Source organism: Gossypium hirsutum, chromosome A10, assembly GCF_007990345.1.
Source record: "Gossypium hirsutum isolate 1008001.06 chromosome A10, Gossypium_hirsutum_v2.1, whole genome shotgun sequence".
NCBI classification, from domain to species: Eukaryota; Viridiplantae; Streptophyta; class Magnoliopsida; order Malvales; family Malvaceae; genus Gossypium; species Gossypium hirsutum.
Genome location: NC_053433.1, coordinates 101,787,791 through 101,896,089, shown reverse-complemented (window position 1 = coordinate 101,896,089; position 108,299 = coordinate 101,787,791). Strand labels below are relative to the sequence as shown.

The window sequence follows — 108,299 nt, the reverse complement described above, 5'->3', positions numbered from 1 at the left end:
CATTTCGAAAGTTACTCGATCAGTGTTCGTCCAATGATCTTGTTATAAGTATGTTACCCTTATAGGATATGTTTAATCTCTTTGGGATAAATTTGTTCTTCCAATATGATCTTATTTTATCTTATGGTAATCATTATATCTTTCTTCATGAAAAGTCAATTACTATCATATAATAATTAAGTCATTCATCATAAAGACAAACGACTCGTGACCACGTTTATTTTTCATCTATCATGTAATGCTAATGAGAGGATATCATTTACCTATGTCTTGGGCTATGAATTCCATTATTGTGAATGATGCTACATATTGCAGAAGTCATATACCCATGCACCAGCTTTCAATTCCTTATCTATTCAAACTCAGGCTTTTACTTATATAAAAGTAAACGAGTCACGCATACATAGTTCATCATCCATTCAGGATTAATATATGCCACACTATGAACGTCACAAGTGAATAAATACATAGTTCATCATCCATTCAACTTGGTTCTTGTCCGATATACTGCTAGTCTAGCCAGTCACATCTATATCTCTATCTTTTGGGAGTCATCCTCTCTGATGTTTAAGAGAAAGCATCTCCACAATTGGACTTGATAGACGACATATTAGTCTTTCAATTGGTTTGCTCATTTTCGATTAGACTAGGACATACTTAGGTTCGTCTACTAATATAAGTTGTCTTTCCATATTATGATCTAACCACGTAATACCGCTTAGTATTAGTTAAACATTAGACAACCAATGGATAAATATTTTCTTCCATTTTGCTTTGTATGTAAAAATCATTGTGGATAATATGCAAAATATATTAATAAAATTCATGAATAATTTTATTAACCAATTTGTTCGAGTAGTTTGAAAAGATGATTATGGCGTATTTGGAAACGCAAGTAAGCGTGCTAAATAGAGGATCCACCAAAATGCAAAGATAAAAGAAACCAGTAGAAGCATTTTAAACGGGACATATGTGAAAGGAAAGGGTATTTCCTTTAAGGTTTTTGTAATAAGTATTCGCCATTAAGAGTCCGCCAGAGTTGATGTAGAACCATCACTAGCTAAGTGCTTACAGAATGGTTCATCAGATCTGAAATCCAAAGTGATGTTCATAAGGAGGTTGGAAACACTAAAATATATAGATTCTTTCATACCCTTTTTAACTCAAATTCATGCAGTTTCGGTGTAATTCTTGTCGAAAAATATATAATAATTATAAAATAATTTAATTGCACTTAAATTATTAGCATATTAAATTTTAATTAATTATATAATTAATTATATAATTAATTTTGATTTATTTTCGACAGATTCGCACCAAGGGTGAAAATTGACTCGGTAGACACTGTTAGAAACACAAAACTGGGGAGCGATTTTTGAAGCATTGAGGCGAACTAATTTTTCAGCCTAAGACGATCCAAATTATGAATATTAATTCATAATATAATTAATTTTAATTTTAATCCAATTTATTTTGGGTTAAATAATTATTATTAATTAAATTATGAAAGGGGCCCAGTTGTGCTGAACTGAGAATCCCGATCCAACTGAGCAAATGGGTTGTCCAGAACCGTCCAACATGTTGAACCAATCAGCTCAAATTACCTGATTATTTGGCTTGCAAATCAGCCCTTAAATTTTTCTTGAAATTGCATTCAAACCCCTCCACTTTTTGTACTTTTAAAGATTTGGCCCTAGCTAAATTTAGCAAGTTTGAAAGCTTCAAACTTGCCACATGTTAATGGATGCTGATTTTTTTCTATTTTTAGCAGCCTATCCAACCTATAAATGCCCCATTGGCTGCTCATTTCAAATACACCTTTCACACTTTCCATTCTTCACTTCTTTCTCACTTTCTCTCTTCCAAACCTTCCTTTACTTTCCATTTTTCCCTTCCATTCCCTTGCAGATTTCCCCTCTTGGAAAAGAGCCCTTCAACCACTATTGGCAGCAACATTCAAGTGCTTGTAAAAGCCTCGGTTCAACAAGAACAAGCGGAGAAGGAGGAGCAGAGCAAACTAGTCAAGCTTTGGAGAAAAACCAGATTTGATTCTAGTTTCCTATCCTTTAATTTTTATTGTTTTTGTTATGAGCATGTCTATGAATATTTGTTTTGCTGTTATTCTAAATTTAATTAACATGGCTTAAATTTTATTCGTGTTAGGTTGATTGCATTTTGTTCATTTAAGTTATTAAAATTATGTTTGTGTTGTTATAGTTCTTGGTAAATTGTTTGATTAAGTAAAACCATGATTAAGTTATTCTTGCATTGCAATTGTAAGGTAACTAATGAATTAATTATTAATTGTGTTGGAATTTTAATTAATTGACACAGTACTTAATCAGTGCATGTTTAATCTTCTAAGGTAGCTGAGGGTTAAATTAGCGACAGTATTAAACGGTACATCAGTCTTGCATAACTTGTAAGGTTATTATGATTAAATTGTTTTAATGTTGGTATATATTGTTACTTCACTTAATCGTTGGAGCAAATTTTGACATCAGACTCTCCAAGTGATAAAGAGAGGGAGGAATACTTAGCTTTGCTAGAAGCTAATCAAAGGGGATTTAATTTGCAATCCCATTTTGAAATTTTGGAGTTAGAAAGTAGAAATTATGTCCAACCAAAAGTGTCAATTGAGGAGCCACCTAAATTAGAATTGAAGGTACTTCCCTCACATTTAAAATATGTTTATTTAGGTAACACTTCTACTTTTCCTGTGATTGTTTTAGCGAAGTTGACCAAAAAGCAAGAAGAGAAACTCATTCTATTATTGAAACAATTCAAGAAGGCTATAGGATTAACCATAGTTGATATTCGTGGTATTAGTTCGTCTATAAGTATGCACAAAATCATCTTGGAAGATGGCAAGAAAGGGACGATTGATGGACAATAAAGACTGAACCCCATCATGAAGGTTGTGGTAAAGAAAGAAATCATTAAGTGGTTACATGCGGGTATAATTTATCCAATCTCAAATAGTTCATGGGATGTGGAACTTGAAAAGAATTCAAGTATTGAACAAAGAAATGAATCATGCCATTGCATGAGTTGTGATATGCAAATGATATATGAAATGCCATTAATATATGTTTGAACATGTGAAAATAGTTTATTATATTAGTGAATTGAAACACATGAACATAGCTTATTTGTTGCATATTGCATTTTAATTTCTCATATCAAGTTTATATTATTCGGATTATAAAAATACCACTGAGTTTTACTCAGCATGGGGTTTTGTTTTCCATGTGCAGACTAGGTACTGTTCAACTTATCCCCGACTTAGCATCAAATCACAAATCCCGAGCTCAAGTGTGGTGATATTTTTGTAATGGCATGTACCTAGGGAGTCTTTTGTTGATATTTTTATTAAGGTGTTTTTATCTTGGTTGCTAGTGAAATGATGGTTAAATGCGTATATGGTTGTGGTTGAGGCTATGTTGGTATGTTAGCCTAGTTTATATTTTGGTATGTGATAGTTTAAAGTTTGGTAGCTTAAATAGCTAAGTTATGGTAAATGTGATATGAATGAAAGTCTTGAATGTTTGATGTGTTGTTGATGTATTTGAACATATAAAATATGGTACCAATGAGGGTACATTGGTTAGGCATATTAGGTGATGAATTTGGTATATTTTCGGCATGTTTAATCGTGTTTTGAGTAGGTTAAACGATTGGTAAATGAGTTGCTTAGTGTCCAAGCAAGTAGGAAATTGTAAACTTGAGTTTTAAGACACTTTTAGGTGCACACGGCCGTGTGTCACACACAAGTAACACACATAGGTGTGTGACCTAAATCAGTGAGTTACACGAGCTGAAACATGGGCGTGTGTCTCAAGTCAGTGAGTTACATGGGCAAGGACACGGGTTGGGACACGGTCGTGTGTCCCAACTTCGAAAGTCATACGGCCTGGGGCATTCCACACGGCTGTGTGTCCCCTATTTTTAGGAAATTTCAAAAATAACCTTAAACTTCTAGAATTGTTTCGAATTAGTCCCTGCCTATTTTTAAACTATTTTTAGGGTCCTATAGACTCGAAATAGGGGCTGTAAGAGTAATTTTTACCCTGAATTGGAATGAATTAGCAAACTTATATTAAGTGCATCCTACTAACATCTTTGAAGATAATTTAAAAAGATAATCATAGTCGGAGTATGGACCAATACTCTGATGCTATTAATTGGAATAGTCTTGTATGTATCCAACTTTTAGCATTCAAGAAGGGATAAATAGTAATAAGAGTGTAGACAGTGGAAGGTTGAGTTTAGCATTGCATAGCATGATTAGTTATTTTATTGTATAAGACATTATTATAGAAATATTAGATTAGCATATATTGCTCCCTGTAAGGCACTACTATGCAAATTTTAGATTGGCATGATCTGCCCTTATATGTTATGACGATATTAGTTAGCTTGTACAACTGGTTGCAATGTAATTAAATGTTCTGATTAGTCGTAATGCCCATGACCCTAATCCGACAACGGAGAGGGGTTAGGGGTGTTACAGAAAATGTTTTGAATTATACCATGTTTATATGCGTAATTATGTTAATTTTCAATTAACATATAAAGTTTTTTTTATAGAAGTTACATGTGCAAATGCAATTACAAAAAAATATATCCAAATAATTATAATCAAAATTAATCATCATAAAACATAATTAAACTAATAATCAAAATATATTCAAGTCTATATCAGAATAAATCTATACAGGGTCTACATATGATGGGACATAAGCCGGAATAAATATGGACTAACTCACACATGATGACATAGTGTGACTTGGACATAAGATCTTAAAATTCCTAGGCCCTGAGCTTTCCATTAAATTAAGGTGTAAAAAATCATTTTCAATGATGATTATGTTTTTTATTGTCTTCTCTTCTCTTCTCTTTTATTTGTATTTCTTTTTAATAAAATTTTATGTAAATAAATATTGAATATTGAATATTTAAATTTACTTATAATATTAATTTTTAGATGAGTTTTTTATTTTTATGAATTTATTTTTCACTCCAACCTTCTAAATCATGGAAATTAATTTTACAAAAAAAAATAAATTAATGAGTTTCAAGGTTATTAGATATAACTTTAAGATATTTAATATTAATTGAAGTTAAATATATTTATCTTTTAGTATTTTAATATGTAATTAAATTTTCATTATTTTGTAATTTAAAATAGAAAATTGAATAAATTAGATTGAAAATATATAGGTAAATAATAAGTGTATGATTGTTATTTTATTTTATTTTAAATTTACTTGGTAAATGAATCTCATGGGAGGTTATGGATTTCCTTCAAACCTAATGGTGTAAATGGGCTTTTTTTTGCATTCATAAAAGCTAAATGTATTTTATACTAAAAAGTAGAGTAAGTTTATTTTACTTTAATTTTTACTATCTTTAGTTATGGTTTATGATAAAATGGACCAAAACCATTAAAATGGAAAAATCTCCCCTGTGCTCGAACTGCACTTTGCACACTCAAATATCTAATTTTTACTTAAAATTTTAATGTTTTTTTGTAGAGTTTTTATATTGAAATGGATTAGAAATATTGGTATAAGTTAAAAGCATCAATAAAAAATTAAAATTGTTGGTGCACTACTCGAGTGTACAACAGAATCCCCATTTAAATGGAGGATAAAATTGAATTAAATTATACATTTTTTCAGTGCGATTATATATTTTTTGACTCATACTATAATATTTAATTTTATTGTCATTATTATTTTGACATTAATCATAAATAGATAGATTGTCCATCCAGGAATATATAATAATGATATTACTCGATTAGCCTTGTGATGCAAAGACTCAAAACCAGGGTATATTCAATTGAATGAAAATGAGACGAAGAGGATATAACGCTGGCCATGGGGTTGATTAGCTTTAATTTAGAAAATATTTAATTTGCACTTTTCTAAGAAATCATGGCTGATATGATCATGGTTCATCTCTATTTTAATTATTTCAAATATAATTGTTTTGAGTGATTAATACTATTGTCTTTTCACAATTGTTGAAGTTAGAAGTTAAATTTTGTATATGTAGTTTATAAATTTAGTTTATGTGTTTTATTTTAAAATTTAAAATTTTGACTTAAATTTTAGTTATTAAATTCTACCATTTTTAAATTTTTATATAACAAATATATTATTATATGTGTAATGTTATGTTAGCTTACTATTTTTACATAATACTCACAAAAAAGAAGTCATGTCATTTGAGTTAGGATTGAATTTTTAAAATTTTAAAAAGGTATAGAGACGAAAAATGATCAAATGAGAGAACATGAATGAACTCCACAATTTACGTATGAATGGGACTAATAAAAGAATTTAACTTGACGGATTAAACTTTTATTAGTCCCATTTCATGCGTAAAATACTTTAATTTAATCGGTTTGAGTTTTAACTAAATCTGTGATAAACTGGAAATAATTACATAGATAATGGGGTAATGGTGAAGTTTCGTTTTCACTTAATAATTATGGAAGTGGAAGAAATACACTTGGCAAGGGAGGGAAAAAAAGGAAAACAAATGATTAATTTAGGTGTGAACTTCAATAATTAAACACAAATAATTTCATTGAATTTTTGATCAACCTTTTTGAAATTATCAAATGGCAAATATCTTTGTCTGGCCCCCAGTTCTTTCTTTTTCCCATTTTTAAGTGTGGGGACGATTTATTTTTTTTATTATCACTTTTTTAGGCCTCATTCTGAAAAGGAAAAATAAAAAGATAGGGGCCCTAATTAGTGCTCCTCAAACATTATCTTGTCCATAAGAGTATGAACATGCATGCACTATAGAGAGAGGAAAAGAAAATCTCTTATTTATATTTCTATTAAATCTTTGATTATGTTGGTTATAAATATTAATACAAAGATTTTTTTATTAAAATAATATCATGATAAGATTTAAATTTAGCACACATAACTATAAGATTATTGTAAATATATTATTTACATAGGAATTCTTTTTCAATTTGTATAAATAATTTTAATTTATATAGTAGACAAAAACACTGAAGATTTTTCTAGACACAATGAAGGATAGTTATTGGATTGAATGCGTGATCCCTCCACTCCTTATTCTATCAACATAACTAACCATTTTTTTCCATTTCAATTATTGGTCACTTGATCAAAGGTTAAATACAATAAAGTGACTTTAAAAATATTATGTTCACCTTAGGGTCTGTTTGATTGCCAGTAAAATGTTTTCCGTAAAATGATTTCTGGAAAATGTTTTACTTTTCTGTAAAATGATTTACTAGAAAATATTTTCTGCTGTTTGGCAGATTTCCTGAAAATATTTTCTGGAAAAGTTGTTTTTACATATATTAATATATATTAATAAATTTTTATATTTTAAATTATTTTTACATATATTGCAATGATTTATTTATAATAATACTCAATTATTAAGCTACAATATTAATCGTTATAAATTGAAAAAAATTAATATCAAATAAATTATTTGTAATTATGTTAAAAAAATAAGTATTGAATAATTAAAAAAACAAGTTACTGGAAAATCGATAAACAGAAATAATTTTCTACCGGAAATGAAGGAAGGGATGAAGGAGGCGATAGAGAAGAGAGCACGGAAAATGTCTTACGGAAATTGAAAGGGTAAGACATTTTCCTTAAAATGTAACCCATTTTCCCTTGTTTTGGAGTTCATTTTCCAAATGGAAAATGTTTTCCGCCAATCAAACGCTGGAAAAGTTGGAAATGATTTTCCGGAAAATCAATTCCGTCAATCAAACAGACCCTTAGCCTAATAATTAGGTGTTTTTTTTGTTTCAGGTTTGACTTGGATTCGAGTTGTGTTAGTCGTATTGTTAACTTGTATGTTGGCCTTGACTTAATGACTAATGTGTTTATCATCCCAGGTGTGACCTAAATTCGAATTGTGCTAGTCATGTTGAAGTTAAGGTTTTACTCTCCTCTTATAATTCATCAATATATATATATTGAATTAGGATGTGGTGTGGAAAAAAACTTAATAATTTAGTGTTATTTGGTTTCAAAAATTGAAGCAATTACTTTTGTTTTCAATTTCTTCAAAACTAAAAATATTTACAAAATGTGTTTCGTTTAAAATTTTAAAAATGATTTTTAAGAAATAAATATGTAAAAATTAGAAAATAATAAAAATATTTTATTTTTTTAAAATTAAACAAATTTGAAAATAATGAATTTTTAATACTTTAAATTTAATTAATGAATTTACTCTAATTCAAAGGTATATAAAAAAACAATTTTTAAATACCAATTTTTTGTATTGGAATTTATTATTTTATTTATGTTTCGATTCTAGGAAAATAAGTTCCAAATGTTTTCATCATTAAAAAATAAAATTTTATTTTTTTTTATTTAGTAAGCGTGTTTTTTTAATTAAAAAATAAAATTTAATTTTAAAGATGAAAAAAAGAAATATATTTTCAAAAACTAAATGTAAACTAATTCTTTTTGTGTTTTCTGAAAAAATCGAAGTTTGGCTGTTACTTTTCTTTCACGTCTCTTTAAAACTTTATACATCAGATTTTAAATGTTTAAAGGTTACATGTGCTTAAAGTTTTTTCTTTTTAATTTAAAATTAAATATATAAACTATCTTAAGTTAATAATTAAATGATTAATTTAGGATCTGTCATGCGATTTTACCTTTTTTATAAAAGGATCCGGATTTATAAAAGAGTTTATATTTGATTATTAGAAGTACAGTTTTACAACTATTTTAGTATTGCTTCTCAAAAGTATTTTTAAAACTCTAAGCAATACTACACATATAATTTTTGGAATTAAAAGTATTTTTGAAAAACTCTCTTGAATCCAAAAGTAAAAACAATTTTTTCCTAGCTTCTTTTTTTAGCAAAAATATTTTTAGGAGCAAAGGACAATTTTAACTCTTATAAAGTATTTTATGTACTTACTTTCCTATTGAAATTTATTTTAAATATATAATATAATATATTTAAATTTTTATTGGTTATATTTTAATTTTTCAAATATAATTTATATATTTGAATTAAAATTTATAAATAATTAATATTAATTGCTTAAAAATATTTAAAATTTATACTTCATATATTAAAATAGTAACAAAAAATTATAATTAATTGTTTTTTATATTCTTACTAAACTATCATAAGGGTAAAATACCAATAACGGCCCATTTCCAACTTTTTTTACGGAAATGGCCCGATTTCTTAATTATTCACCGGAATAGGCTGAAAACAGGGAAATCACGTCCACGTCAGTGCGAAATCAGGGTATTTGCCAGCAAAGCGCGTCCTTGAGGAAGCGCTTTGTCCACATCAGCAGAAAACGCTTCCCTGAGGACGCGACTTGTGCTGATGTGGACAAAGCGCTTCCTCAGGGACGCGCTTTGCCCGTGTTTTCAAACGGTCAAAAATTTGACCGTTGGGTCCCCAACGGTAAAAAAAAGCTATAAAACCCCCCTCCCTTTGATTTTTTACACAAAAAAGTCCTCCTATCCAAATTCTCTCAAATTCTTCCAAAAATTCTCTCAAATTCTTCCAAAAATTCTCTCGTATTCTCTCAAATTTTCTCAAAGCTCTCTTTAATTTTTGCAAAAAAACTCTATTTAAAATTTTTTTTTGAATTAGTTGTATTTTAAATTAAATTTTTGCAATGGAAAGGGAATTAATTCATTTCGATAATAAACACATCTCCGTCGATCAAATGACAATGGTAAGTGATAATTTAAATATTTCAATAGTATTTAATATTTTTTAAATTTATGCAATTTTAATTAATTTTTCAATACAATTTAATAATTTTTTTCATTTATGCAATTTTAATTTTAATTTTATAATTTTTTATAACAGTCTGTAGATCGGGTGTTGCAATGCTATATTCGTAATATGTCTGGTCCTCCATCACCGTTGATAGAGGGTTACTTGCGGGACACGGGTTTTTGGCACGTGGCCACGGTAGGTCGAGGGTGCAAGTTGGACCCGAAACTAATCAGTGCATTGATAAAGAGGTGGAGACCCGAGACGCACACTTTCCATCTTCCATGCGGAGAGTGTACTATCACTTTAGAAGACGTGGAGTTGCAATTGGGATTGTCGGTGGATGGGTACGCGGTCACTGGGTCTGCTTATTCTGCTGATTAGGGCTCCGTATGTTACGAGCTTTTGGGTGCTATTTCGGACAATATCAACGGAGGTCGAATCGAGATGGGCTGGTTACGAGACACATTTCCGGAGCCGGATAATGATTCGACTAAACTAGAAAGAATACGATATGCTCGGGCATACATTCTTGAGATGATCGGAGGTTATCTAATGCTGGACTTGTCGCAAAACCGCGTACATCTAAGATGGCTGCTGCAACTCGTTGATTTTAGAGCAGCTGGTGAACTTAGTTGAGGGTCTACCGTGTTAGCAACATTGTACCGGGAGATGTGCAAGGCGACGCGACAGAACAAAGCCAAAATAGGAGGTTGCCTATCACTACTGCAATCATGGGCACGGTTTCGCTTTCCATTTTTACGTCCTCGAGTGGACCAGCCATATACATTCCCACTTATAACGAGGTAAATTTTAAATTAGATTTTACAATTATTACGTAGATTTAAAATATAATTGTATGCTAAAAATTTATTTAATTAGGTGGAACCATTCGGCGAGTTATGTTGGAATACTTACATCTCTTGAAAATATATGGCTTCTATTAGACCAACGGTCGGAAGCACAAGTAAGTTTTAAATAAAATATATATAGATAATAAAATAATCGTTTCGTATTTAGTTTTAATATTTAGTATTTAGTATTTAGTATTATGTATACAACTAATAATTTTATTATATTCATATAGTTTCAATGGACACCATACGAGGATCCAGAAATTCGAGAAGTAATTCCGGATGAATTATTTCAAAATCCGAACGTTTGGCATGTGAAGGTTCCATTGGTCAACTATGCTATCGTGGAAATGCACCAGTCAGATCGAGTTTTACGACAATTTGGCTTCTGAAAATCGATTCCTGTGGCACCTGAGGTGCTCGATAATGAGCACAAAATGGACTTACAGTAATTACATACGGATTGGCCGAGATTCCACTTAGCATATATCGAAATGTGGGAGAATCGGTATGATTATATACCTACTCGGGAACCGATCATTGTTCCTGAGTTAGCGTGCGTGCCGAAATACATGCCATGGTTTAGGATCAATGGGAAGCCATATTTACTTTTCGAAGAAGAGAGGCGACGGCAAATTCATGTCCAAAGGGAACGACGAGGCCCTTTAAATCCAAGAAGAAGGAATAACGACCCGGGCCCATCAACAATGCCCATACAATCAGCTGGCCCATCAATAGCACCCATACAGTCACCGGGCCCAACACTTCAACCGACGACACCCATATTACAGCCTATTCAGATTATGCCAAGTGCGTAACCTAGCCCTTATATATATCCTAACCCTTATATGTTTCCTTTTACCAGTCCTATGGCAGGTTGGAATGCATGGCCCGGTTCATATTCGTTCTTAATTACTCCAAATCAACCGCCGGTCTATAGGCCGCCGTTGCACGAGGCGCCGTCAGGGAGCTCTTCTTTTTACCAATCCCCATCGCCTTATGGAATTCAAACACCTCTGCCATGGGTAATGCAAATACCTCCGCAGTCATTATTCTATCAATGTGGCTCATCCTCCTAATACCCACAACTAAATCTCCAGCCGGATGAACCACAACCCCCGCCGGAGCAACCAGAACCCTTTCCGAAACCTGAACTAAGGAGGAATCTAGCGCGTAACCGTCAACGACCTCCATGTGGCACTGATTCCGACCAGCACCAACATTGATTTTTTTAATATACTTGTATAAACTTTTTTATATTCTTTCATTTAATAAAATAAAAGTTGTTTTTAGTATTTTAATTAGAATTTACTCTTTTATATTTGTAATAGAATAAAAGTTGTTTTGAATAAGGAAATATTTTTAATGTTTTCCATCATTTTAATAAAATGTAAATAATGCAACATAATTTTATTACAACAACTATCAGCTATTTCGATTTAGACATGATCGAGTTGTATGACCTGGGTTCCTACACCATCCGCACAACTTGTGTTGGTTGGTTGTTTCTCGAATATCAATATTGTTACGTATTCTAGTCGAGCAAGGTCGACCTTTTGGTTTACGATGCAAATCTCTGTCCGATAACAACTTAAACGGAGCAAGCGATACAGAAGACCATTTACGTTCATCTGGACCGGTGGGAATACGTGTCTCCACACATTGTACATGTATTTTATTTTGTACACTTCGTCAACATAGCTCATGGGATCCAGACGAAGATTCTGACAAGCTGCAATTACATGAGCGCATGGATAACGAAGTGCGTCAAATCTCCACAGTCGCAGGTCCTATTTGTCAAGTGTACACGATATTGTCCGCCAATAATACCTTGGTCCGGTCTGTCAAAATTCGTCACACGAAACCATAGGTTGTCTCGATCGTGACACACTGTGTGCATGGTGTTGGCCTGAGCCTTCGCCTTATTAATTTCTTGCAATACCTTCGCGCACCATACATAGCCTCATTGCATTTCGCCTTTATACCTCGCTGCTCGCTTTAGAAATAGTGCTGCTAAACGAAAATATGTCTCTCGCACAACCGATGTTATCGGCAAATGACGCGTTCCTTTTAGAATAAAATTTATGTATTCAGCCAAGTTCAAGGTCATTTGACCATATCGTAGGCCGCCGTCGTATGCTTGTGTTCACTGTTTGAAAGGTATGTTACAGAGGTAGTCATGACCTTCTTTATTAACTGAACACAAAATTGCCAACATTTCATGAAAACAGTCCTTATTTATCTCATACCCTGCCAATATAAGATGATAGCAAAAATTACATACCACTCTTCCATTCAGAATAAATTAAATATTACAAAAGAAATTATATTAGTAAAGATTAAATACCCATGTTGGTCACTTGTCGTCGTTCACTTGTAGATCGAAATTGCCCGTAATAGTTTGACGCAACGTGCCTTAGGCAATACCGATGGTGTGTACGATGCTATAGGCTACCTTGACGCTTAATTGAGGCTAGTATTCAAATGCCCCGATCCGATATAAAGCAGATATCAGGTTGGGGGCAGACATGCCTCCTTAGTCTAGAAAGAAAGAATTCCCAGTCATCAACTGACTCTTCCGGTGTTATTGCAAACACAATTGGAAGGATTCTCCTATTGTAATCTTGTTCCACAGCTAGCAGTAGTTGATGGGTATATCTACCATACATAAATGTACCGTCAATTTGTACCAACGCCTTGCAATATAGAAATGCATCTCGGCATTTCTCAAAGCTCCAGAACAGACGCTTGAACACTTGGCATCCATGGAGCAATCGGTCGTTGTAGTACGCAAGTGCCGTTTCAAGGTCTGTTATGCAACCTGGGACATATCTCTCCAGCATTTGACACTACTGCCACACTTCATTATATGAAGCATCCCACCCACCATGCATCTTTTCCAATGCCTTTTGCTTAGCTATCCAAGCCTTGCGGTAAGAGGGTGTGTACCTCAATTGGCTACGAATATTGGCAATTAAGACCGGCACTGAAGTTCTGAGATTTGCCTTCACCGTCGGTAGTATTAAGTCAGCTAACATATCTGAATCCATCTTTGAATGATCTTGTGAAACACCTGTAAACAAAGTACGTTAAATAATGCAACATTACGTAATAACAATATTATTCAGAAACCCTAGAAGTTTAGTGAAACTATACCGCCAACACATGTACGTGGACCTTTGTACTTTTTAATCTCCCACAAGCCTGTCTTTTTCCTCAACGAGGCCATAATTTTCTATGAACATGTGTTGTCTTTCACTGCACACTGGGCCTCAAACTTATCGATTTTAGATTTAACCATGTTGTAGTTAACCCCGTCTATGATGCTATGTTATTTCAATGCACCAAGAAAAACTATCTTTATTGGAAAACACCTTAACAACTTTCAGTTCACTCGAATCCAATGATGAACTTATACGGTCACGCCTTCTGTGTGGTAGATATGGAAACTCCAACGCATCATCTTGAGATAAATTGACATTATGCATGTGGGCTGAAAGCGAATACGTCCTAAATCGTGGATCTTCTTCTTCATCTGAATCACCTTCAACATCTTCAGGTATGGTTGGAGTAGGCTCCGGTTCAGAAAATAATACAACTTTTGCACCATCAGGCTCGGGCTCTCGAGGTGGATCCACATCGGACTCATCATCCGACCCACCATCATCTGTAACGAACGAGGTTCCCTCGCTGGTGGACATCGTTGGGAGTAAATAATCCCTTCTTGTGGACGTTTCATAACGTTCCTAATCAGATGTTGATTGCCAACAACTAGTAGTAGATGTCGTTCCCCAATAGTATTTTCAGTATCAAACGTCGACCCATCGAAGTGCATGTCCCATGCACTAACGAAGTCTCGGCCAGGGGTTGTGTATTCCATATTGTTACAAAACACGGACGCTTCCGTGTTTTGCCACCCACTAGCAGAGTCTTGGGCAGAAGTCGTGTATTCCTCTTGAACAACAATAGATGTTGAAGTCGCAAATGCATCATTTGGCGATGCAAATTGTACATATAACTCGAGGCAGGGTGATTCACTAGCAAGATGAGTCTCCACCATTGCCTCCAAGCTACAAGGACCTTTGATGTCGAATGAGTCATATCTCACGAGATCAACCGAAGCACAAAATCGATACTTAATAGACAAAACTTTTATTGGCGCCATTCAGAAGATTTTACGCCTAATTCTTTTTCAAAGTTCTGTCAAATCTATGTTCTGGTTAAAAACCAGTCGCGCTATATTCTCCGATAAAAAAACAACACCGTTCTCGGTGTCATAGATTTCACTATCATAGTAAATAACAGCACTAATACGTTTACCCATCTTCAGTTTTTATTCTATTTTAACCTCAGTTTCTCTTGCTGTAACTTATGCAGCCTGAGAATGAAATTTGGCTCATTTATAGTCTAAGGCCAAATAGGAACTACTGTAGAAAAATAGCGTCCACATGAGAGCTTTTTTCAGTAATTTTGCTGAAAGTGCATACTGCATGAAGCGTTTTTGACACTATTTTTTCAGAAAGGTCATTTCACAATTATTTTTTCAGATACCACTGTATCAAAAGAGCGTCCACGTGAGAGCTTTTTTCAGTACTTTTGCTGACAGTGCATCCTGCTTAAAGCGTTTTTTACACTATTTTTTCAGAAACTTCTTCTCAAAATTATTTTCTTAGATACCACTGTAGAAAAAAAGCGTCCACGTGGGAGCATTTTTCAGTAATTTTGCTGACAGTGCATCCTGCTTGAAGCTTTTTGGATACTATTTCTTCAGAAACTTCTTCTTATAATTTTTTTCCAGATACTACTGAAAAAAAACCAAAACATTATTTTAAATACACTAATACATAATTTATATTGCATATATATTTTTTTCCAAAACCTTAAACACAAATTTAATTACTTAACCCTAATCTCGAATTTAGTTGATTTTTTAATTAATATTTAATTTAATTAATTAATCTTTCACCCTAATTTAATTAACTAAACCCTTACAAAAACCATAAACCCTAAAAAACCCTAACCCTAAACCATAAAAAACCTTAACCTACCCGAACCCTAACCTTAAAAAACCCTAATCCCAACAGATGAAAAACACGGGCAAAGCGCGTCCCTAAGGAAACGCTTTGTCCACATCAGCACAAATCGCGTCCTCAAAGAAGCGTTTTTTGCTGATGTGAACAAAGCGCTTCCTCAAGGACGCGCTTTGCTGGCAAATACCCTGACTTCGCGTTGACGTGGACGCGATTTCCCTTTTTTCGGCCTATTCCAGTAAAAAATTAAAAAATCGGTCTAGTTCCGTAAAAAAAGTTGGAAATGGGCCTTGATTGATATTTTACCCCTATCATAATATTAACTAATTTAAATATTATTTAAATACATATTTGTTACTTTATAACACCATATTTAAAATAGATATTTTATTTCTCTAAAGTACTTTTTGACGGTAATATTAAACACTTAAATCTAGGGGTGAGCAAAACTCGATTCGACTCGAAAAAATCGAAAAAACTCGTATTTCGAGTTAAAAGAATAGAGTTATTCGAGTTATTCGAGTTATTCGAGTCAACTCAAATTTTTTTTTAATTTCGAGTTCGAATCGAGTTGAGTTTTCGAATTCGAATAACTCGAATAATTCGAATAATTCGAATATCAAACGATAATGTTTTACATTTTTATCTCAAACTCTCAAAACTTTTTACTTTTCTCTCAAAACTTTTACTCCTTCACACTTTTCCCCAAAAACTTTTACTCCCCTCCCATCCCAACCCCCAATCTACCCAAAATTGATTTTCCACCAAAATTTTACTCTCCCATTTACTTTTTTCTCAAAATTTTACTCCCAAAAACCCTCAAAACTTTTTATTTTCCCCAAAATTTTTACTCCCTCCCACTTTCCCCCTAAAACTTTTACTCCTTTCCCATCCCACCTCCCATCTACCCCAAACCCATCCCCCCAATTTTTTTTTTAATATTTTTCCTCCACAATTTTACTCCTCCATTTACTTTTCCTCAAACTTTTATTCCCCAAAACTTTTTATTTTCTTCCTAAACTTTTGCTTCTCACCCTTTACTCTCAAATAAAAAATTAAAATTATTCAAAAAATATCACTAAACATAAATAGTAATAATTTTATTTATATATACTATTTATATTATTAAATTAAATTTCACATTTTATATTATTTATATTATTGAATTGTTTAGTCATATTAAATATTTATATTAAAATTGAATTATTAATTATGCCATAAAATATTCGTGCTGAAGTTTTATATTGGTATCAATTTCACATTTTATATTTAAAATAACTTTTATTTAAAAAATCACATTTTTACATTTAATATATTTTTTAATTCCAAAATAGATAGTGACAAGAATCTAAAGATAATTGAAACAACTAAGCAAGCAAAGAAGTTAACCCGTATATATAAAAAATTAATAAATAAATTATGAGGTGATGAAAGTTAATAAAAAATTTGATTAAGGTGGACAAATTTTATTATTATAGGTGATAGTGGTTACAAGGACCAAATATTATTTTTTAAAATTTAACTCGAACAAATATATTCGATTCGATTCGATTCAAATTCTATCTCACTTGACTCGATTCGAAAAAATTTCAAATCAAATTAGGATGATAAAATATGATTCGTCAACTCGATTAACTCAAAAATTTTTCATTCGATTCGATCGAACACTCACCCCTACTTAAATCTTAAACCAAACTTTTAAATGTATTCTTAAAATCACTTTGCCACGTCATTTTTTAAAAACACCTCTAAAAAGCAATGCTTAACTAGCCCGGATATAACAGGATGGTTAAAATAAAGTGTTTTTTTTAATACTGTGATAATATTTTTAATGCTCATAAGTTGGAGAGAAGATGTAATAATATATATATTACCATTATCATTTAATTTACTTGCAATACATTAAATATAAATTTCCTAAAAAATATTATGCATTATTGTTATATATGAATATTTTCTTTTAAGCTTTTGAGCATCATAAAAGAGGATAAAAGATAAGAGAAGAGGGAAGGTAATATACCTTTTCACTTTATGAATTATACGTAAATTCTTATTTTTTTAACGCTAAAGAAACTCGTTTCTTCTCTATAAATACATTTATAGGGAATCCATTGCCAATCCATAGAGGTATTTAGGTGTAAACAAACCAAAAGACCCAAATACACCAAACATGAACAACACCGTCTCTTTTGCTCTGCTTCACTTTGCATTTTGCTTCACTTTAGTTTCATTCACTCCTATTTCTGCCCTGGAATTGCATGGAACTGGTGCCAACATGGTCGAAACAACTTGCCAAAAGACACCCTTTTACAATCTATGCATCTCGGCTCTTAAATCCGACCCTCGAAGTTCCGGTGCAAACGTAGCGGGGCTAGCGCAAATCGGAACTGATAAACTGAAGGCCAAAGCCACCGCAACGCTGCGGCAGATCACAGCGCTGCTTAAAGTGGCCAAAGATCCGAAGCTGAAAATGGCCTTGCGTGACTGTGCTGATTATTACAACGCCATTGTTAAATACGATATCCCGGTAGCTGTAGAAGCTGTCACGAAAGGCGACCCAAAGTTCGGTGTCGAGGGGGCGACGGATGCAGCTAATGAAGCCGATGCTTGTGGCAGGGGATTCAAAAACCAACCCAAGTTTCCAATATATGCTAGCAACAAGGTTGTCCATGATCTTTCTGCTGTGGTTGCTTCCATTGTCCAATTATTACTATGAGGACGATGAAATGTTTTAACTGTTCTGCAAGAAACTTACTGTCTAATGGCAAGTAATGGGCAATAAAAATGTATGTAAAGATGTGTTATAGATGTTATGAAAAATGGATAAAGAGTGAAATGATTAGTGGTTTTGTTTAAAAGAAGAATGGATGATTGGCATTGAAACAGTATGTCAATCATTAATTGTCCTCCAATCACATCTTTCCAACACAGATCCTTGAGAGACAATGATGTCTCCCCTGTCTGAAGACGCCAAACTATGTTATTACAAATCGCGGAACGTTATCACTAAAGATCCCATATATTTTATTATAGACAGCAACGGAGTCAAGAATTATGCAGTGAGGACTGAGATATAATTAAAAATGGATTAAATTGAAGTATTGTATTGTAAGAAGGGCTAGAAATCGAATTAGACCATTTAACTAAAGGTTCAAAGCCACCCCTTATTATAAAATTATTAGGATTTCAAGAATTGCCTAGTTTTGTTGGCTCTAAACGAGGAGTGAGTCCAATCAGGCCTTAAAATGGTGAATATTATTTGGCGGGAAAAGAGAGAATATACCTTTTTTCTCTTCAACTTAACAAAAAAAATTATTTTAATCTTTTATTTAATTTTTCCTTTTTTTAATTATTGAATTTATATTTTTTATCAAATCACCTTACAATAAATAAAAAAATTAACATTTATTAGATTTATTAACGTGGCATACACGTGGATTGCCACGTATGTAAATATACATAAATATTTAATTAATTTTTTAAAAATTTTAATTTTTAAAAATAATTTTTATATATATTTAAAATTTTTAAATTTTAAAAAATTAATTAAATGGTGACATGACACTTACATGGCAAAAAATATAAATTTAAAAGTTAAAAAATAAAATTAAATAAAATACTAAAATTATTTTTTTATATAAAATTAGGAGCTAAATAAATTATTATATAGATATAATAAAGAGTGCCTGAGCCAATGAATTTGGATTCCAATTAGATATGTTTCAACTGAAATTGCAAAGATATATGTATATATATAGAGTGATGTCATTTGCCTGCTTTAGATAAAGTTGGCAGCATTTGGCACTATGCTCATCACACCTGATGCGAACCAAAGCAACAAACTTTTCTAAAAGGGACCATAACTTTCCGTCATTCATTTGTCCATTGTATCATTAGTCAAATCCATTGATAATAACTTTAAATTTCATCCTTAAATTAGATTAATTTTCTCATATTAACTAAAGTACCTGAAAATCATCAAATCATTCAGATGTTTTTTTTTTCTCTAATTTATCATCATTTAATACAAAAGATACCTAAACAATCAGTCTCAAAGTAACAATGAGGCAATGGATTTAAGAACAGCAGAAAGATCATGCACGGCCTACTTTCGATACGAGATCGGTGACCTCCGTCGCTTTCCGAACCTGTTTCTGCACCTCTGAGCTTCATTTCCAGCTATTTAAGGATGCGGAATTTCTAAATCTGAATAATTTTTTTAATATAAAAAAATGTGAATTCTTTTCAGATTTTTTTATAAAATAAATTAATTTAATTTTTTTAAAAAGCATTAACGATTTAATTATAAAAAAATTTAAAAGAAAAAAATCACACTATATAAAATTAAATATTTCTTTCTAATATGTAAAAATAATAATTAATACTGTATTAAAAATTTCATAAATATCATTATAATTCCAAAAAGTAAATTTAAAAAATTTGGCCTTATTCCTATTTCTCAATACTAGGCACCTTAAATTATACTCTCTGCTTTTTCATAATATAGAACTCATCAATGATAAAATCTGTTGAAATTTCTCAAGCTATCTTTTTTTCGATGTATGTCACAAAATAAGTTGAAATAAAATTATCTTCTATTCTATTACGAAGCCTTGTCTTCACAATTTTCATGGCTGAAAATGCTTGTTTAGTTGTTACAGTACACACGGGAAGAGTTAGCACAAAACGAATAATTTTATCAAGAGGATAAATACTTGACTTATTTATTTTAGCTAGCACTTAACACAACTTGGCAACTATAGAAACTTTTTGCAACTCCGTGCTTTGATGAGCATCAAGTTGAAAATGCTCCAATTGAATCTTCACATGTGGCTTTTGTTGCTCCATAAAATCATCCAAATAAAAATCATTCATAAGGTTGCAGCTACTTTTCACTCGAAAAATTGTGTAATTATCGTAAGGATCCAAACAGGAGCTATGAACAACTAACTTTATTACCTCATCATTAAAGTGAGAATTCATTTTTGTTAGCAATGAATCAATTCTAGCAATTAATATATTAAACCAATAGTGATACTGAATTGTGATGTTGTCTCTCTGGATGTGAGACCGACCTGAACCAGCTTTGTACGAAGCATTTAAATTAGGGACTTCTATCTCATGATCTTTGTAAATATTATGGCTTATGGCTTAAGGGGGCGAATTATATTAAATACAATGTGGCCAAGAGAAGCGAATGTTATATAATGTGAACACCAAATTTAAAATACATAATAATTTATATATAAATTTAAAAAAATTAAAAATTTCAAAGGGGTGACCGCTCCCACCCCCTTGGATCCATCCTTGCTTCCAGCATCTATTGCACTCTTGATAGCGAATTTCAGGTTCCCTTCTACAGCGAATTTCGGATTCCCTTTTTCGATTGCTTCAATGACCCTGGAGAAAGGTTTTATATGAATCAAAGCAGCCTTTCTCAAGCTGCGGTCTTTGACACTTTTGAGCAATGTTAAAATCCGATTCAATGTGCCATCGGCTTTGGCATTGACAATATCAACCAGATGCGAGCGAGCCCCTTTACGACCGTGGTCGAACTCAAGGGATAGGGTTTCAAAGTCGAGACACAGAGATCGAGATATGGAATCCTTTTGCAAGTGGTTTCAATCAGGTTGTTGGCTGAGTAGCTTACAGTGACAAATACAGGTTCAAGTATGAATAAAGAGATGATTTTGGTCATGTTCGGGTGTTGGGAATCTGAAAGAAAATTGATTGGTGCCTTTGAAATTCAAATCACTTTCATACGCTTTGGTAAAAAAATCGTAATTATAGTCTCGAGAATTTTCTAAAAGGAAAAAAGACATCGCCAAAATAAGGCAGAACACTATTATTATGATCCTAATTAATCTGCATTTAATTTGGTTAAAATTGAATCTGTTTTTTTTTAAATCAAAGCTAAGATAAATTATGACACATTAGAATTTTTTTATTTTATTTTAGATAAATTATAAAAATAGTTATTTTTGTTTGTCTCAGATTACATTTTAGTAATTTTTTTATTTTATTTTAGTCACTTATGTTATTCTTTTGTTAAGAAGTGGTCATTTTACCGTTAAACTCCGTTACCTCCCTAATGGTAGTCCTACGTGACAGTTTAAATGAGTTTTAAATGTCAAATTGGATGTCCAGTTGTTGGGATGAAAATAAGTTTTTAATTTAATAAATTTAATATGGACTGCCACATAGGACATCCAAGTTAGCATTTAAAATCCATTTGGACTACCATGTAGGACCACTGTTAAGAAGGTAACGGAGCTTAACAGTAGAGTGACCACTTTGTAATAAAATAATAACGTAAGTGACGAAAACGTAACATTTCAAACATAAATGATTAAAATATAATCTGAATTAAACAAAAGTAATTATTTTTATAATTTACCCGTTTATTTTTACAAATACATCGATTATTTAAAGCTGAAAATTAGTAATGAAAAATATAAAAAAATTCATTTTATTACAACTCAAAATAATAATTTATTCACATCTTTGAAAATTTCTGAATTGGATATATATCATTATTGGAAATAAATAACATGTATTGAACAAATACATAAAAAGAGTGAATTATTAGAACTCCTTAGAAATGGTATTTTAGTGTCATTATACTTCTATTGCCAATTAGGATTAGCATTGTGGGCAGAGAAAATGAAGAGTTTGATTACTTTGGTGATCTTTTTTTTTTCGAACTTTTCTTAGGATTGGCGCATGGGATTAGGGAAGAGAATTGACCATATTTTTCCTTCCTATTCATGCATTATTATAAGCCTAAATTTATCAATGAAGTCTTCAATCATTTCTTATTAATTAAAGATGTTTTTTTTTCAGTGTTATATTGCTAGTTGAACTGTTTTAACTATCAATCATCAATTTAATTGATTTGGTCCAATTTTGATAATACTATATATATTTAGTCATCACAAGAAATACTCATGGTTGTACAAAATTCGTTAGCAATCCTTTAGTTGGATTTAAAATATAAGATAGAAGAATCAGTAATATAAACTTATCATTAAAATCATTACCAAAGCTATCTAAATTTATATTCACTGTGCCTTGAATTTTGTCCACCACCCTATCCATATTAATTTTTAATTTATTGTTTAATAATTTTATGTAACTTTTTTCTTTTACAAAATTTGAAAATATGGAACAACTTAATATATATATATATTTAACCTATACGTTATATCAATAGTTTTTATATGATATAAATTAATGAGTTTTTTTTATATAATTATTGTAAGTTCTATTTTCCAAAATAAGGACAATTTAATATTATTTAACGAAACAACTATGAATTTGAAACATAGGGGTGTTGGAGTTCCTTTAAAATATAAAATAAAAATTTTCGAGTAATTAGAGATTAGGGGTTGTCGATGTAAGGTTTAGTAGTTAAAAAAATGTGACACTTTGCACTCGACCTGATCGTCAAATCCGAATGTGTGACATCTCATTACGTTGCCAAAGCAACTCACATCAATTATGCACACATTTCAGATAACTAAATCTCATAAATTACATTTAGTACCTAATAAAATCATTCAAGGATTTAGTGGAATATAATACGAGACAAGGGACTTCATCTCTCGAGACAAGTCTTATATTATTTTAGAAATTTTATCTTCGAAGTTTTCGTATCTCGAGGCACTACATGTTGTGTCTCAAGGCAGTGTCTCGAGGCAAGGTCCTTTATGTCTTGAGACTAGGTCTCGAGACAGACCTCTCCTGCTTTTATATTTTTGCTTCGATGTTTGAATGTCTCGAGACAAGAGTTGGAACAGGGAAAAATTAATTTAGCTTCGATATACTTTTGTCTCGAGACTAACTAGATATGTATCGAGACACCAGTCTATTGAATGCAAAACTAAGTGAAATTTGTTCTAATGGTCTCAAGAGATGTTCTTCCTATCTCGAGACTTAATGCATAAATGGTCAAATTTCCACACTTATAAGTATCCAAAAGCTTAACCAATTGAACCCAAACTTACCTTAAAATATAATCATCAAATTAAACTATCTAAACACATTCAAACATCACTTAACCAACCAATTCACACAATCAAACAAATATAAACAAACATATTTAGTTAATAATTATGAGGCGAAATTAAACTATAATAACTTTAGGCTAGTTTACAAAATTTACCAAATATAACTTAAGTAACATACTAAACCAACCTAGGTACATGCTATATGAACTCAAAACTATATATTTACATACAAAATAGGAACATAATGACTTTTAGACTGAGCTGGAGAGTTGGATGTATTAGATATGGTGCCCTAAATGTAGTATATTTGTTTTGTATACTTATATTTTTCGAAAAAAATGGTTCAATAAAAAATCCATTAATTACATTAATATCCTTTGTATATTATCTCTGATGTTTTGCACACAAAGCAAAATAGAAGCAAATATTGGCTCACTGGTTATCTAACATTTAAGTAATACTAAGCGATATTACGTGGTCAGATCGTAATAAGGAAAGACAAATTCTATTAGTAGATGAACCTAAACACATACTTAGTCTAATAAAAAATGAGCAAACCTATTGAAAGAATAAAATGTTTTCTATTAAGTCCAATTGGAAATATGTTTTGTCTTGAGCATCGGAGCAGATGACTTCCAAAAGATAGAGACATAAATGTGACTAACTAGACTGATAGTACATTGGACAGGACCTAATTAGAATAGATCCTAGATCCATTTATGGATTTATTCACTTGTGACATTCATAGTATATCATACCTTAATCCCGAGTGGATGATGGACTATGTGTGCATGAGTTGTATACTTTGATGTAAGTAAAAGCCTAAGTTCAAATGGATAAGAAACTGAAAGATGGTGTGTTGGTTATACGACTTCTATAGTATGTAACATCATTTACAATAGTGAAATTCATAACCCAACTAATGGGTAAATAATATCCTCTTATCAGCATTACATGATAGATGAAAAGTAAACATGGTAATGGGTTTTTTGTCTTTGTAATAAATGACTTGATTACTATTTGATAGTAGTTGACTTTTTATGACAGAGGAGATGTAATGGTTACCTTGAGATAAAATAGGATCATATTGGGAGAATGGATTTATCCCAAAGAGATTAAGGATATCCTATAAGGGTAACACACTTAAGATAAGGTCATTGGACAAACACTTATTAAGTAACTTTCGTAATGATATGTAATTAGGAAGAGTTCAGTTATGATACCATAGTGGAATGACTTCATGACTAAATAAGTTTATAGTTAATAAGCGAAAAGCTGGAACTTAATTATAAATTATTTGAGTCCTAATTATATATGTTCAATCAAACCCTTCACTAGCTTGTTGAAACTAGAAATAAATTACATGTAGAACCAAATGAATAGAAATGAATAAAAATAATAAAGTTAAAGAAATGGGTCACATTCATAAATGAATTTGTTTTCTCACTAAGTACAGAAAGGATTTGCGCATAGAAACAAATAAATTTGAACGTTGAGTAATGGTTACTTAGTGGTGCTAACATAATTTGAAACACCCTATACCAGGTCTAGACATTAAGACCAAATTTAAAGGCTACATCAAACCATTAAAAAAAATCCAACCTTAATTGTCTAAAGTTTAACAGTCAAAATCATTTATATAGATAAACCAACGTAAAAAACCAAATTATAAATTGAAGTCTGAAATAAACACATAAAAATATAAGTCCAGATAAAAATTTAAGTAACAAGAAAAGAAATGACTGAGTTCCTGCCACACCGACCCGCCTAAGTCTGAGGGTTACTTGTAATCCAAACAACAGACAAAATGAGTTTACAACTTAGTGCGTAACTTACATTCTCAGTTAAACAATAACTTATCAGATATGGTCACAGTTCATTATTAATCAGTAAATTCTTAGAATCAGATACAGAAACAGAGGATATCAAATACAGTTTCAAAACATTTCAAATATAGATGCAATTTTCTACCCCCAATCGCTACATACTATCTCCATCTATCTTTACACACTACATAGGGTATCAAGTACCCATCCATCCTTACACACTACTTAGTGACTATATGTCACGTTCCAAAATGATTGTAGTCAAGTTGCTAGGTCAAAATGCGATAATTCGCCAGAATCATAAATAAGTTTGTGGCTTAGCCACTCAGTTCGGCAAATTGTTAAACAGCCCACATTTCCTTCTTTTCACCATCTTGAACCCCATACAGATAAAAATTTAATAGAAATTAGATATGCGTATACATAAATACCAATTCAAATCATGCTCATGTAAGGTGGGCCTAAGTAAGATCACACAGACCCTACAGTAGGCTTACGTTTAATTCGAAACCTTAGGGAAAAAAAACTTGATTTTTGACCCACACACTCGTGTGGATTTACACGGCCTAGTCGACTGGCTCGTATGGTTCATACGACCTAGCACACGCTCGTATGGCCTTCTTAGTGTCATCACAGCCTAACACACAGTTGTATAGCTCAAAACAATGAGTTACAAGGTCTAGTGCACGGTCTAGCATACACCTGTGTGACTTAAGACCCAAAAATTTCTCTCACATAGCCTAGACATACGCCCGTGTCCCTAGCCCAATGACCCAAAATTCCAAAATAGTGAGTTACACGGCTTGGACATAAGCCCGTGTGCCTTTAATTCTAAAATAGTGAGTTACCCGACTTGCTACATGGCCTAACACACGGCCGTGTAGCTCACACGGCCTACCACATGGCCTGACACATTACCGTGTAGCATCCACAGCCATGCTGTTCGGCGTTTCCAAATCACAAAATTTTAAATTTTCGTTACATACCTGATGTAGTTTGATGCCGATACAAGGCAGAGAAATCCATAACCTAAAAACAACCAACCAATGTCCAATTTAACGAATTAATCAAACTAAAAATGCTAACTTAACAGTCAAAATGAATTATGTTGAAAACTTCGACGCAAAATCCCGAAACATAAATTATTCGCTTACCAATAATTGAACAACTACTAAGCGAAACTAACTTGCTGGAGGAACACTCTTCTCAAGATCTTCACCTAAGCGAAAACAAATCGAACATTTAACAAGGAGTTGAGAATCACTAACAGTAACATCCGACCTTAACGAACCATACAAAATCTAATAAAAATAGAAAGAAAATAATGACAAAACTTACGCAAAATTCTTACAATCGAAGCAATGAACTACATAGAACGCCCAATTGAAGTCGGTAGCAATCTTACGAAAATAATTAAAAGTAAGAAAAAAAAGGAAAAACAAACAAAAAAAATAGGAGAAGCATGTTATAGAGAGAAAATGAGAAGGAGACAAAAAAAGTTTAAGACAAAAAGAACTTATTTAATTAAAAAAATAAACAAAATTTATTTACCAAATACTAAAAATATTTCCTTGACGTCTGTGCAGATATTCGAGCACAATACCAAAAAGTATATAGAAGCTTAACCATCAAACCAGCAGGCTCATTCTTGACACAGATTAATGCAGAAATAAACTTAAGTCGAGAATTCAAGAATAAGGGTTAAACTAGAATAAACAGTAAAATCTCAGGAAGAAAGACTCAAACCCTTGATCTCAAACACATAAACAAAACACTTAACCACAAATACAAAGGCTAAATTCTATCATAATTTAACAAATAACACTCAATCTTTTTCTAGGATCGAGAAGTAAAACATAGGTCTCTTTTAAAGATAATTGAAGTCAAGATTCTATGCAATCTTACAATCTCGGAGACATAAAACTTAGCCAATTTTTAAAGTGAATAATCAGTCTTAACCGGAAGAAAGTGAGTAGACTTAGTCAATTGATCTATGATGACCCAAACCGAATCATTCTTAGTAGGTGTCAAAAGTAATCCACTAACGAAATCCATAATCACATGCTCCCATTTCTAAAGGGGAATCTTAATTGGTTATAGCAGACCTGAAGGCAGCTGGTGCTCAGCCTTAACCTTCTGACATGTCAGGCTACATGAAACAAAGTTAGTTGTCTCTTGTTTCAAACTGGGCCACCAATAAAGCTCTCGGAGATCCTTGGACATCTTATTCCCACCAGGGTGCATAGCAAAAAGACTACTATGTACTTCTCGCAAAATTGACTATCTCAACTCAACATATTTAGGCACACAGATCCAACCCCTGAAACACAGTACCCTATCATTGTTTAGTCCAAAATCGAAAGTCCCACCATCTTTAACTTGAGAAAAATAGAAAACTAGAGACTTATCACTTAACTATTTAGCTCAAATTTGATCAGCCCAGGCCAGCTTAACTTGCAACTTGGCCAATAGACTAATATCATTTAACAAACTCAGGCAAGCAAACATTGCTTTCAGATCAGTCATCTATCTACGACTAAGAGCATCGACCACAACATTGGCCTTACCGAGATGATACTCTATCGTACATTCATAATCTTTAAGCACATCAACCCATTTATGTTGTCTAAGGTTTAACTCCTTTTGAGTTAGCAAATACTTAAGAATCTTATGATCAGTATAAATGATACACCTCTCACCATACAAGTAGTGCATTTAGATTTTCAGAGCTAAGACAACCACAACCAACTCAGGTTATGTATCGAATAGTTACCCTCGTGTGACTTAATCTATAGAGATGCATAAGCCACGACCTTACTATCATGCATCAAAACGTAGCCTAAATCGACATGCAAAGCATTGTTGTAGGCAAAAAATTCTCTACCAGATTCAAGCTGTACCAGAATAGATGTTAGAGTCAGAATAGACTTGACCTTTCAAAGCTTGTTTCCTTCTCATCAAACCATACAAAGGGTGCTTTTTTCGAAATAGCTTAGTTAGGGGAGCTGTGATAAGCGAGAACCCCTCAACAACTCTTCAATAATAACTTGCCAAACTAAGAAAACTCTGAATCTCAGACACATTCCTCACCTGTTTCCACTTGATCACAGTCTCAATCTTTTTAGTGTCAATTTGGATCCCCTTAGCTGACACTACAAGACCCAGAATAGTAACCACTTGTAATCATAATTCACACTTGCTAAACTTAGCATACAACTGTTTCTCGTGGAGTATTTGCAGAATTATTCGAAGATGCTCAGCATGCTCACCCTCAATTTTAGAATAAATCAGAATGTCATCGATGAAAACTATGACGAATTGATCCAAATATGGCTGAAATACCCAGTTCATCAAATCCATAAACGCGGCTGGAGCATTGTCAAACCGAAGGGCAAAGTAGGAACTCGTAATTTCCATAACAAATCTTGAAAGCAGTCTTATACATATCAGTCTCCTTAACCTTGAGATGATATCTAGAATGAATATTGATTTTGAAAAATATAGATGCCCTACGGAACTAATCGAACAGATCGTCGATCCTCGAAAGCGGATACCTATTCTTTACCGTCAACTTAGTCAGCTGACGATAATCCACACATATCATCATCGTGCCATCCTTTTTCTTAACAAACAGAACCAGTACTCCCTACAGGAACACACTCAGTCAGATGAACCCTCGATCGAGAAGTTCCTAAAGCTGGGCCTTTAGTTCCATAAACGCCTTTGGTTCCATGCGGTAATGAGCAATAGAAAAGGAGCAGTATCTGGTAGCAGATTAATATCAAACTCGACCTCTCTATCTGGAGGCATTCCTGACAATTCTTTAGGAAAAATGTCTTGGAAATCCCTTACGGTACAAATGTCTTTAACAGAAAGTTTTGTAGAATCAGAATAAGACACAAGGTCCAGATATGCCTCACAACCTTTCCTAACTAGTTTTTCAACTACAAGGGTGGAGATCACATTAAAAAGGTAATATTGACGCTCATCGACTAGAAAATTATTGGTATCCTCATCTGATCTAAGAATTACCCTATTAGAGGTATAATTTAAACTGGCTCGATGTTCCACAAGCAAATCCATTCCCAAACTCAGATTAAACTTTCCAAATGACAACTCCATTAGGTTAGTCGAAACCACAACAGCTTGAATCTCTAACAGAACCCAGCTATACATTTTATCAATTCGGGCTAACTGACCCAAAGGACTACTTACAGAAATTTCTCTAATAGTATTCTCAGTAGATATACCCAGATTCACATAAATAGTGCTAGCTATATACGGTTGAGTAGATCTTACTCACTATAACATCAGCGTTGTTGCACACACAAGGGCATGCTATCGTGCCTCAGTTTAACTCGCACCCCGGCCCAGTGTTCTCTGTCATCGGCCAAAACCATTTCTACTTCTAACTGTAACAAGGCCCCTAGATGGCTGCTAAGCTACTCTCGGTGGCTGAACGAGACCTAGAGCTAGAGCCTGTGCATAAGCTTGCACCTGATCAGATAGTAGATACAATCTCGAACACGATGTTCCATTAATCTGCATCAAAGACAAGCCTCCAACTTCCTCTATCACTTGCTTGGATGGTGTCTCCCACAATCACTACAGGTCTGAATTTCACTCGTTGCAACTAGTGCCTCAGTCCTCGGAGGCCCTTCAAATCTAGCCTGTTTCTTAGGGCGTTCCACAAAACTAGTGGGACCCCAATCTCTCTTGAGCTTACTCTAACCTATCTCTAAGTCTCTTCTCTCGTGCTTAGTGCGCTTCATATTCTCTGCTATCTTTGCCTTATCAGCCAAGGCCGTAAAACCCACTCTATCTGAAGAGTTATCAGAACTCTCGGATCATATCTCAGTCCTTTCTCGAATCGAATAATCCTCTCATAGTCATTCGAAACCAAACCGCAAGCATACTTACTTAATGTCAGAAACCCAGCCTCGTATTTAGCCACAGACCTCTCAGCCTGAACCGAACTTATAAAGTCGCGTTTACAACCCTCCATACAACTCGCCCCTATACACTTGCTCTGAAAGGCGTTCATGAAGAATTCCTAAGTGATCTGTTCGGGTTGGACGCCCTGCTCAACCGTCAACCACTACTAAGAAGCCTCATCTCGAAGCAGAGATATAGCATCCTTCAATTTCTATGTAAAAGTGTAATCAATGTCATTCATAAGACACTCGGTGGCTTCTAACTAGTACTCGGCCACAGTAGGGGCGGTTCTAGTAACACCATTAAACAACTAAGCACCATTTTACTAGAGCCGTTCAGTAAACAACCCTCAGCCCACCAATCCAGAATAGGCCCCAATGACTCTCCAAAATGTACAACGTAGCCTAGGACAGCATGTTATCCCTGGCTATCAGAGTCTGAGACCCAGTCTAAATAGTAGGAGTACTAACAATCTCGCTTATCTTCAAATTGGGCATACTGCTCATACAGGATGACTCTATTCGAACTCCTCCTTGATGCTCACGGCATTCACGAGAACCATGTCTACGACTAATACGCGAACTCATTATCTCAACTTATCTACAATACCAAGAGTTTACAAATTAGTTCAAATTTTTCATCATATATCTTATTTCACAATTCCTATCAAAGTCTTTAACTGAGCCAACAGGTTCTGTTACTATAATATTTTCTAGCTAAATATATAGCTAAGTCGAAGTACTTATAGGTTTGGCGCCAGAAACTCGGTATTTTATAAAATCAGTTTTCAGAGTTACTTGAATAAATTTTTCCTTCAAAATAAGATTTAACAAAAATAGGATCCCAGAAACACATTCTAAGTTTTGAAAACCTGGCTTTGATACCATTAAATATAATATCTCATACCCGACCTAGACGTTAAGACCAAGTCTGGAGGCTAAATCAAACCATTAGAAAAATCCAACCTTAACTGTTTAAAGTTTAACAATCGAAATAATTTATATAGATAAACCAACATAGAAAACCAAATTACAAACTAAGTTCCGAAATAAACGCATAAAAGTATAAGACCAAATAAAATATTAAGTAATAAGAAAAGAGATTGCCAAACTCCTGCCACACCGACCCATCTAAGTCTGGGGCCTACTTGTAAGCTAAACAACAGACAAAATGAGTCTATAACTTAGTGCGTAACTTACATTCTCATTTAAACAACATATCAAATATGGTCACAGTTTATTATTAATCAGTAAATTTTCAAAATCAGATGCAGAAACAGAAACAAAAAATATCATACACAGTTTCAGAATATCTTAGATACAAATGTAATTTCCTACCCCAACCGCTACACACCATCTTCATCTATCCCTACACACCACATATAGTATCAAGTATCCATCCATCTCTACACACCATTTAGTGAATAGATGTCACGTTCTAAAATGATTGCAGTCAAGCTGCCAAGTCAAAATGTGATAATTCGCCAGAATTAGAAATAAGTTTGTGGCTTAGCCACTCAGTTCGAAAAATTGTTAAACTGCCCACACTTCATTCTTTTCACCATCCCAAACCCAATGCAGATACAGATTTAACATAAATTAGATATATGTGTACAGAAATATCAATTCAGATCATACCCATGTAAGGTTATCGCACTTATTCATTAGAATTCATATTTTATATATAAAAATAACAGACTATTGAGTGACAGGTTCTCAGATAATGATGGTTACGGCATTAGGGAAAAATAATGGTTTTTTACCCACACGCTTGAGTGGATTCACACGACCTAGGTGACTGACCCGTGTGGCCTTTTTAGTGTCACACGCGACCTGTAATATGGCTATATGGCTCAAAATAGTGAGTTACAAGGTCTAACGCATGGTCTAGCACACGCACGTGTGACTCAAGACTCGAAAATGTTACCCATACGACCTGGACACACGCTCGTATCCCTAGCCCATGTGCCTCTAATTCTAAAACATTGAGTTACACGGCTTACCACACGGTCTACCACATAGCTGTGTGGCATTGATAGCCATATTTTTCACAGAGTTTTGGGTTTTCATTACACACCTTATGTAGTTTTGATGTCGGAACAACGAAGAGAAATCTCGAACCTAAAAATAACCAACCAATGTCCAATTTAATGAATGAACCAAACTAAATTCGCTAACTTAACAATAGAATTGAATTACATCGAAAACTTTGACGCAAAACCCTTAAACACGAATTATTCACTTACCAACGATCAAACAACCACTAAGTGGAACTAACTCACTGGAGGAACATACCTCTCAAGATCTTCGCGTAAACAAAAGCAAATCAAACAATTAACAAAGAGTTGAGCATTACTAACAGTAACATTCGAACTCGACAAACCATATGAAATCTAGTGAAAACAAAAAGAAAATAACGACAAAACTTACATAAAAACCTTACAATCGAAGCAAAGAACCACACAGAACGCCCAATTAAACTTGGTAGCAATCTTACGGTAGCAATTAAAAGTAAGAAAAAAGAAAAAGAAAAAGAAACAATAAGAATTGGAGAAGAATGGTATCAGGAGGAAAGAAGAAGAACGTTAAAAAGAAGAAGTTTAAAGCAAAAAGAAAATATTTAATTTTAAAAAATAACCTAAATTTATTTACCAAATGGAAATAATATTTCCTTGACGCATGTCTAAATACTCGAACACATGATCAAAAAGTATATAGAAGCTTAACTATCAAACCAATGGGCTTATTCTTGACATAGATTAACGCAGAAATAAACTTAAGTCAAGAATTTAAGAATAAGGTTAAACCAGAATAAACAGTAAAAATTCAGGAGGAAAGACTTAAACCCTCGATCTCAAACTCAAACAAAACACTTAACCACAGATATAAAGACTAAATTCTATCAGAATTTAACAAACAACACTCAAATTTTTAGGGCGTTACATAATTTGAATTCTATTATAAACAAAACAAAATCAAATAGAAAAAAGAACAAGATAAGTCAAGTTAACCAATAACCATTTCAGTATTAACATGAAGAATACATATACATCGTTAAATCATATATCATTTCACGTTGTTCACATAAATGGTTCGCTCGATTATTCATTATAGTTTCCGATACACCCTCAAGGTATTTGCATATAGTTTAACATATAATTGTATTATTTCAACATTTTTATCTCATTTAGCTAGACATGTATACAGTTAGCATTAATACCTTTTTAATCTATATTAATAAATATCAGACAATCCACCAACACACCAAAGGAGTATTAAAGTGTTAATAGGGCATAAATGCATTGATCCTACCAACTACTTCAGAATACACTCATACCTCCAGGGAATTTCAGTTGGTGCAACGTTCTCGACCCCCAGGGTATTAAGGAACTATTACAATATATATAAGCGCATAGAGCTATGTAATAGCCCGAATTTCAGTGATGTTGGAAATAGTGGTTCGAGACCATCAAATCCAACAAATAAACTCGTAGATTATATTATTTAATATTTACGAGCCAAATGTAGTTTTTAAAAGATTTTTGAAATAGTAAATTGTGTTTTATAAAGATTTATTTGGTCAAGAAATTGAGAAAAAGAGGTATCGAGATCTTGGTGTTATAAACCGAGCCATAAATATTTTTATGAATATTTACAGAGTGTCAATAAGGAAGTATTAAAATTTCGTTAGAAAATTTTGACGTTTGGGTGGTTAATTAAATAAAAAGGACTAAATTAGAAAATGTGTAAAAGTTGCTAAAAGGATTAAATAGCTCAATTGTCAAATGAGGAAGGACCTAAAGTGCAAATAAGCCCAAAGAAGATATTTTAGGCGGCAATAGCTGAGAAAAATCAGGAAATGGGTGAAATAAGGGTAAAATTGGAAAATTGCCAAAATTAGCTAAATAAAAATGGGACTAAATTGGAATATCTAGAATTCTCTTCATTTATCTTCATATTCATCAGCTGAAAAATAGCCATGGAAGAGGGTTCAAGCTGGTTTTCGTACTCTAGCTTCATGTAAGTTTAATTCTTGCTTTCTCCTTGAAATTTCTATGTTTTTGGACTTTTATAATTGGGTCCAACTTATTATTTCATTAGTTTTTGATTCCATGGCTAATATTTAAAGTTGTTATGGATGAGTGCTGCAAGAATATGATGAATAAACATATAATTGAAGCTTTAATTTTGATATATGATGATTTTATCAAATAAAACTGATGGAAATTTTTTTAGGACCTAATTGTGAAGAGTTTGGAAATAAGGTCTAGTGCTAAAATTTTAATTTTAAAGGGTTATGAAGTAGTTTAAAATGATAGAATAAAGTATTAATTGATAAAAATTAGCTCAATTGAGGGGTTAATTGAGCAATGACTGAATTGTATGAACTGTGAAATTAATTTTTAGTGAAGAAGGGTTGGAACTGTCAGACAGCAGAACATGGGTAACTTTAAAGAATAAAATGTACCTATTGATTAAACTAAAAATTCTGAAAATTTTATAATAAGAAGATACATAAGTCTAGTTTCAGGGAAAATTAGCGGATCTTAATTTGGAGTTCTGTAGTTCGAGATAAAAATAATTTAGTGACTGTGACACAGATGGATAGCTTGAACATTCACATAAGTAAATGGTGAAAATTATGAATAATGTTACTTACAAGTGTGTTATTTATACTAAGGATGTGGATGGAGAGGAGGAGGAGGAAAAATATATGAATGACTCGTGTATAAATTGATCACATGCCCGATTATAGTCGATAAGTGTTGAATTAGAAATGATATAATGTTTTATTTGGAATATTTATTATGAAATTATGATTATCGTTATAATACAAAAATCGAACTTGTGAGTTTATATGGCTAAATTTTAGTGATCATTTGTTAATTTTATGAATTTCATAATGTGTTATTTCGTATGTATTGATGATAAAATCGTGAATAATGTAAAAGCATGAAAATTGAATAAATGATCAAATTGAGCACTTCAGTTCAGTGACAAGATGAATTGACGGAAAAGACCATGGTTGGACCATGGCAACAAGTGATAAGTGATAGCTTCGGCTACACTTATCTGATCAAGGATAAGTGAAAGTGATAAGTGATAGCTTCGGCTACACTTATCTGATCAAGGACAAATGACAAGTGAAAAGTGGTAGCTTTAGCTACCTAATCAGTGAAAAGTGGTAGCTTCGGCTACCTGATCAGTGAATAGTGGTAGCTTCGGCTAAAAGTGACAAGTGATTTCCGTGTAAGACCATATTTGGGATATGGCGTCGGTGTGATATGTGTATAAGATGTAACACCATAGCTAGGTTATGGTATTTTAGTAAAAGGTGATGAGTTGATGGATAAGTCCATGGTTTCACCATGACGGTAAGACTATAACTGAGCTATGGCATTCTAGTGAAAAGACCATAGCTATGCTATGGCATCAGTGATTATCAGTGATTATCAGTGAAATTCAGTGCATACTGGTGCAGACTAATTCCATAAGATGTTCACTAATTTGACAAAGTTTGGCAAGTATTACATGGAATTATGTGATATAAGGAAATACGAGTTGATGAGACATGAACATAAAACTTGGTTGATGAATGAGTTCATTTGTGATTATATATTTCTACACCTTGAGTGTATTATCCGTATGAATTGGTATTACAAATGAGTTAATGAGAAATGTTCTAATATGAAATAATCTGAATTCGAAATGAAATATCATGAAAATGTACGTGAAATACATTAGTATGTCTTGTATATGTTATTTGAATTCATAAATGTGGAAAGTAAATGTATGTGGCAATATGAGATGATGATATCTGTACATGGAATATATTGATGAATACGTACATCCAAATTTATATGATAGATTTTAGTGAACATTGAAATTAGGCTCAATAAGTGATTTGTCAATTTAAATCGTGATTGGCAGGAAGAGTTAGTGAATTGCATGTTTATGAATTGTTACACGTTTTTGTCTGAAATACGAGGAAGTGATGGTAATTGATACATAGGAATATGAAACTATGATATATATATATAAAAACATGGAATATGTTTGATAAATGTGTTCATTTATAATTATAGAATTGTGCACCTCAAGCGCACTATATGTGTAAAGATGATGTTTCCAATGATTTGATGAGTAAAACTCAAATATGAAGTTGTTCGAAACCAAGACAAATTGTTATGAAACTGTATATGAAATACAAAAGTATGATTGTTATATGTTATACGAATATATAATATAAAAAAAGTATAAGTACAAGAGAAATTTAATGGGAATTGAACCCATATATGTTTCTTGTTATTTACATGAAGTGTATGACAAACAAATGGCATTAAGTGTAAGGTTCGGTTGAATATCCTAAACTGGTTTTTGTATGTATTAAATGTGAGTGAAGATAAAGGATCAAATGAGTGAGAAATATGGCTGGAAAATAGCCTAATTTTTGTCCACACGGGTAGACACACAAGCGTGTGTCATAACTGTGTGTGACACACGGATTGGCAGCACGGGTGTGTACTAAGGTCGTGTGACCTGAGTTTCTTCATAGATGCAAGTCAGAGAAGTTAGATGCCCCAGAGACATGGCCATGTGAGCTACACGGCCACACCACAAGGGCGTGTGACCCTTGTAAATGAGAAAAAGTTTGGGATTTTATGAAAAAAATTTCATACAACTCCGATTTAGTCCCGACCCGAACCTAATGCATGATTTGGACCTCGAAGGTCTGTTAAAAGAACTTTTATAATCAATCTCGTATTTAAATGATAAATGATTTAAATTATATGTAAGTCTTCCGTACTCCTAGGTAATACCTTGCACTCTATTCTGGCGACGGATACGAGTAGGAGTGTTACAAGCTGAATCTCCCACCCATCAAAATAGACCCTATGATATGTCAACTATACCTATAACTCTATCCAGCATGTTAATAAGGCAATATTTCAATTTTCAATATTGTATCTCATTAAGCAAATATATATAAACATAATCAAGTAATCAAATAATCATAATCCACATAGTCAGGTATTTATGTACCTTTCAAGTACAATCACATAGCAAGTTTACCACTTTCGAGCATTTAAAGAATCGAACATATTTGAATAATTATCTAATGAATTCAAATTTTGAGAGCACAAACTAGATTAGCTATTTGTTGACTGCTTTGCCTTTCCCTTTGCTTTTCAATGTCTCGAAGTCTTAACAATTTGGTCTTGGAGCTTACGAACATGGTTAAAAGAACTTGAAACTTATTTGTTTCCCTTCTCCCTTGTTCGGTCTGAAATTATGAAAGAAAGGTTGATTTTTCTTTTTTTTTCTCACCCTATTTTAATTAATCATAATTAATAAACAATATTAATCTATGGTTATTATCCATTTACTAAAGATGAGTGGAAATGAATGGTTGATAACATGTCATCCCAGTAAACCATACATATTATTGATTTAATTGCTTGAATATCATTATCTTAATTACCTTTTAAGGTACTTATCAACTTAGAAATAAATTTCCCCTCATTTTAGTCACTAATCAATTTAGTCCCGTACTATTTTTAATAACCGATTTAATTCAATATCACTTAATTATTTGACCTTTCAGATTTTCACTTGACTCATAATTATTATATTTTAAATTATTTACTAATTCAACTCAATTAATTTGGTTTGAAATTAAATTATCTCCCATAAACCCAGCTCTAATCTCAATTTAAAAAAAAAATCAAATAAACCTTGACATACGCCGTTGAGGTGTCTAGGTCCAATTAAATGCCCCTAACGTAATCTTAACCCTAAATCTTAAAAATAGCCTATCATATTTTTTTTATTTTTCACGCTAAACTATCCTACCTACTTATATCCTAATGAAATTACTAAAAAGCCTTAACCTCTATATTCCAAATTTTAGAATGGATGTATTGAGATTGCAAGAAGGATATATCAATTCTATTGCAACAATAACGGATGAATTGTGAGTGTTTCTATACCTTTAAAATAAGAGTTTAAATCTATTGGAGATTGAATTCTCGATTACTTACGAATTACTAGTTTCTATATCGTTAGTCAAATGTCAAGTTCAAGTGTCCACAGGATTAATTTATGCTCTAGTCGAACAATGAAGACCAGAGACCAATACTTTATATTTTTCATGAAAAAAATTTACGAGAATGTTGGAGAATATAGTAAGACCGATAGACCTTCTAGTTATTAATGGCACGATTGTGATAGTTCATTCTCATTGTCGAAAGTACTTGGTGGATTATTAGGAGCATTCCTCGAGAATGGGAAAGATTTCAATGGGCAGTTAGTGAAATTTACATGGTTGGAGTGTTGATTTAGCCATCTACTAGAGAAAAGCTACTTTGTATGGGTTCTAATATCCTCCAATTGATTAAAAGAGTGCTAATGTCAGATAAGTTTGACAATTTTGTTCTTAAACATATGACTTATAATGCTCTAAGTAGTAAATCTTTAAAACAATTTAAAGAAATTATTGAATCAAATTTATAAAAATTTATGAGCTTTAGAAACATTTTAAAATGATTTAGAAGTGGTTTAGAGGTGTCTAGGCCTTAAAGTGAGTCCTCAATAATCAAAATGGACCAAAACAGTGCAATTCGCTTAACCTAGAGTAGAGGTATTAGTACATGTGGAAGAAGTACTGATACCTCTCTCTAGTATTGTTCATTATTGCTCATTGACTTTCATGTTCCAATACATCCAAGCTTGGTATTGATACCTTAGACCCCAAAAACCAAAATTGAGTGATTGACTTCATCATTTTAGTACCTAAAAGTAATGTACTGAAACCTTGAAGAAGGGGACCAAAATTTCAATTTAATACTCAAAACATCTCATAGCTTAAATTTAAACAACCATATCTCAAATGTAACTCTTAGAAACCTTTTAAAACCTAATTGATTTGTCATAATTTGATATGTTAGATTAGGCTCTGTAAAACACTTGATGAGTTCTCTCAAGCAATTTACAAATCTTTTCTATGCTTTTGTTGATTTTCAATTTTTAGTATTAATGATTATTTTTCTTTAGTTTTAATCCTTTTGAGACCCAAATTGGTAAAATGGTGCCATTGGGAGCCTAATGGTGTATTTGAGTTTATGTAGAGAGACAACAACGGTCAAACCTTAAGGAAAACTATTTCTAATGTGGGTATCGCGACATTTATGTCAAGATGTCATGAATCTGAGCGTCCATCACCTCAAGGGAGAAAGACTTTAATGAGGAACCAACCTGGAGTAGTCTGTCGAAGATGTTGTGGCATTAATTGTGTTGTGTTGCGATACCATTGTTGATGGTTGAAGTGAATGAGCCAGGGCCATTGTCGAGGATTTCGTAACACCAAAGCTTAGGTGTCACAACACTGAAACCTAACGAATGAAAAATACCGCAAGGGCAATTTTGTGTCTAACACTAACTCCGATTAGCTCATACACTCTAAGGGCATTTTTTTTCAAACTTTAGGGTTGAATTTTGGTTGTATTAAAGCCACTTTTTTTTTCAAACTTTGGGGTTGAATTTTGGTTGTATTAAAGCCACTTTTGTTGTCAAACATAAAGGAGCCAAATTTTATCATCATTTTAGGTTCTATTTTATTTATCTTCTTCATTTTTAGCTTTAAAGTCTTTTCCTTTCTCAACTTAGTTAGTTGTAGCTGGTAGTTTCTTTAGTTTTTATTGTATCTTTCATTTTCTTGCAATTAGATACAAAAAGTCTTCTTTGTATTTTGATTTCTCTTTAAAGCATCTTATAGATTTAAGCTTTGTTAAGCTTCAAAAGTGTAAAAGTCTCAGCTTTAGTTGAGCTTTCATCACCACTATTGCTACTATCATCTTATATAAAGAATCAATCTCAAGTCACTAAGTTTTGCTCAACATTACTTTTTATGCTTTCTTTAATGAATCATTTAAGTATGAACTTGACTAAATTGATGATGGATAGTAACTAAATCTTATGGTGGTTGGTTGATGGAAATGTTGTATGTTTAGTTTTTGGGTCAAGGACTAAATCATAACAGATGGACTAAATGGAATTGACTTCAAACCTAGAACTGATGCCTTTAAGTGAACATTTAGATTTGTGAGATCGAGAAGAGAACCTATTAAGAACCAATTTGATTGTCCCGATTTAGTTTAGTGAGATTGAGAGATAAACCGAACTAAATTATCTAATTGGGCAAAATGATGACCAAAAGGTAAAATTAGACCAATTAGGAATTCGAATCATTTAGATCCCTAATCTAATAATTGACCAGCAACATGAAAGCCAACCGACCACTTTAGTGCATTGAATTGATATTTTTATACTTTTATCTATTTTGCAATTTATTCTTTCTAGGTGTAAGTTAGTGTAATTAATCTTTGATGATAATTTTCCATACTATAATACTCAGTGAGTAGCTAGCTAGACTTTGTAATTTCACGCATTTTCATTGTTAGTCACTTTATCACCCAATCTCTCTTGGGTTTGATCATCAGAACACTGAGTGTTCCATTGTAACATAAATATTACAACTGACCTGTCACATTTATAGCTGAGTCATTTTAATTTCTGATAATTTTGTGTTGATTCTTTACTCGATGTTCATGCTTAATAAGTTCAAGTTAAGGCCACCAAATATTCACCAATCATTTGGTGAATGAAGACAAACATATGGCAAAAAAGAAGAAGCATAAAACCATTCATTTGGAAGTAAGATGAATGAATACAAAAAATTATTCAGTATACCACCATTCATTTGGCAAAACAAAAGCATAAAACCAAGATGAACATATGTTAATAAGTTCAAGCTAAGGCCACCAATTAAAATATATGGCCAACACATCATGCTTCAAGGATCAAATTTTAAAAATTACACTTCAAAGCAAGACTTTTAAGTAATGAAACTAGTATATATATAAATGAAATAGACTCCTTAGTACGTTCCATTTTAGCCACTAATCATATATAAACTAATTTCCTAGTATTCTAGCCCCACAATGGTGCGATGTCCCAAGGGTTAGGGTGAGCCAAAAAACCTTCATGTAAAATCTACGCGCAAAAACGACGCATAAGCACCAGCTTAGTAAGTTCAAATGGAAATCACAAACACTTACCTCATCCCACCATGTTTTTGGTCAATGTGTAAAGTTTAACTCTTTGATAATGATTGCATAAATGAGGAGGAATTGTAAAAAAATAATAATAAAATTCTCATATAAAGGTAACAAATCTAATTATTTATGCAATTACATTAATACCATCCATCGTATAAGAACTAATAAAATATGGTATTTATCATAGTGACATATAACATTCAATTTACTCCGAATAATCCATTTTCAATATTTTTATTTTTGTTGTCCTTAGTAAGCTTAACAAAACAAATTTCATATATTTGGAGCAAGCCAACCAAACTCTCTGAAATACTATGCTAAAAGCGTTATCATTTGAATACTATAGAAATGGATCTATATACACTTGCCTTATGGCATCAATCATAGTTTCAAACTGCATCTTCTAACATATGCATACCTTATTGACATGTCAACCATATCCTAGCTATTTAACTAAGTTTACAAAGGCATTATAAGATTCTCAATTCATTTTTTTAAAAAATCACATTAACTATTTCATAACACTTTTATTGATATAAAATTTCAATGATCACAACCATAGTTATCACCACTTCATGAAACTTCAATCATGGAAATTATGTCCACTAGTCATACATATCACTGCAAAACAATATAAAATTTTTGATAACTCATTAGTTTAACTATAGCTCCATTTCAACACTCTTTACACTTGGCCAACATTAAAAATTACCATTATGAATTAATATGCTAATTTATATTCACCCATTCAAGCACACAACACATTTAAACAAAGAAACTTGAAATTTCCACAAGAAATTACCATTAATATACCAAAATAAGAGAAAAGTCTCCTCAATCTACAAGCTTTCCCTTACATTGCTTGTAGTCCCTCTCTCTACTTCTTTCTCTTTATTAGACGATAAATACTTATATTAATAATAATAAATAGCCATTAATATGGCTTAACTACTTTCTAAGCAAATAAAAACTCAATTTAAACATGATGGGATGATGGAAAAATCATTTCTCTTACTCATAATCAAGCTTTCTCACTCTACCCAACAAACTTTTAAGTTGTGGTTGGAAGAAAATGATGAAGGAAACTAGCTGGAGTAGAGGTTTTTAGAATGGAATTTAAGAAAGAGCAAGGTTGGTGGTGAAATTTGAGGTAAGAATGGAAGAAGGAAGCAAGAAAATAGAAAAAGAAATTATCCTCCTACTTCAAGTGGTTGACAACGAGTGCAGGAAGAAGTCAAATCTCTTTATTTTGAATGCAGAATAATGGTCAAAAGTCGACAAAAAAAAAAGAGTGGTCCAAAATAAACCTTTTTTGTAAAACCATGATCCAATGGCCCTCATTTAATGCCACCTTCATCTAATAACTCCAATTATAAACTCTTATAAATTGACTAACTTACTCCTCTAATGGTAAAATTGCACATCTTAAACACTTCTCACTAAGTCTATGACTCACTCAATGACATTATTACCACACTTCAATAATAATTCCCAATGTCACACTCTACTATAAAATTACTAATTAATGTAAGTTTTATTTTTCGAAATTTTATTACACTTCCTTGAATAGTGCCACATAGGACATCATAATTTTTGGGATGTTACATCATTACTATGATAAAGTTGGTGACATTAGACCTTAATGTTATAAGCTCCTTAATGATTTGAGATGGGAGAAAAATATAAAGGTTGCACACAGTGTTCCTATATCTTAAAAGAAAATGTGGGTGAGAAAAGTTTAACATCCAATCAATTATGAAGATCAACGAGAGATTGATGCTCAAGTCAAACGTGAAGTTACCCTTGAAGACCATATTGAAGATAAAGGGATTGCCATGAATACTCAATTAAAGTTTTATAAAGATAAAAGGTGTGCAAATTTGTGAAGATCATAAAGGTGGTAAAGGTCCCAATTGTTCTACCAGTTAGAATGCTTTTTTATATAGCAGAATGTCATATCCCCTTAATGAACTTTAAAATGGAGCAAGGGGAGTGTATTATCCTTAGTACTAAGGGAGAGTAAATCTTATTTGTTTTATGACTTGATTGAAAATTGAGCTATTGAAATGATATTGCTCGGGAACTAGCCTAACGATATTTATTGTTCTCTTTGATGGATTGTTTTAATAATTTTTTAGCCCTATGATAGGTGAGAAGTTTTGATATGATGGAGATGTGTAGTTTGTTGTTGAATCTGATGTTACCTCACTAGAAGCCACATAGAATTCGCCACATAGAATTCGTATACTTCAACCTTGCACTAGTTTCACTGTTGAATAAGAGGAAAGGTTTGGTTGTGCATTTCATCTATGCTTTGTTCAATTCATCTTTAGATTTTTTTTTCAAAAGATGGAGAAAGGTGTAATCGAATTTAGTTAAGGGGTGTTTTGCTTTCTTGAATAATATTCCTGAGTTGATTCACATGTTATGCTGTCGTGAATGTATTTTGCTACTTCAGAACTTTTACCAAAAATCCAAACTTACACTGTAGCTTATTGAGAATTTTGATTGAGAATATATTTTGATTTTATTCAAGATAAATCAGAAGCAAAATTTATTGATAAACCCGAAATTTAATAAGTAAATATTCGAGTTTAATAACAATATTTTGGTGACAGTATCTCAGTTGATAATCTGAGGATATGGAGCATAAGAATAAGCAAAGCATTATCGGCGCTGTGTAGCCGATTTAATTAAAGCATTTTTCAGTTGGTATTTCTTGAGGATTATTTGATGATTTTGATCAAGATAAAATAGAGATCATTGAAGATCATATGAACAATAATTTAAGTCACTTGTCAACCATTTATGTTGTGAAAAACCAGCTAGTATTATCAAAATATTATCTCACTTATCCTTTACTTCTAGTTGAAGTCGTGTGGACTATAAACAGGTAGTAGTGGCATGAGATTAGCTAGTCGAGAGCTTAGAGAGCACGACTTGATTCCTTTGTGAGAAATTCCTTTTTGTGTTTTTATTTCACCTTTGAGTGTTTGTGCTAAAAAAGTAAAAGCTAATTACACCGATTTTGTAATGGCATACTTCATCGATGTAAACAAACATGAAAAAAATCATCAGATAATTCATAAATTTCTCATTTTGTTTTAATTTATTTATCATCATTTAATAACAAAGAGAACTGACTTAACATCAGCCTAGAGTAACAATGAGGCAATGGATTGAAGAAGAACAGAAAGATCATGCACAGCTTTGTTTCCACTAAAGATTGGCGAATTGGATGCCTTTTCTGCAAAGCTGTTTTCACATGCCTGAGCTTCATTTCCAGCATCAGTTGCACTCTGAACAGCAAATTTGGGGTTGTTTTTCTCAATTGCATCAATTGCTACTGGGATATCACCCTGGATAATGGTGTTATATGAAACAATGCAACCTTCCAAGGCCTTTTCCAAGGTGGGGTCTTTGACACTTTTAAGCAATGCTGAAATCTGATTCAATGTGGCAATGGCTTTAGCATTGACACTGTCAGCCACAATCCGAGCAAGCCCCGGCACATCCGGGGGTCGGATTTCAAAGTCAAGACGCAGAGATCGTAAAATGGAGTCTTTTTGCAATTGGTTTGAATCAGGTTGATGTCTGAGTAGCTTACAGTGAAAAATGTGAAGCAAAATACAGCTTCAAGTATGAATAAAGAGATGATTTTGGTCATATTTGGGTGGTGGGAATTTGAAAGGTAACTGGAATATCGCTTAACTTGCACGTAAAATGGCTTTGGTTTAAAAACAAAAAAACGTATTTATAGGCTCCAGAATGAATTTTCTCAATGAAGAAGAAATCATATATGGAGCAAAATAAGGCAAAAAAATTTGCTATACGTAATTTTGGCCCAAAGATTGTAATTGCCTTTTACAATAAAATAAAAAAAAAGTTGTAAGGTAATCCTGTCCTGACAAATTCTATTAATTCTCCAATTTCATAACAGTTGAAATAAAAAATTTGGATGCTAATTAAATAGAATTTACTAATTATAACGGTTAATTTTATATATATATATTATATGTAAAATTGTTTGAGGAAAAAAATTAAGATTACGTAAATCATAACAAGTTAGACGTATATTTATTACCACCGGTTAATTTATCATTTGGTATAGGAGTTTGATCTCAAGGTTCAATTTGATACATGAATTTGGCTTCAAAATTTAATTTGGTACCCAAACCAAATGACATTATGTGACCAAATAGATGTTTGACACGTGTGCTCTAATAAAGAAAATATAAATACTTAATTGAAAAAAAAACTCAGATGCTAAATTAAACATTGGAGACAAACTATGTACCAAATTCGGACTATAAGGATTTCAAATATCAAAATAAAAAATTAGATACCGAAATAAACATTAAAACCAAACTTAAGTACTAAATCAAGAAAAAAAATTCAGATGCTAAATTAAACATTGAAACTAAACTTTGGTACCAAATAATGTATTAAAGATAATATAAATCTAATTTTAATTTTTTTATAGGTAAGGGTTAATAATTTATTATCATTTATTCTCAAAAAGCAAAAATTTATTATCATTTAAAGATAAGATCTATAAAAATCACTTGTCATAATTAATATTTTCACTTTTCGCGTCTATTAAAGTTTTAACAAAATATTTTTTTGTAAAAAATTCTCAATTTAACATATTTATGGGAATCTTTTTATAGTACATATTGTCTATATTTAGAGCTCGTGGTTACCCTTCCTAACAATATTATCTCTAATGTTTAAATTTGTGTTCTCCCCAAAAAAGTGCAATAAACTTTTAGGGATAAATACCAAAATTATACATGAACTATGATTTAATGTGCAATTGTATATATGAACTTTGATATTGTGCAATTTTATACATGAAATTTTGATTTGATCCAATTCTTGTAAATTATTAACACAATTATTGATATAACATCATTTTATGTTTATATATTCCATACACAAAATAATTATATTTATCCAATATAAAAATAAATTGATGTATTTATTTCTTTAAATGTGTATGATTAAATTAAAATTAAAGTTTCAAGTATACATTTGAACAAAAATTAGAGTTTCATATGTATAATTGCACCAAATTATAGTTCATGTATACAATTATACATTAATCAAAATTTATGTATAATTTTGAAATTTATCCCTAAATAATACTTATATATATAATTATAACCAAACATATTTTGTTCTAAAAATCATAGTGTACTTCATAATTATGCATTTAAAATTTTTGAATAAATAAATTCTCTCAGTTTTTATTTAACTTAATTTAATTTTACTTCAGTTGATAATGTTGTTGTTAGGGATGATAAAAAAAAAGCTCGAATCCAATGGATTTTGACTTTATTCGATGGGGTTAGGTTTTTTGTTTGAAATTAGGTTGCAAGTCAAGTTAGGTTTAATTTTCAAATTAATCAAGTTCGGTTTTAAGAAAAACGGACATACATAATATAAAAAAATCATTATTCTATTTAATAAAAATATATAAAAAAATAAAAGTGTAGCATATTGAGTAGGAGTTGAATATAGCTTTAATTTTTGGGGTCAGATAAATTAATATTTAATTTTGAATTAGATAGAGTTATTATTATAACAAAAATAAATAAATTCTAAAACATTTAAACATTTATTATTTTTCAATTTAAAGATTTGAGGGTTAATAGACGGACATTTATTTTATCATATAATATTAATGAAAAATAAAAAGTAAAAGACATCAAATGGTCGAAATCTGAATGGTTATTATTATCTTCATATTACAATATCAAAGCGTCAATTAATTAAGAATAGGGTTATTATTGCCAACTACATAAAAGGGTTGTAACGAGCCTATTTTGCCCGGCCCGAGCCTAAACCAATAAACAATAAAAATATAAAATAAAATTCAAAGTTACTTAAGTCCATTTACAACATTAAAAACCCACTACACTACCCAGCTAGCTACAACCAAGCAGGCCCAATTCACCTATGGCCCAAACACAACCCAAAATCCTTAACCCAACCTCTGTTGGCCCAATAAGCCCAAAACATTAAGCCAACTCAGAAACCCTAGGGTTTTCGAGCTTCCCTCGCGCCGCAGCCATTGCCCATGTGCCTCAGCGCGCACTCCGCCTGAGGATCAACGCCCTTGCATGGAAGTGGAAACTCCCTCGCCCGTTGACCCTCCATGGACCTGCAAACATGGCAAAGAAAGGGAAACAGCAAAAAGCAGTGCCAAAACAGTAGCAAACAATAGATTTTTGTATTCGGCTATATAGCCACAAACACAAAAAAATTGTAACACACGATTAAGCAATCAAAAAAAACAAAAAGGTGGAATTTCACTCTCTGTTCCTTTTTTTTTTCTTTATTTTATTTTTGCTCTCGAATCGATTTTTAAAAACCAAAGGATAAAAAGAGGGGAAGAATATGATCGGTCTTACCTTCGTCGAGTCGGGGAAGTCGGAATCGGAGGGCTCCTTTGGCTTTCTTCGACTTGCTCGGGGTTTTTTATGTGCTTGGGGCTTAGATCTGGAGTGAGGAGAGCGAAAGGGGCAAAAAGGGCTTCGTTTTGCACATCCGACCGCCGCGCACAGTGGTCGCCGGTGACGAATGGGCCGTGATCTGATGGCCGAAAATCGCCTAGGCCGGAGAAGCCTCTCCCTCTCTCCTTTTTTTATTTTTTTTATTTTTATGCACTGATGAAATTAAGATTTTTCAAAAAAAATTTGCTTTTATAGATATATTGAACGACGCCGTTTTGAGTTAAGTCCAATAACTCAAAAACGACGTCATTTTATGCTATGCCCATGCGACCAACCCGAACCATCAGGATCCGCGTGCTTCTACTGTGAATGGGCTATTTATGCCCGGGTTCCTTCCAAATTGGTTGTTATTTTGATTTAGCCCCTTTGTTTACCATTTTATTTTATAAATTTGACCCTATGACTTTGTTATTCTTTCCAATCGAATCCCTGACCCATCAGTGCACTGGAACACGGACGCGTGTCCAAATATTGGCTTTTTGTCCGATTGGTCCTCAAACCTCGTGTGTATTTTCATTTTCGACCTCGTATTTTTATTCTGTTATTCTGTTTTAGTTTTTTTATCTCTAGTTTCATTTTTATTTTAATTTAGCCCCTAATCAGTATGATTTTAATTCCTTATTTATTTATTTATTTATTTATTTATCAGGTTTTATATATATTATTTGTTTCATATTTCATTTGTTAAATATTCTTTTATATATCTTTAAACTGTTCTATTGTTTATTTTTAAATCATTTTTGTTGTTATTATTATTATTATTATTAGTTCTTACATATTATGTATTGTAAACTATTGATCATTTTAAACTTTATATATATATATATATATTATTTGTTTCAAACTATCATACACATTATTCCTTTTGATTTTATATATGTATATATATATATTTTATATTTACTTACATTATTGTTGTCATTATTATTATTTTATTCATTTTTGAACGTATCATGCATTTTAAATTATTACCAATTTTGAATATTTTATATATATCATTTCTTTTAAATCATCATACGTAGTATTTATTTTGGGATTCTTATACGTATCTTGGTATTTTATTACATGTATACATATATATATATATTTTATTTTAAACATTTTTCTATGCATTATCTTATATCAAATTTCTTTTTTCACATTATTCTTTCTTATGTCATTTGAATTAAACTCTATTTTAAATTTTTATATATTATTTAGTTACATTATTTTATATGAAAATTATTTTAAATTCTTTTATTATTTATTGTAAACCTTTATTATTATTAATTTTAAGACTATATAGGTACTTATTTTAAACTTTTATATATTATTTTGGATTTATATATATTTATTTAAATTATTTTTGAACAATATTTATTTTAAATTTCTCTTTTACACATTATTCATTTTAAGCTCTTTTGTAAGTTATTTTAAAGCGTCCTTTTTATTTTTATTTATTTATTTATTTATTTTGTGTATTATTCATCTTGATTCATTTAACATATTGTTTATTTGAAATTTTCTTTATATATGTTACTTTATTTTGTGCCAAAAATATTATATATGTTAATTATTATAAATTTTTTTATATTCTTTACTTTAAATTGCCCTTTCATTTTAAAATCGTTTCATGTATTATTTATTTAAAACTGTTTTATTACTTTAAATTGTTTTATGTCCCTTTTTAGAACTCAATTCATTTATTTTAAATATTTTATTTATTACTCATTATAAATTATTTCCTCATATTATTACCTATTTTATACTTATATATACATATATAAATGTACGCATCATTTGATCTAAATTTTTTGTAAATAAATGTATCATCTTTTCTTAAATTATTTTATATATTATTGATTTTAAGGATTCATTTTTCACTTTATTTACTTTTAAAACTTAGTTATCATCATGTTAAATATTTTTCATGTTTTATTCGTTTTAATTTGCTTTATACTATATATTTTTTAGATTGTCATATATGTTATTTATTTATTTATTTTATTTGCTCCTTGATTACTAATGTTAACATTTAAATAATGCATGTTGAGTGATTATTGTCATTGTGTGTACCTTAATTCATTCACTTGCATCTTTATATTTGTCGTACATTTGTGATGTTATTCTTGTATTATTATTTCATGCTCTATATTCTCTTTTATTTTATTTCGTTTAAATCATATTGTGCATCGACCTCAAATGTATTTGTCCAAACATGGACCGTTTTAATCCAAACAAATAATACACGTCGTTAAAGTATCGTACTTGCTATGGTTTAAAAACAAAATTTTCTAAATAAGGCAATGTTTTGCGTTTTGGAACATCGAAGAATTGTGCCCTAACTTACGGGGTTTCGATTTTCTCATTGATTCTAAATAGCCAAATATCCTTTTGAGTTTTAAAACACACGGAATTACAATTAAAATTAAAGACAAACTTGCGCTCGGGAGTTCATGGTATCGTGTCCTAACTTACGGAATGTGATACTCCGATATCTCGAGACAAGGAAATCTTTACCAATCATTTTGAGCTAATTCAAGCGTTTTCAAAATTGACATCGACAAAAAAGGGATCGTATCTTGAATCTATTCCCGATTTTCAATTTTCGACATTTGGGCACTAAGTAATCAATTCGGTACCAATTTTGGGCGTGACGAGGGTGCTAATCCTTCCTCGCACGTAACTGACTCCCGAATCCGTTCTCTCAGGTTTCGTAGACTAAAATTGTCGTTTTAGTAAACTAAAATGTTTTATTAAAATAAAAGTGATCCGATCACACCTAATAAAGATCGGTGGCGACTTCCGTTCTAATTTTCACTTTCAAATAAAGTCTATTCCCGTTTTCAAAAAAATGGTTTCGACAAGGGTAGTAAGCCCCATGTTGGCATTGTAAAGAATAGGGTTCAGATCTTTTTCTCATCTTCCTCCAAATTTGCAATATGTACCAAAAATAATATATTATTGTTGAGGATGGGATCTTGGGTCGTACTATCAACACATCAAATATTGTTTTCTGTGGGGATTTTTTCTCACAATTCAATTGAGGTCTTGAGTTGGTTTATAAAGTGGCTCTATCGAGAGATCGAATGCCTAAAAAGACAATAAATTTACAAAGAGGAAGTGTCTTATTGGGTATCTAAAAAGGTAAACCATACGTGTTGTGCATAGTTGAACTCGAACCTATACCTTATAGCATATAAGGAATTAATGAGTCGAAATGCTACCACTTGGGCTAGTTATAAGGCATTGTGCATGGTTCGACTTTTATGACGCTCGATAAGGGGATCCTGTTCTATGAATCCACTGCTTATTTAGGCACTTGAGTTCTCAATAGAGTTAATGCAAAATCCCCCACCAAGGATAATACTAAATCTTGTTGAGGGATTCTTCAACTCCAAACGAATTACACTGTGTAAACTTCTCTTAAAGAATTGAAAATCTCTTTACAAAGAATTCTCAAGTCTATAAAATCTAGAGTCATAACTAAGGGCTTAAAAAAAAGCACTTTTGAGAAGGAGAAACTAAAATTTTTAACTTTTCCTCTCCTAAAAATACTTTTAGTGCTTAATTACTTTTTATTTAAATATTTAAAATATAATTTATATATTATAATTAAATTTTATAAATAATTAATATTTAAAATTTATAAAATATCTTTACAGAAAATTCTCAAATCTATAAAATTTAGACTCCCATAACTAAATGTTGCCCATAGTTTTAGCTTGTATCAAACCAATCATCTAATACATGAGCTTCTCCAAGGGCGGCCTATTTTGAAGGGTCATATAGGAGATGTAACCATAATTTAATCTAGCATAAATTTCAAAACAAAAAACGAGGACTATCTGAAAAGGAATAAAATTCTCATCTTGTCACCTAATCATGTACTGTAAATAACTCAAACAAGTTCCAAAGAATGGTAGGATGAATTCAAATTGAATTTGGAGTTACATAATGAGAGATGCTTATAGAGAATAGATATAATCCCACAACATACTGCCAAAATTTTACATGGTAATTTAACTCACTCCCTCTCCTCCCCATAACTTCAACTTGCAAACGAGGGATAAATTACCAGCAAAAAGTGAACTCCATAGAAACATATGATGTTGAACAACAAAGATTTATCTTCTGTGACCATAGATAGACCAACAACATTTTTATTTCTATCCAACAAAGTCCATTAGACTGCACAACAGAAATAGAAATGAGAAATCCGTTTTCGAATCCAAATTAAAACTGTTTTGCCACAATAATTGTTACGTACTACGGGGTTTCGAAGGAATGAAACTGAAGTTGGAGCTCTCTCTGTTGCTCTTACCGGCACATGAGATCCTTGGGAAGCCATTGGTGTACCTTTGGATGGCATTCCTACATAAAAAGGATTTGCATATGAGATGTTGAAAGTGGGTGAATTTGAAAATCCCATAAAAAGAAAAATATTTATTACCTTGAAAGATTATGACAATACAGAAAAGGATGGTAAACAACAAGGCAAGCATATTTCTACTAGGAGGAGGTGTTCCCTTAGTAATCTTCATATTCTTCAAGGCTTTCATCCGCTTGATCCTCGCGCGCTTTAATCTCGCAAGTTCGGATAACTCTCGGATTAACTTCGGGTCGGCCGCATCCAATGATGGCGATCTCGGAGGTCGTGGAGGCTTAGGGGATTTTTTATTGCTCAAACTTTTACATTTCTCCTTCACTAATTTATTCTCTTTACCATCATCTTTGATATTATGATCATGTCCCACAACATTCATGCTCGTCATTGCCTGCATGTTCTTTGCATAAACACTACCTGAATTCGAAGCATCACTAGACAAAGACACTCCATCGTCCGACGACCCTTGGGTGAAACTGCCTCTAGCCTTAGCAAGCAGCAGTTCTGCCATGTTTTTAAGGCCTAAAATAGGGTTTCGGTTTTGGTATTCTTCTTCTTCACCAGTGATCGGTTCATTTTCAATGTCAAGTTTTAAATCTTTATCCCCATGAGCCATCAAAGTTTATTTGATCAGCTTCTCCCAATGCTGAAAGAACCAACTTTAAGCAAAAGATTCAATGTCAAGAATTAGCCCACCACAGATATACATTATAAACTGACAATGATGAGAAGACAATAAGAGAAAATAGCCCTAAAATGCCTAGAAAGAAAGGCCAGAGATTGGAATTTTAAAAATGGAAAATGAATAAAAAACTTGTAAAGGTGGACAAAAGGCACACTTTGATTCATACAAATGAAAAAACGATTGAAAACCTAGAAAATGTATCAATCAAAACCCTACATTCATCAATAAAGAAAGATAAAAAAGGAAATACCTTGTGAAGAAAGAAGAAGAACCCAGATCCGATGATAAGCGCAAAGTCACAAGTGATAGGCTTTGCTTAATTTATCTGCAAAAAAAGCTCGTAATATATAGAATAGATGGCCAGATAAGCGTAGCTTAATTCATCATACGAAAATTCAATGTTGGAGTAATTAACAGCTTTGACTCAAAAAATAAAATAAAATAGAATACAGATAGAGAACTTGAAAAGTACTATAAGTGGAAATAGAACAGACAAGACACGTATATAAAATGTAACAAACATGAAATAATATCTTATTTTAAAACACCCTTCATATCATTATTTTTCTATTTTTGTCCTCATTTTAAAACAAAAAATTTGATGTTAGGAGTAACAAATTATGCAAATTCTGTTTTAGATCAATAAAGATTAAGCAATGGTCACCGAGAAACTAAAAAATCTTTTTAGGGGAGTCAGAATTATATTGTAATTTTTACGATAACGAAAATGTAATTTCATCTTTTTAATAGCCTATATCTTTATAATTTTTAAAGGATTAAATTAAATTTTTATATTTTGAGAGAGTTAAAATACAATTTTACCTTTACTAATTTAAAATTTTAAAAATTTTAAATAGTCCAAATAATTTTTTTTTCCATTTTATGGGGCCCGAGGCCCCAGCCCCCCTAATTTTTCCTTTGACAACGGTTTCTAATAACCGGCCGGATATAATAAATGCAATTCATTAATAAACATGCTTATTTTTTGGATCATTAAATTAGAAAATATTTTGCTTTAGTTATTGTTCATGGAACAAGTATAAATAAATGAAATGTATTTGCTTTAATTTATTTTTAATATTACATAATGACTTGTGACAATATTTCTCCCTTACTTGTGGAGTTTTTTTTAACTCCACTAGTAAAGCATCAAATAATTTTCTTCCATGAATTAACCCAATTCTTTTTTAACCATGATGATAAATAATAAGCATATCATGATATCCATATTGGGTTGCCTTTGAAAATGTAATGACCCAATTTTGATAGTGTTGAAAAATGCGGTTTTGGAATTCAATTTCGTGAACTGAGCCAGTGAAAATGTGAATAGAAGTATTCGCAAAGTTAGTGTGAAAATATATTAGTAAATAATCGATAAATCATTAATTAAAGTTCAGAGACTAAAATTTAAAAGTACAATCTCTATTGAATTTTAATTTAGAAAATGATTGAAGATCTAGTTAGCAATTAATCAAAGGACCTAAATAGTTATTAGACCATTCGTATTATATGATAGTGGATGATAATGATAACATCTACTTAGTTTTATTAAGGAAGATGATATAATTAATTAAACATGTTTTAAGGTTAAAATTAATGTTAATTAAGTTTAATTAACTGGTTAATCATCATATATAAGGCCATGTTTGTGGAAAGATGGAACACATCCATCCTTCATCATTTTATTGTGTCATCCAAGTGAGGAAAAGAAAAGAAAAGAAAGAAGAAAGTTTTTCCCTTTTGCAATTTAGTGCAAAATCCCTAAGGTAATCATGCTTTTCCTTTGAAATTTTTATGTTTTTATGATCATCTAAGCTTGATTAAGCTTATCCATGCCTTGGATTTATCAGTTGTTAAATGTTTGTCAAGTTTCCATTAATGGGTAATTGATGAAATTGAGTTTGACTTTGATGAGAAATTGAAGTATGAGTTTTAAGCATGTTAGGTCAAAGTTGAAAAGTAGAGAAAAATGTTGGAATTGATTGAAAAATTCAATTAAGTTATATAGTTAGCTTTGTGACATTAGGGACTAAATTGAATACTAAGAAATTATGCTATAGATTAGAAGTATAAGGTCTCTCATGAAAGGATATGAAATCGGTTTTAATTTGATGTCAGATATCGAAAAATATGAGTGTTTCGTATATAGAGACAAATTAATAAAATGCAAAATATTTTTGATTATATGTTTTTCATGTGATTGAGTGGAATCTAAAATTATTTTTTATAATTGAACTATCGAAAGTAGCTAAAGATGACGCTAGGTCATCTTGAGGGAAAGGAAAGGCAAGAGCCATAGACGAGTAACAATTATGATTTGTGCTTCCATGGTTTGAATTCAATACATACACCTATATTCATATGGCTTGTATCAAACAATCTTGATTGAGGTAAAATCTCTTATTGTCTCATGAATTTGGTAAGTATTTCATGGTTGATAACTCATAAAAGATGTGGTGATATGTATGTGATGATATGAAATGGTATAAATTGAATTGGATAGGAATGAGCATGATATAAATTGGTATTATATGAAACTATGATATGAGATCATGAATATATATGAGTTTGAAACATTGGTTACCCTATTAACTATCTCAGGCTGTGTCGAGTATAGTTGGCATGTCATAGGATTAGTGTACGAGATTATACTTCAATTTATACTAATGAGGCGCGGAGCACAATTTAAACTTCGGACGTTCCGATGATGCATTAGGTGCCAGATATATTAGTGTGATGGTTGAATGATCCGTGTATCCATCTTGAGTCCGTGTTTGGTTAATAGGGATAATAAAATCTATACTTTTCTAATTGACATTTGATATGTAATTAATCTAATAGCAAACGGTCTATCTTGTATAGAAGTATTCATATGGCAAAAAGATGGCATGTGAAAGATCATGCAAACCAATTCAAACGAGCCCAAAAGTTCGATACGGATAAAAAACGATACATTGGATTTGAAATAGAGATGAGAAAATGAAATGAATGTTGAATCATGGCATGACATACATGTAATTAAGATTTGATGATAAAGGGGTTATATGGCCTTTGTATGAAATTGTCAAATGGAACTTGGTATGGAGTTAGGCATATGAGATATGGTATGTGAACTTGATATTATTTGGTAGTTGATGGCTTATTGATTGTATTTGTTATCTTATTTCCATCTGATTATTAGCTCAAATCATGTTAGCACCACTAAGCTCTATTTCTCAACATACGGTTTATTTATTTCTATGGCAGGTTTTGTTAGATCTTTAAGGTTTTAATGAGTGAAACAACATCCAGAACTCAACTCTCAACTCAAGAAAGTTTGTGTAAGTTTTACTTTGTTTATAACAATTGGTCATGAATTTCTATTGGCGTCCATTTTGGACGTTTTAGTCCAAATGGTAATAATGTTATATTTTGTAAATGTCAATATATTTTGTTTATATCAATTGTTCATGTTATATCATGTTAGCATGTTCATGATCAAAGTTAGTAAAATAAGGATGTATATGCTCATTTAGTATATATATGATGTATGAGAATTAAATGGATGTAAATATACATATGACTATATACTTTAAGATATTAAGAGTACCAATAAAGGTAATTTTGTAACATCCCTCACCCGGTCCGGTCGTCGGACTCGAGCTATAGGATGCTACAGCAATTAATAAAACATTTACATGAAAAACCAAATTCAAAAATAACAAATAACAAGCAATTATTACATATATCATGCATAACAAACAAAACTGAGTCTAAGTCGAGCTTATGAAAGCTCTAAAATTGACCTGGAAACAAACAGGGATCAAATTGTAACATTTTCAATAGATAAAGGTAATTATGCAAAATAGGGCGTATGTCCAGGTTGTGTAACTCTCTGAAGCTGTGTGGATCAAATTGTAAAATTTAATGAAAAGTCACACGATCGTGTGGCTGGGTCATGTAACAAACTAAGACTGTGTGAAACTTAAATGACCAAATCTACAGTACTTACACAAGCGTGCAGCTAGCCCATGTGACAATTGGGAATCGTGTGGGTTTAATGTTTCCTAATTTGCAGTATACACATGGTCCTGTCACCAGCCCGTGTGTGACACACAGCCGTGTGGTACAAATATGTCATTATGTACCTATTTCGTGTCAAGATAAACCAAAGTCTTAAATGATACATATAAGGCTATTCAAACATGCAAAAAAACATTCCAAAAACATGTCTAAATATTCATTCAACCAATATGCCAAAAACAAGTCTTCCACACCATTCAAACAAAACATTCTAATAGCCAACATGTTAATATATCAGTTCCTTTGTGACTTTCATGTCACCTTAACTGAAACAACCAAAGCTAACATTGGCCTTTATGCATACTTATGTACCTTTAATTTCAAAGCATGAAACATTTACGTTGCTAGCACAAACTAGATCCAAACATCACCATTCAAATGAATTTAAACACTTAACAAAACTTATACACCGATCATATAGTCATCAAGCACAAGTATTATGTGCACATCATAACTATTAACATCCAAATGACACTTATACATATCAAGCCTATATAAATGCCACAAAATCGAGTTTTGAACAATTAAAAAGTCTACCGAGATTGAAGCTGGGTAGTGTGAGCTTTGGAGTGATCTGATCCACCGAGTTCCACAAAAGATAACTACATGCAGAGTGTAACAGCCCGTTTTCAGTGAAATCGGAACAGTGGTTTCGGGACCACAAATTCGAGTAAGAAAGGAAATTTATTTTAATATTATTGCATGATCTGCATTATGATAGGAAAGACGTCTGAAAATTTCGATAAGAAAAATTTACTGATTTCATGTTTAATTGTTAGTAAGGACCAAATTGTATAAAGTGAAAAAGTTGAATTCTAGTAGCTAGAGGGATTAAATAGCTATGGAATTCAAAATTTGAGGTCTTTTTAAGGCAAATAGACCATTAAGAGAAGTTAGTAAATATTTATGATGATTCATCCATGGAAATTTAAGAAAAGAAAATGACTAAATTGGAAATAGGGAAAATAAAAGTTGATAATCAATTAAAAAATAAAAATATCATCTTATTTCATCATCTTCCCAAAATGTTTCTATGGAAACCCTAGCTAAGAGAGAGAAATTCAAGCAAGCTTAATTGGGTAAGTAATCATGTTCCGTTTTTAGTAATTTTTACATTTCTGATATCCTAATAACCTAATCTATCTATTTTGGGGATCAATTTGCAAAGTTATCAAAGTATTAAAATTTTTCCATGGTTGAGTATGCTGAAATTTTGAAATTTATGGTAGAAAATGAAAGGTTGTTGATAAATAAACAACTTTTGTAAAACAAATTTTCATGAAATTGTGATTTAGGGACTAAATTAAAAAGATGTAAAATTCATGAAAAATTTATAATTTTTGTGAAGTACATGGACTATTATTGTTATATGAAAATTTTGGCTATGCTTGGAATAAGGATTAAATTGCAAATCTCATTTTCTGAGCCTAGGGACGGAATTGGAATTAATTAAGTATAGGGGCAAAATGGTACTTTTGCCTAAAATGTGAATTTGATTGAATTGAATATGAATTTCATTAAATTGAGTTAAATTTACTCGTATAGATCCGGATAGACCTAGTACTGAATTGGATCGAGGAAAACAAAAAGTATCAGATTAGTAGATTCTCGTATACGAACAAGTGTTGAGGTAAGTTCGTGTATGTAACACCCTTAACCCGTATCCATCGCCGGACCAAACATATCTAAACACTTTGCATTCATTTTATAAACATCATAGCATCATAGTCAAACATCAACGTGAGTCCATTTCTTAGGTCAATGAGACCTTAAACATGCATTAGGAAGAAGTCGGGACTAAACCGAACATGTTCACAACTTTCAACACTTAGGAAATTTTTCTATTCTGTTAAGGTCACACGCCCGTGTGACCAGGCTGTGTGCCTTACACGGGTATCAGACACACCCATGTGAACCAGCCGTGCCAAAACAGGGTGACCATACTGACTTTCACCCATGGCCAATAGGCACGCCCGTGTGCTATGGCCGTGTGATACTAAGCTAGCTACTGACTTTAGCCCATGGCTATATGACATGCCCATGTGTCAAGGCCGTGTAATTTTTAAGAGAATATTGTTTTTCTTACACGGTCACAAGGCATGCTCGTGTCCCCTGACCGTGTGGCACAATGCAGGCTTGATTTAAGCCAACTTGGCACCCATTATGGGTCAACCTACAACAAGGAAACAAACATACATGTACAACCCAATCAACCATTCTTTATGCTAAAACATATATCATTCATACCATAGTTGCAACTTAACATCACATATCCTAAACCTTTTTCAACCATAAGTTCAAACACAAATTAGCCAAATCACATGGCTATATATATATACATCACAAAACATACTTCACAACTACTAGCCTATACATGCCATACTTCAAATATTTACATTTTCAAAAGTACCAAAATGAGATCGATAGTGTGGTGACGATCCTCGACTATCCCTAAGCCTTCAGTAGCTACGATAACTGTAAAACAGACAGTAATCACATAGAGTAAGCTTTCAAAAGCTTAGTAAGCTGTACTCAACACATTCATAGTATATAAACATAAAATGATAACCTATGAGGATTTGCACAATTTCAATCCATATAACTATATCAACTCCAAGAGATTCATATACATAACATCATCTACCACTTAGGCATTATACATACTTGAAGCTTCTCGTACTTATTCACTTTTGTACTTACCTCATGTTGAATGTTATAAGACTTTCCATAAGTTATTCGTGTTTTACACATCAGCACACTTAGTACTATAAGGTTAGCCAAAGCTAAATATTTCCGCACACTTAGTGCCATCTCGAATAACCGAGACTAAGTCGCTATCACACACTTAGTGCCTCAAGTAGGCGAAGCTAGTTAAATCGTACACTTAGTGCCAAAGCTAGTTTAAATCGCACACTTAGTGCCAAAGCTTCCGATTCATCACCATATTATCCACTTCAAATATATACAACCCATGTAGAATAAAGGCATCAAAACTTAATTAACATCACATTTTAAGTACGAACTTACCTCGTACTCAGAATTTGTCGACTCGAACTATCTACTCGATAACCTTTGACTTTCCTCGATCTAAGTCTGAATTCCTCCTTTCTTGATCTATAAGTTTTCAAAATTAACCCTTTTATTCACTAATTAATTCAATTCATAAACATATTTAGGGTATTTTACAAACTAGCCCTCATATTATCACATTTCGACACTTTAGTCCCTATTTCACAAATTCACAAAATACACAAAATTTGTTTGCACACAAGCTTAGCCGAATTTTCATGGCTCTCATACAAGTCCACACATTTCATTTAGTTCACATTTTAGTCCCTCAAAATAACATTTTCACAAATTAGCCCAATTTGCTCAAATTTAACTAAAATCCAAAGACAAAAATGTAAACCCAACATCAAGCTTTCATATTTCACCATTTAACAACACGAAACTCATGTATTCATCCATGGAATATTTCAAAATCACGATCAAAATTAAAAATTGAGGCATGGGCTTTATAGTACACTTAGCAATTATCACGAAAACGTAGAAATTATCAAAAATCGAAGCAAAAACATACCCGAATTAAGCTTCCAACTAGCCAAACCCTAGAACTCTTTATCTTTTCTTTTTTTCTTCAATTTTCGATACAAACAAAGCATATAATGCCTATATTCATGTTTTTTTATAACATATATTAATTTATTAAACATTTGACCATTATAACCTTTATTAAACATTTATAAATTCACCTAACACATGCCCTTTTATGTCCATTCAAACTTTCAATGGTCAAATAACCACATACGGACCTTTACTTTAGAAAGCCAACTCAAATAGGCACTTTAACATCTAGCACATAGCTTTTACATTTTACGCGATTAGGTCATTTTTGCAAATTAAGCACACAAACAGTTAAATTTTCGCATGAGACTTTCACACGTATCAATTTACATATCATAGACACAGAAAATAATATTAAAATATTTTTAGGACTCGAATTTGTGATCCCAAAACTACTATTCCAACTAGGGTCAAAACTGGACTGTTATAGTGTAACTAAACTGTATATATTTAAATGCTTGAATTGAATATTGTGTATGTGATTGTATTGTTTCTATGAATATGAAATTAATATTATATCTGAAAATACTCAATAAATGTTAAATTCTGTTTGAATACATGGAATTTGATGAATACAGGATTTTCAATTGGTTGTGATTCTGCATATCTTGCAAACACACCATAGCTCTCATGAGCATCTTGTTATAAGCCCTCTTGAGCTTTCCGTTATATGGTTTCTGGGAGCATCATGATCGGTATTGATCCTATATGTGTTGCAAACATACTACAGCTCTTTGTGAGCGTCCTTTTATATGATCAGTATTGATCTTACATGTATTACGGACATACCACAGTTCTTTATGAGCTTCCTGATATATGGCTTTTAATGAGCTTTCTGATATAGGTTCGTTTGAACTTCCTGGTATATGGCTATCCAGAGCTTCCTGATAATAGCTCTTCGGAGTTACCTGTTAAGCTCACATGAGCTTTCTGATTTAAACTCTTATAAGTTTCCTATTATTAAGCCCGGATAAGCTTCCTGTTACATGGCTCATACGAGCTCCTTGTTATATGGCTCGAGAGAGTGCTTCCTGATTTTGTTCTCTAATGAGTACCCCTGAATATGAATTGACGAATTACAGTTTTGTACACTTTAAGTGTACTACAAGTGTGTCCATCGATATTTCCAATAAATTCAATGAGAAAAGTTCTGACATGGGCTAAGCTGAACTTGTGATGATTTGTTATGAAAATGTACATGTTATAAGTAAATATGTTAAGGAAAGTATATGTATATGAAAGTTATTACGTGATCAGCTCATTCATGTTTCTTGACAATTGTGTGAATTACAATGACTAACATGTTTAATGAAGTTGGGTGTTTAGGCGATTAGCCAAATCTCTTGGATGCATTTAGTATGTTTACTTTAATAGAAATGAATGGTAAGTTAAATTTTCAATTATACGAACTTACTAAGCATTAAATACTTACTCGGTTCTTATTTCCTCTGTTTCATAGTACTTGGAAGCTCGTAAAGGTTGGAACTTGGTCGGAAACACAACACACTATCCCTCAGACTTCTCAATATATAAAGCAAGCTATCTTTTGGTATAATGACATGTATAAGCTAAGTTAGGCGTAATGATGAAATATTTTGGTTGTAACTAGCCATTGAAATGGCTAGTGTAAGGCTTATTTTGATGTAATTATATAAGGCCTTAACAAGTTTGATGTGTGATAAAATGGTGATATGATGGGGAGTATACAAACCTATTGATGAATGGTTTTGAATTAGCATAATTGATAAAGTATGCCTATAAGCGTAAATGTGTATTTGGTAAGCTTAACACTTGAACATATAAGATAATATGCCATGCATAAAATTTGATATTGACATTGATTTGAGGGTTATGAATTGGCTTGTGAATGTGTTTGGATGGTGTTGTAGGTGAAAGGTGAATTTGGTGAGAAAAGTGGCCTGAAAATGGCCTATTTTTTGTCCACAATAGCAGAGACATGGGTGTGTGTCTCAGCCGCGTATGACACACGACCATGCACACGAGCGTGTGATTTGGCCGTGTGTCCCCTACACCTAATTTTCGAAAATTAAATTGTCCACACGACCTAGCATTTGGGCGTATAGATGTCCGTGTGACCCAAGTCAGAGAGTTACAAGGGTATGGACACGGGCTAGAACATGGCTATGTGCCTCATATCGAATGTCTACACGGCCTAGCCACACGGGCGTGTGTCCTCTGCACCTAATAAAAATTTTGAAATTTAGTGAAAAATTCTCTGAGTTCCCGATTTTGTCCCGACTTGTTTCTAATACATAAATTGGGTCTGGAGGGGCCCATATAAGGGATATTATAAATGAATATGTTTGATTTCGGGTATGAATAGTAAATGATATGAAATGATTATAATTGATATGTAAACTCTGACAATGCTCTGTAACCCTGTTCCGGTGACGGATATGGGTTAGGGGTGTTACACAGAGAAAACACAACAAAGTAAGCATTATTTATGCTCAGTAAGTTCATGTAAAATTTTACTTAACTTACATTGATCAATCAAAAATTTAAAATATTAAGACATACTGAGGCTAACATGGAAATCCTTTGGCATCCTATTATTTTCGCATGTACATCAATAAGTACATTCAGAGGTTAATTCATTTACATGACATGAATTTAATAGATAATCAAATACATGTTTTAACAACTCATTTCATAACATGTAATAGCCATTTCATGACTCATTTGCAAACACATACATGTATATTTATTTTCATTCATGTACCACCATTTCATCCATTTCACTTTCTATTTTCGCTCAAAGAATTAAAGAATATTGAACTCAGATACACGGAACTAATTTAATTCCACAAACTGTAGAGTTGATTTGCTTATACAAGCTTTATTTGATAATGCTCACTCAAGCTATTGTGAATCCACAATATATGTTGGATCTCAAGCATCAATAAAGAATAATTCGATTTGCTCACAAAAGTTGTGATATTTGAATTTGGTCACACAAGTTGTATGTCAGGTTTACTTTTGCAACTTTATTTTATGCTACTCACTCGAGCTGTCGAGAATCCTCAACACAGGTTGGATTTGAGCCATTGATAAAGAAATCCCTGACCAATGTTGGATTACCTTTTGAACCTTAATGGTATGTCATTCATATTCTAATCATTTACTAAATTCATTTAGGTATCGTTACAATTTCTATATCATTTTAATCATGTAACCGTATATACGCTTTTCATAAATTGAATAACAATCCATATACATTTTAAATCTTAAAACATCATCACATACATACTATTCAATTACATAAATGATCAAATCCATTCAATAGCATATACTTATTCAAATTTATCATTTAATATATATTTTACGATTGAGTCTATTTGATGCCAAACATTATAATCACAATAATACAACTAGAAAATTACACAATATAACACAAACATATTATGAATTAATAAAATAAGTCTCCTATGAACTTACCTGGAAAACGACAACTACAAAGTGCTAGGGGCTAATTTTCAATTAACTTTTGATTTATTTAAATCCTGATCTATAATAATTTATTGCCAATTATCAATTCCAATTACCATATAACATCCTATTCAAGTCATATGACAACTTAATTTCATTTTAAACAATTTCTCTAAAGTTTTTCATTTTATTCAATTTAGTCCTTAAAACCAAATTGTCATAATTTTTACGTTTAAGCCCTATTTTTTCATTTTAATTTTAATTTCATCCTTGTATAGCCCTATAAATTCAATAATTATAGAAATTTCATGTTAATTTTGAAATATTTTCATTTTAGTCATTAAACTCAAAACTAACAAATTTCACTTTACAAATTCGTCCTAGTACATTTCCAAGCTTCAAATCCTACCATTAAACATCAAAAACCTCAAAAATAATGAATTGAAAATTTTAAAACCTTTGGTAGTTTTACGATTTAGTAATTGGGATAGCTAGATTAAGTTACACAATCTCAAAAACATAAAAATTACAAAAAATCAACTTGTTTAGGACTTACATGCAATGGCCAAAAGTATGAGCATCAACAATGGCTTTCCTAGTTTCACTTGATGAAGAAACAGTGATGAGAAGAAGAAAAATGATGAAGTAAACACTTTTTTACCTTATTTTAACATATGTTTAATCTTTAATTAAACATTATTTAACATAATTTTCAATTAATTAGTGTCCCTACTGTACACTATCTTTTAAAAGTGGTTAATTGTCACTTAAATCCTTAAACATTTACCCTTTAAACCATTTTAACTAATAAAAAATCAACAGCGATTGACTTTTACCCTAATTAACCATGTAAATATTTATATTAAATATTTACGACAGGCTCAGTTTACGAAAATGAGGTCCTAACACCTCATATTCCAAAACCACTAACTTTATGGTCAAACCATTTGTACTTTAACTAACTGTCCAATTAGTAAATTTATTATATAAAAATTCAATATAATACTATAATTGACTCATAAATATAATATTTAATATTTACTGACTTACTCGTCAGAATTAGGGTCCCGAACCCACTGTTTTCGACACCATTGAAAAACAAGTTGTTACAACTCTCCCCCTTAAAAAATTTCGTCATCGAAATTTTTACCTGTGAACAAATTAGGTACTGTGTTCTCATAAATTCTTCTGTTTCCCAAGTAGCTTCCTCTATGCTGTGTCAATGCCATAGAACTTTCACTAACTGTATCCTTTTATTGCGAAGTTATTTTTCTTATTGTGTCAAAATCTTTATTGGTTCTTTTCAATATAATAAGTCAAACTGTAATTCTACCTCATTAGGAGTAATCACATGGGAAGGATCTGACCTATACCATCGTAGCATCGAAACGTGAAAAAAAAATATTGTGAATCTGTTCAAGTTCCGGAGGCAATGCTAAACTGCAAGCCACTAGTCTAATTCTCTCGATAATTTCATACGATCCTATGAACCTCGGTCTAAGCTTTACTTTCTAAGACTCGATATCCTTTCTTTCTTGATCAGTGTATGATTTTTGACGATCTGAAGCAGCTTCTAAACAGTTTCGGATATACGAAATTTATTTTTTGTTTCTCAAATCAAATTAATCCCAACTAGCTTTCTTTCACTTAATTCTGACCAGTACAATGAAGTTCTGCAATTACAACTGTATAAAGCTTTATATGACAACATTTAATACATGATTGGTAGTTGTTACGATGCAAAAATTCAGTTAACTTCTCGAGTGAATAATCTATTCTAACCAAAATGAAATGTACGAATCTGGTAAGTCTTTTAACAATAACCTAGATTGTGTTTTTCTTTATCGGTGATAGCGATAAACCTTATATGAAGTTTACATTGACTTGATCCCATCTCCATTCCAGAATCATCATAGGTTGTAACAAACCTGACAGAACTCAATGCTTAGCTTTAGTTTACTGACGTATAAAACATTTTTTCATATATTCTGAAATCTCTCTTTTCATAATTTACCATAAGAACAATTGTTTCATAAAACTACACACTCTAATACTAATCTACTGAAATGAATAAGCACTGATATGAGTTCCACGCAAATTATCTCATTTTAGGTCTGAATGTTTAGTACAGACATAAACAATTTCGAAAACATAAATATCCATTACCAATAACACTATACTTTGAAGTCTTATCATTTTTAACAAGTCATCATTTAACTAGTAACTCTGGATCAACTTCCTGAAATTCTTGAATTCTCTATAGAAACATTAGTTTAGTTTTCAAGTTCTCAGAAATAGAACTGTCACATTACATAGTCAATGGAAATTCATAACAATAGATATTTCTAGATTATGTGTAGAGAAATTATATTCGTGCGGTTTAAATTATCGAGAAGCATAAGTAAATTAGAAATTTTAAAGGTTAAGTGCATGATATGAATTTGCATGTATCTGCATGTCTGAATCCACCACATTTATGAAGTTTCTTCTATTAATCCGCATTTATATGTAAGTACTCACTTACGAATCTGCAGGCATGAGTTCGCCATATAGGAGTTTGGATTCATGAATCTTCTACATGAATCTATATGTATGACAGTTCGTTGGATTTATCATTATGATTCAAGCTATGGGAGTATGTTGATCTTATATTTATGTTTCAAGTTTAAGATATCAAAGGGACTATCCTTCGTAAGAGTCAGCATGGACATTATCCAAGCAAGAGACCGCCGGAACTTATTCTTATGTTCAAGCTAGTAGAATTTGTATAAGTTATTTTTCTCAAATCAAAACTGAAAAGATCTTCTTTCATATAGGAATCCGCCAAGAATTATCTTTAAAACAAGAGTTTGGTCGTGACAATCCGTCGAACAAGAGTTAGACAGTAACTACCATTTAAGAAAGAGTTCACAAGTAGAAATCTGCATATATGAATCTATGATGATGATTTCGCATATAAAGGATTTGCAAGTATGGTCTGCAAGTATGTGTTTGCCATGCTTGAATATGAGTTTGTAAGACTTTAAGTGTAAAACCGTAGGTAAAAATTCTCCACATGTGAATCTCTATGCATGACTCTTTTAAAATCAATCCACCGTACATTGGTCTGCAATGATAATAATTGCTAAGGTAATACGCACATGTTTGTTGGCAAAAGAGGTAATGATTTATCTTGTAAGAAACCTGAGCAAATTCATTCCATATTGTAGCTTGTAGCATGAGCGATTGAAATGGAGGATTGTAGCAATGCCGAAGGTGTACAAAATTTTAAGTTGAGCCAACTTAAAGGAGGACAGGAGTATGATAGGAAGAATGTACGAACCCTACTTGTGCAAGCGCTGTCAAACAATAGATCAAACCTATGAAATTCTTACTTATAATTCACAAAGCGGTATATTATATTAGAAACTCACTAAGTTCATTTGAACTTAATTTTTGTTATGTTTTGTAGGTATAATGGTTTATATAATGAGCTGAAGTGGGATTGAGCCAGAATTTGTTCAAGCTCAGGCGAACATATGTTCTTAGTGTAACAGCCTATTTTTCAAAGTTGTCAGAAACAATGGTTTCGAGGCCATAAATCTGACAAGTAAGTTTGTATAATTAGTATTTAAATTATACAAGTCAATAATAATTTTATATTGAATTTTGATTTGGTGAATTTTTAATTAACTGAATTAATGGCTAGTATAAATGATTGTCCCAAAAGTCAAGTAGTTTCAAAAAAAGATGTATCAGGACCCTGTTTCTGTAAACCGAGCTCGTGAATATTTTATTAAATATTTATAGTCATATTATATGTGAATTGAAGTTTGGTTCGGTAATTCTAATGATTTATTGCTTAATTTCGGTAAAAGGATTAAATTGTAAAAAAGGTAAAAGTTAATCGCTATAGATTTAAATTAGTTAATGGACCAAAATGGTGATTAAACCATGGTTAAAAAGTCCAAGTGGTGGTGGATATGATTAGTCCACTAACTTTTGGGTTGTTTGCTCATTTAATCCTAATTAGTTTAGGGTTAAATTGAAAGTAAGCTTGTTTAGTTAAAATTTTAAAATAATTGAAGGACTAATTGTGAAATTAAACCCTCCTTAAATAGTAATTATACAATTTGTATAGTTAGTGGACAGTTTGGGTGATTAATAAGTTGAAATTTCATTAGAAATTAAAGGTTAATTTAGTAATTTGATAAATTAAATAAGTATAATAAAATATAACAAAAATTAAAAGCTATCATCTTCTCTATTCTTTCTTTCAAAATCGAATAGCCATAAGAGGAGAGGAGAAAGCTTTTGGCCAAGCTTAGGGTTCCTTGTTTGATAGGTAAACCTTGCCCATTTTTAGTAATTTTTATGTTTTCGAGCTCGTATTAGCTTGATCTAGCTAATCGGGGGACCAATTTATAAAACTATTAAATGTTATGAATTATGTCATTTATGATTTTAGTGTTTTCTAGAAGTTTTATGATAGGTTATTAATCTTGGTTGACAAATAGGACTATTTTGTAAAGTAGTTTTTGATGATTTTAATGTTTAAGGACTAAATTGTTAAATTGATAAAATTTCAAGGAATTGATGTAAATTAACTGTAAAAATGGGCTGTAGTATAGTTCTACACGATTCGGCAAGGTTGGGTTTTATTTAATATTGGTTAAATTGCAAGTTTGGGGCCTAAGGACTAAATTGCATAAAAATAAAATATTAAGGGAAATTTTGTAAATATCTAAAAGGACTTAATGGCATAAATTAATTACTTTTATTGTTGGAATTAGTTAATTGAATGAAATTATTATTCTTGATCAAGAATAGGATGAAAATCGAGGCATAGAGAAATTGCTGAGTAGTCATTGTATCTTTGTTATCATTACAGTTTAGTCTGGTAAGTTCGTTCAGTTTAAGTTTAATACATTTTACGTTTTTATCGAATAGAGATTTAATTTTTAAATGTTGGTTGATACATTTGATGCTTTGTAAATGAGAATTGAAATAAATAATCATTTATAACATTGATTACTGATGATATCTTCTGAGCCGATGAACGTAGGATAGAGTACGATTGGCATGCCAATAGGCTATTTTGCTCACAGTATGGGATCGATTTGAGCAATGGAGATGATTTTTGTATATTCTCTATTCATTGGATATGCCGAGGTCCTACATTTGTTACGGACTATCGTGTTATATTACAATGTTTTCTGGTGTGCTACGATGGGAGATTTAAGCCTACGGGCTAGGCACTTGGTGCCATGGTGTGTTTGGTTGGTCTGGCTCATACGAGCATATGGTGTGCTAGATAGTTAACCGTGTACTCGTATTCATATATTGTTCATTATGCATTGTTTTAATGATCATTGAATGTTATTGAAATATAGAAATTAATTTGTACTATTGTTTGAGCATTACTCACCCTGTTGTGAGCTGTGAATGACAGGAACTCTGTTAATAACCTTGTTAATAGGAACTCTATTTATAAATTTTGTTATTTGAATTATTATGTTTAATTCAATAAGCTTTATCATTTAATCGACGAACTTATTAAGCTTTATAAATGCTTACTCATGTTTGTTTGCGCTTTCTTATAGATAACGTTTGAGGAAAATCGAGAGATCAGATCAACTCAAAGAATCACACTATCCAAGGTTCTTTGGTAGATTATGAATTCGATTTGGCTTATATGGCATCTAATAAGAGCATTCGATTATGTTCTATAATGTTTCATAAGTACATGTAATATGTTTTGGTTGTACATTTTAATATTATGGTATGAATAGTTAAATGTGGTATGTATATATAATTTCATGTTTAAGCATAAGTGAACAAGCATGAAATGGTAAGTTTGGCTTGAATTAGGTATGGTATAAAGGAATTGAAGGTAAGTTATATTTGAGTGTGTAATGCAACTAAAGTAAGGAAATGTTGGATGATTAAGATGTTGTGTCATTGATGACACACGAGTTAAGTCTTAGATGGATTGATTTAGCATGTTTTGGACGTTTTAAAATGTGTTTTGAAGTCTTGTGATCATATGTTATAAGTTGGTTTAGATACTTAAGCATTTGGATGAAAATTTAGCTTGTTTTGGGTCATTTTTGGGCACACATAGCCTGGGGCACGAGTAGCCACATGGCCGTGTCACACATGGGCAACCCACACGGGCGCGTGCCTTTAGTGTATTATGGTATAGGTTGGTCCACATGAGCACAGAGAGTTACATGACCTGATAACACGGTTGTGTAACCCTGAGCTACACGGTCACAGTGAGTTACATGAGCCTGCGGAGTAATCACACAGGCGTGCGTAGTAGCCACACGATCATGTCCTGAGCCGCATGGTCTAGGCTCTGTCACACGGCTTTGTCACATGGCCATGTGACCCCTATTTCGAATTTTTTTCATTTTTTCCCTAAATCTTTTGATCTATTTCGAATTGGCCCCTGATTATTCCTAAACTATGTTTAAGGCCTCATAGGCTCGATTTAAGGCCCATAAATGTATATGTTACTCCGGTCTGAATTATTTATGAAATTGTTAATTATTTTGGTAAACTTGATGCCATTGTTATTGATTGTTTTGGATTGTACGGTAATACGACGCAACCTTAATCTAGCTATGGGTATGGGTTATGAGTGTTACACTTAGCTGTAACATGCATATAGTGGGGCGACCTAGAGGTTGAGCCGTAAGATCAAAATGTTCTTTTTGTAACTAAATATAAATTGTAGTATTTTATTTACAACGAAGATAAATTAATTAAAAATATTAGAACTGTTATTGTTAATTGTACATATGTTCACTTGTTAAGACTTTTTATCTAGATATTCATAATTGTATGTTCATTTAGTAGTTCAACTAACTAAGGTAAGTATGATTAATAAAAGCATATTTGGCAGTTTTAGTTATGTTAGTTTTACAATTTAGTTGAAATTTGTTCGTAGTTTGTTTCAGAGTTAATGTGACATCTTGTATTCGAACCAGTCAATCAAGTTGGGTATAAGGTGTTACAGTGGTAATCTTAGCTCTTGGAAAGCCAACCTCTTTTCCCAGTTGGAAGGCTTACGCTCATTCAAGCTACCACAACTTCTATCCCTACTTATTTCATGCAAGTAAATCTCCTCCCAACCTTTATATGAAAAATGATTGACCAAATTAACAGAAACTTTTTTTGGGAGGAATAGAAGTAAAGAGGAAACTCCACCTCACTAGCTAGGATACCATCACTAAACCAAAGCCCCTTAGTGGATTAGGTATAAGAAAGGAAAAAAAGAGAAATCATGCTTTAATGGTCAACCTTAGTTGGCGACTTATTCACGAGAGGGGGAGTTTGTGGGTAAGAGTTCTTCTTACCAAGTATATGAAACCCTAAAATCCATATCATCATAATCGCACCGCATCACCTATTTCGAAAGCCTTTTAAAAGACTAGTCATTTTAATGAAGAGGGCTTGAGATGGGTAATCAAATATAGTGGAAATACTATATTTTAGCTTTATAAATTGTTTGGCCTTAGCCCTTTGAGAAAAATCATAATCGGCCCACTCACTTGTGATGATGCTAACCATTCATTTACGGTCATGAAAATGAAAGGCCTTAACATTCCAAATTCCTAGGGATATACTATAGATTTTCCTATGCACCCTTTCCCCCATATAAAGCGTGAACAATCTGCTAGAACTTAACAAACTCGGGAAGATTTTCTCTGGAAAGCACCTATGAAATGACCATGGTCAAGAAACCAGGAGTTTAAATCTCAACCAGTCAGAACAACATTGGAAAAATATTTGGAAAGCAAAACTACCACCCAAGCTTCAATTCTTTCTCTAAAAATCCTTCAAAAAAATCATCCCGACAAAAGACTTCCTCAGACACTGGGAAATGTGATTAAATGAAATCGGGGACTGCTTGTTTTGTAGAAACTCCCCGGAAACAATCGAGCATATCTTTAGAGAATGCACAATAACTAAGGGGTGGTGATCGACTGTTAAAAACCGTGCTCCCTTAAGATCCTATTGGGATAGTAAATGGACCGATTGGCTTGACTTGAACATCATTTAAAAAGCCTGGCTGGTTAAGCCAAAAGCCCGGTGGCCCTTAGTGTTTACATTCATGCTATAAGAGATTTGTCTATTGAGAAATGTCTTACTCTTTACCAATAATCCAAACCCTAATCTTCTCGTCAACTTGACTACAGGAAAAGCAACAAAATTTTTTGCTGCTAGTAGCATTAAAAGAGTTCCACAAGCTTGTTTCATCCTTATTGGATGGCAAAAACCTAAACTTGGCCTTGTTAAGGTTAACATGGATGGCTTTGCGCTTAAGAACCCTGGTTGTGTCGGGGCGGGAACTGTTATTAGAAATTATTTAGGGATTGGGTTATAGGGTCGTTTAGATGCATCCCGAGAGCTACAAGCACCGAAGCAAAACTATGGGCCCTCTGGGATGGACTCAACCTTGCTCTCTATATGGCAGTCATTAGCTTAGTAACAAATGCAACTAAGGTAAATCACCTTTTACAAACTTTATTTGGTAATTGCAGGGTTTTCCTACACCGATTCCAACAATGGATGTGAAAGCATATATTTAGAAAAGCAAAACTCGAATTTTAATTTTCAGTTTGACTCTAATGAAGCTCCGTATGAGTTAACTGATATTTTGTTGGTAGATGGCAATGAACTCATGATGTATCGCACGAAAAACCAAACTCAAACTTCATTCAGATTGGGCTAAATGAGACCTCTAAAAGGCCAAAACAATTAAATTGGGCCATTATTAGGGAGCCCAGAAACTACTTCCTATAAAGGGACTTGTCCTGCCGTGACCTGACCCGCTTTGCCCCCTTGAAAACTCCAACCAAAATTCCCTTTCACTTTGCGTATTTTTTGGTCTCTATCTATTTTCTTCTTTCGACTTGTTTTTAGTAGTAACATTTTCTCTTTGTTTTAGTTTCTGCAAATTTCAAGTTTAGGGCTTCAACTTTGAGCTTAAACACACTCAGCAAAGCTGGATAGGTACAGAGCCGATCGCTATGGCGATGGCAACAACACCACCACCAACAACAACCAAGACTCTTACTATAATAACAATATTCACGACCGTTACTATAGAGGACCCTCGCGTTTCTCCGACGCTTCTCCTATGAGCCGCTATAACAGCATTAACACCGACACCAATACTAATTTCAACGATAAGTTCGATGCCCAAGATCCCTACCAACACCGTCGACGTAGCCCTAGCAACTTCCGTGGCAGTGGAGGAGGAGGAGGACATCGTCCCTTCGATAGTCCTCCTCGTCAGCATCACAACAGCGGTGGCGGAGGTGGAGGCTTTCGACCAATTGGAGGTGGCGGAGGAGGGGGAGGGTTTCGGCCTATGGCCGGTGGTTTTGAGGGTAATTATCCAAACCCTTCACCGCATCATCTGCAGCCAGCTCATACGGGACAGAAACGACCTTTTCCATTTTCTGGCCGTGGAGGTGGTTCCCCCAACAGAGGTTCGTTTTGTTGCTTACAATCCAAGTTATTTTATATTTTTCAATTGTAATTTTTCACTCATTTACTGCTTCCACTAATTGAATAATTCGTCAATTCAAAGATTTTAGGGCATTTTCCTTAGCATTTGCTTCTATTTGGACTTCCATTTTGAACTATAAATTTACCAAGTTCTCAATATTTACTTGAATTTTTTGTTCCTTGGATGCATGTATGGTTTTAGCTACAGATCATTTATCTTGAATTCTGCTTTCCATATTCGAATTTTATCCTCCTTTACTGACTTCTGACCATAATAATTGCATCCCCAGACCATTACATTACTTATTTTATCTACTTATACTTTGTTTTTATTTTCTTTTTGCTTTGTCAAGATCGATTTGGTGGTGCTGGCGGTGGGGGCAATTTTGCCAAACTTTTTGTGGGATCTGTACCAAGGACGGCTAGAGAAGAGGATGTAAGTCAGTTCATTTTTTGCATGATACTTTTGAAACTATCATACTCCCGTTTGTACTCTCCTTTTGCTTCCAGATATGTAATTTGATTCACTTATCTTCATATGCTGGATGTCGATTTGATATTTCGAATGAATACCATTTAAGCATTAATGCCATGTAATATTAAGCTATTTTGCATTTTGGGCTTTTTGGTATTATTTCCTGTACAAATGATATTATTTATTCATCTTTTGTCAGATTCGGCACTTATTTGAAGAACATGGAGATGTGATAGAGGTTGCTTTAATAAAAGATAAAAAAACTGGCCAACCTCAAGGTATGTATGAATGTTGTTTCATCCTTGGATATTTGTTATTATACCTATCTTATTTCAGGTGTGCTGAGAGGCTGATAGGAGCAAACTTAAGCTCATCTTCATCTCAGTTTGTTTTTGATACAAGTTCCGCGCTTGTTGGTTTTGGTTGCTACCACCTTTTTTTATGTCACTCCTGTCAAACAAGGAGAGAAATGTAAACTCGCTAAAAACTGGTTTATGTATAGAAAAATGTAGGGAACTTGTACCAGAAATGGAACCTGTCCTTGAAATAATGGATTCTGTTGTGAGGGCATTAGCCAACAATAAACTTTCATGGCAGTGTTTATTTCCATTACTGTAGTATATCTCATATATACATTGAAGGATGTGCTGCTGTTGTATTATGTAAAAACAAGGAACTCTATGATTGTTGTGTTGAATGGTTTATGTCATATTGTTGGTTGGAGGATTTCTGTGGTTGACTTCTATCTTGGAGAATCTGGTAATTCTTATTTTAATACGGGGGTTGAAATTTCTATGGACCAGTTTTATTTTGTTTAGATGGATTTGAATTTGGATGTTTATCTGATATGGATGATTATTAAGTTCTGTGTGTTACAAATTCCTTGATTCTATGCTTTGTTACTTGGAGCTTTACAGGCATCACACTTTTTTGGGATTGATTTATGTGCATGGGAGTTGATTTTTTGGTGACTCTGTATTTGGGCATGTTGGTTGAATTATTTTTATCAGTTGGATGGCTAGTCTATATTGGTTGCCGGCTCATTTTCTGTATCGATTTCTATCCTTATAATATTACTAAAAGTTCTGTGGGAATTCTCTTTTCTACAATAGAAAATTAGTTGCTGCTGCTGCTGTATCTTGTGACTGCAACCTGATGCAGCAGTTAGCATTGGTTATTTAATCGGCAAATTTGCGCTTATGCTCCAGGTGGCTTTGTGGTTGCCCTAATCATTTTTTCTCTTGAATTTCCCTAAATTTTTGTGATACCAATAGGATTGTGTAGTTTGAACTCATTGATTTTTATTTTATTCCTCCTGTCATGTCCTGTTTATAATATAATCGCTGCCCTGCTCAGATTTTGGTTGCTTCTTGGTTTTTATTTATTTATTTATCTATAGTTTCCATTGTTGATTGTATCAGTAGTGCTTGCCTTTTGTGCCAGAGAGTGAGAATGCTGATGGATTTCTCATTCAGGGAACTCATTTTCTTTTTCATGGTTTGAATGCTGTTGTGTAATGTGAATGTTGTAATGTGCAAGGAGGAATGGATGTGTTTGAATTTAAACCAACATGGAGGTTTGGATTCTAGAATTGTGCAGCATGGTTACCTGAAATTGTTGTTCTTTTCTATCAGATGGCTTTGTGAAACATTTTTTCTCCTGCTTGTGGTTAACCACTGCAGTAGAGGTTAACCTTTTATGAAAATTCCTTGTTAGGTTCTCCACTTATTTTATTGTATTTTCAGCAATTCTGCTCTGCTATTTTCAATCCATTTATCATTTTGGTTCGTTCTTTTTTATTTATTATTTGTAGTTGTGAGCCTTAAAGTCAGGTTTGGTTATACATTATTCAGAGAGAACTATGGTCCATTCTCATGGGAATTACTTGTATGTTTGGTGAAGATTGATGTCTTCTCTGAGTGACTAAGTCTATATACTCATAGATGCTTGGTGAAGTGAATGCTTTGATGATTCCGTCTTGGTACGATTAGGTAGAACCTTAATAGGTCTGATCTTTGTGCATTTTTCTTATTTATTCTTTCAAATCCAAAGCAGCAGTACAATTATGAATTTTGGGTAGAGTTACTGCATGGCACTTGGTTTCTTGTGCTTGTCAAGTGAGAATATATGCTTGATGAACCAATTTGATTGTTGAAATTTGTGTGGAGATGGTGGAATCCCATATTCCTTTTGTTTGGTATGAATATTTCTACTGTAAGTATGCAACTGACGTTTCTAGGTTAATTTGTTATTTCCATACATGAATGAGTTAATAGTTTAAACAAGACGGTTGTCTTTTCTGCAAAGCAAGCTTAGTGCTGCTCATAATCTCTTACTTGGTCATGTGCATAGCCTTCTTATGTTATTTGCTTAGCTAGATTCCTAGAAAATGTATTGTGAGAGATTTGTTTGGATAGAGAAGGAAGCAACTGATAAAGGGGAGGCCTAAAATGCTTGTTCTTTGTTTCCAGGTTCATCGGAACCTAGATTTCTGTTGTGCTTGGTGTTTGTGCTATACACATTGAGTTATCTTATTTGGGCCCATTGGGAGAGCTATAACGTAGCTTGACATACCGTCACGTGGTCTAAAGTGAGTGACAAATAGTTGAGTTCTCGCTTCTCCGTGCACTAGTGCTTGGTGTTGAAACCTTTTTGTTATTTGTTTGGAGCTGGTTGGGGAGAGGTAGAGTTAAGATTTGAATATTCTTGTGTTGTGAGCTTGTAATGTTAGTGACTGATGGTTCCTTTTGGAGTATGTTAGCATCGTATGTCTGTGTGGCTCAATCTGTGGGAAAATTAAAAGAGTGGAAATATAAGATGATATATGGGTGCTTGCCTTTCTGTTATCTTTAATGTTTGATAAAATTCCTTTCTACTTGTGCCCATGAAGTTATGCTTGTAAGCACAGTGATGGTTATTGTCATGGCAAATTGATTCAGCTTCCAGCTTTTTGTGGATTATTGCATGGATTTAAAATACAATTACTGGCAAGATTTTGTGCTTATGGGTCATTTTCTTGGGAGTAGCAATATGTTGGTTGATTAGTTGCATGGTTGAAAGCTATTTTCTATGTAGGTTTGCAGTGTATATTGTCACAAGATTAGGATGTTGACATGGTGCTATTTTCTGCAAGAAGGAATTATGCCCTGTTGTTCTTATTGGGCTCTTTTTCTATTAATTGTCTACTTATAAAAAGAAAACTATCTCTGCTGTCTTGTCTTAAATGATTGTTTTTTTTTTTTTTGAAGGCAAACTATGATTTAGCAACAAATTTGTTCTAAAGAACTCTGCCACTTATATATTACATATTATCTAGTTCTGCTATGTTCTGTTAAGGGGTTATCTGGCAGGGATATCCTGTAAATTGTTATATTTGTGGCATGTGCACTGCCTTGAAAGAGATACGAATGATTTGGTTTAAGATATTTCTCTTTTGAACATTCGGATGTGGTGGTTGACATTCATTTTACTTTTCTGTGGGTTGTGCTAAATGAAAATAGATTTCATGGTAATTTGGATATTTTGGATATTTCCCCACCTTCGCTAGTTCCATTCTTATGCAACTGTAATGGCATAATTCCATGACATGTATTTTATGGTTTTGTGATATTTTATGTGCCTGCCTATCTGCACCATCTGTGAGGGTGCAAGTGATCTAACAAAATCAGAATTAAAACGCTGTGGTTGTGCAGGATGTTGTTTTATAAAATATGCAACCTTAGAAGAAGCCGATAGGGCTATCAGAGCCTTACACAATCAACATACCCTGCCTGGGGTGAGGTCTTTTGCCTCTTGCGTTGTTTTTTGTCCATGTATGTATTCTGAAATGATTTTGAACTCTTACAACTGAATTATTGTACATTCTCGTTGTCATATTCACAGGGAGTGGGTCCTATCCAAGTCAGATATGCTGATGGGGAGCGAGAACGCCTTGGTAATTATTGCATATTTGTAGGGTTTTGAAGCTTGATCTGTAATTTATATGTGTGAATGTGTCAATAAATGATCTTTTTGGTTGTTACATGCCAGTATATTCTCATTTAATTTCCAGCCTTATGCATGTAATATCCATGGCACTCACTTTTAGTGACGTGTGGTTTTTGAATTTAGATGCTGCATGCTCTTGTTAACGCGGATCCCTTATTTACCATGATTTTTCTGATGTCCTTTAAAGTCAGAATGGAGGGAGTGTAATCTCTTTGTAAAGACGTAGTTGTCAAGTGGAAGTTTTTCAAAGTCTAGACGTGTTTATGCACATCCTCTTGTGTGTTACACAATCCAAGCATATTATACAAAATGGTCCATGGTTATGCTGCTTATCATACATAGTCTAATTTCTCCATGACAGATTCTTTTTTCCTTAATGACAGGTGCAGTTGAGTACAAATTGTTTGTTGGGTCGCTGAACAAACAAGCTACTGAAATGGATGTTCAGGAAGTATGCTATATAAATATTTTATTTGTTTAATTATGCTGTTGCTTTTACATGCTGGTGTGAAAGAAATTATTTATTTCTAATGACATTTTGTGGTATCACTTCAATTGGTATATGGTTTTTCTTTCTTGTTATGCATAACCTATGTACGTTGCCATTATTAACTGGTCAATTTTAGTTTTCTTTTTTCTTCATTTTTATATATGTTACCAAACTAGTAATTGTTGTTCCATTGGCAGGTTTTTTCTCGATTTGGTCGAGTTGAAGATGTTTACCTCATGCGTGATGAATCAAAGCAGAGTCGTGGTGTGTCCTTGAGTTCTATATTTACATGACCATCTTGGATTTGATGAATTATTTTTTATTTTCAGTAATCTATGTTCAGATCTTATATGTTTATGTAATTTCATGTTTCCACTTTTCTTCTCTCAAATATTTATTACATTCATTTTGAAGGCTGTGGATTTGTCAAATACTCTGATAGAGAAATGGCACTAGCAGCTATAGATGCTCTCAATGGAATTTATACAATGAGAGTAAGCATCGTTACTTCTTTTTTTAATGTTGTGTTTGTTGATTATATTATTGAACTACCTATTCATTATTTTTTTTCTATATCTTAGGGTTGTGATCAACCATTAACTGTCCGTTTTGCTGATCCTAAGAGGCCCCGGCAAGGACCTGGAGACTCGAGGTTTTCCTTAAATGCACTTCTTTATGTGTAAACTTGTACAGTGGGATGTAAATGGGAAAGGGCCAGCCTTTGATGATTTGCTATCGATGTTTCTTTTGAAGGACATGTTTTTACCTTGCATTATAGATGAAAGTTGGTTGTCTATCTGTTTTTCAATTCACTGTTAGCCTCTTTCCTATGTTACACTTTGATTGAATTAATTGTAGGCTGTTTCTCAACTTGCTTCCTTTCCAGGGGTGGTGCTGCTGCATTTGGAGGTCCAGGTTTTGGTCCTCGTTTCCAAACACCAAGGCCTAGGTACCCAAGAAAAGTATAATGTTTTCAAGGGCTAAGCTATCTCCTTTTATCGTTTGGCTTGCATTTCTGAACTTCTGTTTTCTTGTCGTCCTTTACAGACCAGCACCCAACTTTGGTGATGCAATGGGGGATCGTGTTCCACCTACTGCTTGGCACCCTATGAGTCCACAGAAAATGGGACCAACTTCTAATCCTGGCATTCGGAGTATGGGGAACCAGTTGCTACCTAGGTCTGCTGACCTAGCAATACCTTTAAATCCAGTAAGAAAGCTTGGCTGGCACATTTCTAATTTTTACTATGAAATTGTGTTAATCAGCCATATTTCTCCTTAATGGCATGTGATAACATATTTTGTGGATGTTATGTTGAAGTTATTATTTTAGTTTGAGCAATCTACCTTGGACAGTTATTATTGAAGGTATCATTGAGGTGCTAAATTTCTTTTCCTTTCCATCAAAGCAAGATTCTTTCTAAAGAACTGTAAATAACCTATAATTAGATTTAACTGTCATTTGGATAATTGGAGCCTGAAAGCCATGAGCTTGTGGTCATACTCTTCATCTTTATCCTATTAGTTCTTTTATGCTTGGCCTTTTGAAAGGTTGTCAATCATCGATTTTGGTGTTGTTTGGAAATTTTCTTATTTCTAATTTTGTTTTACTTGCAAACTCTGGCTAACTATGCTTAAAAAACACTAGGGTGCTCCTTTTGGTGGCCCTTCAGATGGTTCTCTTCCTGGCCTTTCAGTTTCATCTTCATCTACTTCAGTACAGGTTTGTGAAAAATTGACATGCTTTTTATGCTTTTGCATTCTTCATGTTTCATTTAAGATTGAATTAGGTTTGTTTCATTTCAGGGATTTAATCAATCTTCATCACAAATTCCAACTGTTGGTCATCAGATTTCACCTTTACAGAAGCCCCTTGGTTCACCGCAGAATCTACCGCCTTCCTTTCAACTACACCCGCAAGCACCTATGTCATACTCGCAGACACGAACTTCACATGTTGGTCAACTTCAAGTTCCTCCTGCTAGTCATACTCCCTTCAGTCAAGCTCTTCCCTCACAACATTTAGCTGGTTTGAGTGGCCAGTTGTCTGCGTCTCGGCCACTGGTTCAGCCGAATGTTTCATCTGGTGCAGCACTACAAAACCCTTTGAATGTCAACTTACCGCCCAATTCTGCGGCCAGTGCTGCAAATCAACAACAGTTACCTGCTCCTAACCAGCAGCAGCCGCTGCAACCACTTCAGCAATCCCCTTCTCAGCTAGCGCAGATGCTGTCTCAACAAACACAAACTCTGCAAGCAAGCTTCCAATCATCTCAGCAGGCATTTTCTCAGCTGCAGCAACAATTGCAGCTGATGCAACCTTCAAATCAAAATATGACATTGCAGCAGAATTCTCAGGCTTCTAAACATCAGGTATGTGGGGCTCTAATGGTTGGATTCACACAGGAATTATATTATTTTTAGAGGTAAATTGAGGCTATGAGGCTTCTAAAAACCAAGTCAATTTTAATTTCAGCTCAAAAGAGTTCTTTAGAAAAAATATTTTCTAAAAGTATCCTGCTTCAATAAAAATTTAAGGATTTTAAATGCCCGGGTTATCATTGGATGGTAATTCTCCTTCATGTGTATCTCATATATTCATGTCAACATGCCTTGTGAAAGTTGTGCTGTAATTAATTTACTCTGAGGATTATGGTTGGTGCATTGTCAGTGGGCTGGTATGATGCCGCAGGCTGTTGGCAGCGCTCCTGCCAAAACACCTGGTACAGATGTTCCTTCATCTGCATCTGCTGCTATGAAACTGGTAGTAGAATGTCATTGGACAGAGCATACTTCACCTGACGGGTTCAAATACTATCATAACAGTCTAACACGTGAAAGCAAGGTGAGACGTGAATTTGATTTCCGGTTAACTGTTGGCAAATTATTTCTTAATTAACTAATGTATTTAATTTGAATCCTTATGCAGTGGGAGAAGCCCGAAGAATTAACTTTGTTTGAACAACAGCAGCAGCAACAACAAAAGCCACCTGTTCAACAACCTCAAACTCAGTTACATGCTGCTCAGCAAGCTTCACAACAGGCACAGCTGCAAACCCAGCTTCAGACACAGATTTGCCATCCTCACCAGTTACAGCAGCCTATCTATCCCACAGCGGTTGGTTTTTGACTTTTTTTAACTGGGTTTTATTGTATTAGATATCTCGTTATGCAATGCTAATTCTACTTTGTGGAATTCCAGTATCCAGCTTCTGGAGTTAGAAATCAACAAAGTACACAGGTAAACTTTATATTTAACAGCCCAGCCAAATAAAGAGAACCTCAAGAAGTTGATCGTCACCGGGTTAACTAGTTGTCAAATTGATTTACAATAAAATTGTAGTTTATTTCTTCTTCTTTTTCTTTGGCAACCCTTCTCTTTTACAGTTTTGTAAAGCATTATTGTTTTCACTTTCCTGTAATAGTTCATTGCCTCATAAGTCTCATTTTTTGTATCTTTGGATTTTACAGGAACTTGGTTACGGACAATTACCAGTGGCACCATCACCCAATGATCCATCACGATTCCAACAGGTATAAGTTTTCGTAATTTTTATTATTGTGTCTCAATAGACAACACTATTAATTTCTTTGGTCTATTTGCTGCAGGGGCTTCAGATGGTACAGGATTTAGCATGGAAGAATAAGCCATAAGGTGGTTAATTTTGCTTGCTTTTCGGTTTAGACTTGGTTAGCCTGGATTGCTTAGGCAAATATCAGTCTCAAGTTGAAGCTTTTTTATTGTATGCTTAATGCATCATTCATCATTTTGTTAAGGGACTTGAAATTGGAAGCCGAGGAGAGTCTCCTAGGGGGAATCGTGTTTCTTTTAGAAGAATGCCGGGCGATCATAAAAACACAAATAGTCATGGCAAATGGCAATGGCATGGATGCAGTAGCAACCCATTTTAAGCTAAAATGCCTGGCAGATGAGATGTGTAATAATAGAAGCTACAATATATGTAATAGTAAATCTTCTCAGAATTTAGTGTGGTAAAAAGCCTTTGCCTGGTTACAGGCATTTTATGCTTTTTCCATTAAATATTAGGGCAATGAAAGCCATCTGTATTTGTGTAACATAATATAAGTTCCTATAATAACCCGATACTTAGAAAAAAGAACTCTCGTTTTTGCTCTGAAATGTCGACATACATCACCCTCCCAAGTTAGATTCTGGTCATCAGTTCTTTATTTTGGGGAAGGGGTATCATTGTACCAATGGTTAGTTGATTATTAGCCTTTTGATTATTTCAAAATTTGATATGCATATTAAAATATTAATCATACAGAACTGGTCCCAAGTGGTACACAAAACAGCCGATGGCCATCAAGTGAAGTCCAGATAGTGGCAACCTTTTTTAGATAGAATCCAAGTGCTCAAAATTCAAAAAGATAAAAGCTTTATTCTTCTCCTCAATTTTTATTTCTTTTTTTAATATTTGCATGACGAGATTTGATTTTGAACCTCATTTGCCCACCCTAGATGCCTTTACTACTATTTATAAATTCTCTTGGCATTTAGGAGACAACTTTTCATCATTTATTAAAACTTCTTACTTGATTTCTTTGAACACTAAATTTTTTAGTTAGCGAAAGGATGATGGCATATCATCTCAAATAGAAATGAGTGAATTTAGCTTCAAAAGTTTTGAATAAAATGCGATAGTCTCATTTGGCAATAGTATTAATGTATAATGTAAATTAAAAATAATTTTACATACATTTATTGTTTTTTGTACGATTAATTTCGTGACTTTTTGGACAATTAATGATTTTGAATTTTATGTTTTATTTCACTTTAATCATGTCTAGTGAAGACTAAATTAAAAAGATGGTAGTAATATTAAGTTTTGGGAAAGTATATTTTGCATGATAGTGAAAAGATTGGTCAAAAGTGAACCATATATCCATAAAAGGTAACCTACCATATCCCTTTTGAGGTCGACTTAAACAAAGATGAATGGTTTACAAAACCAAAAAAAATGGAGGAGAGCCAACGATGGCTCACCATTAAATGCATCACTTTTGCTTGTAAATTTGAAGTTCAATTCAGACTTGTTTGTATATAAAAAAGAACAAAAAATAATTCTCTCTCACTATATATACACACAATATCCTTAATATAATATCAATTTAACTGTTTATTTTATTAATTAGGATTTATCATATCAAATCATAAAAAAAAATAGATACAAAAACATAAAAAGAAACTAGATACAAAAGCATACTGAAATCTAACATATTAAAAATTGAGTTTGTGACTTTGATATTCCAAAGTAACACATAAATATTTCAAAAAAGTTACTCTCTCAATTTTTACATTTTAATTTTAATTATTAATTAACCACTCATCAATTAGAAATTAATTATTTGAGTGTCATCACATATTTAATTCGTACTTATTTGATAATTGAAGTCCAAGTAACATTATCTATACTAAATCATTTTTAATTTGAATTAACATGATAAATAATAATATATCTTCCCTTTAATAGTATATACATATGAATTATATTGGGTTGTAAAATCAAATAGAAACAATATTTGTATGTTATTTCTTGCTTAGATGTTTAATATGCCAATAAGTGTTAGGTGCAATAGTAGGAGTGCATATGTTTTTTAATATTTTTTTTGAGAAATACAATCATAAATTCTAAACATGAATCGTGAATGAAAGTCACTAGACCTAACTTTTTAGGATATATAGGTGTAAGGCAGATGATCTTCCATATCATATTTTGCAAATTGAAATGGTATGCATTCCACATTTTCCCTTCCAATTTAATTAGTGACTAAATTAGAAAGTACAAGAACCTTTTGGTAGCCAACATGATAGAGGTGAAAATATTGAATGTTGAGATAATTACATAAACGTTTCTCTCTACTCTTTCTTCTTTGTGGTATTAAGTAAACCAGTGACTATCCTATATTTACACACACACACACACTCTCTCTCTCTCTCTATATATATATTAACAAGAATAGTTTCCACAAGTTATGCTGCTTTGGACGGCCAACTTTTGCTGACAATATACTCATTCTTTCATGCACGTGGTTCAGAATTTTAACCCCCCCAAAAAACATATCCTTTCTGGATCGATGGTGTGTGTATATATATATATATAAATTAACATTAGCAGAAATAGAAGATGCTGTCTAAATTTCAAGCCAGCTGTTGTATACAAAAATCTTCCAACGGGATACTGATAACACAATCCAGGAAATTTTCATTATTCTTTGCCTCACCTTCTTCTTTATTCTTACATCTTCGAACATACATATATGTCTTGTCCCTGAGGTGGCCGGTTCTCCCAAACTAATGCATGATATAATAAGTATCTTGACCTGGAGCACTCTCATATCACAGTATGCTTTAACAGACAATACTGTAATTTTTTATTTTCATTTTATATAAACAACAAATAATAAATAAAAAGAGTATATATTACTGCTATATATACAGTGAATTCAAAAAGATTTTACTTTCTCTTTAGTTTCCATTTATGAAATTCAAGTGTGCATATTGACACTTTCGATAACAAAGAATATATGCATATATGCTTGGTCTATAGTTTGTACATGACATGAAATATTCTTTTTTAAGTTAAAGCTAAAGGATGGGATATTTAATATGATACAATGCCATTACTCCTCAAAGTAAATTTTCTTCCCAACCCAGATTTCATGTTGTCAAACCGGATCGTATAATTGACATTAGGTCTAAGCCTCGATTCTTGGACATCCCTAACCTCTTCCGCTTTCATTATAGTTTCTGCCCATAGATAAGTAGAGAAGCATGTGTGGTAAGAGCTAATATGGGGAAGACTAGTAGAAAGAGATATTATGTTCACATTCCATAAATTAGTGACTTGTATCTCCATAGCTTGGAAAGGAAGAAAAATCCATGATTTTTAAAAGGGGCTAATGTGAATTAGACTACCAAGTCATTGTTTTTTTTCATCTTTTTCTTTGCACTTCCATCAATGAAACATATGGCATTCAAATAATAATTTAACTTTTAACACATTGTTTTCACTGCCCTGCCCTCTCTCTTTCTCTAGCTTCCTAGGGTAGATTTCCCAGCTTCCTTTTTCTACAAGTTCAAGAGCTTTGACGCATCCAATAAAATATTGCTTTGCTAACAACTAGTCTGCATGACGACTTTTTCATGAAAAAAACCCTAACCCTAAAGTCTTCTTTGTACCTACGTTTTCTCTCTTGACAATGCATACAATGAAAAAGAAAGGAGAAGAAAATGACTAACGTGTAGCACAATTGGAAGAAATTAATAATAAAAAAACCCCAATATTTCCATAATTGAATTCTCCTTAAATACAAAGAATAATAACCACAAGAAAAACCAAGTACAAAACCACTTGTTCTCCTGCAAAAACACTATAAAAAGACAGGTGATTTTATACAGATGATAATAGATTGAATAAAAAAAGATATAGTGAATTGGGTTTTTTATCAGTTAGTAAAGGATTAGGAAACAACATACCAGCAATCATATAATTATATATAAAAAAAGAACCCATACTGTCTTACTGTTCCTTTGCCTCTTTCCTCATCTGTGTTGGAACAATATCCTGAAGGAGTCCATTGTCTCTTGGTAACGAAGCTGAAGAAGAAGTAGGAGAAGTATTAAAACGTCTGTCTTGAAGGAAATCAGGGATCGAGGCATTGAAGCTAGAGCCACTAGTAGTGATACTAGTAATGTTCAAAGAAGGCGATGAGTTATATATATAGGGTTGCAATTGTTGCTGCTGATGTAAATACTGAGGTTGAGGAACAACAAAAGATGGGCCAAAACTAGAGGAGGGATCCATGTTGATTCCAATGCTTCCTCGAGGAGTTATCGGGTAGGGATGCTTGTGTTGGCCTTCGTAAGTGGTGACAACGATGGTGGGATCATCGGAGGATCTCTCGACTCTCTTCTTCACCCCACAGCCAGCGCTGGTGCAACGATAATAGCTCCTGTTTTTCAACCATATAATATAGCAATGCTTACTAAAAATGAACATTAGTGGACCAATATGAAAAGGGAGAGGGGTTATTAGATTAGATATTGATTGATACCTGGGAAAAGGGCTGTTTTTCACAGCTTTTTGGCCATACTTTCTCCATCGGTAACCATCATCTAAGTGATCAACTTCACTCTTTGTCATGAACGCAAATCTCGGTTCCCTTTGCCTTTTTTGGTTCTTCTTTTTGGGTTTCAACCTAAACCCATAAAAGCAAAAGCAAAGCTAAAAAACAAAACCTTTACTTAAAAAATCAGCAATACAAAGCAACCAAAAGTTTATCCCACACTACCCCAAATATCTAACTCAAAAACAGAAACAATAAATAGAGAGAGTGAGTATTGAATCCAAAGCCATAAATGATAGTCAAAGAAAGGTTAGCTTACTGTTTCTTTGTCTTGTCTTGATGCTGCTCTTCTTCTTCATCATCTTCAGCTTTGGTTGGTTCATGATCATTTGCAGCTTCATTAGATGAAGAAGAGAAGGAAGAAGAGTTTGGTGTTGCAGGGTTGTTTAAAACTTCAGAAGATTCCGGCAGGGTGGAGGCCGGCGATGGAAGGGCTTGAAGCTGCTTCGCGTCCAGTTGTTGGTGAAGAAGTGGTTCAGATGATGTTGAGGGAGGTGGTGGTGGAAGAATCGGTGGTGGCTGAAAGGAATCGAATAAAGAAGGGGCAATGAAATCTTGATGGATGCCAAGCAAGTCCATGAAACCTAAAGAAGACCCCCACTTAGTATCTCCATCACATGCCCCTGCTCCAGTTGCCATGTCAAAGATGCTTCCACCGGAACTGGTCGCTTCTGCTGCTGCTGCTGCTGCCGCCGCTGACGGATTCTCATCGGAAAATATTAAATTCGCCATGGAAATGAAATTCTCTTTCTTCTTCTCCACACACTTTTTCACATATTCTCCTCCATATTTTTTGTTTTTCTAAGAAACAAAAGGAACCCAAAGTTCTTATCTTTGCATTAAACCAAAAAGAGACATTTTCTTAAAAAAAAAATGATAGAAAAAGAGAGTGAGAAAATGGGGTGAAGTGTATGTGAAAAAGACTTTGGGTTGGGAATTTGGAGAACAGCTTGGGATTATAGTATAAGCATAGGAGAAGAGTAGAGACCGGCATTTGCCGGTTGATTAAGTGTACGGTACGTGGCGATTAACGGAGGCCGGTGTTGGACCGCATTTATTGTTTATGGACCGCCCCCTCTATTTTAGGTCTACCTTTGGGTACGCGTTGACGGGGGCCGTCTTTTTTACTCCTTTTCTTATTTTATTTTTTAAACAAATATTTTCTCTTTTAATTACTTACTACCTCTAATCTAACTTACCTAATCTCGTCTCTTCTCTATTTTTGCTTTCAATTTATTAAGGTGTTTTTTCTATCATTTTTCCATCTTTTTGGCTTTTCAAGGCCACCCAACTTTAGTCTTTATTTTTTAACTTCATATTAAAAAAAAAAAGTAGTACGTGAAATCTATATCATTTTTTAAAAAAAAAAGTGAGAAAAGGGTGCCACCACCTCACCATATCTGAAATTTTCTTTTCTTTTCTTTTCTTTTAAAAAAAAAACCTCTATTTCTCTTATAACTGATATTGGAAAATGAAGTAATAAATAAGCGCGTTATGAAATGCTGAGCCAATGTATGCGTCAGCTGAGTTTCTAACTCATTACTCGCCTACTTCTTCCCCGACAAAACCCACACGCCTCACCAGACATTGTCCTAAAAAATCAAATAACCTGGTTCAATCCGATTTCCGTCTATATTATTTCTTTTATTTATAACTCTTCAATTTTCATTCAATCCGAAATTCTTTTTCCAAATTATTCATTAACTTTGGCTTTTCTACATTCGACCAAAATTCACTAATTATAATACCATCATGCAAATTCAAACGTTGTGTCTTACAAATTTCAGAGTTAAAAAAGTTATATAATCTCTTGAAATTTATCCAATACTAAAAAATATATATCATTTGTGTCTTTTCTTCTATTTTACTTCAATTTAGTAATTGTTTATACTTGCTTTTTAGATGGATGCAAATTGCTTCTAGTATGGTAATGGTTTGCTTTTAAAATAGATTTGTACATCTTTTTTTCGATTGATTTGAATTGAAAAGTGGTTTTTTTCAAAAATAATTTTTAACTTTTTCTCCGCAATTAAACTTGATTGAAATGTAATTTTTCCTTAAAGCAACTATAGTGTTTGTCAAAATTGATTCAAGTAGAGAAATCTATAAAGATTTTCTAAGCTTTTTGAGATACTTCATTTGATCTAATCACATGAGTGAAAGTGATTTTTTGTCCATTTGATTGTTCTACAAGAATTTAAACTCTTTTATTCATAGTTATCTCTTATAGCTTAAAGATAAAATAACTATTTTATATTATCACTTAATTATTTTATTTTTAATTAACGATAATTCAAATTTTAATATTAAAAAAATAATCATAACTAAATTTACTCACTGATAATATTAATTTTTATTTATTTATGTGAGAATTTTCGTCTAGGGATTTTCAATTTTTGTCATTGCCGACAAAATAAAAATATAGTAATCGTGTTTTCAAAGGTACAACCAAACTTCTACGGAGAAAATCCCAAAAAAAGAAGAAAAGGAAAATGGAAGTGAAAAATGTGGAAAAAAAGTTGCAAATTTCTGTCCACCATTCTTTGCTGCTACATAAAAAGTGGTTTTGTAATTTTGTAATAAAAATGATTTCGTGAAACCACATTTGCCCCTGCATTTTGGTCCCCGAATCACGGCCGATGTCGCCTCTCTTTTCATTTACACGTGTATTTTTGTCCTCTTTTCCGTTCCTACGTGTCCCATCCAACGGCCACCTTCTCTTCCCAAACCACATGCTCTTTTACGCGGTTTTGGTATATTCTTTCCTTCTCTTGTGGTTGCTTCCCCTACACGCCATCTTCATTTTCCACTTTTAATTATTTTTTTTTCTTTTTATATTCTTCTCCCCCAAGTTTTTGCCATTTACGCCTGATTTCTATTTTTCAACCATTTTATTTACGCTTGTTTCTTTCTTTATTTGGGCTTAATTATTTATATATATATATATATATATATTATTCTTTTACTATCTCAAATTTTAAATTTTATTTTATTTTGGTTTTAATTATTTAAGTGTTTACTTTTATTTGATCTCACAATTAAAACCACACAAAAATTCAATAGACCATAGTAGACTTTTGATAAATTTACATTTTAACCATTAAAAATAGAATTTTTTTTTAAAAAATATTATAAAAATACGAGAGAAGATTAAATTGTATGCCTGATTAAAATAAAATAAAAATTAAACACTGAAGTCACATTTATAGTGGTAAAATTGTTGTAAGTTGAGATTCATCTAAACAAATAAAGATTAACAATTAAGTTTTTATTTCCTTTTTAAAAAATAAAGATGTTTGTAAATTTTGTTTTTCTAACAAAATTAAATCATAATTTTAATATAAATATTAATTTTTTAATAACATTGGTGTGATAATCTACATACTAATTTACAGACTGGTATTGGATTTGTATAATGTTATTAGATTGGGTCCAATTCACGTGTTTGTATGTTCATATTTTAAAAGGGTTGGATGAGATATGAAGATGTGGTGTTGGAATTACTCAACCCATCACCGACTCAGAATAATAACTATACCACCCATAATACATCTCATTTCTCACAACTTACAACTGCTCTAAGCTCTTCTTAATATATTTCCATTTATTACTTTAATTTTCATACTTATTCAAATTCACCATTACAACTTTCATTAATTTTATTATTTTTATTTTTTACATGTAAAGATTCTATAATTATATGAATGTATTAGTTATAATTCTACTGATTGGGGAATGGGAAGATAGAGCGAAAAAAGTATTTAAAAAAAAAGGGTTTTTGAGTCGGAAAAAAAATATGTCCAATCTTAATTTGAATGAAGCGGTGTTTAAAATTTTTATCAGACATGTACTTAACATGAATTCAAATCGTATTTTTCCATTTCCTACACTTAATATAGTATTGAAAAAATAAATTATTTTAAATTTAAATTATAGAAGGTGAGAAAAATTAGAGAGGTGTAAGCCAACTATGACTATATACAATTTTATTAACAAAAGAGTGAAAAAGAATTATTTTTCTTACCAAACACATTGATAAAATATATTTTTGTTTTCCTCCTTTAGTTTACTAACTTCTCAGATCTACATTATCAAGAAAACCCTTGAATTATTTAAGCATCACCTTGAGGGAGATAAATTAATTAGCAATGGAGTGTAATTAATTATATATAAAATGTTGATTTAGAAGGGCATATATATACATACATTCATGTGATAAATGTATTTATAAAATATCGATATAAAAAGCAAATGATGTTTTAATTGAGCGATAAAGTACGGGTATTAAAAGCTATATAAATGTTCAGATTTAAATTCTATTATGTGTATATATTTTTTATAAAAAAATAAAATAACAAAAATATCTTGAAAATAACATAATATACTTTGTAGAATAAATGTATTTTTATCATTATTTAACTAAATTAATGTTTTTGACATAATACTTAGAATTACCCATAGTCCATCCTCAACCCATAAATAGGAAGATAATACGCTTCAGCGCAATCGACATATAATAAAAACTAAATCAATCAATACCGATGCTAATTGAGTTTAGACTCAATCAATACTAAATTAATGTTTAATTGACATATAATAAAAACTAAATCAATCTTAATATATATAATATTATAAAGATAGAGTTTAATTGAGTTGGTTACTGTAATTTTCAAAATAATATTTACTTTATAATTTTTTTAAATTTAATATATAAATATTTTTTATGTAAATTTGATCACGTTGGAATATTTGTATCATATTTTAATTTTTTTTATCGTTTTCATAAATAAAATCGGTGGGGGGAGAGGAGGGTCCATAACCAATATTGTAGCCTTTTTATCTATAGATTAAAAAGGTTTCAAAGTTATTTTTAAAAAATAAAAATATAAAATGAAGAAAATATCATAAGTTGATGATTGGTCGGTGTGGCCATCATCTCATGTGCCAAGCCATCGGGGGTTCAATAAAAAATCAGTCATCCCATGTGTAAATATAATCGATGTACCAGTACTAGATTTTGCCTTCAATATTTTCCAATTATTTTACTCACTTACCCATATTTGGATATCTCACCTCTCACCATATTTTGTACATATTTTTAATTATTACGTAGTTTCAATGTTTGAGTTAATAAAAGATTTTACATTTAAAATTTTTTTCTTGTTACATATAATTTGTGCGCGAAGAGTTAGCATCTTGTCATAAATCATGGTGTATTTGAAAAAAATGATAGTAACTAAATTATTTAGTTAGAAAATAAATAAATGAAAAAATATGGGTAATTAAAAAATTTACCTTAATGTCGAGATAAAAGAAGAAAACAAAGGAGGTAGTGGGGGAAGCGGAAGCATATGGGAGGCTAGATCTATTTCTTAATGTTGTTTAATATGGATTTTTTATGAAGATTTAAGGGATTAATTTAAAATTTTTGTAATTTTTAAAGGGATTAGAAGAAAATTTTTTCCTTTTTTGCATGTCCAGCCAACAATTCGTTAAGGGTTTAACGATTGAGCGATCATTTTGGTCAATTTTTACTAACAATAAAAACTAAATTAACAAAATATATTTAGAGTGATCAAAATAGGAACAATGTTGTTTTAGGGTGATCTCTAGTGTAGTTTACCTTCTTTTTTTCTTTTCTTTTTTTTTTTTACATTTGGAGAAATGGTTAAATTTTAGTTTCAGTCCCTTTATTACGTCCAAATTCGAGATTTAATTTCTATACTTTAATTTATAACAAAAGTTGGTCTTTGTATTTTTATAATGTTATCAATTAGTCTAAATAATTAATATTTTTAACTTTTTTATTAAAATATTATATGGTTATATATAATTTGATTGTCATGTACAAGTCTTAGAGACTAACTCATGACTTCCCATTTCTTTTAGATTTGTGCTGCATATTTTACATTATAGGAAAATAGTCAAATTTCAATTTTAGCCTCTAAACTATGCTGAAACTTGAGATTTATCGACTTACTTTACTTTTTGACATAATTTGACCTATCTGCTTTTGTAATGTCATTGGTTAATCTAAATAATTATTATTAACTATTTCAATAAAAAATGATGACATAAATTTTTTTAAAGAACATTATTCCATAAAAAATAATTATTTTAACATGACGAGTTTTAATGAGTATTTTTAAGAAAAAAATATTAATCAATATTTTCAACATTGTTTTTATTGTTATATGACTATCAAGTGTTTTTATTATTATTATTTCAAAATGTGACATAGAGAATTTAATAGATGAATTTTAAAATTGTAATAATTGTATCTGAATTTTTTAATCTAAATCTAGAGGCACTAAATTTCTGAATATAAATGTAGAGGGACTAAATTCTAAATATACAAAATGTATAGAGACCTAAAACATATTTTATCTTTTAAATTTTTACCTTATAATTTTACACAAATAAATAATCAACCTAACTGTTAACAACCATACTAATATATCGTAGCAATGCCACCGATATTACACCCATTAAGCTTGTTGTTGTTATTTTTGGATATATAGACTTTTTTGCCCATTATTCAAAGGAGTTTTAGGAGTAAAATAATTGGTGCCCAAGGTTGAAAGTTGGACCATATTTTTTTAGGTTAAAATATGTTTTAAGTTTATGTATCTTTTTATAAATTTGAAATTTAGTCTTTATATTTTTATTTTTAAAAATGTAGTTTTTTTATTTTTTACATTTTAAAATTCAGGTTCAATTGTTAATACTGTTAATTTTTTTTATTAACTTGTTGGTATGATATTTTGAAGTAATAAAATAGTTTACTTGGTAGACATGTAATTAAAAAAATGATGTTGTAATGAACTTAGATTTTACAAAATAATTTTAACAATGTCAACAATTGGATATAAATTCTAAAATCTATATAATAAAGAAATCAAATTATAAATTTAAGAAGAGTATAGTGTGTGTTATTATGATATATTTTATGAGGAGAAAAGAAGTATGAAAAAGCCAAAATTTGTAGCCTTTTATGATCTTCCACAAACCCTAGCTATAGGTTAAGGAAGGCAATAGAATTATGTTGGATTCAAAGAGATATGTAATTGCATTTGTTTTAAATATAAAAATTTTATCCAAAATAAAAAAAAATCATAAAGCTGATGATTGGTGTGCCCCCACATGTATGAGATACTTGCACTACCCATCATTATTAGCATTTTTAAGAAGAGGTATCAGTTTGGCTTTATGTACAAATTTATAAAACTAGTTACTTTCAACTTCAAAACGAATCTTATATGTTGGTTTGATAATTAGATGTTAACCGTTTCAAGTGTAATTTAAGTTTAATTTGTGTCAATAATTAATCGTGTTGCTGTTAAGGCTTTTTCGTGAATAAAAAAATAAAAAAATAAACGTAAGTAAACGTTGAGTGGAACCACTTTTTACTCCTTTCATACCCATCGCAAATTTTAGAAGAATACACTAATTGAAGTACAATTATGTTGAGGGCAAGTGATTGGTTTGGACCTTTAATGGTAGAGAAGGGTTAAAGCTTAACTGCCCCATTCATTGCTTTGCAACTAAATAAACTGTCTGCCATTGAATAAATAATGATATATGGTAAGGGAATTTTCCAAAGGTTTAGCTTCAACAGATAGTTTAATTATTTCAAGCCACTATTTTAATGCATAATCTGTAACCGACCTTTTTATTTGAAGATGACGATTGTTGACTTCCTTAGTTATTAATGGACTTAGTTGAAACTAAATGATTCTTAGTAACCACCAACTACCATTTGTCAAAGGCTTTACAATGTGAAACAACTAAATTATTTATTCAAATTTAAATTAGGTTAATTCTAAAGTTTTTATTTCATTATTTTACGTGAACCCCATTTCATATTATTTTATATTTAAGATTCTCCTACATATAATGATTAATTGCAATTAGAGAGATTGATTTAACATATCTCGAAAGATAAATTCACACATATCTACCAACTTATTAATTTCTTGCTCCTACATATGATATGTTCCTAATACATGAAGTATCAAATTGAAGTCTGAGTTCATTTAACTCAAATGTTGTTTTCAATTAATTATAAATTTATTCTAAGTTTTTTTTTCTTTAAAAGGAGTATTAGGTTTTCAATCCTTTTCTAACAAAATCATTATTGGGTTGACAATACTTTTTTCATGATATATTTCATAAACTATGAAATATGAAATATAAAATATGAATTCTGATTCTGATTCTAGGTTAGTGTTGACATTATATCCACTAATGGCAGTTCTAAGGGAAATTTGTTTCACTTTAATTATAAATTATAAAACAAAGTTAGATTCTAGAGAACAACCATTATATGCGGAGCTAGTTTAGAGACGAGGAAGTCGTCTCTTTTGTCATGGGAAAAGTGTTGTCGACCTTTAGTTGCGGGTAGACTGGGATTGAGAACGTTATCTGATTAAAATAAATTATTTCTAATGAAATTTGGATTTCAGTTATTCACTGATACAAATGCATTGTGGGTCCAGTTTCCTATAAATAAATATAATATTCATGGGGTGTTGCCAACATCGATTTCAATGAGTAATTGTTTGTTTTTATGGAGATATTTGATGATGGTATGGCTGGATGTTAATGCCAATGTTTATTGGTCATTAGGGGGTGATCAACTAACTAACTTTTAGAATGACCATAGCTGTATATAGAATATAGTTGATACAAGATTTGTTTGGGCAATGAGCTATGATCTAATGATTTCTAATCTGGTACATGCTAATCCAACAGTCACTATAATCTATTGGTCACCACAAGAGAGGGGATGAATTAAGCTCAACACGAATGGAACATTGCCTTCATATAGATCAAGAGCTTTTATTAGAGGTATGTTTAGAGATGTTGATGCAAATTGGTTGTGTGGATTTTCATTATGGATAGGTAAGGACACAATTTTTAAGGTTAAAGCAAGAGTTGCGTTACAAGGTCTTCAAATAGCATAGGAGAACGGATACAGAAAGCTTGAGCTGGAATGCGACAACACGCTTTTGGTAGAATCGATTTTAGTTAGTGGAACGACTAATAACAAATTGGGGGAGTTACGCCTTAATATAGTTTGCCCAAGCGAGACTGGAAAGAAAACCATTGTTAAGCTTTTGGAGGTTCGGCCATTAATACTAATGAATGTAAGTTCATTTTTGTCCCTTTTTTTAATAATTTTTATGTTTTTGAGATCGTTGCAGCTTAATTTAGCTAGCCTAGGGACTAATTTGCAAAATTTTTAAAGGTTTAGGGTTTTTCCATTGATGAATATAGGTGTATTTTGATGTTTGATGATAGAAAATGTATGCTTGTTGTTAGATAAACAACATTTGTAAAGTGATTTTTGACAAAATTGTCATTTAGGGATTTAATTGAGAAATGTTGAAATTTTGTGGTTAAATTATGGGCTGCTAGGGACTTAATTGAAATTCGGCTAGCATGGGTATAGGTTGAATTGCATGAATTTGTATTTTTATTAGATTAGGACTAAATTGTAAAAATGTTGAAATATTTGGGGCAAAAATGTAAATTTTCCTTAATGTGTATTTTGGACTAAATTGAATACAATGATAATTAAATAAGTTAAATTTTATTACATTTAGATCAAGAAAAGCGAAATTCAGATTTAGATCGGGAGAAAAACAAAGTATCGGACTAATCTACTTATTTTGCCATTTTTGCAATCGAGGAAAGTTCGTATGTTAATAAGCATTATTATAATTGTGTTTTAAATGCTTTAATATTGAATATATTATGTATACGACATTGCGAATATGTTCGACGATGATTCGGCAACGAGAAATCCTAGTTGAACCTTAGGAATAGATTAGGATACGAATGACATGTTATTAGGGATTATGTGATTTGGGTGCTGGCCCGTACGTCCTACCGGTGGCTGAGTTATCTGGCATGTGTTGCGGATGCTCGTCAGCTTGTGTGAGCAGTACTGTGTAGTTTTGTCATGACCGTTAGCTTGTGTGAGCAGGCCCGTTGATAGCTCGAAAGTGAGCATTATATGTGATATGAGATCGAGATAGCTTTGGCTGTATATATGGCACTTAGGGTGTCAGATTCCCGAGTATCCAATAGTATTCCAAATGGTTCAACGGGTATACCAGAGATGTGGTTGGATATGAATTTGATACGAGATGGTACATGTATGTACATGAACCGTATAAGCATTGAAATGTGGAAATTTATGAAATTCGTAATTAACTTGGTGAATGAAAGTGTGGTAGGTTGGTGAATCATTATGAGATATGTTATGTTATGTTTAAATTGCTTAAATTGTGCATATATGGTAAGTTGAGTTATGCTTTTATATTAATTTTCTAAGCTTTATAGCTTACATTGTTTATTTTTTCGTGTTTTATAGTGAAATCAAAGCTAGCTCAGATTCGGGAATCGTCAGAGACCTCATCACACTACCAAGCTATCACTTTGGTACTTTTAAATCTATGTTTTTGGGATATATGGCATGTATAGGAGCTTTAGTCATTTTGGTATATAGTTTGGTAATGAATTTAGCCATTTGGATTGGCTTGTAAGTGTTTAGTGTTTGGTTTTGTATATAGCCATGAGAGTTGGCTTATTTTGGTTGATTGGGTTGTGTATATATATGCAAATAGCCTTTGTCTTGTGTTGATAATTGCTATGCAAATGATTGTGGTAAATGGTTGATATTTGAGAATTGGTATGCTTATGAGTTTAGGAAAAATGATGCATAATTGGAAGTGTCCACATTGATGATTTGTGAAAGTGAGGTTTGGTATGAAATTGAATGGCATATTATGGTATTTGTGTGCCTTGTATATGTTGGTATTGAAATAGCATGAATTAAGCTTATTTAAGATTGGATGAATGCCTATTTATGTCATGTTTGGTGCCATTTGGTTTTGTGTAGGTGTATGCAAATTTGGGAGGTAAGATGACTTGGTAAATAGCCTATTTTTGTCCACACGAGCAGAGACACGGGCGTGTGTCTCTATAATGACCCAAAATTCACAGGCACTGGAAAAGTGAGTTATAGGGCCTCCGTCTTAGCAAATCGTGTCATAAATAATTATTAGAAATAATTATGAGTTTAGTCGATTACTTAATTAGGATTTAATTAAGAAAATTTAGGCTAATTTAGTGTAAATAGTAAAAAAGGACTAAATTGAATAAAGGGTAAAAGTTTCATTATAGATTAAAATAAAATAAAAAGGGCCAAAATGGAAAATATGCCATTTACTATAGAATGAGGGGGCATAAGTGTAAGAAAAATCTAAGATTTTTCTTAATTTATTAATTATTATATTATATAATTATTATTTTATTTAAATTATAATATGAATTATAGATAAATAAATAAATAAATCTAATTGTGTGTAAAGTGCAAGGTGATGAAGTATACAAGTGTATTGAAATAATAATTAAATAGGTACACTTGTAATATATTTAGTTATTTACTTAAAATTTAAGTAAAAAGATAATATTATAATAATAATAATAATAATAATTATTATTATTATTATATTATGAAATAAATAAAGTAAGGACATGTGGATGATAATATACAAATGTAAAAACATATATGTGTACAATTATAATATATACATTTGTTATTAAATAGATATTTATTATAATTATTATTATATTAAACTAATTAAGTTAATAAATAAATAAAGCATATAATAAAACAAAGTAAAAAGAGAAACAAAGAAAAGAAAAGAACAGAGCCATTCGAAACAGAGAAAGGAAAGGAGAAAAGAAAAAGGAAAAAGGAGAAACTAGGGTTTGGGAGCTTTAAGCTTTAATTGGTAAGTCAATTGAGTCCTTTTTACTTAATTTTAATGTTTTAAAAGTTTAAAAACAAGGTTTTGATGAAATTAAGTTAATATTTTGAGAGTTCATAGGTTTTCAAGTAGGGTTCATGTTGGACAAATTATGGAATTAGGGATTTAATGGAAAGAATTTCAAGTTAGAATTAATAAAGGGATTAAATTGTGAAGTAAGCTATAAGTTTTATGTTGTAGGGACTAAATTGAGAAAATTTAGAAATTAAGAAAATATGCTGAAAAATTAATAGTTAAATTTGAGTATGGATGAAATTTGAATAGAAATAGAGTGTGAATTGAATTAGAAAAGTAAGTAAAATTAGTTAGGATTAAATTGGGAATAAGGTAGGAATTGATTAAAAATCAATTATTTATTATAATTAGTACTGTAATTAATAGTATAATTATTTTAATTTTCGTAGCTAGCAAAGAACCCGAGGCATCGGCACTGAAAGGAAAAGAAAAATTTGCCGAGGAGTAATCGAACAAATCTGGGTTTGTATTACTATAATTCAAGTTATTTATTATTAGGTATTAATTTTAAATTTATTTATTTTATAGTAAGTAAATATTGAGGTAAGTAATTTTATTGACTTGAATTTAGAAAATTGAATTGAATGAGAAATACGTGTTGGTATTACTATAATTTGAATTTTATTATTATTAATTGTTGAATTTTAAGTTGATATACATGGTAAGTATTAGTATTGAATTGTATGAAATTAAATTGAATTGTGATTATATGTGAATAATTGAAATGCATATTGAATTGAGAAAGTGTATTGAACTATGAATATGCGAATTGAAAATTTGACTGAAAAGTGGAAATGATTGAATTGAAAATGTGAGAAATTGTAATTGAATTGAGATTTATATGTGATCCGAAAACCCTATTAACTAGTCGAACTGAGTTGGATATAGTTGGCATGCCATAGGATTAGAAGTGTTCAGGGATACTTCGACCTCGAGTCGATGAGACACTGGGTGTCATATTGTTACTTCGGATAGATTCGATGAGGTACTGAGTACCATTTTACTTCGGCTAGGCCAATGAGACACTGGGCGTCAACTTTGCTTTGAACTATTCGATGAGGCACTGGGTGCCAAACTGGTGTGTTTGGTTGGATCCGTGTATCCGCCAAAGTCTGAGTCTGTTAATAGGGGTAATTAAAAGAGATGTTAAGTTGAATAAAAGGAATTGGTTGAGCCATTGAAAGAAATGTAAAAATAGAACATGGATTGAAAATGTGATTTGAATGTGAGTATGAGAATGGAAAGCATGAAGCAATGGTTCATGAATTAGATAATGGCTCAACATTAATCTATATGATTTCAATTGACGAATAGCTAAATTAAATTGTTTGAATATATTGAGAATGGCAAATTTATGTTTGAATTGGTTTAGTAAATATTAAAGTTAGATGATTTAATTTATATTATTATTATGTTTATAATTTGAATTATGGTAATACCACTGAGTATGAAATACTCAGCGTACGGTTGTTTTTGTGTGCAGGTTAATAGAAGTCCAGTGTCCCGGTCCAGCATCCGAACGATCCCGACTCCAGCAAAAAGATTTTGGTGATGTTTCCTTCCCTTAAGTGAAAGTGGCATGTACATAGGGATTTTAATGGTTATTTTAGTATGTTATATAATTTTTGTTGTAAAGAAAGGTATTTGGTATTTTGATGATTAAATTAGTGAAATGGTAGAACTTTTTATAGCGTTGATATTGAATTGAAATGGTTTGAACAGTTTTAAGAGCTAATTAAAAATGATAGTAGGGTTTTCATTACTTAAGTTGTTAAATTAATATGTCATGTATGATTGAAGTATATTTGAGTATATAAATCCATTGGTTGAAATACTAGAATTGGTTTGGTTGCGATTTGAAATTACAGGGAAGGTTAGATATTTATAATGGGGTTATATTGAATTTTTATTTAAAAAAATAAAAAAAATGAATGAATGAAGTCAATTAGTAAAAGTTTATATGAATTTATGATTATTCTATAACATGTTTGTTATTTATTTAAGAATTATTTGTAAATTCTCCGATATGTCCAGTAATGCCTCGTAACCCTATTCCGGCGACGGTTTAAGGTTAAGGGGTGTTACAATTGTTGGTATTAGAGTTATTAGGTTTAGTCGATTATCGGCTAAACCGGGCTCGGAATTGAGTCTAGAAATACATGCTATTGATGAGTTAAGATTAAGTTAGGATTTTTGGATGCTGACCTATTTAATTGTTTTTGTTGTATAGATTAAAGATGTCAGATGAAAAAATAAATGAAACTAATCAAGAAATGTACACTGAAGATGAAGAACCATATGATTTAGATGAAACTGAGTCGGCAACACCTAGTGTAAACCCTATAAGAAATCAACCTATTAGAGTTGAAAGAAGAAATGATAGAGATGACTGTGATATATTACGAGTAATTGCCGATGCACTACAAAGAGTAGCGGGAACTGCTCCTGCTACGACTTCAGTACCTACTCAAAGATGGGCCCTGATAAAAGAATTGAGGAAATATGGTGCCACTGAATTTATGAGTCTGAAAGGAGTCGATCCATCAACAGTTGAAAATTAGATGGAGTTAACCAAGAGAATTTTACAGCAATTAGAATGTACCCCCCGAGAGTGCTTGATTTGTGCCGTTTCTCTACTATAAGGGGAAGCCTATCTTTGGTAGAAATCAGTGGTTCGACATCTACCGGAAGATCAGATAATATGGGATCTATTTCAGAAGGAATTCCAAAAGAAATATGTTGGGGATATTCATATCGAAGACAAGAAACAATAATTTTTAATGCTGCAACAAGGTGACATGTCAGTTATAGATGATGAGAGGGAATTCTCGAGACTCAGCAGATATGCCTTCGAGTTTATTCCAACTGAAGCAGATAGTTGTAAAAGATTCCTACGAGGCTTGTGAGACGATATCAAGGTACAGTTAGTATCTCACCATATTACCGAGTTTGTGGATTTGATTGAGCGAGCCAAAATGGTAGGCAAGTATTGGGCCTCGATAAAAAGACTGAAAGTGTCAGAATAACCGGGAAACATGCGAGAACTACCAGCTCAAATCCGCAGCCAAAAAGATCAAATGAATCTCAAGGTGGATGGAGATCCAATTTTAGATCAGATAGAGGTGGTAGAAGCAGAGGGAAACAGACAACAGTATCTACTAGCAGTGTGAGAGGTCTCTCTCGGGAAATAGAAATTCTAGACTATCAGCACTGTAGAAAGAAACATAAAGAGGAATGCTAGAAATTAACTAGAGGTAGCTTCAGATGTGGTTCTGCCAATCATTTTATTAGAGACTGCCCAAAAATTGATAGTGCTGCACCAGTAACATCACAGAGATTAGTATCTACAGCTAGAGGCAAGGGATCTAGTAGAAGTGGTTTGATTTTCTAGAGGAGGTGGAGTTAAGAGAAGCAGTGACATTGTTACCCAGCAGTCTGAGGCTAGAATACCAGCCAGAGCTTATGTGGTCAGAACTCGTGAAGAAGGCAATGTTCATGAGTGGTAACAGGTATATTTATATTATATTCTGAGCCTGTTCATGCTTTAATTGATCCCGGATCTTCACATTCCTATATTAATTCAAAACTAGTTGAGTCGGGGAAATTAAAATCCGAAATGTCTAGAGTGTTTATTGAGGTGTCGAGTCCGTTGGGGAAAACAGTGTTAATGAACCAGGTCTGTCCAAGATGTCCGTTGATTATACAAAATAAAACTTTTCCGGTTGACTTGTCGATTATGCCATGTAGGGATTTTGATATAATACTGGGGATGGATTGGTTATCTGAACATGGAATGATTTTGGACTGCTATAAAAAGAGATTCAGCATTCAGACAGAGAGTGGAGATCGAGTTGAAGTAAATGGAATTCGTACTAAAGGGCCAGCACAAATTGTTTCAGCAATAAAAGCTAGTAAATTACTTCAGTAGGGTTGTTCAACATATTTGACATATGTTATTAATTTAGATTCAGTTGGAAGCCAGTGCGGTAAAATTCGGACAGTTAGTGAGTTTTCTGATGTATTTCCTAAAAAATTACCTGGTTTACCGCCAGATAGGGAAGTTGAGTTCGCTATTGAGGTTTATCCAGGCACAGCACCAATCTCTATACCTCTGTATCGGATGTCATCGACAGAGTTAAAAGAGTTGAAGATACAGTTGCAAAACTTATTAGACTGTGGTTTTATTCGACTGAACATATCACCGTGGGGAGTTCCAGTATTATTTGTTAAGAAGAAAGATGGCTCGATGTGACTTTGTATTAACTACTGACAGTTGAATAAAGTAACAATCAAGAATAAGTATCCATTGTCTCGCATTGATTTGTTTGATCAGTTGAGAGGAGCTTCTATATTCTCAAAGGTTAAGTTAAGGTCAGGCTACTACCAATTGAAAGTAAAAGAAAGCGATGTTCCAAAGATAGCTTTCCATACAAGGTATGGTCACTATGAGTTCTTAGTAATGTCATTCGGGTTAACAAATGCTCCAGCTGCTTTTATAGATCTCATGAATCGTATCTTTTAACCGTATTTAGACCAGTTTGTAGTAGTTTTTATTGATGATATACTGGTTTATTCGAAGTCAGAGTCAGAGCATGATCAGCATCTCAAGATTGTACTACAAATATTATGGGAAAAACAGTTATATGGAAAGCTCAAATGTGAATTTTGGTTGTCAGAGGTTTTATTTCTAGGACATGTAGTATCTGCAGATGGAATCCGAGTTGATCCACAGAAGATTGAAGTGATTGTACAGTGGAAACCATCAAGAAATGTATAAGAGGTACGTAGTTTTCTTGGTTTAGCTTGGTATTATAGAAGATTTATAAACGGATTCTTGAAAATAGCTTTGCCAATGACCAAGCTGCTACAAAAGAATGTTCTATTTATCTAGGATGATCAGTTCTAGAGGAGTTTTGAGACATTGAAACAAATGTTGACAGAGGCACCAGTTCTAACATTACCAGAGTCAGGAAAAGATTTCATAGTGTACAGTAATGCTTCTTTGAATGGTCTGGGTTGTGTACTAATACAGGATGAAAAAGTAATAGCCTATGCATCACTTCAATTGAAGCCACACAGACGTAACTATCCAACTCATGATTTCGAACTAGCAGCTATGATTTTTGCTCTGAAGATTTGGAGACATTATTTGTATGGTGAAAAATGCTACATTTATACCGATCATAAAAGTTTGAAATATCTCCTCTCCCAAAAAGAATTGAACTTGAGACAAAGATGGATAGAGCTCCTAAAAGATTATGACTGTGTTATAGATTACCATCCGGAAAAGGCAAATGTGGTAGCAGATGCATTGAGCAGAAAAGCAGCAAGTGAATTAAGAGCAATGTTTGCACAGCTCAGTATCAGTGATGATGGGAGTCTTTTAGCCGAATTGAGAGTAAAGCCAGCAATGTTTGACCAGATCAGATCAGCACAGTTGAAAGATGATAAGTTGTTGAAAAAGAGAGAGATGGTACAGAATGACATAGCAGAAAACTTTAGTGTTGGTGATTATGGTTGTTTAAGATTCCAAAATCGGATTTGTATTCCAGCTGCTTCTGAGCTTAAAGAATTAATTCTTCGAGAAGCTCATAATAGTCCATTTTCCTTACACTCTGGAGTTATGAAGATGTATCATGATTTACGAGAATTATATTGGTGGCCTGGAATGAAAAAGGACATAGTTGAGTATGTTAGTAAATGCTTGACATGTCAGCCGGTAAAAGCAGAACATCAGGTTCTTACTGGATTACTTCAGCCTATTAATATTCCCGAATGGAAACGGGATCGTACTTCAATAGATTTTGTTACGGGATTGCCAATGTCGGCAAGCAAAAAGAATGCTATTTGGGTAATAGTTGATCGACTTACCAAGTCCGCTCACTTTATAATAGTCAGAACAGATTAGTCATTGCAGAAGCTTGCAGAAGTGTATATCTGGGAAATTGTTAGATTACACGATATTCCGGTGTCAATAATTTAGGATTGAGATCCTCGGTTCACATCGAGATTTTGGAGACTGCTATATGAATCATTGAGTACTCGGCTTAACTTTAGTACTGCCTTTCATCCGCAAACAGATGGACAGTCCAAACGGGTAATTCAGATATTAGAAGATATGTTTCTGGCTTGTATCATTGATTTTGAATCAGGTTGGGAACGTTATTTGCCATTAGTTGAGTTTGTTTACAATAATAGTTTTCAATCTAGTATACAAATGGCCCCGTATGAAGCACTGTATGGTCGAAGGTGTAGATCACTGGTATGTTGGACAGAATTGAATGAAAGAAAAGTGATTGGGCTGGAATTGATTCAAGAAACAGAGGAAACAGTTAAAAAGATCAAAGATAGACAAACAAAAGTCTTATGCTGATTTAAAACGATAAGACATTGAATATTCAGTCGGGAATAATGTATTTCTTAAAGTTTCTCCATGGAAGAAAGTCTTGGGATTTGGTCGAAAAGGTAAATTGAGTCCACGTTTTATTGGGTCATATGAAATAGTGGAAAGAATTGGACCGGTTGCCTATCGATTAGCTTTGCCTTCAGAGTTTTAGAAGATTCACGATGTTTTCCATATTTCCATGCTTTTGAGATATAGGTCGGATCCTTCACATATCATTTCCACCGAAGACATTGAAATTTGGCTAGATTTGTCCTATAAAGAAGACCCGGTTCAGATTTTAGCACGAGAGGTAAAGGAATTAAGAAATAAACGAGTTCCCTTAGTAAAAGTTTTATGGAGGAGTCATAGTGTAGAAGAAGTGACTTGGGAACCAGAAGAAACGATGAGAGCACAATATCCTCATCTTTTATCAGGTAAGGTAAATTTCGAGGATGAAATTTATTAAGGGGTGGAGAAATGTAATGACCCAAAATTCACGAGCATCAGAAAAGTGAGTTATAAGGCTTCCGTCTTAGTAAATCGAGTCATAAATAATTATTACAAGTAATTATGAGTTTAGTCGAGTGCTTAATTAGGATTTAATTAAGCGAATTTAGCCTAATTTAGTGTAAATAGTAAAAAAGACTAAATTGAATAAAGAATAAAAGTTTAATTGTAGATTAAAATAAAATAAAAAGGGCCAAAATGGAAAGTATGCCATTTACTATAGAATGAGGCGGCATAAGTGTAAGAAAAATCTAAGATTTTTCTTAATTTATTAATTATTATATTATATAATTATTATTTTATTTAAATTATAGTATGAATTATAGATAAATAAATAAATAAATCTAATTGTGTGTAAAGTGCAGGGTGATGAAGTATACAAGTGTATTGAAATAATAATTAAATAGGTACACTTGAAATATATTTAGTTATTTACATAAAATTTAAGTAAAAAGATAATAATAATAATAATAATAATAATATGAAATAAATAAAGTAAGGACATGTGGATGATAATATACAAATGTAAAAACATATATGTGTATAATTGTAATACATACATTTGTTATTAAATAGATATTTATTATAATTATTATTATATTAAACTAATTAAGTTAATAAATAAATAAAGCATATAATAAAACAAAGTAAAAAGAGAAACAAATACAAGAAAAGAATAGAACCATTCGAAACAGAGAAAGGAAAGGAGAAAAGAAAAAGGAAAAAGGAGAAACTAGGGTTTGGGAGCTTTAAGCTTTAATTGGTAAGTCAATTGAGTACTTTTTACTTAATTTTGATGTTTTAAAAGTTTAAAAACAAGGTTTTGATGAAATTAAGTTAATATTTTGAGAGTTCTTAGGTTTTCAAGTAGGGTTCATGTTGGACAAATTATGGAATTAGGGATTTAATGGAAAGAACTTCAAGTTAGAATTAATAAAGGGATTAAATTGTGAAGTGAGCTATAAGTTTTATGTTGTAGGGACTAAATTGAGAAAATTTAGAAATTAAGAAAATATGCTGAAAAATTAATAGTTAAATTTGAGTATGGATGAAATTTGAATAGAAATAGAGTGTGAATTGAATTAAAAAAGTAAGTAAAATTAGTTAGGATTAAATTGGGAATAAGGTAGGAATTATTAGAAATTCAATTATTTATTATAATTAGTGCTGTAATTAGTAGTATAATTATTTTAATTTTTGTAGCTAGCAAAGAACCCGAGGCATCGGCACCAAAAGGAAAAGAAAAAGTTGTCGAGGAGTAATCGAACAAATCTGGGTTTGTATTACTATAATTCAAGTTATTTATTATTAAGTATTAATTTTAAATTTATTTATTTTATAGTAAGTAAATATTGAGGTAAGTAATTTTATTGAATTGAATTTAGAAAATTGAATTGAATGAGAAATATGTGTTGGTATTACTATAATTCGAATTTAATTATTATTAATTATTGAATTTTAAGTTGATGTACATGGTAAGTATTAGTATTGAATTGTATGAAATTAAATTGAATTGTGATTATATGTGAATAATTGAAATGCATATTGAATTGAGAAAGTGTATTGAACTATGAATATGTGAATTGAAAATTTGATTGAAAAGTGGAAAAATGATTGAATTGAAAATGTGAGATATTGTAACTGAATTGAGATTTATATGTGATCCGGAAACCCTATTAACTAGTCGAGCTGAGTCGAATATAGTTGGCATACCATAGGATTGGAAGTGTTCAGGGATACTTCGACCTTGAGTCGATGAGACACTGGGTGTCATACTGTTACTTCGAATAGATTCGATGAGGTACTGGGTACCACTTTACTTTGGCTGGGCCGATAAGACACTAGGTGTCAACTTTGCTTCGAACTATCCGATGAGGCAATTGGTGCCAAACTGGTGTGTTTGGTTGGATCCGTGTATCCACCAAAGTCCGAGTCTGTTAATAGGGGTAATTAAAAGAAAAGTTAAGTTGAATAAAAGGAATTGGTTGAGCCATTGAAAGAAATGTAAAAATGGAACATGAATTGAAAATGTGATTTGAATGTGAGTATGAGAATGGAAAGCACGAACCAATGGTTCATGAATTAGATAATGGCTCAACATGAATGTATATGATTTCAATTGACGAATAGTTAAATTAAATTGTATGAATATATTGAGAATGACAAATTTATGTTTGAATTGGTTTAGTAAATATTGAAGTTAGATTATTTAATTTATATTATTATTATGTTTATAATTTGAATTATGGTAATGCCACTGAGTATGAAATACTCAGCGTACGATTGTTTCCGTGTGCAGATTAATAGAAGTCCAGTGTCCTAGTCCAATATCCGAACGATCCCGACTCCAACAAAAAGATTTTGGTGATGTTTCCCTTAAGTGAAAGTGGCATGTACATAGGGATTTTAATAGTTATTTTAGTATGTTATATAATTTTTGTTGTAAAGAAAGGTATTTGGTATTTTGATGATTAAATTAGTGAAATGGTAGAACTTGTTATAGCATTGATATTGAATTCAAATGGCTTGAATAGTTTTAAGAGATAATTAAAAATAATAGTAGGGTTTTCATTATTTAAGTTGTTAAGTCAGTATGTCATGTATGATTCAAGCATATTTGAGTATATAAATGCATTGGTTGAAATACTGGAGTTGGTTTGGTTGTGATTTGAAATTGCAAGGAAGGT

General features: G+C 32.2%; 5 protein-coding genes and 1 long non-coding RNA gene across 7 annotated transcripts; 2 read left to right on the top strand and 4 right to left on the bottom strand.

Moving 5' to 3' along the window:
• The first annotated feature begins 17,649 nt into the window (after window positions 1-17,649).
• Window positions 17,650-18,506, top strand: LOC107895483 (cell wall / vacuolar inhibitor of fructosidase 1). Its single transcript, XM_016820754.2, has one exon. It carries the CDS (start codon window positions 17,835-17,837, stop codon window positions 18,378-18,380), a length of 546 nt encoding a protein of 181 aa, XP_016676243.1. The 5' UTR covers window positions 17,650-17,834; the 3' UTR covers window positions 18,381-18,506.
• A 26,199-nt stretch (window positions 18,507-44,705) lies between these two features.
• On the bottom strand, window positions 44,706-45,347 carry LOC107955860 (cell wall / vacuolar inhibitor of fructosidase 1). The gene is made up of 2 exons (XM_041078574.1): window positions 45,301-45,347; window positions 44,706-45,144 (listed from the first exon to the last, which is right to left on the bottom strand). The coding sequence occupies exons 1-2, from the start codon at window positions 45,345-45,347 to the stop codon at window positions 44,706-44,708; spliced, it is 486 nt and encodes a 161-aa protein (XP_040934508.1).
• Window positions 45,348-47,265: 1,918 nt separating this feature from the next.
• Window positions 47,266-48,655, bottom strand: LOC107953078 (uncharacterized). Its single transcript, XR_001699054.2, has 2 exons — window positions 47,967-48,655; window positions 47,266-47,716 (listed from the first exon to the last, which is right to left on the bottom strand). It is a non-coding gene; the product is annotated as an uncharacterized lncRNA (long non-coding RNA).
• A 3,302-nt stretch (window positions 48,656-51,957) lies between these two features.
• Window positions 51,958-53,509, bottom strand: LOC107895959 (uncharacterized). 2 transcript variants are annotated; one of them, XM_041079144.1, is made up of 4 exons: window positions 53,370-53,509; window positions 52,501-53,093; window positions 52,318-52,421; window positions 51,958-52,238 (listed from the first exon to the last, which is right to left on the bottom strand). In XM_041079144.1, exons 2-4 carry the CDS (start codon window positions 53,048-53,050, stop codon window positions 52,122-52,124), a joined length of 771 nt encoding a protein of 256 aa, XP_040935078.1. In that variant the 5' UTR covers window positions 53,051-53,093; window positions 53,370-53,509; the 3' UTR covers window positions 51,958-52,121. The 2 variants fall into 2 exon arrangements, with proteins under 2 accessions (XP_040935078.1, XP_040935079.1); XM_041079145.1 differs by having other exon boundaries at window positions 52,501-53,080; window positions 53,370-53,507.
• A 19,556-nt stretch (window positions 53,510-73,065) lies between these two features.
• LOC107896590 (flowering time control protein FCA) lies at window positions 73,066-82,995 on the top strand. The gene is made up of 19 exons (XM_016821787.2): window positions 73,066-73,740; window positions 74,113-74,195; window positions 74,434-74,512; window positions 77,927-78,009; window positions 78,117-78,168; window positions 78,605-78,672; window positions 78,909-78,975; window positions 79,126-79,205; window positions 79,293-79,363; window positions 79,598-79,660; window positions 79,759-79,921; window positions 80,360-80,434; window positions 80,518-81,084; window positions 81,383-81,556; window positions 81,641-81,829; window positions 81,914-81,952; window positions 82,183-82,245; window positions 82,321-82,366; window positions 82,489-82,995. The coding sequence occupies exons 1-18, from the start codon at window positions 73,386-73,388 to the stop codon at window positions 82,363-82,365; spliced, it is 2,316 nt and encodes a 771-aa protein (XP_016677276.1). The 5' UTR covers window positions 73,066-73,385; the 3' UTR covers window position 82,366; window positions 82,489-82,995.
• A 2,663-nt stretch (window positions 82,996-85,658) lies between these two features.
• On the bottom strand, window positions 85,659-88,038 carry LOC107896591 (probable WRKY transcription factor 48). The gene is made up of 3 exons (XM_016821788.2): window positions 87,122-88,038; window positions 86,791-86,934; window positions 85,659-86,688 (listed from the first exon to the last, which is right to left on the bottom strand). The coding sequence occupies exons 1-3, from the start codon at window positions 87,592-87,594 to the stop codon at window positions 86,256-86,258; spliced, it is 1,050 nt and encodes a 349-aa protein (XP_016677277.2). The 5' UTR covers window positions 87,595-88,038; the 3' UTR covers window positions 85,659-86,255.
• Window positions 88,039-108,299: the final 20,261 nt, after the last annotated feature.

Excerpts from the sequence above, each read along its gene's own strand:
- LOC107896591 (XM_016821788.2), bottom strand. The coding sequence starts at position 87,594 with ATGGCGAATTTAATATTTTCCGATGAGAATCCGTCAGCGGCGGCAGCA. Across the intron at positions 86,935-87,121 it reads CAAGACAAGACAAAGAAACA|GTTGAAACCCAAAAAGAAGA; the intron begins GTAAGCTAACCT and ends TTATGGGTTTAG. Across the intron at positions 86,689-86,790 it reads AAAAACAGCCCTTTTCCCAG|GAGCTATTATCGTTGCACCA; the intron begins GTATCAATCAAT and ends GTTGAAAAACAG.
- LOC107955860 (XM_041078574.1), bottom strand. The coding sequence starts at position 45,347 with ATGATTTCTTCTTCATTGAGAAAATTCATTCTGGAGCCTATAAATAC. Across the intron at positions 45,145-45,300 it reads ATTCTGGAGCCTATAAATAC|ACATCAACCTGATTCAAACC; the intron begins GTTTTTTTGTTT and ends TAAGCTACTCAG.
- LOC107896590 (XM_016821787.2), top strand. The coding sequence starts at position 73,386 with ATGAGCCGCTATAACAGCATTAACACCGACACCAATACTAATTTCAAC. Across the intron at positions 81,557-81,640 it reads GTCTAACACGTGAAAGCAAG|TGGGAGAAGCCCGAAGAATT; the intron begins GTGAGACGTGAA and ends ATCCTTATGCAG. Across the intron at positions 81,953-82,182 it reads GAAATCAACAAAGTACACAG|GAACTTGGTTACGGACAATT; the intron begins GTAAACTTTATA and ends TGGATTTTACAG.
- LOC107895959 (XM_041079144.1), bottom strand. The coding sequence starts at position 53,050 with ATGGCTCATGGGGATAAAGATTTAAAACTTGACATTGAAAATGAACCG. Across the intron at positions 52,422-52,500 it reads TATTGTCATAATCTTTCAAG|GAATGCCATCCAAAGGTACA; the intron begins GTAATAAATATT and ends CTTTTTATGTAG. Across the intron at positions 52,239-52,317 it reads CATTCCTTCGAAACCCCGTA|TCTAATGGACTTTGTTGGAT; the intron begins GTACGTAACAAT and ends TCTGTTGTGCAG.
- LOC107895483 (XM_016820754.2), top strand. The coding sequence starts at position 17,835 with ATGAACAACACCGTCTCTTTTGCTCTGCTTCACTTTGCATTTTGCTTC.